The sequence below is a fragment of the Hyla sarda genome, chromosome 9 (assembly GCF_029499605.1).
Source record: "Hyla sarda isolate aHylSar1 chromosome 9, aHylSar1.hap1, whole genome shotgun sequence".
NCBI classification, from domain to species: domain Eukaryota; kingdom Metazoa; phylum Chordata; class Amphibia; order Anura; family Hylidae; genus Hyla; species Hyla sarda.
Genome location: NC_079197.1, coordinates 72,224,995 through 72,369,173, shown reverse-complemented (window position 1 = coordinate 72,369,173; position 144,179 = coordinate 72,224,995). Strand labels below are relative to the sequence as shown.

Here is a 144,179-nt window from a genome sequence, read left to right as displayed (position 1 = left end):
CCATCATCCACCAGCACCCCCACCCAGCTGGATGATGGGGTGCAGACTCATAATCCACTAGCAACAACCCCCCCCCCTTCCCCAGAACTCCCACAGCACCCATTTTTTCTCTGTACCTGGCTGGCTCGGCTGCTCCAACTGTCCCCGGGCTCACTAGTGTGGGCCTGATCAGTGCGGACGGCGCGTGATGTTAGCGCCGTCCATCTAGCTCCGCCCGCCGACGTGTGCCGGAGCTACGGGGGGGGGGGGTTTCAGCGCTGAGGACCGGGGGGTGGGTGATTTGGGGTGTTGTCAGTGCTGCGGACCGGGTGAGGGGGTGGGTGCTAGCTGTCAGCGCCAACTAAGGACCGGGGGGGAGGGTTGGGGGGTGCTGTCAGCGCTAACTGAGGACCAGGGGGGGGGTGCTGTCAGCGGTAACTGAGGACCGGGGGGGGGCAGGGCGCTGTCAGCGGTAACTGAGGACGGGGGGGGGGGGGGGTTGGTGCTGGCAGAGTGGTGTCACCCCATCAGCCTGGTGTCACCCGGTACAGTCCGCACCCCCCGCACCCCGGTCACAACGCCACTGCCACCTGACTATCCTCCACCCCTTGTATATAACTGTTCAACCCTGGACTAACTCAAAACTATTCTTTCCACAACACATCATTTAATCAAATTCCTCCATTCCATTCATTCAATTCTATATATACTGGTCTACCCTGGACTAACTCAAAACTAAAAAAATTTCCACAACACATCATCACAAAATGAATCCATCCATTCCATTATTTCAATATAATAGGAACCACTAACATGCACTGCCATCTAGTGGCCACACATTTATTCACAATTCAATTCATTCATAGTTAATTGCTTATTGACTTACATTTCCATATAAGTACTTACCAATTGACACACTGACCTACTTCTGTCTATCATACTTAAACATCTGACCACAACTTTAATTGTTTCATTCATACCTGCTTATTTGTAACCACACAATTATTGTTACTGTCAATCTTAACCCCTTAAGGACAGAGGGTTTTTCCATTTTTCCATTTTCATATTTTCCTCATCACCTTCTAAAAATCATAACGCTTTCAATGTTGCACATACAGACTCATATGAGGGCTTTTTTTTTTTTTTTTTGCGTCACCATTTGTACTTTATAAAGACATCAATCATTTTACCACAAAATTTACGGCGAAACCAGAAAAACATATTTGTGGGGCAAAATTTTAACTTTTGGGGCTTCCGATTCTATGCAGTGCACTTTTCTGTAAAAATTACACCATATCTTTATTCTGTAGCTCCATACAGTTACAAGCATACCAAATTTATATAAGTTTTATTTTATTTTACTACTTTAAAAAAATTTATAACTAAATGCACCAAAATTTGTATGTGTAACATTGTCATCTTCTGACCCATATAATTTTTTTTCATATAATGTGCTATAATGAGGGCTTTGCATGGATCAGCGTAATAGGGGCTTGATTGCTCAAGCCTGTAGCTCAGGCTTGGAGCAATCAAACGCTGATCGGACGCGATGGAGCAAGGTAAGGGGACCTCCGCTCGCGTCCTAGCTGATCGAGACATCGCGATTTTATCGTTATAGTCCCGATCAGCCCGACTGAGCTGCTGGAAAGCGTTTACTTTCATTTTCAGCGTGGCGATCAACTTTGATCGCCACGTCTGAAGGGTTAATAGCGCGGCACAACGATCGGTGCCATGCGCTGTTATCCTAGGGTCCCGGCTATGAATGGCAGCCGGGACTGACCCGGTGGGATGCGGAGTCATGGCGTGACCCCGTTTTAAACACCGGGCGCATTGCGTACAGGTACGCCCTGCGTCCTTAAGAGGTTAAAGGGGTATTCCAGGAAAAAAAAAAATATTTGACAATGCTACAGGGGCTGTAAAGCTAGTGTAGTTCATAATATAGTGTCTGTACCTGTGTGTGACGTTTTTCTCACAATTCTTATGTGATTTTCGCCCCAATATTTATTTTTACCAGCATACAAAATGACTGTTGTCTCAGATTTTTCCCAGGTTGCAGTGTGGGCGAGACCTGACCTCACTAGTCAGCTGATGACAGGAAGCCTGTCTGCTTCAATGGGTGGAGGGATCGCTTGGTGGGAGAAAGATTAATCTGCAACTAATGAAACAGCTGTAGGCACCCTGATTAAAAAAACAGGTCTTTGGAATGGATGCAGATCATTTATGCTTCAATCGGTGGGGTGGCTGTTGTGTGGGAGGGAGGAAAATGGAATTATGGGATTTGTAGGCAAAGAAGAAAACCCAAAAAGGAAATGCCAGTTTGCAAAAGGCTAACCACAGTGTTATGGTAAGCTCACAACACAGCCATTTAGCCCCAAGACATGCGCAGATCCTTCCTAAGCATGTCCATCACTGTCTGGCAGGTACATACTAAAATCACCTTATGGTGGATAACCCCTTTAACCCTTTAACGACCAAGGACGTATATTTACGTCCTTGGACGGCTCCCACGATATAAGGCGGGGTCATGCGGTGACCCTGCGTCATATGGGGTCGGTCCCGGCATGTATCTAAAGCCGGGACCTGGTGCTAATAGCGCGCGGTAGCGCGCGCTATTAACCCTTTATAACGAAAGCGAAAGCTGCCCGGCTGCTCAGTGGGGCTGATCGGGACTACCGCAGTGAAAATGTGGTGTCCCGATCAGCTGGGACACGAGCGGAGTTCCTCTTACCTGCCTCCGGCGTGTCTCTTCGGCGATTGATTGCTCCAAGCCTGAGATCTACTATCTCCTGAGTTCCAGTCGACTGCTGTGAGTCTTACATTTATTCCAATCTCAAGACGTCTCAAAAATAGAGGGTACTCACAAAGCCTTATAGTACACGCTAAGCAACAAGTAGTCTCTAAACCAAGATCAGATTGTCTTTATAAAAAGTTTAAAAAAACTAAAATTAAAATAAAATGAAAACAGGCATATGCATAGTTCTAACATTGTTTTTTCCACTAATAGTCAGCAATATTAACAAGTCAAATCCATAATCAAAAGGTATTTACCTATTCTCAAACAAGATCCTCTTTTGTAACAGATCTTAGAACGAGGCTGTACATTTGTATCAAAAATAAATAATACCCCGGGGTAACTAATTATCCCCTAGCTTTTTCCAGGACAAAAATTATGAAAGGAGGATAAATACGTGGTTACCTTTTAAGGATAATGTTCCCTGTGGAAAACCACGCTGTGGCATATGTTAATATATGCCCCAGACCTCTCACTTTAAATCAGAAGTCACAAAACAAAGATTCAATATTAATACTTACTTATCACGTGAAACAGTGTTTGTTGTACATTGCATCACTTGTTTCTTGTAAGGTTCAATATATAGGATCCTCTTAAGAAACGCATATCTGAGCATGCAACGGGTGCTATAACATCAGGCAGTATACACACTAAAGCGTTATCAGGAGCGTCCAAACACTTTAAAGATCACCACAATGGTTGTTGTACAGACATGAAAGTGTGTGCCACAGAACATGTTACCAGGCCTTCACGAGGAGTTGACTGGAGGAGGTCTTTTGGATATTGATAATGGACACCAGGATTCCGACAGATCTAAACTATAGAACAGATGTAATGTATTTTTGTGGTCGGATTACTTTCTGTGTACCGTAATAACCTTCCTATATATATGTATTTAAGCCTGATGTGTGCCCGGCCGGCCGAATTGGGTAACCTGAGGAAAGAAGGGGGCTACCTCAAAAGATAAGTTAAGATAAATATCTTGAAAATAAGGAAGGGTGGGTGGGAGAACGAAAGAACCGCAGAGACCTCCTAGATCAGGGACCTGTCTGATATAGTGCCCAGACTTCTCCCACAAATTAGGCTAACAATTTCAGCCAACCTTCACTTGTGGTCGGATTACTTTCCGTGTACCATAATAACCTTCCTCTATATATGTATTTAAGCCTGATGTGTGCCCGGCCATCCAAATAGGGTAACCTGAGGAAATAAGGGGGCAAAACACCAACTGCTAGGAAAATAAACGCATATTAAACATTAGCCAATTGACCAAACGCTAGAGCCATTTCCCCCTGAGAGTCAGGTATATACTGGTGATAACACAGGGAATTCCAGCGGCCCAATTTCTTAATAATGTGTGAGGGAATACCATGTCTAGAGGCAGATGACGCTGCCCCCATCCTAAAAGAGTGACCAGAAATAGTAGCTGGATCTACACCTGTATTACGTGCGAGTATCCTGATATGTCTCACAAAGTCCCTCGAAGAAAGGAGTGATACTGGAAAAGAGAGTAACAGGGAATTTGGCAATTTCTGCTGTAATAGCTCTAACAACTGGTGAAGAAATTTCACAGGGCACCAAGGATTGTTGGTCGGATAAAAATTGATCTGTACCTGTTTGGTTTGTTGAGTTTTGGTGCAATCTAGTGACAACTTGAAACCGAACCCCGTAGGCAGTAATTGTCTGATTAATAGTGCATGGGAATTGTAGTTAGTCTTAGTGAACTCACCCAGCCTGAGAAACCCATAGTAAGCTAAATAAATAGCTGCTTTGATCACTATACTGGCAGAAATGCCAAACGGAAGATTGTCTAAAGAAAGACTAAATTGCTGGAACATAGCTGCAGATATTGGAACTCTGGAAGGAGGTCTAGGTTTCTCAGTTTTCTGAATGCCCTTCAGGGCCTCTTTGACCGGGTGAGCACTAAGAATGGATGGGAGACTAGGACAGCTGAGGGAACAATAGTGCTGTATGCCTGATAGATATAACCAGATGGAGCTGTGGGATAACTTAAGAGAAGAGTGGCAAAAGGAAACGAAAGCTAGGATAAATTGAATGTCCAAAGGGCAAGGTGAAGAGTGTTTATGTTTCTAATTTAAGGAAAGCGTTCCAAGCTATTTTGTAAGATCTAGCGGTGTTGCTAGCTAGTGAATGGTTAATTAGATTTAGGGCTCCATAGTAATGGCTGCTTAGTCCAACATCAATGTGTTGAACGGGGGTGTTGGCGTGGCCATCCTGTCTGCTACCGGCATGACTTGACAGAAGACCTGGAGATTGAAACCAGAAAGTGCATCAGCTGCAACATTCTTTTTTCCCTCAATATGAACGCACTCTAAATTGAATTTTTGTAACAGAGCTGTATGAGTAAGTCTGCGGAGGAAAGACATGACACTTAAAGATTTTGACTTGCCCTTGCAAATTATGTCTCGAGTGGCCATGTTGTCAGTATGTAAAACCACAGTTTGGCCTTGCCAGAGATAACCCCATGTCTGAGCCGCTGCAACTATCGGCATGATCTCAAAAAAGGCTGATGTTGTCGAGAACTCTGGCAAGGCTAGTATTTCAGGAATCCAGGTACCTGACAAACTGTGCGGGGGAAAAATAGCAGCGTAACCCGCTGATGCTGCTGCGTCAGAGACCACGACTGTGAAAAATGATTAGCTCTGGGGATAAACATAGAGACCCCATTCCACTCAGTCAAGTATTGGTCCCACATGATTAAATCAGCTCTAGCTGCCTGGTCGAGAACCACAGGGAAATCTGCATCAGGGGCTGATGGAACAAGGGCCAGCAATCTGGAAACAAAAGCCCTGCCCTGAGGCATAATCCTCATGGCAAAATTAAGCATGCCCAACAGGCTCTGGAGCTGCTCCCTGTTAGTCACCTGAGAACATGCCAAATTGTGGCTAACCACCCGAATGTGATCCAGCTTCTCCTGTGGTAAACTGGCCTCCATGCTGATGGTATCTAAAACTACCCCTAAGAAAGTAATGGAAATTGAAGGACCCTCTACCTTCTTGTCTGCCACAGGAACATTGAGACACCGGAATACCGACAAAAGCATCCAAATCCCTAGGCACACAAGAAGGACCTTCGAGCAGAAGGATATCATCCAGATAATGTAATACGTTTGAACAAGACCAAGGATTAATTAAAATCCATTCTAAAGCCGAGGCAAAGGAGACAAACAACCAAGGACTGCTCTTCGACCCGAAAGTAAGACAGGTAGCAAAGTAATATTGTCCACCCCACTTGATCCCATGCCATTGCCATGGGTCTGGACGAATCGGCAATAATTTAAACACGTCAGAAATGTAGGCCTTAGCCGGGGCCTAAAAGCAGGATCCGTTGAATGTCGACTGATGTGTATTTCAGGGTGACTTCTTCTGATGGAATGAGAGAACTGAGACTAGGCACTGTGGAAGAATGAGGTGCGTAAAAGAACGAAGTCGTAAATTAACCAATATTTATTTGATAATTTTCCGCATGCCACCCCAATAGGACTAACCCTCCACTGGTTGAAGGGGAGCCAATCACGAACCCTTTAGAGACTTCATTTCTTTAACAATTCAGTTACAACCTAAGGATTGCTAGCAGCGGACTGGAGACTCCTACACTCTAATGTGTCGTGTGGTAAGCATACAAGCCCCATGTTGAAACCTTTGACAAATCCTTCATACAAAAATTCCACAAATTCAGGAGCAGGGTGACCACTCATGAAAGCCCATAGAACCTCAGCATTAACCCAGCAACCCAGCCTAGTAATGCGTCCGGACCTGATCTTTTAGGACACTGACTCTTCGGGTGAGCTCTGTGGCAAATACAACAAATATGCAACAACCTACACTGGCTGAACCGTCTAGAAGAGAGGTTGAAGTTGTTGCATATTTGTGCATTACCCATATAGTGGACCGGTCTGCCCAACTTATCAATGGAAGGGCCTGGCTGCGCCTTGGGCACAGCCCCACCATCTGTGGCCGAGGTGCCGGTTGCGGCATTTGGACACCAGTTTGTGGAGTGAGTAGATGGCTGACAAACAACGCAAAGTGGTGCCCTAAGACCGGCAAAGTGCCTGCAAAATAGCTCAGTGTCTAACACTGCCCAATACGTACCTTGCTGGAATTGAGAGAGAGTGGCAGCTGCTTTAGCTGAAAAGGATTGATGGAAATCATAAAACGAGTAATCCCCATATTTGTAGCCCCAATCCACTAATTTATGAAGGTATTGATCAAGTTCTATTCTTCTATTAGGGTGAGCCGCACAAAGAACGTCCCTATAAAGGCTCAAGGCTAACAAAAATTCAGGGATGTTCAACTTCCTGCTGAGCCGGGGATCCCTAGTTTTAACTGTAACGGACACTTCCCCACAAGCGAAAGTGTTATTGGCCACTACATTTTGTGAAGCCACCCAGAGGGATGCTAAATTGACATCCTTCCCGTCAAGGATATCTTTCCTGATGGCCTCAGCGATGAATTGCGCTGGAATAAGGCTCACAGTAGGAGATGACGTACCTGAAGAGGGTATCTCAGGAGCAACAGTGGCCACAGATGCCGCAACCTCAGACAACGAGGAAACTGCAGGTCCTGTGGGAACCGTGGTAGTAACCGGAGCAAGAATAATAGCAGACCCAGAAGGACCAGCAGCCTCGGTAGAGGCCCCCGACACCGTAGCCACAACAGACTCTGAAGTGACCGTCGGAGTCGCTGGGCTTGCCCGAGCCTCCAGCGCTACTAGCCTGCCTTGCATTTCTTGCATAGATGTAGACAAGGTATTCAGTATAGTATGTATCTGAACAAGGGAAATGGATTCTCGATCTGCCTGATCACTAGCACCCAGAGTGCCATGGGAGCATAAGATCCTGAACAGTTCTGCTTTCCTGGCCGTGGTAGGGAAAGGAATGCCCCGAATGATCAAAGGAATGCGGGGGGGGGGGGGGGGGGGGGGGACGGCTGCCCCTTCCACATGCTTTCAGAAAAAAGAGACAGGCCCCTAAAACAATAATAATTTGCCATCAGAAAATGAAACCTACCAGTTCCCTGAATTATTGACATAAGAGAGACAAAACGTGAGGCGCGTGGATTGACAAGCAATCTGCCTCTAGAGATGCACAAAGGCAAGACACGTGAACTACCTAGGCTAGACTATAAGGCGCGAGGATTGACGAGGGCAATCCACCTCTACTGGCCACCCCCCCCCCCCCCATTCTAAAGCTTACCCTCCTGAACCAAAACCACCATGAGCATTAGGCGTCAAGGACTGACCCAGCAATCCGCCTCTGAAAGAACTAAAATAATGAAAAGAGTGGCTAACGACAGCCCTTCCACCTACCCCATAACTGGAAGAGGAAACCGAAAATAAGTAACCAGCCTAATTAGGCTGTGATACTTAGGCTGCATTCACACTTAGTTTTTTACATACAGGTGCTGAATCCGGCTGGGGGAGGGGCAAACCGGGCGCTCCCGTAACCCCAGCCGGATCAGCCAGTGACTCCATTTACTTTAATGAGCCGACCAGAGTCACCGTTTGAACCGGATTTAGGTCCGGTCCAAAACCGCATACGGGTCAAAATTGAGCCGACCGGAGTCACCGTTTGACTCCGGTCGGCTCATTAAAGTAAATGGAGTCACGGGCTGATCCGGCTGGGGTACGGGAGCGCCCGGTTTGCCCCTCTCCCAGCCGGATCCGGCCCCCATATGTAAAAAACAAGGTGTGAATGCAGCCTTTTAAAGAAGCTATGGCCGTTGCACAAATAAAATAAAATAGATATAAAAGAAGGTACTAAATACAACCCACTGACAACTTAGACAGTGACTATTAAAGGGGTACTCCTGTGGAAAACTTTTATTTTTAAATGAACTGGTGCCAGAAAGGTAAACAGATTTGTAAATTACTTCTATTAAAAAAATCTTAATCCTTCCAGGACTTTTTATGGGCTGTATACTACAGAAGAAATGCTTTACTTTTTGAATTTCTCTGATGTCACGACCACTGTGCTCTCTGCTGACCTTGCTGTCCATTTTTTGAACTGTCCAGAGCAGTAGAAAATCCCCATAGCAAACATATGCTGCTCTGGACAGTTCCTAAAATGGACAGCAGAGGTCAGCAGAGAGCACTGTGGTCATAACATCAGAGAAATCCAAAAAGAAAAGCATTTCCTCTGTAGTATACAGCCCATAAAAAGGATTGGAAAGATTAAAAGATTTTTATAGAAGTAATTTACAAATCTGTTTAACTTTCTGGCACCAATTGATTTAAAAAAAAAAGATTTTCCACGGGAGTAGCACTTTAAAGTGACTTATAGAAAGCATACATGTGTTACAAGGAGAAACAAAATATCAGTACGGTACCTGAAACTGAAAGCCGATAAGAGAATCAAAGTTTGTTGGAAATTAAAAATGAAGAGTTGTCCTATAACATGAGACAAAGTATGAAAAGACAAATGAATACCCCGCGATCTTACAATGATGCCACACAACTAGCTTTAACCAACAAAAGAGAATAAGAAAAATTAAAATACGTACACAATAGCCTTACTACGAACACCGTGGCAACAGAACTGTTGGAGAATTGAGTAGAAAATCGACTATGCATGCAACTCTGTTACAAAAGTAGTATACAATGGGAACCAATATGGCGTAATGACAGATGAAAATCACAGCAGGATTATAACAGTGAACAGTAACCCATGACATGTTGCTGAGAGAGAGAGAGAGAGAGAGAGGGAGAAGAAAAATGGAGAATTGAACGGAAACCAAACAGCCTTGGCCAAGAAAGTATTCTGTGACCGCTAGCAAAACTAAGGTGTGACCATCATAGCTTCTACTGCTTACCTGTGCGTATTAAATAACATACTTCTGTGAACCTCTAAATGAAAGAATAATTCGTAACTTGACCTTAATCTGAGCAAAACTCCTGATTGAGGACCCCCAGCTGCCGCAAAGCCGCAAACCCCCGACACACCTGGCCAGCCATAAGCTGCCCGGGCATACCGGCAGCCACAACCCCGCGACAACCAGAGGCCCATGCTGATATAGAAATAAGGGAGAAAACTAGTGCAAAATACCCCGTTCAGACCATACAAAGGATAACTATACAAACCAAAGGTGTCATATAGAAACTAATTGATAACCATTCTCTATCAGGGATCAGATTGACAACATAACCATGCATCCATGCCCAATAATACCTATAGTAATAAACATTGCCATATGAAACAGGATGAAGAATTACATACATCTCCCTTATTTACATAGGACCATAGCGGAGCAGAGCACCGAGTAATGCCTAACGCGCTGCTCCGCAATGTCTCAATGTGTGTGCGTGTGACTGCCTGTTACCATGGTGCCGCATGTAAACAAATGCACGTGGTGTTCCAACCGGGCCGCTTGCCGCGCGGCTGTCTGTACTGCTGGTAGCTATGATGCCTATGTACATACCGGCGCATGACATATCTCAGCTGCCTGCCGTGCGGTTGTTTAGGCTGAGGAGCCCTGCTGAATACCGCCAAGTAATGGAGAGGGAAAGATAACCTCAGCGCAGACGAACTGCGCGCTTACCTGACATGGAAGAGGAATCTTGTTACCAGAAGTGACGGACCTCAGTAAGTCAGCTGACAATAGCTTCAGAACGAAAGAACTGCAGAGACCTCCCAGATCAGGGACCTGTCTGATATAGTGCCCAGACTCCTCCCACAAATTAGGTTAACTAATGACACAGCGTGGAGATTTTGGCAGCATGAGGAAACCATATAGTGGCTGAATGACGCAGCATGGAGGTGTTGGCAGCATGTGGAGACCATATAGTGGCTGAATGACACAGGTTGGATGAGGCTGAAGCATGAGGAGACCATATAGTGGCTGAACGACATGGCGTGGAGGTGTTGGCAGCATGAGGAGACCTTATAGTGGCTGAATGACACAGCGTGGAGATGGTGGCAGCATGAGGAGACCATATAGTGGCTGGATGACACCGCTTGGATGAGGTTGAAGCATGAGAAGACCATATAGTGTCTGGATGGCACAGCCTGGAGTTGGCGGCAGATGAGGAGACTGTCACGATTCGGCTTACGGGTTGTGGATCCGCTGTGTCAGCGAGGGATTGGCGTGGACCGTGCTAGTGGACCGGTTCTAAGAAGCTACTGGTTTTCACCAGAGCCCGCCGCAAAGCGGGATGGTCTTGCTGCGGCAGTAGCAACCAGGTCGTATCCACTAGCAACGGCTCAACCTCGCTGACTGCTGAGAAGGCGTGGGACAGAAGGACTAGACAGAGGCAAGGTCAGACGTAGCAGAAGGTCGGGGGCAGGCGGCAAGGTTCGTAGTCAGGATGAATAGCAGAAGTTCAGGTACACAGGCTTTGGACACACTAAACGCTTTCACTGGCACAAGGCAACAAGATCCGGCAAGGGAGTGCAAGGGAGGAGATCAGATATAGCCAGGGAGCAGGTGGAAGCCAATAAGCTAATTGGGCCAGGCACCAATCATTGGTGCACTGGCCCTTTAAGTCTCAGAGAGCTGGCGCGCGCGCGCCCTAGAGAGCGGAGCCGCGCGCGCCAGCACAAGACAGCAGGGGACCGGGACGGGTAAGTGACCTGGGATGCGATTCGCGAGCGGGCGCGTCCCGCTGTGCGAATGGCATCCCCGACGGCCATGACAGTGCAGTGCTCCCGGTCAGCGGGACTGACCGGGGCACTGCAGGGAGAGAGACGCCGTGAGCGCTCCGGGGAGGAGCGGGGACCCGGAGCGCTAGGCGTAACAGTACCCCCCCCTTAGGTCTCCCCTTTTTTTTGTCCGGAAACTGCCTCCCCTGGGATGAGGACACCGGGAAAGAATGGAGGGTTTCCTCAACAGCAGGCAGTACAGCAGGAGTTGGAATGGGGAGGGAGGGCAGAGGGGGAAGATTGGCACGGGGCAGGTTGACACAAGGACGGGAGCCATGAGGAGGCACAGAGGCTTGCCTGACGGGACTGGGAGGGGGGGAGAGGCACTTCCTATGGCAGGCAGAGTCCCAGTTCTTGATCTCCCCGGTGGTCCAATCAAGGGTGGGAGAATGAAGCCGGAGCCATGGCAGACCGAGGAGGACCTCAGAGGTACAGTTGGGGAGAACGAAGAGCTCAATCCTTTCGTGGTGGGGTCCAATACACATCTGGAGGGGTTCTGTGCGGTAACGCACGATGCAATCCAGTCTGACTCCATTGACCGCGGAAATGTAGAGCGGCTTGACGAGACGGGTCACCGGGATGCTGAATTTATTTACAAACGACTCCAAAATAAAATTACCAGAGGCACCAGAGTCCAAGCAGGCCACGGCTGAGAGGGAGGAGTTGGCTGAAGGAGAAATCCGCACAGGTACCGTGAGACGTGGAGAAGCAGACTTGGAACCAAGAGACGCCACACCCACGTGAGCTGGGTGCGTGCGTGCGTTTCCCAGACGTGGAGGACGGATAGGGCAATCCACCAAGAAATGCTCGGTACTGGCACAGTAAAGACAGAGATTTTCTTCCCTACGGCGATTCCTCTCTTCCTGGGTCAGGCGAGACCTATCCACTTGCATGGCCTCCTCGGCGGGAGGCCCAGGCGTAGATTGCAACGGATACTGTGGGAGAGGTGCCCAGAGATCTAAGTCTTTTTCCTGGCGGAGCTCTTGGTGTCGCTCAGAAAAACGCATGTCAATGCGGGTAGCCAAATGGATGAGTTCTTGCAGGTTGGCAGGAATCTCTCGTGCGGCCAGCACATCCTTGATGCGACTGGATAGGCCTTTTTTAAAGGTCGCGCAGAGAGCCTCGTTATTCCATGATAACTCGGAAGCAAGAGTACGAAATTGGATGGCGTACTCGCCCACTGAAGAATTACCCTGGACCAGGTTCAACAGGGCAGTCTCGGCAGAAGAAGCTCGGGCTGGCTCCTCGAAGACACTCCGGACTTCAGCGAAAAAGGACTGGACTGAGGCTGTGGCAGGATCATTGCGGTCCCAGAGCGGTGTGGCCCAAGACAAGGCCTTTCCTGAAAGAAGGCTTACTACGAACGCCACCTTAGACCGTTCTGTAGGAAACAAGTCCGACAACATCTCCATATGCAGGGAACACTGAGACAAAAATCCACGGCAGAGTTTAGAGTCCCCATCAAATTTGTCCGGCAGGGACAAGCGGAGGCTAGGAGCGGCCACTCGCTGCGGAGGAGGTGCAGGAGCTGGCGGAGGAGATGGTTGCTGCTGTAGTAGAGGCAGAAGTTGCTGTAACGTGGCGGTCAACTGCGACAGCTGCTGTCCTTGTTGGGCAATTTGCTGCGATTGCTGAGCGACCACCGTGGGAAGGTCAGCGAGACTTGGCAGCGGCACCTCAGCGGGATCCATGGCCGGATCTACTGTCACGATTCGGCTTACGGGTTGTGGATCCGCTGTGTCAGCGAGGGATTGGCGTGGACCGTGCTAGTGGACCGGTTCTAAGAAGCTACTGGTTTTCACCAGAGCCCGCCGCAAAGCGGGATGGTCTTGCTGCGGCAGTAGCAACCAGGTCGTATCCACTAGCAACGGCTCAACCTCGCTGACTGCTGAGAAGGCGTGGGACAGAAGGACTAGACAGAGGCAAGGTCAGACGTAGCAGAAGGTCGGGGGCAGGCGGCAAGGTTCGTAGTCAGGGTGGATAGCAGAAGTTCAGGTACACAGGCTTTGGACACACTAAACGCTTTCACTGGCACAAGGCAACAAGATCCGGCAAGGGAGTGCAAGGGAGGAGATCAGATATAGCCAGGGAGCAGGTGGAAGCCAATAAGCTAATTGGGCCAGGCACCAATCATTGGTGCACTGGCCCTTTAAGTCTCAGAGAGCTGGCGCGCGCCCTAGAGAGCGGAGCCGCGCGCGCCAGCACAAGACAGCAGGGGACCGGGACGGGTAAGTGACCTGGGATGCGATTCGCGAGCGGGCGCGTCCCGCTGTGCGAATCGCATCCCCGACGGCCATGACAGTGCAGCGCTCCCGGTCAGCGGGACTGACCGGGGCGCTGCAGGGAGAGAGACGCCGTGAGCGCTCCGGGGAGGAGCGGGGACCCGGAGCGCTAGGCGTAACAGAGACAATAGGGCCTCACATCTCTAATAATAAAAGATGAATTTTGAAATTGCAATTGAAGATGTATTGTACCTAGTGCTACCATAAACATATATAGGTAATGTCCTAGGCTCAGCAGCATCACTAAACCATGTAGTTGCTATATGACACATACAGGAGCAGGCAGCGGCATGAGTACACAAGAGGGATTCACAATCCCTAACATTAAAAGGTGAATGTTGAAATGTCTATTGAAGATGCATGTCAGCTAGTGCTACCATCCAAAAATGTAAGGCCCAAGCCCAAAAGCATCAGTAAGCCAACTAATTCCTGAAAGACACAGGAGCAGTCAGGAGGAGGCATCAGCAGTACCCACGGGGGTTTCATAACCCCTTACATTGAACGATCAATGTTGAAATTTCTATTAAGCATGTATTTAGCTTGTGCTAAACATCCAAAAATTTAAGGCCCAAGCCCTGAAGCATCAATAAGCCAAGTAATTACTGAAACACGCAGTCAGAAGAATTCATCAGCAGCACACCAGAGGGTTTCATAACCCCTTACATTGAAAGATCAATGTTGAAATTTCTAATAAGCATGTATTTAGCTCGTGCTAAACATCCAAAAATTTAAGGTCCAAGCCCAGAAGCATCAGTAAGCCAAGTAATTCCTGAAAGACACAGGAGCAGTCCGTAGCAGAAATCAGCAGTACACCAGAGGGTTTCATATCCCCTTACATTGAAAGATCAATGTTGAAATTTCTATTGAGCATGTATTTAGTTTGTGCTAAACATCCAACAATTTAAGGCCCAACCCCAGAAGCATCAGTAAGCCAAGTAATTCCTGAAAGACACAGGAGCAGTCAGGTGCAGGCATCAGCTTTACACCCGAGGGTTTCATAACCCCTTATATTGAAAGATCAATGTTGAAATCTGAATTAAGCATTACTGTTAGCTATTGTTACCATAACATATATTGAGTTAATATCCCAGTCCCAGCAGCATCAGAAAACAATAAATTGGCTGAAGGACAAAGCCTGAAGGTGGGAAAGCATAAGCCTGGAGGTGGGGACAGCCTGGAGTTGGCTGAAGTATGAGGAGACCCCAGGGCTTCACAATCCCCCCCCCAAAAAACAGAAGAATTTTTGAAATTTAAAATGAAGATTTTGGATAGCTAGTGCTACCTACCATAACAACATTTTTATTCCCAGACTCAGGCCCAGCAGCGGTATCATTAAACCATATATTGCCTTAATGACACAGCCTGGAGTTAGATTAAGCATGAGGAGACCATTGAAATGTATGATTTTTTATTTTTTTATTTAAGATTTTGAAATTTAAATTAATGATTTTTAAATTGAACTTTTAACTCCAAAGTTTTAGTTTCCCGGGCTCCGGCGTGTGGGTACAAAGGGCCAAATCTAAGAAGGAGTCACATATCACATGGAAGCACAATGACAGAGCTTGGAGGTGGCATCAGCATGAGTTTACAAAAGGGCTTCACAACCCCTAATATTAAAATGTTAATGTTTAAATCTGTATACAAGATGTATGTTAGCTAGTGCTAACCTCAAAAAAATGTAGGCACAGGCCCAGCAGCATCACTAAACCATATAGTTGCTGAAACACACAGCATGGAGCAGGCAGCAGGATGCGTACAGAAGAGGGCTTCACAACACCTAACATTAAAAGATCAATGTTGAAATCTCTATTGAGCATGTATGTTTGCTAGTGCTAGCATTAAAAAATTGCAATATCCAAGACAGTCCCAGCAGCATTAGAAATCAATATATTGGCTGAAAGACACAGCCTGGAGGTGGGGAAAGCATAAGGAGCCCATATAGTGTCTGAATGGTCCAGCTGGAGTTGCCCGAAGCATGAGGAGACCATATAGTGGCTGAATGGCACAGCCTGGAGTTGGCAGAAGCATAAGGAGACAAAATAGTGGCTGAATGAAACAGCCTGTAGGTGGCAGCAGCAGCATCAGGAGTCCTGAAAGTGACCCGCTGACAGAGTGGTGCGGTGGGTGGCAATACCAGTACCCAGTGATGAAGGTGGCTGGAATATTTGTAACTGGGGAGCAGTGCCTTAAATCTGTTTGGCACTATCCATATTTGTGCAGTGTTGGTGTAGCACCATGGTCAATCTACTCTGATGCATCTGGCATTGGTGGGTGGAAATCCTGGCTGATCCATGCCTGATTCATCTTCACAAAGGTTAGTCTCTCCACATTTTTCGTGGACAGACGAGTTCTCCTTGGGGTGACTATGGCCCCCCGCCGCACTAAACACCCGCTCTGAAGCCACACTACTGGCCGAGCAGGACAGCTTTTCCAGGGCAAACTCTGCAAATTGCGGCCACAGATCAAGTTTGGCTGCACAGAAGTCCAGTGGATCTTTAAAGTGTGTTGGCATGGGCATGTCAAGGCATGCCACCACCTGCTGGTTCAGGTCCTGCTTCAAGTTTACCTGCTGCTGATGAGTTGCTTCACTATGCGGGTGAAGGAAGCAACTCATCAGCGACTGTAGACTCAGGCTGTTGCTGATGGAGCTGGTACTGCTCCTGCCACCCAACCCCTCACCAGCAGCCATGGCAGTGGAAGGTGAGTGCAGAGGGCCCCCCCCCGAGTAAGACCTGCTAATGGATGGTCAATGGCGCCAATAGGCATCAGCCAACTGACTAAGTCGGATCTCTCTGTAGTAGGTTAGTTTGTCCTCCCTCTCAGTGGGTGTAAAAATGGCACCCATTCTGTGGCGGTAGCTAGGGTCCAATATGGTGGACACCCAGAAGTCATCCCACTGCTGAATGGTGACAATTTGGCTATCACTACGCAAGCAAGTGAGCATGCATCGTGCCATTTCTGCAAGTGACTTGGAGGGACTCCACCTCCATCTCCACTGCATACTGCCAGGGTGTGTCTGGGTCCTCTGTCTCGCCTTCCTCATAACCCTCTAGCTCCTCTAGTTCATCATGCTCCTCCTCTCCTGTCAGATGACTAGAAACACCACCAATCTCATCAAACCTAAACTGTGCTCCACTGTGTCCCTCCTCCTCCTCCAGTTCAGCCCCACAGGGCTAATGTGGCCGTGAGATGTAGGTGCAACGTCTCCCTTGCCCTGAGCAGCCATCGTTTCCACGAAGCATTGGAATGACGTTGTTCATCCCGTAATCCTGGCGACTTACGTATAATGTGGCTTCCTGAGCAAACGGCAGCTGTCACATATGAGCTGCCACTGGTTCACATTGAAGTTACACGCGAGATTACTCCTATCTGCTTGGATCATCAAGAAATCAGTGATGGCTTTTCTCTGCTCGTACAGACGGTCCAACATATGCAGGGTGGAATTCCAACATGTGGCAACGTCACAAATTAGACTATGTTGGGGATACCATTCTGAAGCAGCTATGTTGGGGGTACCATTCTGAAGCAGCTGAAGGAGGGTGTGCTTTGCAGTGTACGAGTGACTGAAGTGCATGCAAAGTTTCCTTCACATTCTTAGGATGTCTTGCAAATGGGGGGAACACTTCAGGAACTGCTTCACAACCAGATTTAACACGTGTGCCATGCAGGGCGCATATTTCAACCTTACTTGTCGCAGCCCGGGCCAAGATGTTCTTCCCGTTGTCAGTCACCATGAATCCCATTTCCAGGTTTCATGGAGTAAGCCATGCTACGATTTCTTTTCGAATGACTTTTAGTAGTTCCTCGCCTGTGTGACTCTTTTCGCCAAGGCAAACCATGTGAAGAACAGCGTGACACCGCCGTGCCCTGCACACATGGTATGCTGAAGGGCCACTGAGACTTGTCCTCGCAGTGGAAGCTGAGGACATGGTGGAGGATGAGAAGGCGGAGTCGCACACTGTCACAGGACCAACGGACTGACAGTGTGGAGAAGGAAGCGGCGTGACCTTTCCAAGTTGGGGTTGTGACTGTGCACTAACCACATTCACCCAGTGAGCCGTAAAGGACATGTATTGTCCCTGACCGTAGTTACAGCTCCAGACATTGGCGCTGCCATGCACTTTGGTACACACCGACAGGCTCAGGGACTGGCCCACCTTCTCTTCCACAAAATTGTGCACGGCTGGTAATGCCTTCTTTACAAAGAAATGACGGCTTGGTACTCTTCACCTCTCCACTCTCGGCACAAGCCATCATCAGTTCTCTAAAAGGTGCAGAGTCCACCACTTGAAAAGGGAGGGACTGCAGCACCAGCAACTTAGACAGGAGCACATTCAACTTCTGTGCCGTTGGATGAGTGGGCGCATACTGTTTTCTCTTGGTCATGGTTTCGCTGAGGGATTGTTGAGAAGCAGGAGCATCTGGATCGACAGAAGGAGGGTATGACACACAGCTCCCTTCGGCTGAGGTGGATGAGCCTTGGCTGGCTGAAGGAGGGAGGGGCGTGCCACTGGGTGATGCAGCAGGCTGGACCACTAGATCGGAGCCACAGTTCTCCCAGGCCGCTTTATGGTGGCGAAGCATGTGCTGACTCAGGGCCGTGGTGCCAACATAGGGACCCTGGCCACGCTTCACCTTCTGCCGACATATCTTGCATGTGGCTACGTGAACCTCCTCTGGAAGCTTGATGAAAAACTGCCACACTGCCGAGTTGCTGATTTTCTCACCTACAGTCTGCATTCATTGACTGCTACTGCCGCCGTCTCCAGGAACCCCTGTTCCACTACCTCCCGGAAAGGTAGGCTGCCGTGAAGCTGGTGATCTCCCCCGGGAACATTTGGCTCCAGAATTTCCACTTCTGCCACCACGCTGACTGCCAACCATGCTACCGTCTTGCTGGCTCAGCTGCTGCCTCAAGGGCCACTTTCAACTCTCTTCTCCTGATGATGATGAAGTTCCTTCTGCACCCGGCTCCCAAATGCGATCGGCTTCATCATCATTAACAAGTGTCTGCACGTCACTGATGTCTTCCTCAGGTTCCTCAACAGTGTCTGCTTCAGAACTCTGAATGCTGGCAACACCACCTCCCACGTCACTCTCCTCATCACTACTTGGCCACCTAGCGGAGGAAGCGGCACATATCTCCTCCCCTTCTTGACTGGGCAAGAAGTAGCTGCTGACTGTCCTCTATTAGATCCTTCTAAGTGAATATTGGAGCTGAACCCACAGCATAAGATACTTCTGTAGGAGAGGGAACAGTAAAGGACACAGGCAATGGGAGGACAGGGACTTCTCCCGGGCCATGCCAACTGAGGGTTGTGCCTGAGGAACCCACCGACTGAGGGTGTCAGATGTCACTTGTGATGAAGTTGATGATCGTTTTAACCAATCGACGACGGAAAATGGGTTGCTGGTTGAGACACGACCGCTAGCTGATAATGGGAGCTCAGGCTTCTCACTGCGACATCTGCTGCCACTCTCTCCCTAGTCTGCTGCAACCTCTGCCTGAAGGATTTAGGCCTTTGCCACTCCTCTGTGCACGTCCTGGCACTTCTCTGACTGACATACTTAGTGCGTATTTGAGGGTAGTACAATACGCTTCACTACTCTTAAAACACTATTTGTCTAGAACAGCCCCAGGTGATTACTTTTGGCTGTCCTTTCACAGTATGTAGGCCCTTGACAGATTAACAGGTACAAAATAGTACACTACTTAGATGTACATATGCGGTATGCACTGATGAGGGCAGAAAAATGTGCTACAATACGCATTAAAAACTCTGTATTTTTGTAAAACACCAGCCGGTGAGTACTATTGCTTGGACTTTGACAGTATGTAGGCCCTTGACAGATTAACAGGTACAAAATGGTACACTACTTAGATGTAGGTATGTGGAATGCACGTATGAGGGCAAAAAAATGCACTACAGTACACTTGGAAAACGTATTTTCGCAAAACACCAGCCGGTGATTACTTTTGCCTAGACTTTCCCAGTATCTAGACTTGTTACAGATTTACAGATACAAAATAGTAGACTGCTTTGCTGTAGGTACAGTATGTGGTATGCACTTATAAGGGCAGAAAAATGCGCTACAATGAGCCTAAAAACTCTGTAATTTTTGTAAAACACCAGCTGGTGAATACTATTGCTTGGACTTTCACAGTATGTAGGCCCTTGACAGATTAACAGGTACAAAATGATACACTACTTAGATGTACGTATGCGGTATACACTGATGAGGGCAGAAAATGCGCTACAATGCGCATTCAAAACTCTGTATTTTTGTAAAACACCAGCAGGTGAGTACTAGTGCTTGGACTTTCACAGTATGTAAGCCATTGACAGATTAACAGGTACAAAATGGTACACTACTTAGATGTATGTATGCAGTATGCACTGATAAGAGCAAAAAAAAGGCGCTACAAAATGCCAAAAAACTCTGTATTTTTGTAAAACACCAGCCGGTGAGTACTATTGCTTGGACTTTCACAGTATGTGGACCCTTGACAGATTAACAGGTACAATATGGTACACTACTTAGATGTAGGTATGTGGTATGCACGTATGAGGCCAAAAAAATGCGCTACAGTACACTTGGAAAGCATATTTTCATAAAACAACAGCCAGTGATTAGTTTTCCCTGGCCTTTCACTGTATGTAGGCTTGTTACAGATTAACAGGTACAAAAAAGTGCACTACTTAGATGTAGGTATGTGGTTTGCACGTATGAGGGCAACAAAATGCGCTGCAGTACACATGGAAAATGTATTTTTGTAAAACACCAGCCGGTGATTACTTTTGCCTGGACTTTCCTAGTATCTAGACTTGTTACAGATTTACAGATACAAAATAGTATCTAGTAATAGTTTGATGTAGGTATGTGGTTTGCACGTATGAGGGCAGAAAACTGCACTACAGTCCGCTGAAAAAACTATTTTTTGCACAGCAGCAGAACACAACAGTGCAATACAACAAAAAAATTATAATAATAAATTGCACTCTGTAGAGTATTAAGAATGGTGTAAACTGTTGGTTAGTATACCGTCTACAGACTAGTATAAGCAGCAGACGATTTCTTGTGGAAAAAATACACAGAATTGCGCTGAAAAATCATTCCTGCCTCCTGTGATAAGTTTTATGAAGTTCAGGCAGCTTCTTGATATATATGAGGCAACGAAAAGCTATCTGCCCCTTGCTGATAAAATGCTGAATAAAGTGACTGAGAGGTTAATGGCTAGTGTAAAAATCCTTCTCAGTGAGAACAAGCAAAGCACTGAACTGCTCTCTATCCACAACGCTGATGTGACTAGCAGTTGGAAGTGGAACGCTACGGTATGATCAATTCAGCGTGTCTGTGTAACACACAGAGACACGCAGCAGTCCTCTCTCTGAAGTGTATGGCATGAAATGAGCAGCCGCAAAATGGCTGCCAATTATATAGGGCTGTGACATCACAGGGGTCAATGAATGCTGATAGGCTGCATCCTGCATGTGATTCAGGGTCATCCCGCCTACCTCCCTTCCCGCTTTGCCTTCCTGCCTTCCCAGCATCCCCTGCCCCATGTACTGACATGTGGATCCGCCATTTTAGGTGTCCTGGAGCCTGGAGCTCTGTAAAATGGAGTTTAATGAAGCGATTTGTGCAATAGAATTGCGGCGATATTCGCATTCGTTGTGAATCAAATAAATCCTGAAATTCGTAACGACTTCAGGTTCGTCTGCTTCAATTCGCTCATCTCTAATTATGATATTAGTGATTATGAATATGTTATCCCACCTTAGTATATCCATTCTCTGTGTGTTATCCCTTCAAACATATTTAGGATTACTCTATTGTATGGTATTAGCCTGAATTAGATTATTTGTCAGCTAATAGAGGTTAATTCCTGGTTTCTTCAAGAATGTTAGTGATTACACAGGTGTACTAACAGGAAAGAGTGGGCTTATTTCTTTCTCTATTTGCTATTTATATCGTGTCAAGGGCCATTATCTTATTTCTTGAAAAAGACATATGCATAACGTGTTAGTTTTTTTAATGTATTTTTGTAGTCCACTAGACATTTTAATGCATTGGAAATAAAGCTGGAAGATCCCCTCCTGTATGGGAGATATTTCCTTGTGTTCATTACTTCCACAGAATGGCTGTGTGTCAATGTTCCGTGGACACTGCATTAAAGGGAACCAATCATCAGATTTTACCCTATATAAAGCTTGGCAAAGCGTTATATAGGGTAAAATCTTAATTTCACCATCCCCGGGGATGTTTCTGCCTGCGGGGATGGTGAGTATATGAACTTATTAACTACTTCCCGCCCCGCCCGTAAGTAGTCCCCTGGGTGGGGAGGTCCTCTCACCTAGTCCCGTTCTTCGACTGGCAGCAACGCTCCCTCTGCTCGATTGACAAACACATTAGAGCCACTTGTGTTTAGTTCCCTAATCTCCCGCTGCCTCTCTGGTGTGGTACGTGATATAGGTAATATTTCAGAAAATATTATCTTGGAGGTCCTAGCCTTAAAGAGTACCTGTCACCAAATAAAACTTGTAATATAGTGTTCCTTGTGTAATTAGCAGACACTTTCCCATTCACTTGCTTTTAAAATTATCAACATAAAGAAGTTTAAAATGCAATATAAGAAATATAAAAAATGGCGACTAGGTGGCGCTGTTCTGCTCCCTGACACAATTAATACAGTGCATTTGGTCTCCTCCCGGCCTGTCAGGAGACCAAACTCAGGAAGTGCTTCTCTGCACTGAGCTTGAGTAACAGCTGCACAGAAAGTGAAAGCTCCACAGATTCTCACAGAAAGCTGCATAGACTGAAAGCTGCATGAGAGACTTACTAATAGCAACACAGACTGAAAGCTGCACAGAGCCTGAGGTCTTTTATTAATCACAGCTTTGCAACCATAGGAGGGTGGAAGTGGTCCCCCAGCAGGCTTCAGTGATGTCAAGCCTGCTGGGAAACTGCACTATATGAGCAAGAAGAAATGTATGAAACAGAGCTTCTTAAAGCTATGGAGCTAAGGTATGGAGGGGTGTTAGTAGTAGTTCGGGAACATAGCCTAAAAAGTTTATTTGGTGACAGATACTTTTTAAGCTTACTGTAACGTATGGGCAGGGAACAGTGAAGACCTAGCTCACCCACTGCCACTGTCCCTTCCTACCAGACGGGTCCACAATCACGATGACAAACCCTCCCTTCTAAGTGCTGGGGCAGCATTGTCAAAATAATAAAATACAAAAACAGTAGTAGTCGGCAAACAGCTGGAGGCAGACAAACTAACAGAGATACAGTAAGACACACAGTCAATTCAATGTCAGTCTAGCCGAGGTTGGTACCAGGAGATAGCAGAGTATAAGAACACAGAGCAAGAGATTAGTCAAGGGAAAAGCCAAAGGTCAATATACAAATAGATCACAGAACGCAGGAGGTGTCAGCTATGGTGTAAACCTTTCACGGACGCTGGACTGATCACTGCTCATAGCTTATATAGGAAGGTGATCAGGGATACACCTTCCTGATAGGTAGCAAAGTTGAGAATCACACCCAAACAACACAGGGGAGCACCCACCAGCTCCAGTCCAACTAGAGTAATTTAACCCTTCATGCATGGCCAGAGCCAGACGTTACACTTACTACATAACACCTAAATAATTTCTAACGGACACTACACCTACCTCTTAACTTGTCATTGGTGCCAATGTACACCATGACCGGTGGGTCTACTCCAGCCTCTTCCAGTAATCTATCAACCCGATCCACAATGTGCCGAACTCAAGCACCTGGAAGACAACAAACTGTTCATTGATTCTGGTTTTTGTGACAGATTGCAATAATAGAGATAGTAATCACCCAAACCTCTAGGGCAGTTCCAGTTATCACTGGTACATAAGGAATAATTGGAAAAGACTGTGCTTCAGTATCATATGAAATATTTTATTAAAATGGTTGCATAAAAATAGTAATTGTAAATAATTAATCCTCCTCTCACAGGGCCCTTGTGGGAAAGTGGGATATAAAGCAATATAAAATTGTGGTAACAACCAGAAAAAAAAGAAAAAAGCAGAAAGGAATTGGCACTGAATATGTCTGTTATAAATGCAGCATTAATGGTATGCAGACAATAGGTGGAGAGGAAGTATTTATATCCCAATTCGGATCCCAGGAGGTGCTTCACGGAAACAAACGATATTTTAAATGTGTAGAGACCCAGGAATTCGAAAACGGAGCACTCACCCAGTACGTGTCCCTAATGGTAGGCTGGTCCTCAAACGGGGTCTTTGGCAGGGAGGCAGTAGATGAAACGGGGGGAGCTCAGACACTGGCCATGGTCCGTATCACGCCAATCGGCGCTTCGTCAATATAATATATAGAATAGACACACTACTGTATATGGATATTTTGGTTTACTTCATTCAGAAAATCTAGCATTCAATACTCCGGAATTTGGATATCAAGCTGACAGTCCTTATTAATAATAACTGGGCATAATATGCCCAAGTCCATTTGTTAGTTGTAGTCTGTAATAGTACAGATTAACCACCTGTGTAAACAGAAGAATAATTACCAGCCACACTGTTGTTTAGATGTTCGCTCTGTCTCAAGTTATTTCCAACAGAAGCAGCTGCCGGTAGGCACTTCGCTGTACCGAGGTCTGTGAGAGCTGTGGGGTAAGCGCTTGCAGGCGCTGCTGCGGCTGGTCTGACTGCTACAGACCCGATGTACACCACACGGCATTCACTGGAGACAGCTGACAACTCGCCAGTGTCTGGAGCTCGTGGAGCTTGGCGTCTGATGCCAGGAGTAGAGATGAGCAAACTTTTGAAAAATTTTATTCGGCCAATTCGACAAATTTTCCGAAAAAGTTCGTTTTGATCCAAAATTTTTCGTGGCGAATCTATATTAAAAAAGGCTATTTCTAGCCTACATACAGCCTCTATAGGGGTATAGAACACTTTACTGTGTTCTAAAATGCATATGGAGTGTGCTGGGGTAGTGAAATAATACTGTTATTCAGAATAACATGCAGATTACCGGCATCGCTTTTAGAATCACTGCCGCACAGCAGCACAATGACAGAGCCTGGTGGTGGCATCAGTGTCAGGAGACCATATAGTGACTGAATGACACAGCATCGAGGTGTTGGCAGCATGAGCAGACCATATAGTGGCTGAATGGCACAGCATGGAGGTGTTGGCAGCATGAGGACACCATATAGTGGCTGAATGACACAGCTTGGATGAGGCTGAAGCATGAGGACACCATATAGTGGCTGAATGACACAGCTTGGATGAGGCTGAAGCACGAGGACACCATATAGTGGCTGAATGACACAGCGTGGAGGTGTTGGCAGCATGAGGAGACCATATAGTGGATGAATGGAGTTGCAAGCAGCATGAGTAGGCACTATGCCTTCACAATCCCTAAGATTAAAAGATGAATTAAGAAATTTAAACCGAAGATTTTGGATAGCGGGTGCTAGCTATGAGAAAATTTGAAATTCCCAGACCCAGGCCCCACAGCGGCCTCAGTAAACCATATATTGCATGAATGACACAGCCTGGAGTTGGCTGATACATGAGTACACACCAGGGCTTCACAATCCCACCAAAAAAACACAATTTTAGAAATTCATGAAGAAGATTTTGGATAGCAGTTGCTATCTAAGAGAAAATTTTAAATTCCCAGGGCCAGCAGCGGCATCATTAAACCATATATTGCCTGAATGACACAGCCTGGAGTTGGCTGATGCACGAGTTACACAGCATGGATTCACAATCCCCCAAAAAACACCACAATTTTATAAATTTTTGAAAAAGATTTTGGATAGCAGGTGCTACCTATGAGAAAATTTGAAATTCCCAGATCCAGGTCCCACAGCGGCATCAGTAAACCATATATTGCCTGAATGGCACAGCCTGGAGTTGGCTGATGCACGAGTACACAGCAGGGCTTCACAATCCCCCCAAAAAAACACAACAATTTAAGAAATTTATGAAGAAGATTTTGGATAGCAGGTGCTACCTATGAGAAAATTTGAAATTCCCAGACCCATTCCCCACAGCGGCATCAGTAAACCATATATTTCCTGAATGACACAGCCTGGACTTGGCTGATGCATGAGTACACACCAGGGCTTCATACTCTCCCACCCCCCCCCCCCCCCCAAAACACAACAATTGTAGAAATTTATGAAGAATTCTTTTGGATAGCGGGTGCTACCTATGAGAAAATTTGAAATTCCCAGACCCAGGCCCAACAGCGGCATCAGTAAACCATATATTGCCTGAATGACACAGCCTGGAGTTGGCTGATGCATGAGGAGACCATTGAAATGTCTGATTTTTTAATTTGAAATTTAAAACAAACTTTGAGGGGCCTTGTCCTTGGGAACACACAGAACGCTTTCTCAGGGCACTAGGGCAACAAGTTGCAGCAAGGACAGGAAGGGGGAGTGGGTTTATATACTATTCACAGTAATTGGAACAGATTGGGCCAGAACGCTTTCTCAGGGCACTAGGGCAACAAGTTGCAGCAAGGACAGGAAGGGGGAGTGGGTTTATATACTATTCACAGTAATTGGAACAGATTGGGCCAGGCACCAATTAATGGTGCACTGGACCTTTAAATCAGAGTACACACCAGGGCTTCATACTCCCCTCCCCCCCCCCCCCCAAAAAACACAACAATTGTAGAAATTTGTGAAGAAGATTTTGGATAGCGGGTGCTACCTATGAAAAAATTTGAAATTTTCAGACCCAGGCCCCACAGCGGCATCAGTAAACCATATATTGCCTGAATGACACAGCCTGGAGTTGGCTGATGCATGAGGAGACCATTGAAATGTCTGATTTTTTTTATTTGAAATTTTAATCAAACTTTGAGGGGCCTGCATCCCATTGTGTGGGTACGAAGGACCAAATCCAACAAGCCGCCACAGCAACATCAGTAAACCATATTGTCACGATTCGGCTGGCAGGTGGTGGATCCTCTGTGCCAGAGAGGGATTGGCGTGGACCGTGCTGGTGGACCGGTTCTAAGTTGCTACTGGTATTCACCAGAGCCCGCCGCAAAGCGGGATGGTCTTGCAGCGGCGGTAGCAACCAGGTCGTATCCACCAGCAACGGCTCAACCTCTCTGACTGCTGAAGATAGGCGCGGTACAAGGGAGTAGACAAGAGCAAGGTCGGACGTAGCAGAAGGTCGGGGCAGGCAGCAAGGATCGTAGTCAGGGGCAACGGCAGGAGGTCTGGAACACAGGCTAGGAACACACAAGGAAACGCTTTCACTGGCACAATGGCAACAAGATCCGGCGAGGGAGTGCACAGGTGAACACACTAATTAAGCTAACTGCGCCAATCAGTGGCGCAGTGGCCCTTTAAATTGCAGAGACCCGGCGCGCGCGCGCCCTAGGGAGCGGGGCCGCGCGCGCCGGGACAAGACCGACGGAGAGCGAGTCAGGTACGGGAGCCGGGATGCGCATCGCGAGCGGGCGCCTCCCGCATCGCGAATCGCATCCCGGCTGGGAGAGGTATCGCAGCGCACCCGGTCAGCAGGTCTGACCGGGGCGCTGCAATTGCGAGGATGTTGCGAGCGCTCCGGGGAGGAGCGGGGACCCGGAGCGCTCGGCGTAACACATATATTGCCTGAATGACACAGCCTGGAATTGGCTGATGCACGAGTACACAGCAGGGCGTCACAATTCCCCCAACAAAACACAACAATTTGAGAGATTTGTGAAAAAGATTTTGGATAGCGGGTGGTACCTATGAGAAAATTTGAAATTCCTAGACCCAGGCCCCACAGCGGCATCAGTAAATCATATATTGCCTGAATGACACAGCCTGGAGTTGGCTGATGCATGAGGAGACCATTGAAATGTCTGATTTTTTAATTTGAAATTTAAATCAAACTTTGAGGGGCCTGCATCCCATTGTGTGGGTACGAAGGACCAAATCCAACAAGCCGCCACAGCAACATCAGTAAACCATATATTGCCTGAATGACACAGCCTGGAGTTGGCTGATGCACGAGTACACAGCAGGGCGTCACAATCCCCCCCAAAAAAACACAACAATTTGAGAAATTTTTGAAAAAGATTTTGGATAGCGGGTGCTATCTATGAGAAAATTTGAAATTCCCAGACCCAGGCCCCACAGCGGCATCAGTAAATCATATATTGCCTGAATGACACAGCCTGGAGTTGGCTGATGCATGAGGAGACCATTGAAATGTCTGATTTGTTAATTTGAAATTTAAATCAAACTTTGAGTGTCCCGGACCCCAGCGTGTGGGTACGAAGGACCAAATCCAACAAGCCCCCACAGGGCTCATGTGGACGTGAGATGTAGGCGCAACATCTCCATTGCCCTGATCGTCCCTTTTTTTTGTTTTTGTACCTTTGTTTAAGAACAAGCGCATATCCAAGAGTCCAGAAGACTCTATAACGTAGGACGGTGGACCACAAAAAGACATTCTTCTCTAAAGTAATGTTTTCAGAAATAAGAAGCAGAGTTCATCCATCTCCGTATTATTTTTGGCAATTTTAATAAAAAAAATCACACACAACAAGCGTTCAATGGTGTAATGGTTAATTTTATGGAAAATTCAAGTTTATTACTGAGAACATCATAAAATAAAATAAAAAAACAGTAACCATGAGGGTTTTATAACCCCATACATTGCACCATAAATGTGGAAATTTTTATTGAGCATGTGTCAGGAACTGGACTGGAAGCGGGTAGTGGATCCTCTGTGTTAGTGAGGTGATGGCGTGGGCCGTACCAGGGGATCGGTTCTAAGAAGTTACTGGTTTTCACCAGAGCCCGCCGCAAGGCGGCATGGACTTGCTGCGGCAGTAACTCCCAGGTCGTATCCCCCGATAGCGACTCGACCTCATTAACAGCTGAGATAGGCGTAGTACACAATCACAAGGCGAAGGCAAGGTTGGACGTAGCAAGAGGTCAAGGCAGGCGGCAGAGGTTCATAGTCAGGGGCAACAGCAAAGGTCTGGATACACAGGCTTGGGAACACACAGAACGCTTTCTCAGGGCACTAGGGCAACAAGATCCAGCAAGGACAGGAAGGGGGAGTGGGTTTATATACTATTCACAGTAATTAGAACAGATTGGGCCAGGCACCAATTAATGGTGCACTGGCCCTTCAAATCTGAGAGACCTGGCGCGCGCACGCCCTAGAGAGCGGGACCGCGCATGCCGGGGCTGAGCAGACAGAGGACGGGGCAGGTAATCAGAACGGGATGCGACCCGCGACACCAGTGCCCACAGGGGGAACGACCCACTCGCAGAGCGGCAGAGCGGCAGAACAGGATGTTATAGCACACCTACTATGCTCTCCCAGTCAAACTGGGAGGCTGCCAGGAAAGAAAAGGCCCATGTGTAGCTAACTACTACTTATATAGGGTTGGGCTGAGGGGGTGGGGAAGAGTGCACACAACATGTTCACCAGTGGGTCGTTCCCCTTGTGGGCACTGGTGTCGCGGCGGTGGTGGTCGCCGCCCAGTGCTGCGCCATTTTATGCTAGGGACGTTAGGGACCCACTCTAAATAGGTGGCCTTGACGTGGCGAGTGGGATTTGTACTTTTTGATCAAAGCGTATATATTAACAACATGTTAGTTTTTGAAATTATGCTGAGAAGCAATTGGATCATTGTGCAAGATTGTAGATGTGCACCATGTCTGTTTTCTACTTGAGTACACAGTACAGTGCTCACACTGCTTCCCCAGCTTCATGTGTACTGCCTTTTATCCAGCTTCCCCAGCCTTCTGAAGGGAATATATGTCTGGTGAAGCATCTACAGTACATTGGAAAGGAGACGTGGAGTGAAGTAACAGATGACACAATAATACTCTGCCATAGGTCCTGGTGCAGCCCATGTAGATATTCCCTTTAGGAGACTAGTAAAGCTGAGTGACAGGCAGTTTATAAAGTTGGGGGAGCACAGTGTATTGTCAGCTTTCCCAGTCTCCTGAAGACCCAGAAGTGATGGGCTCCCTTGTCCTCCCTCTCCTTGTCACTGTGTATGGCAGCTGTGCTGTCTCCTTGCCTCCACTTTCATCTCCCCTCGCACTAACTCTGCAACACCACCTCTTACCATGGTCAGGTCGTCACGGAGGCCCGCTCCGAGCATTCGGAAGAAAATATTCATAACGCTGGGGCACCAGAGTACCCCTTGAAACAGGTATTGGGGACATATACAGTAATGGCACTGATACCAATATCGGAACAAAACAACTATCTACTGTGAGGAACACTGTTATGGAATTTATCTACTGTGGGGGCTATTAGTGGGTCACAACTGTGTCATGAGTGTGCACACAGAGCTATGGCAGCAGCAGCAGGGAGCTCGCTGTGCCGTAACTCTGTGCGTGCTAGCAGAGCATCCGTGGTGTCAAATATGCTGCGGATGTGCTCCTGTATAGAGGTATCATTGGTAATATTGATCTTGATACTGGGTTTTATTCAGTATATTGTGACATTATTCGGTCACTGTGTGGTAGTAATGTATAATAATGACATTGGCGGTATTATCAGTCCTTTGTGTAGTGGTATTATTTTTGATGTTGGTATTATACTGGTCTATTTTGGTGTGATGTGGGGTTGGGGGGTCCAGGTTTTGTGAACATTTTGGTATATAGTGGTGTATAGTGTATAGTGGATAGGAGGTCGAGATATGAGGACGGGATAGGAGAATGGGATAGGAGGACAGGATAGGAGTATGGCATAGGAGGTCGGGATAGGAGGTTGAGATAGGAGGTTGAGATAGATGGACTGGATAGGAGGACAGGATAGGAGGTTGGGATATGAGGTCGAGATAGGAGGTCGGGATAGGAGGACGGGATAGGAGGTCAAGATAGGAGGACGAGATATGAGGACGGGATAGGAGGTCGGGATAGGAGGTCGGGATAGGAGGTCGGGATAGGAGGTCAGGATAGGAGGTCGAGATAGGAGGTCGGGATAGGAGGTCGGGATAGGGGGTCGAGATAGGAGGTCTAGATAGGAGGTCAAGCTATGAGGATGGGATAGGAGGTCGGGATAGGAGGTCGGGATAGGAGGTCAAGATAGGAGGTTGAGATAGATGGACTGGATAGGAGGACGGGATAGGAGGTTGGGATAGGAGGTCGGGATAGGAGGTCGAGATAGGAGGACGGGATAGGAGGTCAACATAGGAGGTCGAGATAGGAGGTCGACATAGGAGGTCGAGATAGTAGGTCAGGATAGGAGGTCGGGATAGGAGGACGGGATAGGAGGATGGAATAGGAGGATGGGATAGGAGGTCAGGATAGTAGGTCAGGATAGGAGGTCGCGATAGGAGGTTGAGATAGGAGGTCGAAATAGGAGGTCGAGATAGGAGGTCGAAATAGGAGGTCGAGATAGGAGGTCGGGATAGGAGGACAAGATAGGAGGTCGGGATATGAGGACAGGATGTGAGGATTGGATATGAGGTCAAGATATGATGACGGGATAGGAGGTCGGGATAGGAGGACGGGATATGGGGTTGGGATATGACAACAATATATGAGGACGGATATTAAGTCAAAAGCTTCCTCCTTTGTTTATTTTCCTCCCCAACAAGGATTAGGTAGGAAAAACCGGGCAACGCCGGGTATTCAGCTAGTATATATATATATATATATATATATATATATATATATATATATACAGGAGTGGCGTCCTCTCCCCGAACAAAATACTGATCCTGTTTAGCTAGTCAGAGGCCTCTCACCCAGCCAAGCCAGATAATCCTGCTCTGTACTGACGAGGGGCAAGTACCCCGAAACAGCTGTCTGCAGATGGGTTCTCTTTCCTTCTGGAGAGAGTTCTGGCTTGGCATAAAATCCCAATCAGTTCTGAGACTTCTTAACTGGAGTCGGAGCCGCAAAAACATTGAACATCTTGTTTTTGCAAGGAAATGTATTGAGCGACTACTACACACAGTGAGCTCTCAACCCCAGGTGGACGCGGAAGGAACCGGCAAATTAAAGGCTCCTGATGGAGTGAATCCAAGAAATTGCCTTATAAGTACTCCGTGAAAGGACTGCGATCATTTGCACATTGGGTGAATACATCATGTATTTTTGAAGTATGTATTTTTGGATCTCTTTATATGTAAAAGCAAGTTGATAAAGATTCCTGCCGTCTTAAGTGTGTCTATTGTGGAATGTCTGGGAAAGATATAAGTTGCAATTTAGCAACAGCTGGAGTCCAGCTGTTTCTAAACTACAACTCCTGTGATGGGAGTTGTAGTATAGCATCAGCTGAAGGAACCTCAATTCTAAACTACAATTCCCGTCATGGGAGTTGTAGTTTAGCAACAGCTGGAGGCACCCTGTTCCTAAACTACAACTCCCGTGATAGTAGTTGTAGTTTAGCAACAGCTGGAGGCACCCAAATTATAAACTACAACTCTCGTCATGGGAGTTGTAGTTTAGCAACAGCTGGAGGCACCCCATACCTAAACTACAACTCCCGTCATGGGAGTTGCAGTTTAGTAACAGCTGAAGGCACCCCATTCCTAAACTACAACTCCTATCATGGGAGTTGTAGTTTAGCAACAGCTGGATGCACCCCATGCCTAAACCACAACTCCTGTGATGGGAGTTGTAGTTTAGCAACAGCTGGAGGCACCCCATTCCTAAACTACAACTCCTGTGATGGGTGTTGTAGTTGAGCAACAGCTGGAGGCACCGATTCTAAACTACAACTCCCATAATGGCAGTTGTAATTTATCAACAGCTGGAGGCATCAATTCTAAACTACAACTCCCGGCCACCCGCGGGCGGGTTTCCGGGGAGCGGAGCCGGCTGTTTCCCAGGAATTTGAAACTATCTCCCGGCCTGAGCCGTCATTGGCCGAGACTGAACAGCCAATCACAGCTCAGGCCGGGAAACATGAAATTACAGTGTAGATTCATATGCCTGGAAACCGTCCAGCTCCGCTCCCCAGAAACCCGCCCCCAGCTACCACTGGCAACTCCCAGCATGTCCTCACTGAAAGGGCATGCTGGGAGTTGTAGTCTTGTAATGGCTAGCCGGCGGGTGGATGATGTGGAGCAGGGGCTGCTGCAAGCGGCAGTGAGGTGGGGGACATGATGAGCAGCGTGGCAGTGGTGGGGACATGAGCAGAGGGGTGAGAATAGTGGCCCAGGGGCGATAAGGAGGGGGGGGGTCTGAGAGTGACTGGGGGCTGATAAGTGGGGGTGAGAAGCGGGGGATGGGGGGAGGCTGGTGCGGACAGCGCGAGTTGACGGGGAGCTGGTCTAATGAGATGACCGGTGGGGGTGAGTGGAAAGATGAGCGGCTGGAGATAGATGGAGGGGGGGGGGGTTGATTGGCGGGGGCATGAAACGGAGCCGGGTGGGGGGGGTGGCTGGGAAATGATGGCCCAGGCTCCTTTGTACAGCTGTAATTTCCTATTTCCCTCCAGAGTCATGGTCTTGGCTCCCGGCGGCAAATATGGAATACCGCTCTCCAAAGCAAGTTTTGTAAGCCAGGTCCAGGCTGGTTTACATTAACGCTGCTTTGGAGGCAGTTGCGACTTTTGTGCGACTTTCGCACTTGATAAATCCATGACCACTGCAAAGTGAAAACTGAAATTCGCTTTGGTAAGCTCTTTCGTAGATTTTTGCTTACAGGCAAAAGTCGCACAAAAAATGCTTAGGAGCACATGCGACTTTTTATGCGACTTTTGTAAGCCCATCTCGCCCATGGTGAGTAAAATTTACACTGTACGGGTACGTTCACACATACAGGATCCTGTGCAGATTTGATGCGCAGGATTTGTGACTGCAGATTAGAAGCTGAGCTCAGTGATTTAGTTTACATTGAAATCTGCAGCAGAAAATCCTGCGCATCAAACCTGCGTACGTGTGAACGTACCCTAACAGTGAAATTCTGGTAACATCCTTGTGTACATGGCAAGAACTTATAACATATATAAACATATGTTTTTAATAAAACCTATTAAACACATATACAGTAGTATAGATTTGACTAGTGCAGTTTTTTTTACCTATAAAATTTTTCCGCATATTTTGTAAATAATTTGCAATTTTTCTTCAATTCTTTGTAGCATGGACCCTCATTCCTCAGCAGGTCCTGTCCATAATAAATGTTTTTTTCTAATCTGCAGCTACATTCAAAGATGCTAATTTCTTATGCAATCATTTTCACAAACATAGACATTTTTTAGACAAACACACCAGTTTATGTAATTCCTTGTAGCATTTGCTTGTACTCAAACCAAATATAGTCCAATATCTCAGAGACTGCAGCATTCTGAGCAGCCTTTTGTGTAATGAAAATTCAGACGAGACGGCCTAACAATGTTGGGATCCATTGTCGCTTCACTGTTCTCCTTGTTTGCAATCATTTCTTTAATTAAACACGACATTGCTTCATCGATGTTCACATTATCCTGCAGGAAGAATATAGACTCATCAGTGGCCCCAAATTGTACTTATTTCTCTTCTTACTCCACAGTCGCTAATACGTTATAAAAATGTTCATATTGTCAGCGTATGGATTATAATCTCTGGTTAATTTATTGAGGCCTCAAAGAAAGATTCCACTTTAGCAATAATGAAAAGTCATACAATTTTCAATGGTCTTGGGGTATCTCTGCATGCTTTAATTCATCAGAATTGTCATTGTTTATCATGGACACACGTAAATTCTGTCAGTGTATGTCTATAACAAATCATGCACTTGTAAGTCCCTTAAAGTTCCTGCTAAGCAATGCATGCAAATTTATTCAGAAATAATTACAGTGGTCCCTCAACATACGATGGTAATCCGTTCCAAATGGACCATCGTTTGTTGAAACCATCGTATGTTGAGGGATCCGTGCAATGTAAAGTATAGGACAGTGGTCTACAACCTGCAGACCTCCAGATGTTGCAAAACTACAACACCCAGCATGCCCGGACAGCCAACGGCTGTCCGGGCATGCTGGGAGTTGTAGTTTTGCAACATCTGGAGGTCCGCAGGTTGAAGACTACTGGTAGAGGAAGTTGTACTCACCTGTCCCCGCCACTCCGGACCGTCACCGCTCGTCATCGCTGCCCTGGATGTTGCCCTCCATCGCTGTAGCCGCATCCCCGGGGTGTCCCCGACGCTCAGGCAAGGCCTCTGCTTCCCCGGCATCTTCGCTCTTCGTCGCCGCCATCACGTCGCTACGCACGCCGCTCCTATTGGATGACGGGACGGCGTGCGCAGCGATGTGATGACGATGATGGAGAGCGCCGACGATGCAGAGGATCCCGAAGAGGACGCGCCGGAGCCCCGAGGACAGGTGAGTGATCATCAGCGGACCAAGCGGGGCACCGTAAATGGCTATCCGGTGGCAGCTGCAGTCTGTGCTGCCGGATAGCCGTTTATGCGATGGCCCCGACATACAAAAGCATCGTATGTTGATGCTGCCTTCAACATGCGATGGCCTCTGAGAGGCCATCGTATGTTGAAATGATCGTATGTCGGGGCCATCGTAGGTCGGGGGGTCACTGTATTAGAAAATGGTATAAAGCATTTAATTGTACCAAGAAAAAAGAAGGGAGTACCCCTTTGAAAGCATTAGTTAATCATTATTACTTGTGATAAGAAGAAAAAATTTGCACTGAACTTTGCTCCACACATGGTCAACTGGTTGCCAAAGCCATTGCAATAAACATAAAGAAACGATGAATCACTGAATAGTCAGATATCATTTATACCAATACTCAATGGAGGTAAAAGGTAAGACAAAATTCAAAAAACAAAACAGGATCCACTATACCAAGACTTATTAGTTACAGTCAAAACATAGTCTTTAATAAACTTGTTATTAAAATCTCAAGCTCAAAAACACAAAAAAGAAAAGGGCTAGTGTGGTGACCGAGGGGGTGTGCTGGAACTTGTTGTACAAGTGTTATGTAGGTTACTGGTGTTTCCAGTGGGTAAACAGTTCCTTGTACCTCGTCCTCGGGCCACAGACAATCCTTTGCACTGGAGGGTCGTCTGCACGTGGTGTTGTTGGTACGCGGGTCCCTCAGGGTGCACACCTTTGTACTTTGGCTGGCTGGTGGAAGTCACAGGAGAAGGTTACTTGTATGCATACAGAAGAGAGGTGCTGCTTCAATGTGACAGGCGATAAGTTTGCTTGAAGTATAGTGTAGCCTGACTTGTACTCTGTAGAACTTGACTATGGATAATGGGGTTCTGTAGGTCAAGGTCGTTCTGAAGGCTTACAGATAAGGATATTCCCAGGAGCATTCTAGCATGTACTATATAAAGGTGCCACACCATTTACTTGCCCCAGCTATGCCGCATCAAATTGGGTACATTTAGGTGAGATGTTCCTGTCATAGGAAACCGACTGAACCAGGACCAGAGACAAGCTTCATCCAGTCTTTACTTGTACAAAACTGTCCTTGATAATCTTCCCTCTTCTGCTACCCTTGATTGTGACTTGTTTGTGGGCCTTGGTTGAGGTAGGAATGCAGCTTCTGTCTTCTCACACTCAACTCATCCACACTAAGGGGCAGTGACCCAGGATTTTTTATGGGCTTTGACTCACATGGCCTAAGATATACATGGAAAGTTCTAGAAGACTCGGGCCTGAGTGCTACTCAACTTTGGCCACTAGAAGGCACTATATATGGACTTACTGTGGCCTATCTTCCGATTGCATTCTATAAAGAGCGCTATTCACAATTGTGGCCACTAAGAGGCACTATGTACTGACCTGTATGAGACTCTGCAGCACAGTTTATTCCATGTAAGGAATGTGGGTTGTGACTCAGTTGTAACCCCTTCAGCATCTGATCTGCACAACTGAACCAGAGAGCAAATTAAAGCAATTTAAGTGACAGAACACCTAAGACATAACTCTGCTACCCTGTTGTGGGACATTACACTTGAATGGATTATTTGAAAAAAAAAAAGGGGAGAAAACATGCCATCAGTACAAAAAGGTAAAAAGAGGACCTTAGGGGGCGTGGCCTGATGCGCTGGCGACCGGCAGCATCTAGCGTGAGCTCCCGCCAGGGCCGATGAAAAAAGGGCTATAATACTGCCGATGGGAGGCAGACAAAGACGCAAACACAAGAGGACACCTCACCCGCAAGTGCCGGTCCCTGCTCCTCTCATTTCCTCCTTCTTCAAGCCGCGGTCTGCAGCGGAGGCGCCGGAGACCCGAACGAGGCTTACGTCTCCTCACACAGCCTCACACCTGTCAGTCCCGCGGGCGCCTCTGCCTGAGAGAGAGCGCTGCGCCACGGCAGCGGGATCCTCACTGCTCCCCAGTGACTCAACGGAGGCTCCGTTGACCGGCCCCAAACAGAAGAGGAGCGAAGTAAGTGCTCGGCCCCCTGACCTAGGTCCCAATCTCCACACGGTGCCCGCACACGCATCGGAGCTCTCCCTACTAAAGATGGCGGCATCCTCTCCCTCTCAGGGACCTGTCCCCTCCCTGCATGGGGCACCTGTGCCAACCGCTGCCACCAATGCCCAAGCTCTCCTGCAGTTAACCCCTACTCTGCCTGCAATACTCCCACACCCAACTGTCAACCCCTCGGCTGCTGCTGGAGCACTCCCTCCTCCTCACCGCCCTCACCCTGTTGCTCACCCCTCTGTGCTGCCTGAAATACTGGACCAGTCTCTGGTTCCCTCAGCTGCCTGTGACTCTCCACTCCTTGTATCTGCATCTCCTGCGACTGTCCCCTCTCACCATATGGACTCTGACTCACCCCACTCTGATAATGAGTCCCTACACACTAATGGCGATGTGCCTAATTACTGGGGAGACAGCCCCCCTGCGAAGAAGAAGTTGTTTAAAACACCATCAAAACAGCGCTCTCAGCAAAAACTCCACGCTGACAACTCCTCCTCTGATGACTCTAGACGGTCCCCTAGGGATAGGGGCCCACAGCCGCAACCACCCAAACCTGATAAGAGACTCTCTGATGGACCGACTGCGGCGCCTACACCGCGCCTCTTGCCTGCACCAGTACTTCCAAGCCCAGAGGCAGCTGCTGATACCCTCAAAAATCATCCTGAGCTGCAGGCCCTACTGGCCCTGCTGCCCACCAAAATGGACATGCTATCCTTAGCAGCTGACATGAAAAAGACGTGGCGCCAGGACTTGGCTCCGGTCAAACATGAGGTGACCCAACTATCCACCCGGGTATCGGAGCTCGAGACTTTCCGCGCCTCCATCTCTGCAGAAGTCCACACTCTGAGAACCGGTACAACATCCCTCTTGCGCCAACAATCCCAAATTGTGGACCAAGTCGATGATATGGACAATCGCAACAGGCGCAATAATATTCGCCTTAAAGGCTTACCAGAGTCTGTGGGTCCGCAAGACCTGGCGCGCACCCTGCAGACCATCTTTAACGACATTCTGCACAGACCCACTGATACCCCGCTGGAGTTGGATAGGGCACATAGAGCCCTCAAAGCTAAGAGTCCTGACCCCTCTAAACCCAGGGACGTAATTTGCAGGGTCCACCATTATCTTTTGAAGGAAGACATCATGCGTAAAGCACGTGCCCTAAAGGCCTTGACGTTCCAGGGGACTGAACTGCATATTTTCCCGGATCTCTCTCTACGTACCCTCCGCCTTAGGGCAACACTAAAACCCCTCCTGACAATACTCCAGAACGCCAAGATTCTATACAGGTGGGGATATCCTTTCTCCCTTACGGCTAGACATGGCACCACAGTGGGCTCTCTGCGGAGACCCGAAGACCTTCCGGAATTCTTGGCTACCTTCAAGCTGCCTCCAGTGGACTTGCCTGATTGGGAACAGCTCTACTCCCCGACTACTCTGTCAGCGAGACGCCCGGTGGACATCCGCCACTCTACAAGGAGACCCAGAGATGATGCCCCTGACAACATGCCACGGAGACACGGCCACAAGACCTGATCTGCTCCACCCAAGACCGCTGTTGTGATGTCTGGCTGATTTTGTTTCTATTTGCTGTCCTACTGCTCACCATGCTAGGCGGTCTCCCTGTAGACAGCCTCTGTCTGCCTTACTGTTCCTGGTCGGGGCTTTAGCTGAACCCTAGGACTGGGATTTGACCTCCCCATAGAGTTCCCCCCTTAGTCTTCCTTCCCTTTCCCTCTCCTCTCCTAAACTGCCTATACCCTGGGGACCCCACGCCCCGCTGCCTCTGTCCTCATCTCCTTGATTGTTTGACTTGTTGATATTAGTTTTCTGCCTCCCACACTGTATTGACCCATATGGTCTCTGACCGATTTTGTCCATCCTTGCCCTTGTTGGTTTTCCGCTTCTCCCCCGCCCTATGGTGGGGGGAATCCCTTCCTGCACCAACTGGCCCTAGGCCCCAGCGCTACGAATTTTCTGACCTAGTTGATTGCTGGTGCTTCTACCTCGCTACCCCATTAGTCGAGCACTCAGACTGGCTCTGTTAGTGCTTTCTACGGCCCTTATGGCCCCTCTTCTTAGCCCCTCTGCACTTGTTCCCTTACGAGTGCTGTTTCCTTTATGTTTTCTACTTCTAATCTTCCCCTCTCTACTTCTCTTGTTTCTTTGTAGGTGGTGCACTTGTAGCCTTCAACGCTGTGTTTGGTGGTGTGTGCGGATTGGACCCCGGGCCGTTGGTGAGTTCCTTATGCTTTGCTATTCTACCCATGGCAGCTGACATTACCGTAGTTTCACTCAATGTAAAAGGGTTTAACACACCTGAGAAGAGATCCCAAGTACTATATTCCTTTCACAAGTCCAGAGCCCACATTCTGGCGCTCCAGGAAACCCATTTTAAAGACGGCCATATACCAGCCTTACCCACAAGATACTACTCGTCCTGGGTACACAGCACCAACCCCGAGGCCAGGACCAAGGGAGTCTCCCTAGCTTTTCATAGGTCTCTCCCTGTCCAGATATTGAGCTCCATCTCTGACCCTGCAGCTAGATATGTGTTTGTCAATTGTGAAATTTCGGGCCATGCCTTTACTGTAGCGTCCATATATGCACCTAACTACGCCCAAGTACCCTTCCTCACTAGTGTTCTGAATAGACTCACCGCCTTTGCGTCTGGACAAATTATACTTTGTGGAGATTTTAATCTCCCCATCTCTCCGCTGCTCGATACGTCCACCGGCCACTCCACTCTATCCTTTCGAAAACTGCAAGCCCTCCGTGCCAAACTCCACGGGTTGCAGCTAAGTGAAACATGGCGCGCCTTACATCCTGGCGGACGTGATTATACCTTCTACTCCCATCCCCGCAAATCCTATAGCAGGATATATTACATTTTCTGCCCTCACCATCTCTTACCCTCCCTCACCCACTCCTCCATCGGCACCACCACCCTGTCAGACCATGCCCCGGTCTTTATGTCCTTCGCCCTTCCCTCCTTCCCCAAACCCCATGCCACCTGGAAGCTGAATGAAACCCTCCTGCTAGATCCACTGTGCTTTACGGACCTCCAGGTTGCGGTTGCAAACTTCCAATCTGACCATTGCTCTGATGACTCCTCCCCCCTGATTAAATGGGAGGCTCTGAAGTGCGTCCTCCGAGGCATTCTAATCCGGCATGGGTCGAGATTGAAGAGGGAAAAATCGGCGAAACTGACCTCCCTTCACGCTGATCTCCGCACCCTAGAATTGCAGCACAAAAGATCCCAACATGAGCATACACTGCGTGATATCCTACGCATTCGACAGGAGCTGCTGTCCCTGTTGAATGAGAAACATCGCTACTATAAACAGCTCACTGGCAGAACCTTCTATGAGTGGGGGAACAAATCGGGCAGACTTCTGGCCAGAGCACTACGAGAGAAGAGGTCATCCCTGTTTGTTCCTGTTATTCGTAAGCCTGACAACTCTCTTTCACATCTCACGCCAGAAATTCTCGATGCGTTCCGACAATACTACTCCGCACTATACCACTTACCGGCTCCATGTTCGACACGCTCACCCTCATCTGCCCCGTCATCCCTGGCCTCTTACCTCAGCGCTACAGCCCTCCCGACCCTTTCACCTGATAGTATCTCTATGCTTGAGCAGCAATTCTCTTTGGAGGAGCTTAGCGTAGCTGTGAAATCTCTGCCTGCAGGTAAGAGCCCTGGCCCTGATGGCTTTTCGGCCAAGTTCTACAGGCTCCTCCTTACAGAATTGACCCAACCACTTCTCTCGGCCTTTAATGCTATCTCTGAGACCTCACCCCCCCCCCACACTCCTTTTTACGGGCTTTTATAACGGTGATCCCCAAAGAGGAGAAAGATCCATTGCTGTGCCAGAGTTACAGACCGATCTCCCTCCTCAACACGGACACAAAACTTTTTGCCAAGTTGATTTCAAACAGACTGGCTCCTCTTATGCCCGGTCTGATACATATCGACCAGGTCGGCTTTGTCCGCGGCCGAGAGGCCAGGGATAACACCCTGAGGACTTTCTCTGTCATCCATCATGCTCAAAGGACTAAGACCCCTCTTTTCTTGCTGTCGTTGGATGCAGAGAAGGCCTTCGACCGTGTTGATTGGGGTTTTCTAAGGGCAACTCTATCACAAATTGGATTAGGTCCACTAATGGCGACCCGCATCATGTCACTTTACTCAGAACTGCAAGCTCAGGTTAGGATAAACGGCCAGCTATCCCTCCCCTTTGGCATCTGCAATGGCACAAGGCAAGGCTGCCCTCTCTCCCCTTTGCTTTTCGTGCTATGCATGGAACACCTTCTTAATGCGATCCGTAGCAATCCGAATATCCAGGGCCTGAGAGTTGCCTCGTATCATCACAAATGCTCGGCTTTTGCGGACGACCTGTTGCTTTTCTGGACCTCTCCCCTTACTTCCCTCCCATCCTTACTCTCTACCATTAACACCTTCGCCAAGTACTCCAACTATAAACTTAATGCCGCCAAAAGCGAGGCACTTAATGTTTCCCTCCCCATGCCCTTAATTAGGCAACTGAAAGACAACTTCCCCTTTAAATGGTGTAGAGACTCCCTTAAATACTTTGATATTTAAGTACCCAGTAAGTTGACTGACACTTTCCGCGTTAACTACCCTCCTCTACTCCACGCCATCAAAGTAGACCTGACTAAATGGGAGAGGAAGGACTTCTCCTGGCTGGGTCGTATCAATGTAATCAAAATGAATATCTTGCCCCGACTCCTTTACCTCTTCTCCAGCCTCCCCGCTATCCCTCCCAAATTATTTTTTAAAGACCTGTCGACCCTGCTATCGAAATTCATCTGGGCCGGTGGGCGCCCTCGAGTGGCGAAGACTATTCTCTCCAGACGCAAACTGGACGGTGGACTGGGTTCCCCGGACTGCCTCTTTTACTTCCTGGCGGCCGTGTTGACCAGAGTGCTGGACTGTCATCATGACCCGGTTACTAAGCAATGGGTACTTTTGGAAGCCCATACGGCACGCTTACATCCTAAGACACTGCTATGGCTACCCAGGTCACAATTGACAAATGCTGTCCTATCTGAGCTACCGCCAGTCACATCCTCTATTGCTAGAACACACCGCACCCTCCTGCCGGACTCCCTCTTACATAGGTCAGATGGCCCCTTGTCCCCTGTGTTCGGAAACCAGATATTTCCACCAGCATTTGACTCACCTAAGTTCCTGTGTTACCCTAGAGCGATGGGTGCCTCCTTCTCGCACTTCTTAACCCCCTCGGGCTTGAAGTCGTTATCTGACATACTCCCTGATTGCCTGCCCTCGCCCCTTGTTAGCTATCAGTATACACAGTTAAGTCATTTTTACACTACTAGAAGGGCGCGTCTTAACCTCTACTGTCCACTGTCCTCATTTGAGAGATTATGCACCTCTGGCTCTGCTTCGGCTCGGCCGATTAGCACCTTATACGCTCTCCTCATAGATACACTTCGTGATGACCCTCTCCCCTTCCGTATGGGTTGGGAGAGAGAGTTGGACCGTGCACTCTCGGACGAGGAGTGGGGACAGGCGATCTTGTCACGATGCCGGCTGGCAGAAGGTGGATCCTCTGTGCCAGAGAGGGATTGGCGTGGACCGTGCTAGTGGACCGGTTCTAAGTCACTACTGGTGTTCACCAGAGCCCGCCGCAAAGCGGGATGGTCTTGCTGCGGCGGTAGTGACCAGGTCGTATCCACTAGCAACGGCTCAACCTCTCTGACTGCTGAAGATAGGCGCGGTACAAGGGAGTAGACAGAAGCAAGGTCGGACGTAGCAGAAGGTCGGGGCAGGCAGCAAGGATCGTAGTCAGGGGCAACGGCAGGAGGTCTGGAACACCGGCTAGGAACACACAAGGAAACGCTTTCACTGGCACAATGGCAACAAGATCCGGCGAGGGAGTGCACGGGAAGTGAGGTATACATAGGGAGTGCACAGGTGAACACACTGATTAGAACCACTGCGCCAATCAGCGGCGCAGTGGCCCTTTAAATCGCAGAGACCCGGCGCGCGCGCACCCTAGGGAGCGGGGCCGCGCGCGCCGGGACAGGACCGACGGAGAGCGAGTCAGGTACGGGAGCTGGGGTGCGCATCGCGATTGGGCGCCACCCGCATCGCGAATCGCATCCCGGCTGGAGGCAGGATCGCAGCGCACCGGGTCAGTGGATCTGACCGGAGCGCTGCAATAGCGAGAGTGTAGCGAGCGCTCCGGGGAGGAGCGGGGACCCGGAGCGTTCGGCGTAACAGTACCCCCCCCCTTGGGTCTCCCCCTCTTCTTGGAGCCTGAGAACCTGAGGACCAGACTTTTGTCTAGGATATTGTCCTCAGGTTCCCAGGATCTCTCTTCAGGACCACAGCCCTCCCAATCGACCAAAAAAAAGGTTTTCCCTCTGACCTTCTTGGAGGCCAGTATCTCCTTTACGGAGAAGATGTCCGAGGAGCCGGAAACAGGAGTGGGAGAAACAAGTTTGGGAGAGAAACGGTTGATGATGAGTGGTTTAAGAAGAGAAACGTGAAAGGCATTAGGAATACGAAGAGAAGGAGGAAGAAGAAGTTTGTAAGAGACAGGATTAATCTGGCACAAAATTTTGAAAGGACCAAGATAGCGTGGTCCCAATTTGTAGCTGGGAACACGGAAGCAGACATATTTAGCGGAGAGCCATACCTTGTCTCCGGGAGAAAAAATGGGGGGAGCTCTTCTTTTCTTATCAGCAAACTTCTTCATGCGTGATGAAGCCTGTAAGAGAGAATTTTGGGTCTCCTTCCATATGGTGGAAAGATCACGAGTTATTTCATCCACAGCGGGCAAACCAGAGGGCAAGGGAGTAGGGAGGGGGGGAAGAGGGTGACGGCCGTACACCACGAAAAATGGGGATTTGGAAGAAGACTCAGAGACTCTGAAGTTATACGAGAATTCGGCCCATGGTAGAAGATCTGCCCAGTCATCCTGGCGGGAGGAAACAAAATGCCGTAAATAATCACCCAGGACCTGGTTAACTCTTTCTACTTGCCCATTGGACTGAGGATGATAAGCAGAAGAAAAGTTTAATTTAATCTTGAGTTGTTTACAGAGAGCCCTCCAGAATTTTGACACGAATTGGACGCCTCTATCCGAGACGATCTGCGTGGGCAACCCGTGAAGACGAAAAATGTGTACAAAAAATTGTTTTGCCAACTGAGGCGCTGAAGGAAGACCAGGAAGAGGAATAAAATGTGCCATCTTGGAAAATCGATCAACGACCACCCAAACAACAGTGTTGCCACGGGATGGAGGTAAGTCTGTAATAAAGTCCATACCAATCAGAGACCAAGGCTGTTCGGGGACAGGCAGAGGATGAAGAAGACCAGCGGGCTTCTGGCGAGGAGTCTTATCCCGGGCACAGACAGTGCAGGCCCGCACAAAATCAACAACATCCGTCTCCAGAGTCGGCCACCAATAGAAACGAGAGATGAGTTGCACAGATTTCTTGATGCCCGCATGGCCTGCGAGATGGGAGGAGTGACCCCATTTGAGGATTCCGAGGCGTTGGCGTGGAGAGACGAAGGTCTTCCCTGGAGGAGTTTGCCTGATGGAGGCTGGAGAAGTGGAGATCAGGCAGTCAGGAGGAATGATGTGTTGCGGAGAGAGCTCTACTTCCGAGGCGTCCGAGGAACGAGAGAGAGCATCGGCCCTAATGTTCTTATCGGCAGGGCGAAAGTGAATTTCAAAATTAAACCGGGCAAAGAACAGAGACCACCTGGCCTGGCGAGGATTCAGCCGTTGGGCAGACTGGAGATGGGAGAGATTCTTGTGATCGGTGTAAATAATAACTGGAAATTTTGATCCCTCCAGCAGATGTCTCCATTCCTCAAGTGCTAATTTAATGGCCAGTAGCTCTCGATCCCCAATGGAGTAGTTCCTCTCCGCCGGAGAAAAGGTCCTAGAAAGAAAACCACAAGTAACAGCATGCCCGGAAGAATTTTTTTTGTAGAAGAACCGCTCCAGCTCCTACTGAGGAGGCATCAACCTCCAATAGGAAGGGTTTAGATGGGTCAGGTCTGGAGAGCACGGGAGCAGAAGAAAAGGCAGCCTTGAGCCGTTTAAAGGCGTCTTCCGCTTGAGGAGGCCATGACTTAGGATTGGCATTCTTTTTGGTTAAAGCCACGATAGGGGCCACAATGGTGGAAAAATGAGGAATAAATTGTCTGTAATAATTGGCGAACCCCAAAAAACGTTGGATAGCACGGAGTCCGGAGGGGCGTGGCCAATCTAAGACGGCAGAGAGTTTGTCTGGATCCATTTGTAGTCCCCGGCCAGAGACCAAGTATCCTAGGAAAGGAAGAGATTGACATTCAAACAGACATTTCTCCATTTTGGCATAAAGTTGATTGTCACGAAGTCTCTGAAGAACCATGCGGACATGTTGGCGGTGTTCTTCTAGGTTGGCAGAAAAAATCAGAATATCGTCCAGATACACAACAACACAGGAATATAAGAGATCACGAAAAATTTCATTAACAAAGTCTTGGAAGACGGCAGGGGCGTTGCACAGGCCAAAGGGCATGACCAGATACTCAAAGTGTCCATCTCTAGTGTTAAATGCCGTTTTCCATTCATCCCCCTCCCTGATGCGGATGAGATTATAAGCACCTCTTAAGTCCAGTTTGGTAAAGATGTGGGCACCTTGGAGGCGATCAAAGAGTTCAGAGATAAGAGGTAGAGGATAGCGGTTCTTTACCGTGATTTTATTAAGACCGCGGTAGTCAATGCAAGGACGTAGGGAGCCATCTTTTTTGGACACAAAGAAAAATCCAGCTCCGGCAGGAGAGGAGGATTTGCGGATAAAGCCCTTTTTTAAATTTTCCTGGATGTACTCAGACATAGCAAGAGTCTCTGGGGCGGACAGAGGATAAATTCTGCCCCGGGGTGGAGTAGTGCCCGGGAGGAGGTCAATAGGACAGTCATAAGGCCTGTGAGGAGGTAGAGTCTCAGCTTGTTTTTTGCAAAATACATCAGCAAAGTCCATATAGGCCTTAGGGAGACCGGTTACAGGGGGAACCACAGGGTCACGGCAGGGAGTACTGGGAACCGGTTTAAGGCAGTCCTTGAAACAAGAGGTACCCCAACTCTTGATCTCCCCTGTGGACCAATCCAGGGTTGGGGAATGGTGTTGAAGCCAGGGTAGTCCAAGGAGAATTTCAGAAGTGCAATTGGGGAGGACCAAAAACTCAATTTTTTCGTGATGAGGTCCGATGCACATTAGGAGGGGCTCCGTGCGAAAACGTATGGTACAGTCCAATCTTTCATTGTTAGCACAATTGATGTAGAGGGGTCTGGCGAGACTGGTCACCGGGATGTTGAACCTGTTGATGAGAGAGGCCAAGATAAAATTTCCTGCAGATCCGGAATCCAAGAAGGCCATAGTAGAGAAGGAGAAGGTAGAGGCAGATATCCGCACAGGCACAGTAAGACGTGGAGAAGCAGAGTTGACATCAAGGACTGTGTCACCTTGGTGCGGAGTCAGCGTACGTCTTTCCAGGCGGGGAGGACGGATAGGACAATCCTTCAGGAAGTGTTCGGTACCGGCACAGTACAGGCAGAGATTCTCCATGCGGCGTCGTGTCCTCTCTTGAGGTGTCAGGCGAGACCGGTCAACTTGCATAGCCTCCACGGCGGGAGGCACAGGAACGGATTGCAGGGGACCAGAGGAGAGAGGAGCCGGGGAGAAAAAACGCCTCGTGCGAACAAAGTCCATATCCTGGCGGAGCTCCTGACGCCTTTCGGAAAAACGCATGTCAATGCGAGTGGCTAGATGAATGAGTTCATGTAGGTTAGCAGGGATTTCTCGTGCGGCCAGAACGTCTTTAATGTTGCTGGATAGGCCTTTTTTAAAGGTCGCGCAGAGGGCCTCATTATTCCAGGATAGTTCTGAAGCAAGAGTACGGAATTGTACGGCGTACTCGCCAACGGAAGAATTACCCTGGACCAGGTTCAACAGGGCAGTCTCAGCAGAAGAGGCTCGGGCAGGTTCCTCAAAGACACTTCGAATTTCCGAGAAGAAGGAGTGTACGGAGGCAGTGACGGGGTCATTGCGGTCCCAGAGCGGTGTGGCCCATGACAGAGCTTTTCCAGACAGAAGGCTGACTACGAAAGCCACCTTAGACCTTTCAGTAGGAAACTGGTCCGACATCATCTCCAAGTGCAGGAAACATTGAGAAAGAAAGCCACGGCAAAATTTAGAGTCCCCATCAAATTTATCCGGCAAGGATAGTCGTAGGCCTGAAGCGGCCACTCGCTGCGGAGGAGGTGCAGGAGCTGGCGGAGGAGATGATTGCTGAAGCTGAGGTAGTAGCTGCTGTAGCATCACGGTCAGTTGAGACAGCTGGTGGCCTTGTTGCGCTATCTGTTGTGACTGCTGGGCGACCACCGTGGTGAGGTCGGCGACAACTGGCAGAGGAACTTCAGCGGGATCCATGGCCGGATCTACTGTCACGATGCCGGCTGGCAGAAGGTGGATCCTCTGTGCCAGAGAGGGATTGGCGTGGACCGTGCTAGTGGACCGGTTCTAAGTCACTACTGGTGTTCACCAGAGCCCGCCGCAAAGCGGGATGGTCTTGCTGCGGCAGTAGTGACCAGGTCGTATCCACTAGCAACGGCTCAACCTCTCTGACTGCTGAAGATAGGCGCGGTACAAGGGAGTAGACAGAAGCAAGGTCGGACGTAGCAGAAGGTCGGGGCAGGCAGCAAGGATCGTAGTCAGGGGCAACGGCAGGAGGTCTGGAACACCGGCTAGGAACACACAAGGAAACGCTTTCACTGGCACAATGGCAACAAGATCCGGCGAGGGAGTGCAGGGGAAGTGAGGTATACATAGGGAGTGCACAGGTGAACACACTGATTAGAACCACTGCGCCAATCAGCGGCGCAGTGGCCCTTTAAATCGCAGAGACCCGGCGCGCGTGCGCCCTAGGGAGCGGGGCCGCGCGCGCCGGGACAGGACCGACGGAGAGCGAGTCAGGTACGGGAGCCGGGGTGCGCATCGCAATCGGGCGCCACCCGCATCGCGAATCGCATCCCGGCTGGAGGCAGGATCGCAGCGCACCGGGTCAGTGGATCTGACCGGAGCGCTGCAATAGCGAGAGTGTAGCGAGCGCTCCGGGGAGGAGCGGGGACCCGGAGCGTTTGGCGTAACAGATCTCTTCTTGCCATAAGACTTCTATCTCCAGTAAAGCACAGGTGACCTGTTACAAGGTGTTGACAAGGTGGTATAGAGTGCCTACCCTCCTGTCCCGTATCTTCCCCGGAGTGCCTGATCACTGCTGGAGGTGCGGTGGGCGGGGTGGTAACATGTCCCATGTCTGGTTCCACTGCCCATTGCTTCTTCCCTTTTGGGACCAAGTGATAAACCTGATCTACCGGCTGACTGAAGTTTGCCTTCCCCCTGACCCGTTTCCCCTTCTCCTTTCCGTCCTCCCTCCATCAGTGCCGAGGAGTACCTCTCGATTGATAAGATTCATGTTGCTGGCTGCTAAATCGGTAATACCTAGAATGTGGAAGTCCACCTCCCCCCCCACCTTCTCAGACTGGCTGCAGGAGTTGTCTACTATCCACAGAATGGAGGAACTTCTGGCCGACTCCTCCAGGCAGCTGACCAAATACCACCAGATATGGCACCCTTGGACCTCCTTTGTGTCCTCCCCCGAATATAGATCGCTCCACACATAGACTGGCCCCCACTTGGTGTCCATATCTCTTCTCGGGTGTGTGACCCGCCTAGTTATGTCAAGCTGCTAGACGGTCGGGGCCTGGTCCGTGCACGCGATCACCTGAGGTATGCACCCCCCTTGCATCTACACCCTTACTTCAGCATCCTTCTCTGTTCTCTTTCCCTCTTCCTTTTCCCTCCTTTATCCTTCTCCCTTTCTCCCTTGTATGTCGATTTGATTTACCAAGTGCGCCTACGTAACATGTCAACTTATCTCATTGCCGGTTGCAACATGAAACGAGACTGTCTCGTGACTCATACAGACGACAACTGTCGATCGTGAGTTTCCACATGTATTCTTACACATGCATTGATGTTATATTTCCCATTTGTGGAAGTGTTGCAACTTGCCTATTCTGTTTGCATATCTGTAGGCTGTTCTGCAATCTACTTTTTGCTGTAATGCTACTGTTACTATTATTGTTAATACCAATAAAAACCATTAATACAAAAAAAAAAAAAAAAGAGGACCTTAGGGAAAGCCCTATCGTGCCCTGAGGGGGGAAAAATGATATCCCTATTAGAACACTTGTCCTGCTTAGCATGAATCCTGATCTGGAGTTTGGCTCTGTTCTAGGGAATTACTGAAAGTGCAGGGTCCTCCTAAAAATAACTTTTGTTCTACAGTACGTTTCAACATGCTTCCCCTGTCTGTTATTAACAGGTTCATCAGGGAGCTTTTATAAGAGATAAAGTGTAGAGTGGGGGGTAGGATGAGGCCCACCACCAGCACCTTGGGCATCCTAGAATTGAGCTTGAGCATTTAACAGCAAGTTAAACAAAGGAATGAAGTATGACATCATAGTGAGAATCTTTAATAGCCTTTATGTTCTATGAATAATTATTATTTTCTGTCTGGTTAAGGGACATTATGTGACCAACAATGGATTTGGCAGAAGATGACCAAATTTGTAATTTTTCTTCGATTGGCTGTATACCTATAAGATCCAATCAGAGGCACACCCTAATAGTTTCTTAAACTGCAATGTAGAAAGACAAATAAGTCATCTCTTTTCATGTATATTTGAAGTCAAAGATTTATATTCATAATAGGCACATTCCTTTGTACCCAGCTTTTCACAATTATTGAAGTGTTGTCCTAGTACCCATTCCTTCTTAGGTCACCCAGGACCAAGACCATATTTGAAGAACATGAAATGTCAGAATAATACTCGAGACATTGCTTTCATCACATTCCCCGTGGCTCAGATGTTCAAGTACACATTTCGTTTTTCATAGCAATGGTTATATCTTGTACAACTTGGGTTACTATGGGGCTTTCCACAAGCCTCTTACAACGATGGATTCATCCAGAGTGATCCTATGTTAAAAGAACGGGTGCTAGGCTATCCAGGAATTGTGTCCTCATAATTTTAAAAGTTTCCTTATCCCTAGACACTTAAAAGCAGAAAAACCATAGATAATTAAAGTGGCATGGTTAGGTCATGCCCTTGTCATTGCGCTTGGCACAACATCGCATGGAGTATGCATATGGGCTGCCATATGAACTATCTCGGAATAAATTATGATAATAATACTGTCAAATCAGTTGTGTCTAGGGGAGTCTTTGAATATAATATTTATCTATTTGTGTCTTTATCTATGCAATTTATTTGCTTGACTGCATTGGACACATTACTCAGTGCAGCCCAGGCTTACTTAAACTGTTTCATCCTTTAATGGTGTAAATTTAGTCTAAGGGTGCATTCACACCAGTTTTTGCAATACAGTTCCCGTATACGTTTTCAATGTGAAAACCGTACAGAACCATATTGAAAACCATATGCATTGACTCTCCATTGAAAACCATATGCCAAACGATGCACCCGGTTGCATCCATTTTGCGTCTTGTACGGTTTTGTCCGTTTTTTTTTCCCGTACCGAAAACCGTAGCCTACCACGGTATTTGATCCGGGTTAAAAATCGCATTAAACCGTATATGTTTTTTTTATTTTAACATGGGCGACAATGGGAACCATACAGAACCATATGTGCGTACGGTTCCATCCAGTTTGCACTGCACGGTTTTTGACTTGGAGATGTTTTTTTTTCATGGAATTTAAATCAAACAAGTGAACCTTTATTCATAATGGAGTGAAAATTTAAAAACGTATACAGGTTTTTTTCTTTAAAAAAACTGATGCAACGGGACATCATTTTTCAAATCGTATACAGTTTGTAACTGTATACGGGTTAAAATTTGTACACTCGTTTTGATACAGTTTAGTCCAGTTTTGGGGAATCCGTTTTTCATCAAAAACCTGATACGGGAACTGTATTGCAAAAACGTGGTGTGAATGCAGCCTATGAATGCTCCAGAATTATGACAGTGGCTCAGGCTGTTTGATAAATCTATGCATTTATTTAGACTGTCTAGTCTAAATTTGGATCAACTATTATTAGGCTTAAACTGCGCTAGAATCCTGTACCAGAAATCTGGCATATTTTTGTAACACAGTGTTGGATCTTAAGCCACACCCATTGTTCCAAGGCCTCATTCCCATTGGATGTGGCAGAAGCATGTTTAAAAAGTGACTTTACTTATATTGAATGTTGTGAAAATCATGTAAGCCAGGTTTTTGGGGGGCATAATATGTCAGAAATCTGATGAATGTTTAACAATAAAGATACACGATTAAGAGGGCAGACTAACCTTAAAACTCATATGGAATTAAATAAAAGTTTTAGATATATCTCTTAAAAAAAGCTTCTGAGCATTGTGCCTCTGATTCCACAACCTGCTCCTGTGTGCGATTCTCAAATTAAATGTTTGTGATTCCATATCTGTCTCCATTATGGAGATTGAGGTCAGGGATTTGTCCTTCCTTTTATTTTTCTTAAGCCATTTTGCCACAAGTTTTGAAGTATGCATGGAGTCATTGTCCAATTGGAAGACCAATTGGCGCTCAAGCTTTATTTTCCTGGCTGATATTTTGAGATGTTGTTTCAATATCTGTAGATAATTTTCTGTCCTCATAAAGTGCACCAGTCCCTCCCTCAGCAATGCATCCCTGCAAACATCACGCTGCCGCCCCTGTGCTTCACAATTGGGTTCATATTCTTTAACTTGCAAGTCTCCTTTTTCCTTGATATATCGCAATGGGCATTATGGCCAAACTGCCAGACATCTTTGCCTCTATGTGCAGTTACAAACTACAACTTGACAATTGTTTTGCCGCTTTTGGAGAAGTGCCCTCTTCCTTGCTGAACAACTTTTGAGGCCATGTCAATATAGGAAATATTTCACACCAAATACATTCATCTCCAGCAGAAATAATGCATCTCTCCCATTAATGGTATGATGGATGTGTGCATCTTATTGCTGTTCAACAGCCAATGACGTAATTGTTAATTGTTTTTTCCCCACAACAGCCTAGGTTAATCAATAAGGTATATAGACCCCAATATAGTACCACTGAAAAATGTTACTCATCCTAAACAATGCAAACCCTCATGTAGCTATATTTATTGAAAAGTAAAACAAAAAGTTATGTCTCTCTTAATGCGGTGACTCAAAAAATAACAATTTAAGGACAAAATAGGTTCAGCTCTGAAGAGGTTAAAACTTGTTTGGTTCAAAACATATACTGGCCAAGCAAGTAACCAACGTGTTACCTTAGCAGAAGTCATATGGCAGTCTGTAAATTCCAGCTCATGGCCCAAGTCCTCTACATTTTGGATTCTTGTTTCATGGGGGAGCAGATCACTTTTGTTTCCAATAAGAATCATTGGAATTGGCTTTCCATTTTTTAGCATAACCTTAGAGTCCAGATCATCTTTCCAACGCTGAACAGACTGTAGAGTGACAGCCCGGCCCAAGTCACACACCACAAATGCACCAGCTGCTTCACGGTAATATAGGCGAGTCATGTGACCAAAGCGCTCCTGACCTTAACAGAAACATAGATTTCTTTATTGTAAATTTATATTCCCTTTTGAGTGTATGAGCATATGTTATACGTATATTTATAAATTAATATATGGCCATTATGTGGTCATTTTATTTGGCAGAATAAGGAAGTATAATGACAAAACTTTATGGCACTGTATGGACATTGAATGATGTATTATGTGGGCAGTGCACATCAGTCTGTGGTCATATAGTTTTGTTAGTCTCAGTTTAAAGAGTTTATATTATTCCCTATCCACTGGGATCTCCATGATCCATAGACCAGAGGCAGGGGCGTAGCCACAGGGCATGCCGAGGTAGCAGTTGCACTGGGGCCTAAGGAGGCCCCAAAGGACATCTGCCCCATAAGAGACTAGTATTATAAAGGGCATATGGGGCCCTGTGGCAGATTTTGCATTGGGTTACGCCTCTGAAGAGAGGTGAATGAATGTAGCACATCACACATGCGCAGCCAGCATCAAATTAATTCTCTTTAGAGCTTCTAAACATTGCTGAGCACTAAGCTGTTGACAGGAAATAAATACAAGGGGGATACAAAAAGAACAAATGCTGAGGGGATGCAAACCATTATTGAGCTTAAAGGGGTGATCCGGTGAAAAACTTTTTTTTTAAATCAACTGGTGCCAGAAAGTTAAACAGATTTGTAAACTACTTCTATTAAAAAAATCTTAATCCTTCCTGTACTTATTAGCTGCTGAATACTACAGCGGAAATTATTTTCCTTTTGAAACACAGAACTGTCTGCTAACATCACGAGCACAGTGCACTCTGCTGACATCTCTGTCCATTTTATGAACTGTCCAGAACAGCATATGTTTGCTATGGGGATTTCCTTTTACCCTGGACAGTTCCTAAAAATGGACAGAGATGTCAGCAGAGAGCACTGTGCTCATGATGTCAGCAGACAGCTCTGTGTTTCAAACGGAAAAGAATTTCCACTGTAGTATTCAGCAGCTAATAAGTACAGGAAGGATTAAGATTTTTTAATAGAAGTAATTTACAAATCTGTTTAACTTTCTGGCACGAGTTGATTTAAAAAAAAAAAGTTTTTCACCGGAGAATCCCTTTAAGGGGTGGTTTATTTTTCATAGGTTGGGAATCTTTATTTCTTAACCCAATATTACATTATCTTTATATGTGAAACTGATTAATGTAAGAAATACACAATAAGGGTCTGTTCACATGGACAGATTTTGCTGCAGATTTTTTGCAGTTGATTTTGCTACCCTTTAAATTCAATGGGTAGTAAAATCCACAATAGAAAATCCTAAGCAAAATACACCAATGCGAACATAGCCTTTTTGGGGATTACAGGAAAGGGGACCAATACTTTTACCCTGTATATTATAAACCAAATGTGAACAGGTTTTTTGTTTTTCTTTCTATATACTGATGTTAAAGCTGATGGCAAAATACATGCATTGTAACACGCAGTTGGGTGAAATCATTATTATAAATACACACAGTGGCTCTCATTTACTAAGAGTGGAATGTAACATTTTAGCATTTCTGACCCTTTTTTCTCTTGGTATTTACTAATCTGTCACACTATTCTCGATCTTTTTAGTAGCAGGGAAAAAATCTGTTGCACAGTCATTTCTGTTGCAGGGTTCATCTGTCGCATGGTAAAACATCTGGTGCGTGCATAAATCTGTCACAATGTAAAATCTGTCGCAGTGCGAAATATTTTTTGAATAAAAACCAGGAAAAGAAAAACAATATGAAAATATATGTATAGAAATAAATAACTAAATATAAAGAGAGAGAGAGAGATCTAGATATTAAATTTAATAAAATAGTATATATATATAATTATATATATATATATATATATATATATATATATATAAATGTATACATATATGTATATACACACACATAAAGTATAGATAGATGTATTAAAATGAGTATATACATTGATTCACCATTATTACTGAAACAATAGGGGGGGGGGGGAGTGTTGAAAAAACGTTGTTTCTGAAACTTTAAACATGCTTTAAAGTGTAGGGTTTTCTTCCCAGAAAAGTCACATGATTTTCAAAGTGGTCTTCAGAAAAGGCAAATGATTTTGGATGAAATCCTCGAAAACAACGCCCATTTTGTAGTTTTTTTTTTTCACTCAGAGTGATTCAGAGTAGTGGTTTTTCTGTCACACATTCTGTCACACATTCCGTGCAACTGAATTTAGGTGCAAAACCCCACAAAAAGAGTTAGAATCCTGTTAGTAAATGAGAGCCAGTATCTTAACAATTCAGTAAACTCACCAGCAATGTCCCAAAGCTGAAGTCTCACTACGGTGTCCTTCTCCCAGTTAAGGATCTTAAGAGCAAAATCCACACCAATAGTAGCTCTGTAGCAGTGAGAGTAGATGTTGTGGACATATCTCTGTATGATAGAAGTTTTACCAACTCCGAGGTCACCAACTACAAGCACTTTAAAAAGAAATTCTCTCTTTGGGGAGCTCATGGTCCTGTACACTGGACAGCGTAAGTATCTGACTGACCTCCCAATGGTTTGCTCTGCATACAACTTGTTGCTTCATGTACTCAGCACAGTGTGCGGTAGAATTCCACATACAAGTGGCAACATAGTTTCTTAACTATTCCATATCCCACTAGTAGATTTAAGTACAGTGTGGATACATATCATACATATTCATGTGGATATCATACTAATTTCATGGTTTCGCAAAAAAGGACAATAATGATATTCTGCTGATGGCTAAAGCACTTGTCCTACTGCTCAAGAAAGAACTTCATGATGAGAGCCATTTATTTCCAACGATCATTTTTCTTATTCTAAACAGGAATTCCTGTCACAGTTTGTTTTCCAATATCCACAGGATAAGAGCTAACATGCTGACTGGTGGGATAACAATCCTTAGAGCAGGGCAAATCATCCCTGAATTGGAATGAATGAATAGGCATTTTAGGGATTATTCAGCCCCCATTTTTGGGATCGGAGGGGGCTATCCTTAACCCCTTAATGACCAAGCCCATTTTCACCTCAAGGACCAGGCCAATTTTATTTTTGCATTTTCGTTTTTTCCACCTCGCCTTCTAAAATCCATAACTCCTTTATATTTCCATGTACAGACCCATATAAGGGCTTGTTTTTTGCATGAACAGTTGTACTTTTTAATGAAACATCTCATTTTACCATAAAATGTACGGCGAACCCAAAAAAAAATTGTAAGGAGGAAATTTTAATGAAAACCAAAATTTTTCACATTTTGGAGGGTTTTGTTTTCACACTGTACACTTTATGGTAAAAATGATAGGTGTTATTTATTCTGTGGGTCAATACGATTAAAATGATACCCATGGCTAGATACTTTTATATTTTTGTACGCTTAAAAAAAAATCTAAAACTTTTTGTACAAAATCAGTAATCTAAAATCGCCCTATTTTGACCACCTATAACTTTTTCATTTTTCCGTATATAGGGCGGTATGAGGGCTCATTTTTTGCGCCGTCATCTGTACTTTTTTAGATACCACATTTGCATATATAAAACTGTTATTTAATAAAATGTGACAAAAAAGCAGCATTTGTGGACTTTTAAAAATTTTTTACATTTACGCCATTCACCGTACGGGATCATTAACATTATATTTTGATAGTTCGGACATTTACGCACGCGGTGATACCAAATATGTTTATTTTTTTTTAAATTACGCTTTTTGGGGGTAAAATGGGAAAAACGGGCAATTTTCATTTTTATTGGGGGAGGGGATTTTTCACTTTATTTTTACTTTTTATTTTTACATTTTTAAACTTTTTTTTTTTACACTTTTTATGTCCCCATAGGGGACTATCTACGGCAATCGTTTGAGTGCTATGCATAGGACACAGCACTGCTCAGTATTATCGGTGAGCTTCTGCTCTGGTCTGCTCGATCGCAGGATGGTAACCTGGCCACATGCAAGATATGTCGGCAGAAGGTGAAGCGTGGCCAGGGTCCCAATGTTGGCACCATGGCCCTGCGTCAACATATGCAGCGTCACCATAAAGCGGCCTGGGAGAACCGTGGCTCCGATATGGTGGTCCAGCCTGCTGCATCCCCCAGTCGCACGCCGCTCCCTCTTTCAGCCAGCCAAGGCTCCACCACCTCAGCCGAAGGGAGCTGTGTGCCATACCCATCTTCTGTCGCTCCAGATTTGTAAGTCATTCCGCCAGCAATCCATTGGCGAAGCCATGTCCAAGAGACAACAGTATGCGCTCACTCATCCAATGGTGCAGAAGCTGAATGTTCTCCTGTCCAAGTTGCTGGTGCTGCAGTCCTTCCCTTTTCAAGTGGTGGACTCTGCACCTTTCAGAGAACTGATGGCTTGTGCTGAGCCAAGGTGGAGAGTCCAAAGCCGTAATGTCTTTGCGAAAAAAGGCAGTACCAGCCCTGCACAATTTTGTGGAACAGAAGTTTGGCCAGTCCTTGAGCCTGTTGGTGTGTACCAAAGTGCACGGCAGTGCCAACATGCGGAGCTGTTACTACAGTCAGCAACAATACATGTCCTTTATGGCACACTGGGTAAATGTGGTTCCTGCACCGCCACAACAGTAACTTGAACAGGTCACGTTGTTTCTGCCTCCACACTCTCAGGCTGTTGGTCCTGTGACAGTGTGCGACTCCGCCTCCTCATCCTCCACCGTGTCCTTAGCCTCCACTGCATGGACAAGTCTCAGTGCCCCTCCAGCATACCATGTGTGCAGGGCACGGTGGTGTCACGCTGTTCTTCACATGGTTTGCCTTGGCGAATGGAGTCACACAGGGGAGGAACTGCTAAAAGGCATTCATCAAGAAATCGAATCATGGCTTACTCTACAAAAACTGCAAATTGGAACCATGGTGACCGACAATGGGAAGAACATCTTGTCTGCACTACGACAAGGAAGGCTGAGCCATGCGCCCTGCATAGCACACGTGTTCAATCTGTTTGTCAAGCGGTTCCTGAAGTGTTCCTCCCATCTGCAAGACATCCTAACAATGGGAAGGAAACTTTGCATGCACTTCAGCCACTCGTATACCGCAAAGCACACCCTCCTTGAGCTGCAGTGTCAGAACGGTATCCCCCAACATAGTCTGATTTGTGACGTTTCCACAAGTTGAAATTCAACCCTCCATATGTTAGACCGACTGTACCAACAGAGAAAAGTCATCACCGATTTTTTGATGATCCAAGCGAATAGGGGGACTCCCCAGTGTAATTTCAATGTCAACCAGTTGTAGCTCATACATGACACCTGCCATTTGCTTAGGCCCTTTGAGAAAGACACATTATTAGTCAGTCGCCAGGATTATGTAATGAACAACGTCATTGCAGTGCTTCATTTACTACAACATGTGTTGGAAACTATGACTGGTCAGGGCAATGGAGACATTGCGCCTACATCTCATGGCCACATGAGCCCTGTGGGGGCTGAACTGGAGGAGGAGGAGAGGGGAGGGGCACAGTGGAGCACAGTTTAGGTTTCATAAAATGGGTGGTTTTTCTCTTCATCTGACAGGAGAGGAGGAGCAGGAGGAGCTACAGAGTTATGAGGAAAGCGAGGTAGAGGACCCAGACACATTGTGGCAGTATGCAGTGGAGATGGAGGCAGAGAGTCCCTCAGAGTCACTTGCACAAATGGCACGATGCATGCTCACTTGCTTGCGTAGTGACTGCCGAATTGTCACCATTCGGCAGCGGGATTTCTTCTGGCTCTCCATCTTATTGGACCCTTGCTACTGGCACAAAATGGGGGCCTTTTTTTACACCCACTGAGAGGGAGGACAAAGTGAACTACTACAGAGACATCCTACATAGGCAATTGGCCGATGCCTATCTGCGCCATTGTCCATCCTCTCGCAGGTGTGACTAAGGGGGGCCCTCTGCACTCACCTTCCACAGCCATGGCTGCTGGGGAATTGTGGGGTGGAAGGAGTAGTACCAGCTCCATCAGCAGCAGCCTGAGTCTACAGTTGCTGAGGAGTAGCTTTCTTCACCCGCATAGTGAAGCAACTCTTCAGCAGCAGGTAGACCTGGAGAAGGACCTGAACCAGCAGGTGGTGGCATACTTTGACATGACCATGCCAACACACTTTGAAGATCCGCTGGACTTCTGAGCAGCCAAGCTTGATTCGTGGCCACAACTAGCAGAGCTTGCTCTGGAAAAGCTGTCCGGCCAGTAGTGTGCAATCAGAGCGGGTGTTTAGTGCAGTGGGGGCCATAGTAACCCCAAGGAGAACTCGTCTGTCCACGAAAAATGTGGAGTGACTGACCTTTGTGAAGATGAATCAGGCATGGATCAGCCAGGTTTTCCACCCACCAATGCCTGATTCATCAGAGTAGATTGACCATGGTTCCTCATCAACACTTCACAAATGTGGATAGTGCAAGACATATTTAAGGTGCTGCTCCCTAGGTACAGACATTCCTCTTAGCATTAGCTAAGACATAACTTTTCTTAGGATAAAATATATGTACCCCAAATTTTTATAAATCAAAAGGAAAGTCGTGCAAAAAACGTCATGTGCCACCTACACCACCAAGTATTGATGTGATGCAAACACCTTTAAAAAGGTGGAAGGGAACAACGTATGGTCCATTGTAACTGGTGGGGGTAAAAACTTCCACTGTAAGGCCCTACTCTCGCATTCTTAATTCCCTTCTTAGCAAGTGTTACTCGACCTAAGAAGGGTGGCCCCACACAGGAACCTCTCCCTATTTCCACCTACAACTGCCATTTCTCAGTGTTTTTAGGTGGAAATAGGTAGAGTTTCCTGTGTGGGGCTGTCCTTTTTAGGGCGAGTAACACTTGTCGAGAAGTTAATTAATAGGGCGATAGTAGTGCCTAACGGGAATTTTTTACACCCACCTGCTACAATGGACAGTACGTTGTTCTCTTCCACCTTTTCAAAGAAAGTGTTACTTGTCTTAAAAAGTGCCACCCCACACAGGAACCTCTCCCTATTTCCACCTAAAAACCCTGGGAAATGGAAGTGTTTGCAGGTGGAAATAGGGAGAGGTTCCTGTGTGGGGATGCCCTTTTTAGTGTGAGTAACACTTTCAAGAAGGGAATTAATAATGTGAGAGTAGGGCCTTACAGGGCAAGTTTTTACCCCCACCTGTTACAATGGACCATACGCTGTTCCATTCCACCTTTTAGAGGTCTTTGCATCACATCAATACTTGGTGGTGTAGGTGGCACATGGTCTTTTTTGCACCCCTTTCCTTTTGTTTGATTCAAAAAAATGTGGGGCACATATATTTTAACCTAAGAATATTATTAACAGTTAAGTTTTACCTAATACATATCCTCAATACTTGTGCATACTAACTTTTACAAAAGAGACAGTATTCTTCTGCCTTCCTGCCTCAGCTACTATTCTGATCCTGCCACCCGCCTGATGCCACACATCTGATGCCAAGTTCTTCTTTTTTTCACCCACCTTTGTCACCGGGTACTGCAGGACGTAGTAACGCCGGCCCTTGAATTCTGGGAGCGCAATGTGAGCAAACGTTGATACGAGGCCCCCACATTAGGTGCAGCACAGTTCCCCCCACGCTAGGTGCAGCACAGTTCCCCCCACGTTAGGTGCAGCACAGTTCCCCCCACGCTAGGTGCGGCACAGTTCCCCCCACGTTAGGTGCGGCACAGTCCCCCCCCCCCATTTGGTGCAGCAGAGTTCCCCCCACATTAGGTGCAGCAGAGTTCTCCCCACATTAGGCTAGCAGTGTTCCCCCACATTAGGTGCAGTATAGTTCCCCCACATTAGGTGCAGTATAGTTCTCCACATTAGGTCCGGCACAGTTCCCCCCCATGTTAGGTGCGGCACAGTTCCCCCCCCCCCCATTAGGTGCAGCAGAGTTTTCCCCACATTAGGTGCAGCAGAGTTCTCCCCACATTAGGCTAGCAGTGTTCCCCCACGTTAGGTGCAGTATAGTTCCCCCACATTAGGTGCAGTATAGTTCTCCACATTAGGTGCAGTATAGTTTCCCACATTAGGTGCAGTATAGTTCTCCACATTAGGTGCAGTATAGTCCTGCATATTAGGTTGGCAGTATAGTTTACCCCACATTAGGTGCAGTATAGTTCCCCACATTAGGTGCAGTATAGTTCTCCCCACATTAGGCTATAGTTCCCCCACATTAGGTGCAGTATAGTCCCCCCACATTAGGTGCAGTATAGTTCTCCCCATATTAGGCTATAGTCCCCCCACATTAAGTGCAGTATAGTCCCCCCACATTAGGTGTAGTATGTTCCCCCACAGACATACAGCCTCCAGCCATACAGTGTATGGCTGGAGGCTGTATGCCTGTTTACTTCAGTGCTCCGACCACTGCTCCTCTGGTCTGGCCACCATAGCAGTAGTTCCCGGGACTGGAGGAGCGGTGGTCGGGAACTGAAGCTGATTTGCCGCTGGTCACTTACCATGCTGGCCAGTGCATGTCCTGTTCACTGCTCCGCTCCTCCGCATTGCTTTCCAATGGGCGCACGCACAGGACGTCAGTGCGCTACCTCCCCGAAGTCCCTGCGAGGGTCGCAGGGGGTTAACAGGGGCATGGGATGTCCTTAATAGGGATGTCCTTAATAGTGATGGGGAAATTAATCGGGGGGGGGGGGAGGGACAATTGCCCCGTTCCCCCCCCCCCCTGGATCCACCACTGCTTGCAATATATACACACACAACACACTGTACACATTATATACTGTACATGCATGCTTCATACACACACACACATACTGTACATGCATGCTTCATACACACACACACTGTACACATTACATATTATACATGCATGCTTCATACACACACAGATACTGTACACATTACATACTGTACATGCTTCATACACACAGATACTGTACACATTACATATTATACATGCATGCTTCATACACACACAGATACTGTACACATTACATACTGTACATTCATGCTTCATACACACACATACTGTACACATTACATACTGTATATGTATCACACACAGCACACATACTGTACACATTACATACTGTATATGCATTATATACACACATACTGTACACATTACATACTGTACATGCTTCATACACACACACACAGATAGAATAGATCAGTGTTTCCCAACCAGGGTGCCTTCAGATGTTGCAAAACTACAACTCCCAGCATTCCCAGACAGCCTTTGGCTGTCCGGGCATGCTGGGAGTTGTAGTTTTGCAACAACTGGAGGCACCCTGGTTGGGAAACACTGGTATAGATACACACATGCACTTTACATATAGTCATCCACAGTAGTAACACACACACAGGCACAGTACATAGACATACACATATGTACACATATATATATATATATATATATATATATATATATACACACACACACACATGCATGTACACATATAAATACATGCAGGGACACCTACTATAGTCAGGCCCCATGTTGTACAGCCTCTGCGGTCTCCTTTCCTCACAGCTCTCTCCTCCCCCCTCCCCCTCCTCCTGCTCTGACTGCTGAAGGCTGAGAGGAGAGTCCGGGCTGAGGGAAGATACCAAGTGCAGTGGGGGTGGGGGGAGCGTGATTGTGGTGAGGTGAGAAGAACTCCAAAGCTGCAAATGAGTTTATTTTAAAAAAAATGTCAGACATTTGGGGGCCCTCTTGTTTGACTGGGAGCCTGGGGCCCGGAGCACAAGCGCCAAGAGCATTATTGTTAATCCGGCCCTGGTGATGGGGGGAATTGCCCTGTCGCTACAGGACGGGCAAGCACTGGCTCTGCTTGGGGTCCCCAGGCAAATGCTTGGTTTGCCTGTCCTGTAGCGATGGGCCTGCCTCCAGGCTGTCTCATTCTGCCACTATATGGTCTCCTCATGCTTCCCCCACCTCCAGGCTGTGTCAGTCAGCCACTATATGGTCCCCTCATGCTGCTGCCAACTCCATGCATTGTCATTCAGCCACTATATGGTCTGCTCTTGCTTCTGCTAACTCCAGGCTGTGTCATTCAGTCACTATATGGTCTCCTCATGCTGCCGCAAACTAAGGCTGTGTCATCCAGCCACTATATGGTCGCCTCATGCTTCCACCACCTCCAGCCTGTGTCACTGTACCGCCACGTGGTCTCCTCATGCTTCTGGCACATTAAATAAAACTTTTTAGGTTCATCTATTTGAAATCTTCAATTTAAATGTAAAAAAATGTCTAATCTTTTCAATTGGGAGGCCCTATGGTCTCGCCAGGCTTTTGCCACCTTCGGGTTGGGTCTTTTATCCACTATATGGGGGGATATGATAAACGTATATAAGTATATTAATGGCCCATACAAAAAATATGGAGAAAAACTGTTCCAGGTTAAACCCCCCCAAAGGACTAGGGGGCACTCCCTCCGTCTGGAGAAGAAAAAGTTTAGTCTCAAGGGGCGACACGCCTTCTTTACCGTGAGGACTGTGAATTTATGGAACGGTCTACCTCAGGAACTGGTCACAGCAGGAACAATTAACAGCTTTAAAACAGGATTAGATACATTCATGGAACAAAATAACATTAATGCTTATGAAGAAATATAAAATCCCATCCCTTCCCCAATATCGCGCCACACCCCTACCCCTTAATTCCCTGGTTGAACTTGATGGACATATGTCTTTTTTCGACCGTACTAACTATGTAACTATGTAAACACCACCTCCGCGCTGTGTCATTCAGCCACTATATGGTCTCCTCATACTGATGCCACCTCCAGGCTCTGTCATTGTTCTGCTTTGCGACTATAATAGCGACGCCTCTAATCTGCATGTCGAACTGAATAACAGTATTATATCACTAACCCAGCACTTACCCTATGTGTGGTACAGCAAGGCAAAGTGTTCTACACCCCTATTAAAGATGGCTTCCTGGGTAGCAAATAAGACCTCTTCACATGTCGCCTCTGGCAGCCCACGCACTAGTATGTTGTTGCGCTGGCCCCAATTGTCCAAATCTTCTACATGGGCATGGAGGTCACAGAGAAAGTAAGTTTGGGAGGCAATGGTGGAATGAAGCTAGGCAATATACGCTCTAGTGGTATCATGCGCATCCTCCAGGCCCTCCACCTGGTCAGAAACATGCTGTAGATCTTGCCACATGGAAGCAACTTATGCAGTGGTAACAAATTTATCAACTCTGATTTTTTTTTTATTTTTTTAAGTCACATATTTTTGCGCAGTCGCAAAAATACACCAGCCCAGACTTTGCTTTTTGGTGTATGTGTAAAAAAAGCCTGCACAAAATAAAAAAAACAGGCCTAATTTCCACTTTGTGTGTGGTATTGCAACTTGACTCCATTCCCTTCAATGGAACTAAGCTGCAGAACCACACCCAACCTAGAGCCAGACAGGAAGCGGTCTTTGAAAAATGAATTCTGTGTTTTTCGATTCCTGAATAACCCCATTAAAGTCTACAGCTGTAATGCCCCCTCCCATAGGCTTGCATTGAGGGGCGGAGCGTGACGTCACACGGGAGCAGAGGCGTGACATCACACGCCGCCGGCCCCGTGGTAACCGGTAATCAGACCCGGAGCGAACATGCTCCGGGGGACTGATTTTAACTGGGGTACTGCGTGCAACTGGGGTACCCCCGCAATCAGTCATCTTATCCCCTATCCTTTGGATAGGGGATAAGATGTCTAAGCGCCTGAGTACCCCTTTAAGTCTTTCATGTGCAAGTAAAATCTAAAAGACAATTAAAAAACATACATACAATGAATATGTAATGTAATAAAGGCTTAGAGAAAAACACTGTAATCTATTTTATCATTAAAGCCAGCTGGACCCTGAGCTTTTGTTCTCAGGACCCACCTAGCTTCTGTTCTCAGGACCCACCTAGTTTTTTTCTGTCACCTTCGATTCCCACCAATTTGTTCTAAGCCGAAAAATGTCAACACTGTTATATTGCCTAAATGCTGCTCTCGGACATGTTGGATAAGTCTGGTAGACCCCCTCTGTGTTTCATTTGAATGGACGTGTTCACGGAATCGAGCGTGAATGGGGAGTATAGTGCTACCTATATAAAATCTGCCGCATTTACACTGGATCCCGTAAACAACAAACTTGCTGCAACAGCAAATGAAATCCCTGACTTAAAAGGATATAGCTCCCAGTGAAAAATGTTTGCCCCTTTTCAAAGAGCCGCACCAGTTGCAATTACCACATTTGTGGTTGCCTTTTGGTGTGGCTGAGGAAAGCCAATCCCTATCTTTTGGCTGTGAACAGTACCTGCTACAAGTTATGATATCCCCTAAATTTTTGGTTTTCCTAAAAGTGACCATTGGTTTGTCACTAAATTTCAGATAACTGGGGGTCTTTTTGTATGAGGTACTATTTTTTCCTAACGGACTCTCTGCTAATGTTAGCAAGTGAACTGTATTTGAAGGAAAAGGACAAATGATGATGATCTTGCCCTCCAATTAAGGGTGTGTCACGATGCCGGCTGGCAGGTAGTGGATCCTCTGTGCCAGAGAGGGATTGGCGTGGACCGTGCTAGTGGACCGGTTCTAAGCCACTACTGGTTTTCACCAGAGCCCGCCGCAAAGCGGGATGGTCTTGCTGCGGCGGTAGTGACCAGGTCGTATCCACTAGCAACGGCTCACCTCTCTGGCTGCTGAAGATAGGCGCGGTACAAGGGAGTAGGCAGAAGCAAGGTCGGACGTAGCAGAAGGTCGGGGCAGGCAGCAAGGATCGTAGTCAGGGGCAACGGCAGAAGGTCTGGAAACACAGGCAAGGAACACACAAGGAACGCTTTCACTGGCACTAAGGCAACAAGATCCGGCAAGGGAGTGCAAGGGAAATGAGGTAATATAGGGAAGTGCACAGGTGATACCCTAATTGGAACCACTGCGCCAATCAGCGGCGCAGTGGCCCTTTAAATCGCAGAGACCCGGCGCGCGCGCGCCCTAGGGAGCGGGGCCGCGCGCGCCGGGACAGAACAGACGGGGAGCGAGTCAGGTAGGGGAGCCGGGGTGCGCATCGCGAGCGGGCGCTACCCGCATCGCGAATCGCATCCCGGCTGGCAGCGGGATCGCAGCGCCCCGGGTCAGAGGACGTGACCGGAGCGCTGCAGCGGAGAGAGAGAAGCGAGCGCTCCGGGGAGGAGCGGGGACCCGGAGCGCTCGGCGTAACAGTACCCCCCCCCTTGGGTCTCCCCCTCTTCTTAGAGCCTGAGAACCTGAGGAGCAGACTTTTGTCTAGGATGTTGTCCTCAGGTTCCCAGGATCTCTCTTCAGGACCACAACCCTCCCAGTCCACTAAAAAAAAAATTTTTCCTCTGACCTTTTTGGCAGCTAAGATTTCCTTGACCGAGAAGACGTCCGAGGAGCCGGAAACAGGAGTGGGAGGAACAGATTTGGGAGAAAAACGGTTGAGGATGAGTGGTTTGAGAAGAGAGACGTGAAAGGCATTAGGGATACGAAGAGAAGGAGGAAGAAGAAGTTTATAAGAGACAGGATTAATTTGACACAAAATTTTGAAAGGACCAAGATAGCGTGGTCCCAACTTGTAGCTAGGGACACGGAAGCGGACATATTTAGCGGAGAGCCATACCTTGTCTCCAGGGGAAAAAACGGGGGGAGCTCTTCTTTTCTTATCCGCGAACCTCTTCATGCGTGAAGAAGCCTGTAAGAGAGAATTTTGGGTCTCTCTCCATATAATGGAAAGGTCACGAGAAATTTCATCCACAGCGGGCAGACCAGAGGGCAAGGGGGTAGGGAGGGGGGGAAGAGGGTGACGGCCGTACACCACGAAAAATGGGGATTTGGAGGAAGATTCAGAGACCCTGAAGTTATACGAGAATTCGGCCCATGGAAGGAGATCTGCCCAGTCATCCTGGCGGGAGGAAACAAAATGTCGCAAATAATCACCCAAGATCTGGTTAATTCTTTCTACTTGTCCATTGGACTGGGGATGATATGCAGAGGAAAAATTTAATTTAATCTTGAGTTGTTTACAGAGAGCCCTCCAGAATTTAGACACGAATTGGACACCTCTATCCGAGACAATCTGCGTAGGCAACCCGTGAAGACGAAAAATGTGTACAAAAAATTGTTTAGCCAACTGAGGCGCAGAAGGAAGACCAGGAAGAGGGATGAAATGTGCCATTTTGGAGAATCGATCAACGACCACCCAAATAACAGTGTTGCCACGGGAAGGGGGTAAATCAGTAATAAAATCCATACCAATCAGAGACCAAGGCTGTTCGGGGACAGGCAGAGGATGAAGAAAACCAGCGGGCTTCTGGCGAGGAGTCTTATCCCGGGCACAGATAGTGCAGGCTCGCACAAAGTCCCCAACATCCGTCTCCAGAGTCGGCCACCAATAGAAGCGGGAGATGAGTTGCACAGATTTCTTGATGCCCGCATGACCTGCGAGATGGGAGGAGTGACCCCATTTGAGGATTCCGAGGCGTTGGCGTGGAGAAACAAAGGTCTTTCCTGGAGGAGTCTGCCTGATGGAGGCAGGAGAAGTGGAGATCAGGCAGTCAGGTGGAATGATGTGTTGCGGAGGGAGATCAACTTCTGAGGCATCCGAGGAACGAGAGAGAGCATCGGCCCTAATGTTCTTATCGGCAGGACGAAAGTGAATCTCAAAATTAAATCGGGCAAAGAACAGAGACCACCGGGCCTGGCGAGGATTCAGCCGTTGGGCAGACTGGAGGTAGGAGAGGTTCTTGTGGTCGGTGTAGATAATAACAGGAAATCTTGATCCCTCCAGCAGATGCCTCCATTCCTCAAGTGCTAATTTAATGGCTAGAAGCTCTCGATCCCCGATGGAGTAGTTCCTCTCCGCTGGAGAGAAGGTCCTAGAGAAAAAACCACAAGTGACAGCATGCCCGGAAGAATTTTTTTGTAGAAGAACAGCTCCAGCTCCCACTGAGGAGGCATCAACCTCCAATAGGAAGGGTTTGGAAGGGTCAGGTCTGGAGAGCACGGGAGCCGAAGAAAAGGCAGACTTGAGTCGTTTAAAGGCGTCTTCTGCTTGAGGAGGCCAGGACTTGGGATCAGCATTTTTTTTGGTTAAAGCCACGATAGGAGCCACAATGGTAGAAAAATGTGGAATAAATTGCCTGTAATAATTGGCGAACCCCAAAAAGCGTTGGATAGCACGGAGTCCGGAGGGGCGTGGCCAATCTAAGACGGCAGAGAGTTTGTCTGGATCCATCTGTAGTCCCTGGCCAGAGACCAAATATCCTAGAAAAGGAAGAGATTGGCATTCAAACAGACATTTCTCAATTTTGGCATAGAGTTGGTTGTCACGAAGTCTCTGAAGAACCATACGGACATGCTGGCGGTGTTCTTCTAGATTGGCAGAAAAAATTAGGATATCGTCCAGATATACAACAACACAGGAGTATAACAGATCACGAAAAATTTCATTGACAAAGTCTTGGAAGACGGCAGGGGCATTGCACAGTCCAAAGGGCATGACCAGATACTCAAAGTGTCCATCTCTGGTGTTAAATGCCGTTTTCCACTCGTCCCCCTCTCTGATGCGGATGAGGTTATAGGCGCCTCTTAAGTCCAATTTAGTGAAGATGTGGGCACCTTGGAGGCGATCAAAGAGTTCAGAGATGAGGGGTAAGGGGTAGCGGTTCTTAACCGTGATTTTATTAAGACCGCGGTAGTCAATGCAAGGACGTAGGGAGCCATCTTTTTTGGACACAAAGAAAAATCCGGCTCCGGCAGGAGAGGAGGATTTACGGATAAAGCCCTTTTTTAGATTCTCCTGGACGTATTCGGACATGGCAAGAGTCTCTGGGGCAGAGAGAGGATAAATTCTGCCCCGGGGTGGAGTAGTGCCCGGGAGGAGGTCGATAGGGCAATCATAAGGCCTGTGAGGAGGTAGAGTCTCAGCTTGTCTTTTGCAGAAAACATCCGCGAAGTCCATATAGGCCTTAGGGAGACCGGTTACTGGAGGAACCACAGAGTTACGGCAAGGGTTACTGGGAACCGGTTTTAGACAGTTCTTGGAACAAGAGGACCCCCAACTCTTGATCTCCCCAGTGGACCAATCCAGGGTTGGGGAATGAAGTTGAAGCCAGGGAAGTCCAAGGAGAATTTCCGAGGTGCAATTGGGGAGGACCAAAAGTTCAATCCTCTCATGATGAGATCCGATGCTCATAAGAAGGGGCTCCGTGCGGAAACGTATGGTACAGTCCAATCTTTCATTATTTACACAATTGATGTAGAGGGGTCTGGCGAGACTGGTCACCGGGATGTTGAACCTGTTGACGAGAGAGGCCAAAATAAAATTTCCTGCAGATCCAGAGTCCAAGAAGGCCACTGTAGAGAAGGAGAAGGCAGAGGCAGACATCCGCACCGGCACAGTAAGACGTGGAGAAGCAGAGTAGACATCAAGGACTGTCTCGCCTTTGTGCGGAGTCAGCGTACGTCTTTCCAGGCGGGGAGGACGGATAGGACAATCCCTCAGGAAGTGTTCGGTACTAGCACAGTACAGGCAGAGGTTCTCCATACGGCGTCGTGTCCTCTCTTGAGGTGTCAGGCGAGACCGGTCGACCTGCATAGCCTCCACGGCGGGAGGCACAGGAACAGATTGCAGGGGACCAGAGGAGAGAGGAGCCGAGGAGACGAAACGCCTCGTGCGAACAGAGTCCATATCTTGGCGGAGTTCCTGACGCCTTTCAGAAAAACGCATGTCAATGCGAGTGGCTAGGTGAATAAGTTCATGTAGATTAGCAGGAATTTCTCGTGCGGCCAGAACATCTTTAATGTTGCTGGATAGGCCTTTTTTGAAGGTCGCGCAGAGGGCCTCATTATTCCAGGACAATTCTGAAGCAAGTGTACGGAATTGTACGGCATACTCGCCAACGGAAGAATTACCCTGGACCAGGTTCAACAGGGCAGTCTCAGCAGAAGAGGCTCGGGCAGGTTCCTCAAAGACACTTCGGATTTCCGAGAAGAAGGAGTGTACAGAGGCAGTGACGGGGTCATTGCGGTCCCAGAGCGGTGTGGCCCATGACAGGGCTTTTCCGGACAGAAGACTGACTACGAAAGCCACCTTAGACCTTTCAGTGGGAAACAGGTCCGACATCATCTCCAGATGCAGGGAACATTGGGAAAGAAAGCCACGGCAAAACTTAGAGTCCCCATCAAATTTATCCGGCAAGGATAAGCGTATCCCAGGAGCGGCCACTCGCTGCGGAGGAGGTGCAGGAGCTGGCGGAGGAGATGACTGCTGAAGCTGTGGTAGTAACTGTTGTAGCATAACGGTCAGTTGAGACAGCTGTTGGCCTTGTTGCGCTATCTGTTGTGACTGCTGGGCGACCACCGTGGTGAGGTCAGCGACAACTGGCAGAGGAACTTCAGCGGGATCCATGGCCGGATCTACTGTCACGATGCCGGCTGGCAGGTAGTGGATCCTCTGTGCCAGAGAGGGATTGGCGTGGACCGTGCTAGTGGACCGGTTCTAAGCCACTACTGGTTTTCACCAGAGCCCGCCGCAAAGCGGGATGGTCTTGCTGCGGCGGTAGTGACCAGGTCGTATCCACTAGCAACGGCTCACCTCTCTGGCTGCTGAAGATAGGCGCGGTACAAGGGAGTAGGCAGAAGCAAGGTCGGACGTAGCAGAAGGTCGGGGCAGGCAGCAAGGATCGTAGTCAGGGGCAACGGCAGAAGGTCTGGAAACACAGGCAAGGAACACACAAGGAACGCTTTCACTGGCACTAAGGCAACAAGATCCGGCAAGGGAGTGCAAGGGAAATGAGGTAATATAGGGAAGTGCACAGGTGATACCCTAATTGGAACCACTGCGCCAATCAGCGGCGCAGTGGCCCTTTAAATCGCAGAGACCCGGCGCGCGCGCGCCCTAGGGAGCGGGGCCGCGCGCGCCGGGACAGAACAGACGGGGAGCGAGTCAGGTAGGGGAGCCGGGGTGCGCATCGCGAGCGGGCGCTACCCGCATCGCGAATCGCATCCCGGCTGGCAGCGGGATCGCAGCGCCCCGGGTCAGAGGACGTGACCGGAGCGCTGCAGCGGAGAGAGAGAAGCGAGCGCTCCGGGGAGGAGCGGGGACCCGGAGCGCTCGGCGTAACAGGGTGACTCTCTTCCGTTACCTTTTCTTCCACGCTCAACAGGGTCATGCGGTCCTGAGTTTCTGCCCTTTTCAAAGCACTATCCAATATTTCCTGAGGGTAACCTCTCTGCCTCAATCTCGCGTTTAACTCTGACGCCTGCACTTGGAAAAAATAATCCGTACTATTGATACGTTGCAGTCTTAAAAACTGACCATACGGTACTGCGGTCTTTGCATGAGAGGGATGATAACTTTCGAAGTGCAGGAGTGAGTTCCCAGCTGTAGGCTTCCTGAAGCCTTTTGTCTGGAGTCTGCTTTTCTGAGGGACCACAAGTACATTCAAGAACTCCAAAGCCTGTACCTCACATTTCCACGTAAAACGTAAATTTATTTGATTGGTCAAATTAAGGTGTTGGATGAAATCGGTGAAGTCCTGTTTTGATCCCGACCATACTATGAACACGTTGTCTAAAACACGACTATAGTGTTTAATGAACTTATAATATTAATTAGTTGCTGAGAAAACATATTCTCTTTCAAAGACCGCAACAAAGAGATTGGCGAGGGTGCATGCCACCGGAGTACCCATGGCCACCCCACCAATCTGTCTGTACCATGACTAGTCAAATTGAAAAGCATTACAGGTCAGGATAAAATACAGGGCCTCACAGATGAAGTCCACACACCCTTGGGATTTGTTAGAACCTAAAAGCAGATCCCTGATGACTTTCGCGCAAAGATTCTGAGAAATGCAAGTGTAAAGGGATTCAATATTTATTGAGCTTAACAAAAAAATGTTTTCTCAGCAACCAATAAATATTACAAGTTCATTAAACACTACAGTCATTTTGTAGACGATGTGTTTATAGTATGGTCGGGATCAAAACAGGACTTTGCCACATTAATTTGACCAATCAAATGAATTTATGTTTTATGTGGAAATGTGAGAAACAGGCTTTAGAGTTCTTAGATGTACTTGTGGTCCCTGAAAAAGGTAGACTCCAGACAAAAGGCTTCAGGAAGCCTACAGCTGGGAACTCACTCCTCCACTTCAAAAGTTATCATCCCTCTCATGTTAAGACCGCAGTACCGTATGGTCAGTTTTTAAGACTGCAACGTATCAATAGTATGGATGATTTTTTCCAAGTGCAGGCGTCAACGTTAAGCGCGAGATTGAGGCAGAGAGGTTACCCTCAGGAAATATTGGATAGCGCTTTGAAAAGGGCAGAAACTCACGACTGTTGAGGGGTGGAAGAAAAGGTAACAGAAGAGAGTCATCCTTAATTGGAGGGCAAGATCATCATAATTTAGTCAATTAGGAAAAACTGGTACCTCATACAAAAAGACCCCCAGTTATCTGAAACTGTTAGCGACAAACCAATGGTCACTTTCAGGTAAACCAAAAAATTAGGGGATATCATAACTTGTAGCAGGTACTGTTCACAGCCAAAAGATAGGGATTGGCTTTCCTCAGCCACACCTAAAGGCAACCACAGATGTGGTAATTGCAACTGGTGCGGCTCTTTGAAAAGCGGCAGAAATTATTCCCTGGGAGGTATATCCTTTGAAGTCAGAGATTCCATTTTTGTGACAGAAAAAACTACTCCACCAAAAAGAAGCTAGGTGGATCCTGAGAACAAAAGCTCAGGGTTCGGCTGGCCTGAATGATAAAATAGATTACAGTGTTTTTCTCTAAGTTTTTCTTTATTACATTGAATATTCATTGTATGTATGTTTTTTAATTGTCTTTTATATTTCACTTGCACATGAAAGAGTTAAAGCATACGACTGCTCACGCCGCTGCCGATTTATACACCGGCTATGACATGTAGCAAGGAGGGGTCAGATGAAGGACACGAAGCATGCAAAATAGCTGTCAGCCACCTGCATCCGGCGTCCCTCTCCCATGATGCCGCTCCGTTGATGCCGCTCCGTTGATGCCGGTTTGTGTATGCTTGTTTTTGCACAATAAATACACCACTACCTTACCGCCAGATGGGTGAGTGCCATTCTTATATTTCTATGTGTTGGAAAACTTTTAACAGTGTTCCTTGTGCAATTAGCAGACACTTTCCCATTCACTTGCTTTTAAAATTATGAACATAAATTTGTTTAAAATGTAATAGAAAAAACGGCCACTAGGTGGCTCTGTTCTGTTCCCTGCCACAATTAATACAGTGAGTTCAGTCTCCTCCCGGCCTGGCAGGAGCCCAAACTCAGGAAGTGCTTTTGGCTGCACTGAGCTTGATTGACAGCTGCACAGGAAGTGTAAGCTCCACAGATTCTCACAGAAAGCTGCACAGACTGACAGCTGAAGGAGAGCCTCACTGATAGCAACACAGACTGAGACTATTCATCATAGCACTGCAGCAATGGTAGGGCGGGGGTCTACTTTCTCCTGCTGGGAGATTGCACTATGCGAGCAAGAATAAAGGTAAGAAACAGATTTTTAAAGCTCTGAAGTAGTTTTTAAGGACAGGAGGGGTATTAGGAGTAGTTAGGGAACATAGCCTGAGGTAGTTGAGAACAGTTTATTTGGTGACAAGTACTTTTTAACCCCTTAAGGACAAAGCCCATTATGACCTTAACATCTGACCACTGTCACTTTAAGCAAACTACACTGGGATGCTATTACTTATGAATTTGATTCCGAGATTGTTTTTTCATGACATATTCTATTTTATGTTAGTGGTAAATTTTCATTGATACTTGCATCATTTCTTGGTGAAAAATTCAAAAATTTCATGAAAAATGTAAAAGTTTTTAAATCTTTAAAGCTTTAAAGCTCTCTGCTTGTAAGGAAAATCAGGGCCGCCGTCAGGGGGGTACAGATGGTACCCATGTAAGGGGCCTGAGCTCCCAGCCACTCACATCGCTTGCCACCCACTGGCACTGCTGAAAGATCTTTTCAGGACACAGGGATGTCCCAGACATTCTGCCGCAGGCGCTTGGCCACTTTAAATCATTGGAGGCTGCTGGGAGGTGGCGTCACTGACGTACCTGCATATGGCCGGACAGAAGAAGCAGAGGAACGCGGTGGAGCAGGAAGATGCGCAGCCGGCCAGGTAATTATACTTACACAGCACGCAGCCTTCAATGCTCCGACCACTGCTCCTCTGGTCCAGGGACCTACTGCTATAGGCCCTGGACCAGAGGAGCAGTAATGGGAGCACTGATGGGAGCAGTAATGGGATCCATATACTGTGTATGGCTGGAAGCACTAGATCTGTGGCAGCATATGGGCCTACACCAACTAATGAAAGCACAGGGGGCCTATAATTATGAATGTGGGCACAGAGGGGGCCTATAAGTATAAATGAAGGCACAGAGGGAGCCTAAAAAAAAATCAATGGGGGCACCGAAGAGGCCTATAATTAGAAATAAGGGCACATAGAAAGCTTATAATTAGAAATGGGGGCACAGAGGGAGCCTATAATTAGAAATGGGGGCACAGAGGGGCCCTATAATTAGAAATGGGGACAGAAATTAGAAATTTCTATAATTAGAAATCGATGCCTAAAATATATATGGGGGGCACAAAGCGAGCACTATGCATTGGAGCACATGGAGAAAGAAGCTTAAAATGTCAGTCTGGCTGCTCTGACAGGTCCTGTGTAGATGAGTCTTCGCTAAGAGACGTCTTAATGCTTGCCCAGGCCGGAAAGTGACTCCAATCAGAGAAGACATCCTATGTGAGCCACTAAATGTAAGTGAAATCCCTTATGCATGCTGCAAAGTGCTTGTTGATATCTACCTATATATGATCAGTATGTAGGGGGTGGAGTCACAGCATTGAGAATAGGGTAAATTACATTACTGCAGTGCAGTAAAATACTTTGCAGTAGAGTGTTTTACTTCACTGCACTAATGTAAATAGAAAAATATAATAATAAAATAAAACTGAGGGCGGATTCAGGGGAAGGTCAGGTGTGTGTACATTATATATTGATTCATATATACAATATGTCTACTTTATGTTGGCATCATAAAGTTGACATGTTTTTACTTTTGGAAGACATCCGAGGGCTTCAAAGTTCAGCAGCAATTTTGGAATTTTCCACAAAATTTTCAAAATCTGAATTTTTCAGGGACCAGTTCAGTTTGAAGGGGCCCTCATATTAGAAATACCCCATAAATTACCCCATTATAAAAACTGCACCCCTCAAAGTATTCAAAATTACAAATTAAAGTTTGTTTACCATTTAGGTGTTTCACTGGAATAGCAGCAAAGTGAAGGAGAAAATTCAAAATCTTACCCTCGCATGTTCTTGTTGACCCATTGACCCATTTTGACCCCCCCAAAAAAACACATGGCACACTATTTGGGAAACTACACCCCTCAAGGAATGTAACAAGGGATACAGTGAGCCTTAACACCCCACAGGTTTGTGACAACTTTTCGTTAAAAAAATATAATTTATTTATACATCTGACTATTACTAAAATGCAGTTTTCCCCCCCAAATTCACAAATTTTACAAGAGGAGAAAATGCCCCCCAAAATTTGTAACCCCATTTCCACGTATGGAAATGCTCCATATGTGGATGTAAAGTGCTTTGTGGGCGAACTACAGAGCTCAGAAGAACAGGACCGCATTGAACTTTTGGAGAGAGAATTTGTTTGGAATGGAAGTCGGGGGGGCATATGCGTTTACAAAGCCACCATGGTTCCAGAACAGTGGACCCCCCCACATGTGACCACATTTTGGAAACTACACCCCTCAAAGAATTTGATAAAGGATGCAGTCAGCATTTACACCCCACTGGCGTCTGACAGATCTTTGGAACAGTGGAGTGAAAAATGCTCACTTTCCAAAATGGGGTCACATGTGGGGGGGGGTCCACTGTTCTGGCACCATGGGGGCTTTGTAAACACACATGGCCTTCAATTCCAAAAGCCTCTCTCCAAAAGCCCAATGGAGCTCCTTCTCTTCTGAGCATTGTAGTGAGCCTGCAGAGCACTTTACAACTACATATGAGGTATTTCCATACTTTTTTTTTCCGTCCTATTTTCCCATGTGAAAATGAAAACATTAGGGTAACACCAGCATTTGAGTGAAAAAACATTTTTTTTCATTTTCACATCTAACTTTAACGAAAATTTTCAAACACCTGTGGGGTGTTAAGGCCCACTATACCCCCCCTTGTTAAATTCCATGAGAGGTGTAGTTTCCAAAATGGGGTCAAATGTTGGTATTTGTTTTTTTGCGTTTATGTCCGAAGCGCTGTAAAATCAGCCACACCTGTGCGAATCACCAATTTAGGCCTCAAATGTACATAGTGCTCTCACCCCTGTTGTGAGTCCGCAGAGCATTTCACGTCCACATATGGGGTATTTCTGTACTCAGGAGAAATTGTGTTACAAATTTCGGGGGTCTTTTTTTTCTTTTTACCTCTTGTGAAAATAAACAGTATGGGGCAAGACCAGCATGTTAGTGTAAATTTTTTATTTTTTTTTGCAATAACATGCTTGTATAGACTCCAACTTTACCTTTTCATAAGGGGCGAAAAGAGAAAAAGCGCCCCCCCCCCCCCCTCAAGAAAAAATAAATAAATTGTAAGGCAATTTCTTCGGAGTACGGAAATACCCCATATGTGGCACTAAACTGTTGCCTTGAAATATGACAGGGCTCCGAAGTGAGAGAGCGCCATGTGCATTTGAGGCCTAAATTAGGGATTTGCATAGGAATGGACCTGGATGCAAGAATTACACTTGCCTCAGATACCAAAAATACCCTATGACAGTGTTTCCCAAACAGGGTGCCTCCAGCTGTTGCAAAACTCCCAGCATGCTTGGACAATCAATGGCTGTCTGCCAATGCTAGGAGTCGTTGTTTTGCAACAGCTGGAGGCTCTGTTTTGGAAACAGTGCCGTAGGAGACGTTTTTCATTCTTACTCGGGGGGGGGGGGGGTTGTAACTGTGTAGGGGTGTGTGTATATGTAGTGTTTTACTTTTTATTTTGTGTTGTGTAGTGTTCTTAGGGTACATTTACATGGGCGGGGGTTCACAGCGAGTTTCCCGCTGGGACTTTGAGCTGCAATGGAAAATTTGCCGCATCTCAAACTTGCAGCGGGAAACTCACTGTAAACCCCCGCCCATGTGAATATACCCTGTAAACCTCTAGCGGTTGTAAAACTACAACTCCTAGCATGCCATTTGGCTGTCCATGCATGCTGGGAGTTGTAGTTATGCAACAGCTGGAGGCGCACTGGTTGCAAAACACTTGTTACTTATCTCAGTGTTTCGCAACCAGTGTGCCTCCAGCTTTTGAAAAACTGCAACTCCCAGCATGAACGGTCTGTCAGTGCATGCTGGGAGTTGTAGTTTGCAATAGCTGGAGGCACACTGGTTGCAAAACACTGAGTTAGGTAACAAACTCTCAGTGTTTCGCAACCAGTGTGCCTTCAGATCTTGCAAAACGAAAACTCTCAGCATGCACTGACAGCCTAAGGGCATGCTGGCAGTGGTAGTTATGCAACAGCTGGAGGCACACTACTACAACTCCCAGCATGCCCTTTGGCTGTCCATGCTAAGAGAAAAAAATGTGCCTCCAGCTGTTGCATAACTATAACTCCCAGCATGCACAGACAGCCAAAGGGCATGCTTGGAGTTGTAGTTGTGCCTCCAGCTGTTGCATAACTACAACTCCCAGCAGGTCCATTGGCTGGACATGCTGGGAGTTGTTGCTAATCAACAGCAGGAGGCGAACAGGCCTCACCTCCAGCTGTAGCCTGCCGACTCTGCCGCCCCTGCCGTCACCACTCCTGCCACTGCAGCCGCCTGAAGGGACCCCCGCAGACTGCCGTACAGGTAAGGAGTCGATCGCTGCCCTGATCACCGCCCAGCAGGACAGTGATTGTTCGGTCATTCCGACCGATCACGTGATCGTGAGATGGCACCCAAGCCACCTCACTCCTGCTGGTAAAGGGTGATGGTTGCTGTCTCGGACAGCACCTATCACCCTTTTTATCTGGGCCACCAGAGACCCGGAATCACCACTTATCGCCAGGGGTTTGCACGGGGTGCCTGCTGAATGATTTCCTCCCGTTCCCTTCACCGCCTGGTTACCGGAAACGTCCAGGGTGTACAGGTACACCCTGGATCTTTAAGTCCCAGGACGCCAGAGTGTACCTGTACGCCCTGTGTGACTGTCCTGGACAGGTTAAAGAAATATAAAAACCTATTGATCAAAACACTTCCCCACAGATCTAATACTTTTTTTTTTTTCTTAAGAGCTTCATGTTTAGGAGCAGTTTTTAGTTTGACATGTAAACAGATGAATCCCTTCTGTACCAGTTCAACACCTTGTTCCCTCTATTTTATTCCACTCCCTGACTAAGAACACAAATATATTCACCTAAACCAAGCACATGTGTGTATCGGGAGGATGGGAGAAATCATTTGATATAGCTTGTATGGCTTACAGCCATAAAAGATGTATGGTACAAAACTAACTTTATAATTAATTAAATAAAAAATATTTGCAATAATGTAACCAAAACTTTATTAAAAGAGAATGTTGTCCCCCACAGAAGTGACATGGAGATAAATGACTTGCATTAGATATCTAGTGTACTGAACTGACATGTAAAATTTAGCACTGAGAGGGGATATGTGACATGGTAGAGAGGAAAGTGGCATGTACTTGGGATAAAAGGTTATTTTTACCTAGAAAGACACAGCATAGGCTTAACATATGAATTAACATAGGTCACTTGAATGGCCAGTGCCTTAAATGGTAGCTGTCACCATCAATGAAATTGAAAATGTTATAGATAAGCCTTTTTTCAATTACTTTTGTAATATATGTATTAATAAATTTTGTAACTTTATGTGTTATATGACCCCTAAAAATTTGGCCACCAGGGTTCCTCTTTCTGGTCCTGCCTGCAGTTCTACTAGCAGATGTCTCGTGCAGCAGCCTGGCAGAGACAAAAGTCATGCAGGTGGGGCCTCAGCTCAGCATAGTATATAGAATGTATATAGCTGAATATTCATCATTGTCGCCACTATATGAAAAGTTCTTTCTGAATCCTCCTAGGACGAGAGGAGGCATCTCCATAACATATAGTCACCGCCAATTGGTCACAGAATCATCTAGTTCGTCCTTTGTAACCTGCTGGGAGGAAGAACTGGGATTGCAGTTTACATCAGCTCAACTTGTTGCGCTCATGATCTAGAATCGCCCACAAGCTCTTATACAGGTGGTACTTTACCCTATGGAGACTGGCACTTATATACCCGACAATGTCTTCCACGTGTTGACGTAACTCTGCTGTGGGAACTTTACTCCATGTATGGTGGGATTGCATAGTCTTCAAGCCCTTTTGGGAATGGATAAATGATTTTCTGCAGTCTACCCATGCCTCCTCGATATCATGGGGCCCAGCCATAGCTTTATTATTTTTAGACTTGTCTTGCATACTGCCATAGCCCATAGGTGGAAATCCAAAGATCTTCCGTCCCTTGCGAAGATTATAAACAGTGTCCAACATAATTGCACCATGGAAAGTTTTATTGCAGCTAAACTGTTCAAGCAGGAGGACAATGCCCATTGGTGAACACACTGGCAATGCTCTATCCAGTAATGTAGGGATTAAATGGGAACTCTCAATCATTATGGTTCACATTCTATGGGTGAAGGTTCTATTTTAGATTTAGGTTTTGTTTTATACATAAGGGGCTTCCCTGTTCGGGTCCGAGTGGGCCACTTTCTTTCAAAATTTTCTCTCTTTTCTTCTAAATTCTAATTCCATATATACACACATATATATATATATATATATATATATATATATATATATATATATATAATGCTGGGCAATACTGGCCCTGGTGCAGCTTATATTATGTGTAATCTTTGAATTCTTTACTCATTTACTTTCACTCTGACACAATGTGGGCAACCTATGTTGTTAGGTTATTATCTGTTATTCCTGTATGTATGGTTTCACCGATTATAATTGAAACCCGTGCGTCTCTCAATGCATTTTGTGCTTCATTCAAAATAATGAACATACTTTTGAATAAAACAGAAAAAAAAACAGCTGAATATTCAGCTCCCTTTCCCTTTGAGCAGAGCTAGACTGTAGAGCAGGGTCTCCCAAACAAGGTGCCTCCAGCTGTTGCAAAAATACAAATCCTTGCATGCCTGAACAGCCAAAGGCTGCCCAGGCATGCTGGGAGTTGTAGTCTTGCAACAGCTGGAGGCACCCTGGTTGGAAAACACTGCTGTAGAGTCCTGATGCCTTCTGTGCATAGTGCTGAATATTGTGCTAAACAGTGTGCTGGATATTTTTGCTCTTTTTGCAGCTGCTGGGTAAAGCTGATACACAGTAGAGCTCAGTGCATAGAGCTAATGGGTGGTTTATCATGATGGAGGAGTGAACTGGGGGAATAATAGAAATTATCAAGATCATGACAGGTACTCTATTCACAAAACTCCTCATCTTCAGACCAGCTGAGGTCATCATCTGAGATTTCATCTACATCCTTCACCGGGGCTGCTGTAGGATCTGTTGGTTCTGTTTCATCTGTGATCTGTGGAACAGCCACTGAAAGCTCTAGTCTACCCCATGTCACAGGGTCAGATTTCTTAAGGGTGATCTCCACTTTATTGGGCAGCAAATTTACGAAGCAGCTTTTTGTGTCAATAACCTATGGAGCCAAAAGAACAAGTTTTAATATACAAAACATAAAGCCGCAAACCATGTTATGTGCTAACAATGACCAATGGAAAATTATATATTGTTTGCAGAAGAGATGATACATGACAGATCTATTGATTCATAAATGAATTAAACATGTGGTTACGTCATACTTACACCCCACAACTCCAACTGTTTTGTGAATTCCTTCTTTCCTTGAAAAACAACATGAATGTCCAACTATGAGGAAAAGAATAGTGGGTTATATTTATAAAATGCACATAGGTTAGCTTGGCTTTAACAACCTGCTTTATTAACAATCTATGGCCCTTGCCATATCTACCCCTTGTTCACTGAAAGAGTTACTGTCATTAGTAAGAAAATGTAAAAAAAAAATATTTATGTCAGTGTAGTGCCCTAAGACCTATGTGCATAATAATATGCATGTTTTTATGTCTAAAAAATACCTTTTGATCTATGTATTATTGTGTTTAGTCGTCTTGCACTTCTCTTGGATGCTGGGGGTATTTCTCCAGGAGCATGATAAGCTCCTCTCCTCCCCTCTCCCTTGTCATAAGTCTGTACAAACATATTTATATTTGCAAAGCTTTGTGCCTAAAGAGCATGCTCTATATAACGCTAATACAGCCATGTGAACCTATATGGTGCAAGTATAAAAGAAAAACCTGCATTTTGTGCCACAAATTTTTAACATTTTTACATTTGCAGAGCCTAGTGCCCAAAGTGCATGCTTTTTCTAACCCTAAAGCAGCCATGTGGAACCTATATGGTGCAAATACACAAGAAATAAGTTCATAGAATAACCAAAGAGAAACCATTTTGCATATAAATAGTTAATGAGCACCTTGTATTGCTTGCCAGTATGCATAGAAATGCTTCTCTTCTGAAAAGGCTGCAAGCTGTCTGGATCTCACATGTGTTCAGCTCACACTGGTGAAAAGCTGGATTATACACTGCACTTAGGCACAGCAGGGAGATAACCACACACCCCTACCCACAGAGAAATGGTCCAAAATATCTGGTTGCTGGACCAAAAAGACCATTGTTCATCTGCAAAATTAAAGAGACAGAGACCCCTAGTGGCTGATTTAAAAAAAAAAAAATCACATATTTAGCAATCACTTTTTTTTATGAAGTATATTAGAAAAATGCTTAGTATTAAATGAAAAAAAAAGTTCTTTATAAAGACAGTAAGGCTTTAAAACCTAAAGAAAGCATTACCCTAAGGTTGTGCACTAGAAGAAAACAAAGATCAACTAGCATTAGCATAAACCAAAAGCACACAGATTAAAATCAACATTTTTATTATAAAGATATACTGTGCATTCGGAAAGTCTTCAGACCTTTTACATTTTTTGATATTTTGTTATGTCGAGGCTTTGTGCTATAATCTAGCTTTTCTCCATCAATCTGCATTCAATACCCCACATTCAGAACATGAAATCACAATTGTAGAAATGTTTGCAATGGTCTTAAAAAGGAAAATTTCACATGGATTTAAGTATTCAGACCCTGTGCAGTGACACTTGAAATTTTGCGGTTTGAGATATTCGAGCTATTTCTACACCTTGATTAGAGTCACCTGTTGTCAAGTCAGCTGATTGAATATGATGTGGAAAGACACAGCCCTGTCTATATAAAAAGTCTCACAGCTGACAATGAATATCAGAGCAAAAACCATTAAAGGGGTACTCTGCCCCTAGACATCTTATCCCCTATCCAAGGATAGGGGATAAGATGTCTGATTGCGGGGTCCCAACGCAATCTCTCCTGCAGCCCCTAGTCATTTGCAGCACGGAGCCAAAGTTTGCTCCTTGCCTGACTCACGATACAGGGGCTGGCGGTTCATGATGTCACACCTGCCCCCTCATGATGTCCTGCCCCGCCCCTTTAATGCAAGTCTATGGGAGGGGGATGTCCATAGTCATGCCCCCTACCATAGACTTGCATTAAGGGGGCAGGGCTTAATGTCACGAGGGGGCGGGTCGTGACATCACAAACCGCCGGCCCCTGTATTGTGAGTCATCAGGCATGGAGCAAACTTCGGCTCCATGCTGCAGCTGACTAGGGGCTGCAGGAGAGATCGCAGGGGTCCCCAGCGACGGGACCCTCGCGACCAGACATCTGACAGGGGATAAGATGTCTAGGGACAGAGTAACCCTTTAAGGGGGAAAGAACTGCCTGTAGAGCCAGGGGTAGAATTCAGTCAGTTCCACCCAGTTTCCAGGAATTGGTTGTTAAAATAATAGCCTATTCAGTAAACCAGGAAGAAGCTGGATCCATGAACTGGTTCCCTGCCTCTATTCAATTGTAAATGCATCCTTAGGACGCGCTTACAATTGAATTATCAGTGGTCAGCGCTGTTACTCCCAGCACCAACACTCAGCACTCACTCCATGACATAGGCAGTGTTATTACATAATTACACTGCCAGCATTCATATTTAATTGCCAGACCTGGCTAGCAGAGGCCAGATCAGCACCCAATATAGACAGTGTGGGAGTGGAAGGTAGTTAAGTATCTTATCTACAAATGGGACATAGTGCATGGAATAAATTCATATATGGGCCACAGTGTATGGAAAAAAAATCATATATGGGGTACAAAATATATTTTATACATGGGGCACAGTGTATTCATTCATATATGGGGTACAGTATATTAAATTCATATATAGGGACAGTATATTAATACATTCTAATAGGGGCACAGTATATAATTCATATATGGAAGCACAGTGTATTAATTCATTTATGAAGGCACAGTGTATTAATCAATTTATGAGGGCACATGTAGTGCCGATATCGATAGTGGAAAGAACAACAGTCTACATGTCAGACACAGGTGCACACACAAAAACACTTTACCAAAGCTAAGTACATGTTACAGAAGCTGGATTTATCCCTGTAACCACCAACAGGTGGTAAAGGTTATAAACCTATACAGCATCCTACACAGATGGGATGAAATGTGTAATACAATGGTTACAGGCAGATATGCAACAAACAGACAAAATATTAAGGAGTATTTTATGTCAAAAGGGGTGTGACTACTAGGCTCTGGGAGGTGTGAGCCTGACTGCCACCCCCTCAGCCTTATATTCAGAGCCTAGCATCCACACCTTTTCAGTATAAAATTTCCACTCATAAACAAATAAATAAAATAAATTAAAAAAAAACACAACAAATACATGGCCTTAAATGGCAGGAGGTGCTCAACCCCTAATGCAGTTGTGCATATATATTGGGGGAGCAGATCCTACACTTGTGGAGGATTCCTGCAGCAGACCACAAATACCACAATGGCATCCTACACCAGATAAAAAGGTGTGGTTGTATAACACTTAGAATAATACAAAACAGGAATTTAGGTGCACTACTGTGGTAGATGTAAATAATGACATTGGCTATCCCTCAAAAATGATAGACATTAGCCAGTATATCCTTAGATGAAGGACATACCTGAGCCCGCACACTAATGGCAAGGTTTCTCAAGTGGCGCGGGACCTAACGCTAAACCTACCTGTGCCGTATGGGCAAAACCAGGGACCAGTGGGCAATTACGGCAGCATTAAGTCCGGCTCACAGACTGCTCCTGGGTTACCTCCAGTGCGGCTAGGCACACATACAATGGGAGGTGGGAGTGATGATACTAATGCGCCTGTATTATCACTATAGGTAGCATTAATTTGCACCTGTGAGGCCAGCAACATATCAGCCAATTTGGGTGAGGCTTATAGTCTTTTTCCCACCTCCAATTGTATGTGTGTGTAGCCACACTGGAGATAACCTGGGAGCAGTCTGTGAGCCAGAATTAATGCTGCCGTTATTGCCCACTGGCCCCTGGTTTTGCCCATACAGCACAGGTAGGTTTAGTGTTAGGTCCCGCGCCACTTGGGAAACCTTGGCGTTGGTGTGCGGGCTCTGGTGTGTCCTTCATATAAGGATATACTGGCTAATGTCTCAATTTTAACATCAGTTTTGAGGGTTAGCCAATGTTAAAGTTTCCACTCATCTGACAATTCAGGGAGAAATGCAGATAGTCCACTAAATAGAAAAATCCATATCTAGGAAATAGAAGGACATGGCTACAAAATAGAAACAGTGTTGGAAGAAGGGTTCAAGAAGCTACAAGATGTTACAAAACTCTTTTGTTTATACTGACCACAGGTTAAGAGCTGTAACACTGTGTCTTCTTAGATATCACGTTCCCTCTGCCTTTTGTCAGGGTGGGTTTTGCTTCTTCAAAATGTCTAAAACTCTCTAATATGTAAAAATACAAGCCTCCAAAGCTTTCCTTCACATTTCTTTCTACCTCTATAATCTCAATATATAATGTGTTAAACTAAATGTTTGGTGTCAGTTTTGATCTCTTACCTGGGTACGATTGGCAAGAACTTTTGTTAAATCCGGCAGAGCGGTTTTGGCATAAACAGTGATGACAACAAGACTGCTAGTCTGGTGCCAGTCATACCGACATGACACTTTCTGAAGAAATATAAAAAAAGAGTTAGAAACATTCTGCCCTCTACTATAGTAATTGTCTATTACTTTAGTAATATGACCATTTATATATTTTATAGGGCATGTATAAAATGCCATGTGTTTATTAGGTTGTAAAAGCAAATATCTGCTTACACGAGGAAGGTACCACATCTTAGTATACTCCTTTTTCTGAAGCATGTTTGAGAAAGGAGACAGACCCTGAAACATTACAAGGGGGAACATGTATCAAAGATTTTATCCCCGTTTTGTGTGTATTTTTTTGCGCAAAATTTGGCGCAAGCCCCTTTTTTTGCGCATTTTTTTGCACACGTTTTGGTAGAGCATGTCCTCCAGATGTGGCTGAATCGCGTCGTACCTTGGAGGGACAACTATAGTACGCATGGATTTATTAACTGCGTACTTTTCCTTTACACCAAAAATTTTGCCGCAAGAGCTGTTTTTTTGCGCAAACATAAGCCGTCTTGGACTTAACGTAGCAAGATGCTCTAAATCATTGATTCTATTTTCCAAAGAGTGGATTGAGGAGATTACTATATTTACCCGCAATATATGAAGCGCATTGCGCTTGATTGATAAATTTAGCGCTTCTGAACATAATTTAGAATTCGGGAAAAATAATGATACATGTCCCCCAAGGAGTATACAGAGATGGGGTTTCTTCCTTGGGAGAACTAAATCCCTGGGTGATTGTGAGGTTTTCAAATATAATATATTCATGTACTGTTTTCAGAGAAATGTTCAGAAAAAAAAAAAAAATATTAAAAGTTTGAGAATGCATTTGTTCATTTGAGTATTCTTTAATACAACAGGCAACTGAAAATACCCACTGTTTTTCGTGTACTAAAACAAAGGCTTCAAATGCCATTGTAAACAACTTCCTATGGGAATTAAATTTTCTATCCATCTCTTACTTGCTTCTCAGGTGGCTGCACCCACAGATGTGTCCCAGTGCTGCATCCTTTCTGTTCCAAAAACTCATTGAAGTCACTTGTTTTTATAGCACAGCAGGACCAGTACTTCATCCTGCAAATAATCCACCAAAGACAGCTGTGTATTATGTAACTCAATAATGCTTGTTTAACACATAGTATTTTGGTCAGTAGTTTATCCTTATTTCGGGGCTCACTTAGGTCAGTATTTGGTTCTCCAGTATATGTAGTACAGTATTTTGCCAAGTGGAGTGAGTGGAATTGACTCAGAGGAAAGAGTTGCAACTTTTTTCTGTGTTTTAAGCCCACTCCTGGTTTTTGATTAAAAAAAATGATCAAATGAGCTGCAAAATACGGACCAAATACTGATGAAATACTATGTGTAAACCCAACCCAAGAGATATTCAGTTCTTCAAAGTAATGTACTAAACCCTACACAAAATGGGGCACACATGCATACAATAGGTTCACAACACAAATATACTGGAAATAGTAGGGTTCCCAGGACAGAGAACCACACAATAAACATTGGTTTGCCCTCCAGGGTGAAGGAAAGAGGTCTCTGAAAGTGAACTCTATAAATAGAAAGAACAAGTCTACAGATATCTTAATGACCAAAAGTAAATGAAATGAGGAAAATAAATATATATTTCAAGCATTTGGTGATCTAATGTAATAAAATAATAATAATAGTTTTAATGAAAACACTTATTTATTTTATTTTATCAATGCTGCCAAATAACATTTGCTTATAAAATGCTTCTAGTCCTTCTGGATAACTTTATCCCTTTTGTACAAAACACTGACACATTACATTACATTGTAATTACATTACATTACATTACTGACACATTTTTTTTTGTAAAGAAAAGTTGCATGATTGGTTGTAGGGAAGAATTCTACAGTCAGCATGCAACCTTCTGGTTGCTATTTTTCAACATTAGAAAGCCCCTATATTTTATTTTGTGGTTTACTGAAAGGGAAACTGTCATCAGTTTCACTTGAACTAACCTGTTGGTACAGGTGTATAGTGTGGGTGACACTGTTGATGGCAATACTTACCTGTCCCAGATCAGTAGTCCCGTTGGCCAGTTATCTCCCTCGTTTGGGCCATAGACTTGGTGTGTGGGTGGAGATTCAGGAGCATGCTGATGCAATTGCTGCTGTTTCCCCAAGCCTGTTTGCAGCTGGACCCCGTGAAGAAGCAGCAGTGGTAGTGCCTGTGTACTTCTGAAGCTCCCTTGCACACCAAGCCTGCCACCCAAATGAGCAACAGGACTACTGATCAGGGACAGGTAAGTATCATTATCATCAGTGTCACCCACACTACACGCCAATAGGTTAGTGTGGGTGAAACTTATACCAGTTTGCTTTAAAGAACAAAATCGATGTATGTCTAAACATGTCTAAGCATAATTAACCTGAAAATAGATTTTAATTTTAATGCTAGAAACAAAAAACTGCGTATGACCAAACATAATTCCCATGGGATACATAAATTCAACACATTGGCCTAAATTTTTCAATCTGTCTGAGACAAACACTGAGTGATTTTCCTACAGCAACCAGCAATCACAGCCCAGCATTAATATGTTAATGAGCTCTGGTAAAATGAAAGCTTAGTTGTAATTGGTTGCTACAGAAAAAAAACTTAACAGTTTTAGTCTCTGAAAGGTTCATACATTTGGGTCATTAAAGGGGTTTTCTCAGGGCTTGATCATAATTAAGGAGAGTGGAGGAGAACCCTTGGAATAAATTAAAATTGTGGTTACTAAATTCCTGCTTTCACCCTACAAAAAGAAATTAGAAGGCCATCTATGCATTGGCAGGTTATTCCTCCGTTAGTTTACGTTTTTTGTTTTTGTCCAGACACAAGGAGAGGGTGGGTTGGTATGGGGGGTTATGGATAATTTTATGTAAAACCACCAAACAACAAAAGGCAATGAAAAAAAATCAAGGAAATTGAGCCATCCAATGTTTATACATACAGATTACCCCAAAGAGAATGGCACAGATAACAGTTTATTAAAGGGGTATTCCAGGCCAAAACTTTTTTTATATATATATCAACTGGCTCTGGAAAGTTAAACAGATTTGTAAATTACTTCTATTAAAAAATCTTAATCCTTCCAATAGTTATTAGCTTCTGAAGTTGAGTTGTTGTTTTCTGTCTAACTGCTCTCTGATGACTCACATCCCGGGAGCTGTGCAGTTCCTATGGGGATATTCTCCGATCATGCACAGCTCCCCGGATGTGACTTCATCATTGAGCAGTTAGACAGAAAACTTCAGAAGCTAATAACTATTGGAAGGATTAAGATTTTTTAATAGAAGTAATTTACAAATTTGTTTAACTTTCCGGAGCCAGTTGATATATATAAAAAAAAGGTTTTGCCTGGAATACCCCTAATCAAACAACATGATACTTTATGAGGTAAATACAATAGCACAAGTAAAAAACATCAGCATCCCTCTCCCACCCACTAAAAAACACAACACTCTCAGGAGGGAAATATTAAATACAAGAATTACATCCACCTAATTCTCGTATTTAATATTTCCCTCTTGAGAGTGTTGTATTTTTTAGCGGGTGGGAGAGGGATGCTGATGTTTTTTACTTGTGCTATTGTATTTTCCTAATAAAGTATCATGTTGTTTGATTAATATACTGTTATCCGTGCCATTTTCATTGGGGGTAATGATCTTATGTATGTTGATGGAATGTGAAGTGGGCAAGTACTCCAGGTTTTGTATGTATTTAGCAAAAAATTTATAAAAAAATAAATAAAAAAGGGTTTTTCCAAAAAATGAAACCCTTTTTTTAACTATCTAATAAATGAAAATGTTTTGGTTAATACAGTTATTTTGGTACTTTATTGTGGTCTTTATTCTTTCCTACTGCAACTGATGCACACAATCTACTCTTTTGTTTTTACTGCCCTACTTCATGCCTAGTGTACACCCTGTAATGGTTTCCGGTTCCTCCTGTACATTCTAGCTTGGAATTCAGACAGCTCTATCTTCCTCTCACAGCAATATCTGGACTATAACCCCACCCACTACACCCACAGGATTTTCCCGCATTGTGGGGGGTAAATAGAACTAGAGGGTATGGCAGCAACATAAAGTCTGTTACAGGATATACAATAGACAGAAAGTGGGGCATCAATAGAAAGTGAGGCAGTGTTTGCATCAGAACCAGAAAGAAAGCATGAAAGCCCACAGAAAGACTATAAAATAACTTTACCAAGCTAACATTAATGCTTATAAAGAAATATAAAATCCCATCCCTTCCCCAATATCGCGCCACACCCCTACTCTTCAATTCCCTGGTTGAACTTGATGGACATATGTCTTTTTTCAACCATACTAACTATGTAACTATGTTCATTGATTAGATAGCTGAAAATTGGTTACATCATAGGAAAACCCCTGAAAGGATCTCTAGTAAGAATGAAACCAATCCAGAATAATGTAAAGCAAATAGTTTGAAGAAGAAACTTAGGCCAAGGCTGCAAGCACACCCCATTTGTCCCCATAAGGTTCCCCTATGGCACTATAATATGAAGATAATCAGATCCAATAATATATTGCATGCTACAGTACTTTCATACAGAAACGCCTATGACTGCTATGGGTGCCATATTAAATCTCCGGTAACCCCAGTAGACGATGAATGGAGTCTCAGTTTGCATGCATAACTTCAGCTCCATTCTGACGGGGAAATTTGGAACCCCTGTTCTGGAGATTGAAGAAGGTCCCAGCAGTTGATCATACACGTATCCCCTATCCTGTACATAACAGATATGCCTTAATAATGAGGCAACCCCTTAGGGTTTATCTGAACAATAAAGAGATGCTGCATGTTGCAATTAAAAATTAAAAATGTTTACAGATCTATTGTCCCATCTATATGGACACTGTTCGTGCACTGCTTAGACTATCTATATCATATGCAAACAAGACCCTTTGAATAAAAGATAAAATAAAGATGTTTTTTATTTTGAATTAATAAAATAAGAATATGTCTTACCCTTCATGAAACACTGGCACTCCAGGGTGATATACACAGTTTTCTACTTCATTTTCTGGCCCTTGATAGATCTGTATAAGAAGACCACAGGACATCCCTTGTTCATTTCCTGTATAACAGTGTTTTTTTGGTATAAGAGGATTATAACTACTTACCACTTTACATCCTGAGTGCTTACATCTTGTCCCTAATAATGTTACTGTAGTGTTAACTGATACAAAAGAGAAATGTCATCAGTTGTACAGCTTTACAGAAATTCTGATATTATCCATACATCTGATGTTCCCATATACTTTACTGACCTTGTTTTTCTGATTCTTTACTTGATTCCAATGTCAGCTTTTCAATTTCTTGTTCAAGTGATCGAGACACTTTGAGCACAAGAGGAGTCATCTGTTCCTGTGTCCTGGAAGCAACCAAAATGACCAGAATAGCATTTCACACATTTGGAATAATTTCTGTTCTCAGTTCTATTTTAATTATATAGAGGCTAAAGCCAGTCCTAGTGTGCAATCTGCTGATACATCTTATAGTGGCCATACACTTTAAAAGCTGTCAGATTAATGTATCTCTCCCAACCCTCCATATACATGAACATTTGGCAATGCCGAACGTTCATGTGTTCTTAATGGAATGGGAAGGGTAAGCCGCAGCCATATAGCTCTGACAGTGGCTTATATGTCCCAGAACAGTGGGATCAGGCAGGTAAAACATGCCTGACCCTTCTTTCTTCTGACATCATCTGTTGGGCAAAAGTCCACAGGAAACTACATACTTTGGACTAAAGTCGACCGCATCCACCAACTGTCTAAAGTATATGGGAACTTTAGACAGCTGTTAGGCAATTATTTATTCAGCAGGCAGATATTCCTCCTTATTCATTACTCACATGTTTTCTTGGGCATCTTGAAGACTTTATCCCTTTACTATGTGTAGTAAGCAAACCCAATGAATTTTGAACTATATATTTAGGTCACACTGACTCAACAGTTAAAATGAACAATAAAATACTTGTTCACTTTTTAGAGGCAAGGAAATAAATATTTACTTCATATGCAGCAAAAGGATCTCTCCACAGCACACAATCCAGTTCATTCAGTGCAAAAAAGTAGATTTATTTTTATAAGAAAAAACTAGTGTTACAATAGCAAGCAACATTTCAACCAGCTCCCCTGGTAGTTATCAAGCAGTGAACAAACATATACAAGCATAGGGGTATTAATCTAGTACGAAATAGTAAAATCAATTAAAATAGTATCATAGTGTATATTACAATTCATATCAATATATGCAGTGTTACATGATCATATAAAGTGACTTGTGCAAATAATCCGTGCATTAAAAATCTAATCATAATAAAAATTACTCTGCCAACATAATCATAAATAATTCCCACCATGTAACCTGTAAAACCACATTAGCATGCGTGCATACCCTGAGATGATGTCACAAGTAGAAACTGCATCTAGCCAAACAGCTCTATTGTGTTTTAAATACATATTTATTGGATTTTTCCTTACAAATAACATTACAACACAGAAATAATGAAAGGGAAAAAATCTCCATGTATGTAATAAGATTTTTTGGTTCAGCTATATTTTCAGTTTTGGTGTATATTACTGTAGCAATTCAAATATGACCACATTGCTGGGATACCGTAAAATAAGGAAACACTAGCATCAGTAAACTCGTGGTGAGGGTTAGTTTCAATTGTGACTACTTTTATAAGTAACGGAAGCCTAGAACCAATGATTCCTATTTTGTATGTTTATAGCTCTATTGTGTATCGAGGCTTGTATAGTAAACAATTATGTTTTGTTAATTGGCAAATTTTCTGTTCAAAAGCAGGGCAGTAATGTAGCACCAACATTTATATGGCATTCCTAGAGAAGACATCAATCTATATTTCCCACCACTTCAGGCATGTCCTGAAGAGGTGGAGATACATTGATGACGTCTTCCTAGTGTGGACAGGTGAGAAGACTGAGTGAAGGGAGGTGCAGGTGGGAACAATAATTAAGGGCGTACTGGCCCTTTAAATCTTAAAGCCCCAATGCGCGTGTGCCCTAGGGGGCTGGGGGCACGCACGCCGGCGCTGAGAGAGCACAGAAGGGACAGTGAAGAGCGGAGGTAAGTGACGGGCTGGGATTTGCATTCGGGCGCGTCCCGCAATGCGAATCCTGGCCCTGCCGGCTGAGGAGGAGGGAGAAGGAAAGCGCTAACAGCCAGCGTGTCTGGCCTGAACGCAGATCGTAACAGTTACTTTCACTGTGTGATGATGGTCTTTATGACAGCCGATACACAATAGAGCTGATTGCCTAGATGTACTTCCTACTTGTGACATGTGCACATGCTAATGGAGTTTGTATAATCTATTCGATGACTGCATCATTCCCCTCCCTTTTTGCAATCAATGTTTACAGGTTACACGTGGTGAATTATTTATAATTATGTCAGCAGAGTAATTTTATTATGAATTGATTGATTTTAATGAACGGATTATTTGCACAAGTCATTTTATATGATAATCATATAACACTGCATATATTGACATGAATTTTAATATACACTATGATGCTTTATTTTTGTAATTTTGAGTAATTGATTTACCATTGGAACTAAATTAGTACCCCTATATATGTATCCTCTTGTTTGCGCCCTGCTTGATAATAACCAGGTGAGCTGGTTGAAATGTAGCTTGCTATGACTAGTTTTTTCTTATTGAATAAAACCACTTTTTTGCACTGAATGCACTGGATTGTCTGCTGCGGAGAGATCCTTTTGCTTTATTTTAAGCTTGAGTTTTTTCTAAGCTCCAGAATCTGCTTTGCACCATGCACTTTAGATAATTTGAACTGGTTGTGCTTCTTTTCTACATTTTACTTCATATGCAGTTAGAAAGCAGATAGATACTTGTGAAACAATATAGTCATTTTTGTATTTATATACCAATAGTTCCAAATGAAGAACATTTGTCCTCCAATCATTGATTGATTTTGGGGATTGGCCGAACCTGTCAACTTCAGTGAGAACAAATGTCTACAGTGCATGGGGCCTCCCGACTCTCCGTTAATAGATTATATTGGCAAAGAGAGGGACATGGAATGTTGAAATTTCAACTGCCCGACCCTTTTGTTCTCAGAGAGATAAGACACCACTAGAGCTGTCTGTCAGTGACTACCCCTCCTCCTCTTAGTAAAAATGAACGATTAGTATTGCTGAATGCTCATGTGTATAAGGTGGTCAGGAGAGATCACTGTCTGCCGAATTAATGTTTGGTCAACAGCTATTAATCCCTTAAGGACTGAGCGTTCTTCCGTTCTTGCACTTTCGTTCTTTCCTCCTTACATTTTAAAAATCATAACCTTTCAATTTTGCACCTAAAAATCCATATGATAACTTATTGTTTGCACCACCAATTCTACTTTATAATGACATCAGTCATTTTACCCACAAATCTACAGCAAAGCCAAAAAAAAATTATAATAATTGTGCGACAAAATTGAAGAAAATACGCCATTATGTCAATTTTGGAGGCTTCCGTTTCTACACAGTACATTTTTCAGTAAAAATTATACCTTCTCTTTATTCTGTAGGTCCATACCATTAAAATGATACCCTGCTTTTTTTGTCTTACTTCTGGAAAAAAATTACTACTACATGCACGAAAATGAATACGTTTAAAATTGTCATTTTCTGACCCCTATAACTTTTTTATTTTTCCATTTAAGGGGCAGTATGAGGGCTCATTTTTTGCACCGTGATCTGAAGATTTTATCAGTACCATTTTTGTGATCACTTTTTATAACATTTTTTATGGTAAAGTGACCAAAAATACGCTATTTTGGACTTTGGAATTTTTTTGCGCCTACACCATTGACCGTGCAGTTTAATTAATTATATATTTTTATAGTTTGGACATTTACGCATGCGGCGATACCATATATGTTTATTTCTTATTAACACAGTTTTTTTTATGGGAAAAGGGGGATGATTCAAACTTTTATTAGGGAAGGGGTTATAACATGCATTTTACAGATTGCAGGCACTGATCAATGCTATGTCATAGCTTAGCATTGATCAGTGTTATCGCCGCTTGATTGCTCTTGCCTGGATCTCAGGCACGGAGCAGTCGTTCACAGAGGAGGCAGGTAAAGGACCCTCCTCGTGCGTCCTAGCTGATCCGCGGTGGTCCCGATCAGCCCGACTGAGCTGCCAGGAAGCTTTTACTTAAGACACAGCAATCAACTTTGATCGCTACGTCTAAAGAGTTAATGCCGGACATCTGCCTGAACGGCGATGTCCGGCATTAGCCACGGGTCCTGGCTGCTGATAGCAGCCGGGAACGTGCGGGTATGATGCTCCTGAGCTCGCTCATAACCCTGTCATGCTGCAGCGCCATTTATAAACGGCATTTTGAGGCAAGGGGTTAAAGGTGTTTTATTACCCAGATGCATCTAATATAAAAAGAAATATATTTGTAAGTGTTATAGGGGGTCATTTATCAATGTTTGCTTATGTATTCTTTTTTAGTAACTTTTTCCTTACAATTTTTTTTTGCTTATGTGCGACTAATTTATCAACTGGTTGCAGCCAGTTGGTAAAATTTGTTGCACATAAGCAATTTTTTTTTTGCTTTGGTAGTGGATTTTTCTACTCTAGGTTTTAGCTGGAGTTAGTTTAGTAGGTTTTTTCATGCAATGCGACTTTTTCCCAGCTTCCGCACTTGATAAATCTCTGACCACTGCAAGTCAAAAATCACTTTTTGCTTTGGTAAGCAAGTTCCTTTTTTTTTTTTGCTTAGGGCACTTCAAAACTCAAAAAGTCACATAAAAAGTCACACAAAAAAATAGAGTAGTTGCAACATTTTTACTACCGTTTTAAGCAAAAAGAAAAACTACTACTGTTCCCATAATGTTTAGCATTTACAAACAATCCTATTTTCTTGTCAGAAATACATAACACACTACAGGATTGGTCATTACCTTGGTCTCTCTTTTTGCATCTTTTCGGCAGATTTGGGACCTTGCACAATGATTTCTGTACATGTTTTTGACCCTGGACTGTCAGTTGCAGTTTTACTTCCACTAATATCAGGTTTTAATTGTTCAGGTGGTTTCTCATTGCTGTGAAAGCCTTTGGTGCAGCCCTGCAAGAGAGACACAAAAAGATAAGAAAACCAAGGAAAAAAGCTATGCGTACGGTATAATAAAAGGGTTCTGAGGACTCAGCAAACATAAGAAAGAATGGCACAAACATATTTAATCCACAGGTGCCATGGGTGATTGAAACATCTGAATACTCCCTAGATTTGGGGTGAATCCTTTCTATTTCCTAAGTCTTACATAACAGATCACATGATCCGTTGCATTTCATCTTAGTAAAGTTGGTGAAGAAAACCAGTATATATTTACATCCTGACTGCCCCATGGCTCTCCCATACAGTTCCCCAAATTGTTAAATAACCATTGGCCCCCCTGTATTCTGCAGTGCACCAATTCTTACTATCTAACAGTAATATTTTTCTCTTTCATTTGTGTGATGTAGTAGTAAACTAATATTTATTCCCAGGGTTTATATTACCTGAGAGCATTGCCTGTAGTGTGATTTACAATGTATTATAGAAGCACTACAAGATTTTGATTATTTTTGCTTTCATAGTGATTGAATAAAGAATAACATAGTGGTTCATGTGTATGCCTTGTGCTTACCTGTTTTAACTGATTTGGTAGACATGTGTTCAGCTCCATATTGAATGTAAACCCATCACTAAAATCACTAGAAAATGCTGCCTAAATTCTCCATGAATTTTCTGGCTTTGCAAAGACATTGAGTGTGGCTTTTTATTATTGCATCTGCTCATCTAATTAAGCTGCATGTGATTACCCATGTTGAGGTCAGTTCACACTATGTGCAGTTTTGATGTGTTTTCTTATGCAAAAATGTGTTTTCTAGAGAAATATTGCTGAAGGTGATTTGACCTATAATCACAACTGAAGTTCGACTGTTTGCAATTTTTACAGCATTTTTACACAATTTCACTGCATTTTGACTGTTACTGCTGTGATTTTCTAATATGGTGGGGAAAAAATTACACATTTTACTGTGATTTGCGTAATTGCTGTAAAACAGCACTTTTTTGTCACAATTTTGGTACAATCATGGCAAAAAAAAAGGCAATGTGTGAAACAGCCTCAGGAGAGGGATACTGTATATCTACTATACATCCTTATCCTATAGAGATAGCAGCAGTAGAATAAAAATAGAGCTAGGAGGGAAGGGGTCTGCAGGCTAGCAGGAGCAATCTACAGGTGATGATGTCATCCTGTAGTTTACAGAAAGTCAGCTGACCCAGTACTGAATTCCTCTGACACATTATGCCATGTAACTTTCTGTGGGTCAGACTGGTGATCACATGGCCAAGTTAGAGTAATGAAACACATAGATGCAGTTGTGCTAGAATGAAACAAATTGCGCTACAACTAGTGATGGTGAGTGTGCATGATATGGGTAAGAAGAAAAACACTTCGGAGTGCCTCTTTAATATCCCACAGAACTCCTTTACATAATACTATCTGTGGTAAGGTATGTATGCTGAAATGAACAGAAACGGATGCCTTACCTTTATAGCGAGAAATTCAGAGAAGTCTGTTGTGCGCTTCCTACAGCAAGACCAGCCCTGAGAGGAGGAAGACAATGTAGATGGTAAAAAGAGACAAATGCACAGGTTTTGTATTACATGATTGAATATATTTGGGACCCACCTTCAATGCATCATGAAAAATAGGGTATCCTGGATGGAAGAGACAAGAATCTGGAGAAAAGAAAGATTTATACTGAGTACTTCCTGTGTGGTACCTGACTAAACCTACCTTACTATCCTAGACATATTCTTCTTCCACACATATTACACATAATGGAGGGGGGGGTTTATCAAAACCTGTCCAGAGGAAAAGTAGCTGAGTTGCCCATAGCAACCAATCAAATCGCTTCTTTCATTTTACAGAGGCCTTGTTAAAAATGAAAGAAGTGATCTGATTGGTTGCTATGGGCAACTTCTTTTGGACAGGCTTTGATAAATCTCCCCCAATGTGCATACACTAAAGATTTAAAAAAATAAATAAAAAAACCACTAACCTGCAGTGTTACTCTCAGAGAGGAATCGTTGCCCACATCCTTTGTTATAACAGAGCAAAGACTTATCCAGTGTGTCCTGTGTGTTATTCAGACTACTGCCCTGACAGCTCATATTGTCAGGAATATACCTATATTTCTGAATATATCTTTTATTATACTAGAAAGAAGAAATGCTGCTATAAGCTGTTGAAGAAGAGAAGACTCCAAATCCAGCTGTAAAAAAGAAAGATCAGGATCAAACAGGCCGTTTGGTAAAGATATAGGGCATGTAGTGGTAACTACTTAGAAATCAGTTTAGTGTTCATACAAAACTGCAAGGATGTGTTAGAACACAGGTCCTATAGGACTAAACAGTAGGGAGACTAGAAGAGGACAGAAAACATAAGGAAAGACAAATAACAAAAGGAATTGTGCCACTGAAAGGCAATTGTTACCTTAGAACTGTAGCAGTGTAAGTGCAGCCCAAGCTAAGAGAGTCCTGACTGTGGAGGCCAGACATGTGGCTCTATCTTTAGACTCAGTGGTGCCAGCCCAACACCAAAGATGGAAAGAAGAATGTTAGCAGCTGTGACAGGTGACAGGAAAGAAGACTGAAGCCAAGCTGCAAAGGAAAGACCAGAAAGATCTAGAGTAATAAAAAAAAAGAATCAGAGGGAGAAACACCCAGTAGATGGTAGAAAATAAGATGGCATATGAACAATAACAGGCTAGAAAAACAAAAGCAATAGCATAAAGTCTCACATGCTCAGTGTCTGACCTATAATATGGTATACAAAATAGAACTGTATTGGGGGCTATATCGTAAAATGCTTATAGCAAATTAAGGTTCCCTTTTATAAACAAAGAATTCCTCTGGAAGTTCTGGATGCAGTCTGATACAGAATTGAATGTTGAAGCCAACAAAATGGATAATGTTGGATTAAAATGCAGGATCATCATATTTAGGATCCCTTAATTTCCAAAGCAAAAATGAAGAAAATGACCTTTTCAGTCTAGGCACTTGGAATCCCAAAGGAATTATTTTGGGATTTTGAGCACCTGGACAGAAATGGTAATTTTAACAAATGTATATCTCAGAGCTGGAAAAGACTGAAGATAATAAAAACTTATACCTGGAAGCCTGTTGAGAATCCATATGTAGCCACTGATTCCTTTTTACTCCTATTTAGCTGCTAATATGTCAGATTTCAAAAACTGACCGGTGTATGGTAGATATATAAAATACTAAAATGTAATGTACTCACCCTGCTCACTCAGGCCTCCCACTGTCTAGGTTTACCTTCCTTGATGACACGCTCTTCCTGCACTGCTGATTACATTCTGAACACATCAGCAGAGCACTGGAGCAGGCAAGGTAAGTACCTTACAGTTTAGTATTTTACAGCTCTAATACACCTGTCTGTTTCTTAAAGTAATCTGAGAACTCCTTTAATCTGTAAATCAACTCCCCTGGGTTTCCAAACGTACACAAATTACAATTTTATAATTGCAGAGTGTTTAGGTTTGGATTCAGAGTATGTAGAATGCAAACATGTAACACAGTCTACAGCCAGTGTGGGCCTTTAGCTAGGAAAAGATGGGCAAACAGCAGTAAACATCATCTAGAGACAGTGACACATTTCATGCAGAGCTACTCCTAATCTTTATTGTCTTTATTGATGCCTTTAAGGGTGCGTTCTATCCTGGCGTATTTGTGACAGCAGCGGGAAATACGCTGCATATACCTCGCTCACTATACACACAGGACTTTGCAGCGGCAGCCCTATGTGTGTAGTGCGTTTTGGAGGCGGAGCCACGCCTCACAGTCACGTCGGCACACGGCCCCGCCTCCAAAACCCTCTACACACACACACACGGCTGCCACCGGAAAGCCCTGTGTGTATAGTGAGCGAGGAATATGTAGTGTATTTCCCGCTGCTGTCACAAATTTTGCGCAGCGTGAAATACGCTGCGTATATGCCAGGCGGGAACGCACCCTAAAAGGCATCAATGGAGACAAATATCAAGCAAGTCAATCCCTCCCCCCCCCCAAATCGATAAGGTGTATTTAGTGCTTAGACAAGCAGATTTTGTTTTACCTTGTGCCAGTGAAAATACACTTGTATATTTTGTGTTGGACAATAAAGAGTAGGAGAAGCTCTGCATGAAAAGGGTCACTGTCTCTAGATGAGGTTTACTGCCGTTTGCCCATCTTTTCCTCAGCCAGTAATCCCGGCTCCATCACTCAGTTCTTCAGCAGCCAGGCAAGTGTGGAGCGTGGGCCTGCAATTTCCAAGATGGCGATGCCGGCCAGAGCAAGGTCCTCTCAGTGGCAGGCTGGCTGCAGCACTCCCACCTCTCCACCACTCTCTCATGCATCCCAGGGATCGGTCTGTGAGGACTCTGAGGAAGAGGGTGAGTGGGACTTAAAATCCTACATTAAAGCTCTAGGCTGGAAATTAGCTACAAGAGAAAGGTGCATTCTCTTAATGGGGAAATGCACCATTTGGGTTAGCACAAGGAAGAGCTAGATAAGAAACAATAAGTGCTGCATGACAGATTAGATCTTCACCATGAAGTGCTGCAGGAGCATTCTGCCAAGATTCATGATCTTCTCTATATTCAAGAGGATATTGAAAATCGCCATGGGTGGAATAATATACGGCTCTGTGGCATCCATGAGTCTATCCTCCCGACCAATTTAGATCTCACAGCGCAGAAAATCTTTGCTATTCTACTGGGGTCTGAGGAGCAGACTACATTTGAATTGGACTGTATCCACCGCTCCGGATAATGCTCCACCACGTGAGGTTATAAGCTGGGTGCATTTTTATAAGGAGAAAAATAAGATTATGACTGCTGCCAGAGATCATGGGCCGGTCTCTTTGGATGGGGCCAGCATCACTCTTTTACCTGATCTTTCTCGGTGCACTTTACAGCTGCACTGAGCCTTGAAAACCTTACTGGAACTGCTCCGAGACCGTGAGATGTCTTTCAGATGGGTATTCCCCTTCCAGTTGTTGGTGCATTTCCATGGCAAGACAGCTGTATTTCGCCATCTCAGGGACCTTCTGAGGTTCCTTGCTACATTGCCCAATGTTGTCCCTTCCTGATTGGCCAGCACCATTCAGCTTAGTAGATCCACCTACTTGGGAGAAGTGGTCCGAGGTGCCTTCCCGTGGACCCTCCACTCCTGATCCTGCAGCTTCCTGAGAGACTTCTCTTCATTTCCATGGCTCTATTTCTGTTTTGGGTCTCTGAAGCTGCTCAGACTCAATGCGGTCTGTTTATTTGTTCTGCTGGGCATTTATTCTCCACAATGTGCTCTTTATATCAGTGCTGGCAGATTTTTGTTCCTTAGTTTAGCAGGTTGTTTCATATGTGGGGTCAGAGGGTTGGGGGTGGGTGCGGGAGTCTGTGGTGGGGTTCGTATTTTGATTGTCTAGTCCTTACCCTGTAGTCGGCTGGCACTGCTCCTATTTTGGGTTGGCGGTAGTTGGGTTCTGTGGCCTGGGGATGTTGGCCCTACTGTGATAGGTATATGTTTTCTTTTGCTGTTTTGTTTCTATAATCTCTTCTCTTTCAGGTTTCTAATTTTTTCTGCTTTCCTTCACCCTCATCCCTTGGTCATTCACTCCATATTACTACCTGGACTTTCGCTCATTCCACAGCTGCCCATGGACTGGATGTATTTGGCGCTGGACAGTCATTGACTGCTGTGACCCCGTGGTCATACATTTTTGCTCCACCACATGTGTCCCCTACTCTTCCAGTCTTAAACCATACTTCCCCGGTCCCCCCTATGTACATGTGGGCTGGCCCCCACTTCTCCCCTTATTATTGCTCCTATGTGTTGATTGTATACTACATTAACTGAGTACCCGGCGTTGCCCAGTTTTTCCTTTCCCTCCTATCCCGGTCCTCCTATCCCATCCTCCTATCCCGACTTCCTATCCTGACCGGTAATATGTGTACCAGGTATTATTGAAATATCTCCAGCTGTACGGAAGTTATGTGGGAATATATATTTCCTATTGATTTGCATGGGACTTTAAACAAAAACCCCGACCCTCACAAATGGGGGTAGTTAAGGGTTAAATTAACTATCCTGTATTTTAAGTGGACATATAAGTAACATGTGACCAAGTATTATCGAAATATCTCCAGCCGTTTGGAAGATATGCAGTAACATATTTCCCATAGACTTGTATGGGACTTTAAACAAAAACCCCGACCCTGGCAAATGGGGGTAAGTAAGGGTTAAATCACCTAGCCTATGTTTGTTGTTGACATATAAGTAACATGTGTGCCAAGTTTCATGTTAATATCTTTAGCCATTTGGACGTGATGCTGGAACATACATACACACACATTGAGTTTTATATTATACTAGCTGAATACCCGGTGTTGCCCGGTTTTTCCTTCCTAATCCTTGTTGGGGAGGAAAATAAACAAAGAAGGAAGCTTTTGACTTCACATCCTGTCCTCATATATTGTTGTCATATCCCAACCCCATATCCCGACCTCCTATCCACTCCTTCTATCCCCACCTTTCTCTCATCCTTCTTTCTCGACCTCCTATCTTGACCTCCTATATCCCATCCTCCTATCCTGTCCTCATATCCCTTCCTCCTATCTCGACCTCATATCCCGTCCTCCTATCTCAACCTCCTATCCTGTCCTCCTGTCTCGACCTCCTATTCCGTCCTCCTATCCAGTCCATCTATCTCGACCTCCTATCCCGACCTACTATCCAGTCATCATATCTCGACCTCATATCCTGTCCTCATAGCCCGACCTCCTATCCCATCATCATATCTCAACCTCATATGCCATCCTCCTATCCCGACCTCCTATCCAGTCCTCCTATCCCGACCTCATATCCCATCCTCCTATCCCATCCTCATATCTCGTTCTCCTATCTCAACCTCCTATCCTGTCCTCCTATCCAGTCCATCTATCCCAACCTCCTGTCTCGACCTCCTGTCTTGACCTCCTGTCTTGACCTCCTGTCTCGACCTCCTATCCCGTCCTCCTATCCCGTCCCTCTATCCCATCCCCCTATCCTGACCTCCTATCTCTACCTCCTATCCCGACCTCCTATCCTGGTCCTCCTATCCCGGTCCTCCTATCCCATCCTCCTATCCCATCCTCCTATCCCGACTTCCTATCCCGACCGGTAATATGTGTACCAGGTATTATTGAAATATCTCCAGTTGTACGGAAGTTATGTGGGAATATATATTTCCTATTGATTTGCATGGGACTTTAAACAAAAACCCCGACCCTCACAAATGGGGGTAGTTAAGGGTTAAATCAACTATCCTATATTTTAAGTGGACATATAAGTAACATGTGACCAAGTATTATCGAAATATCTCCAGCCGTTTGGAAGTTATGCAGCAACATATTTCCCATTGACTTGTATGGGACTTTAAACATAAACCCCGCCCCTGGAAAATGGGGGTGAGTAAGGGTTAAATCACCTATCCTATGTTTGTTGTTGACATAAGTAACATGTGTGCCAAGTTTCAGGTTAATATCTTTAGCCATTTGGACGTGATGCTGGAACATACACACATACATACATACATACATACACACACACACACACGTTGAGTTTTATATATATATATATATATATATATATATATATATATATATATATATATATATATATATATAAAAATATATAGACAAAGAATAAGTCAGCCAAACCTTTAGTTGATACCAAACTATTATATGGACCTGGCCTACAGGTGCACGCTACTAGGCTAGATATACAGCAACAGAAGAATGCAGCAGCACACTGCCAGCACAAAGATATAGGTGCAACATGAATATGCAGTTAAAACATGGAGAGCTATACAGCTATGGTGTAATAGATGCAAATGTGAAACTATGAAATAGTGAGGCACTTAGCTCGCAAATTTGTCTCCGCCGGCGGTCAAATAGTTTGGACCGTCCCACCGCGATAAGGTAGCCTCCTGGGACGGACCCTACACTGTGAATATGCCTCTGTGTGAACAATTCAGTAAGCATGGCAGGATCTGGAACATCCAAGCCACCTTATATACACACCTGATAGAGGTGGGTGGGGTGCAAGGCCAACATGGAGGTAGCCACTCCCCCGTATGTGCAATACAGACAAAGAATAAGTCAGCCAGCACTTTAGTTGATACCAAACTATTATATGGACCTGGCCTACAGGTGCACGCTACTAGGCTAGATATACATTCTTCTGTTGCTGTATATCTAGCCTAGTAGCGTGCACCTGTAGGCCAGGTCCATATAATAGTTTGGTATCAACTAAAGTGCTGGCTGACTTATTCTTTGTCTGTATTGCACATACGGGGGAGTGGCTACCTCCATGTTGGCCTTGCACCCCACCCACCTCTATCAGGTGTGTATATAAGGTGGCTTGGATGTTCCAGATCCTGCCATGCTTACTGAATTGTTCACACAGAGGCATATTCACAGTGTAGGGTCCGTCCCAGGAGGCTACCTTATGGTGGGACGGTCCAAGCTATTTGACCGCCGGCGGAGACAAATTTGCGAGCTAAGTGCCTCACTATTTCATAGTTTCACATTTGCATCTATTACACCATAGCTGTATAGCTCTCCATGTTTTAACTGCATATTCATGTTGCACCTATATCTTTGTGCTGGCAGTGTGCTGCTGCATTCTTCTGTTGCTATATAAATATATATATATATATATATATATATATATATATATATATGACCATGTGTAGCTTCTTTATGCGGTGTTGCTCATGTTGTTCCCTTCTTTCCCCTCTTGTTTTCACTCTCCCCCGTGCTTCTCCTTTCTTTCCCCCCTCTCTTCCTTCCTTCTTTCTGATTTAACTTTTTCCCCTTCATCTCCTCCCCCAATCTATTCTCTCCCTCTCCTCATCTTGATGGCCTCTCTCTCCTCACTCCTCCTGTTTCTCTACCGGGTTGGGATTATGGCTATTAAGCTCGCAGGTGGATTGTGTCTTGGCTCCTCTAGCACTGTTTGCATTTCCTCAGGGAGTTTCTTCCTATGTTAAAGTCCTCAGGCACCAGATCTACACGAGTACTGTAGTCCTTTATACCTGATGCACGGACTCCCACCGTACCTATTGATTCCACCGTCACAGTCTATGGACTCTGCCACAATGAACATGTTTATTCGTTTTATGTTGGTTCCTTTTTGTTTTGTCCTTGTCCTGTCCTATGCACTCCCTCGTCTTCAGGTCCTTCTTTCTTTATTCTCCCTCCTGGATGGACTCTATGCACTCGCTTACCTATTTTGTCTCTCCTGCAGTTCCTTTCCATGTTGGTCCCATGGCTACTGTGAAGTGCCTCTCGTGGAATGTACGAGGCCTTGGCTGCCTGGTATATGCCACTATCCGTAAGTACAATCCCTTAATTGTTTGCCTGCAGGAGACACACCTGACCATTACCAACACCCGCTGGATGTCACTAGAGATGGGCTAATCAAAGTGGACGAATCAAAATTCGTTACTTATTTCATGAAAAGTTTGATTCACAACGAATGCGAAAATTGCAGCGATTCTATTGCGCGAATCACTTCATTAAACTCCATTTAGTGCGTCCAGGCTCCAGGGCATCCAATATGGCAGATCCACATGTGAGGACATGGGGCAAAGAACTCTGGGAAAGCGGGAAGGCAAGGCGAGAAGGCGGGTAGGCAGGATGATCCTGAATCACATGCAGGATCAGAAGCCAGTCACCCCTGTGATGTCACAGCCCTATATAATCGACAGCCATATTTCGGATCGTCACTTCATCCTTTCACTGGAGAGAGATAGGACGGACGTCCTGTGTGTGCGTCACACAGAAAAGCTTTTTCCAGCAGCGTTTCACCTCCTAGTTACATCAGTGTCCTGGTGGAGAAAGAGGAGTGCGTTTTTGCACAGAAAATATTTTTTACTGCAGTAATTAACCTCCCAGTCACTTTCTACAGCATTGTATTACAGAGAGGGGCAGAGAGCTGTGTTGCCTCATACATTTCAACAAGCTGGCTCATCTTGATGAACCATAAGAGGATGGAGGAATAATTTTTCAGTGCAGTTCTATCTTTTTTTTTTTTTTTTGTCCCACAACAAATGGTTTGCTGGTTATACTAGTCTGTAGATGGTATAATACCCAGCAGTCCTTTCCTAATAGTCTTTGAGAGAGTGCAGTTTTGGGTTTAGTACACAGCGACTGTGTACTGCTGGTGTTGTGCAAAAATAAGTTTTTTTAAAGCGTACTGTAGCGCATTTTTCTGCCCTCATAAGTGCATACCACATACATACATCTAAGTATTGTACTATTTTGTACCTGTTAATCTGTCAAGGGCCTACATACTGTTAAAGTCCAGGCAAAGGTACTCACATGCTGCTGTTCTAGACAAATACTGTTTTAAGTGTAGTGAAGCGTGTTGTACTCCCCTCATATACGCATTAAGTATGTCAGGCAGAGAAGTTCCAGGACATGCTCAGAGGAGTGGCAGAGGCCTAAATTCATCAGGTGCAGGCAGATGTCATAGCAGACTAGGGACGAGTGGCAGCAGGAGTCACAGCAAGAGGCCTGAGCTCCCGGTATCTGCTAGCAGTCGTGTCTTGACCAGCAACCCATCTGCCGTCATCGATTGGTTAACACAGTCATCCACTTCATCACAAGTGACATCTGATACCCCCAGTCAATAGTCGGTGGGGTCCTCAGACACAACCCTCAGTTGACATGGCCCGGGAGCAGTCCCTGTCCTCCCATTGCCTCTGTCCTATGCTGTTCCCTCCCCTAAAGTAGTATCTTATGCTGTGGGTTCAGCTCCACTATTCAGTGGGGACGATCTACTAGAGGACATTCAGAAGCTACTGCCCAGGCAAGAAGTGGAGGAGACATCCACCGCTTCCTCCGCTAGATGGGCAAGTTGTGATGAGGAGAGCGACGTGGGAGGTGGTGTTGCCAGCGTTCAAGGTCCTGAAGCAGACACTGTTGAGAAACCTGAGGAGGACATCAGTGACGTGCAGACACTTGTTGAGGATTTAGCCTGTCACAATTGGGAGCCGGGTGCACAAGGTGCTTCATCATCATCATGAGAAGAAGAGGGTTGCAGGTTTGCCGTGAGGCAGCACCTGAGCCAGCAAGGTGGTAGCATGGTTGGCAGAAGTGGAAATTCTGGAGCCAAACGTGCCCGGGGGAGACCATCTGCTTCGCGGCAGCCTCCCGGGAGGTAGTGGAACAGGGGTTCCTGGAGACAGTGGCAGTAGCAGTCAATAAGTGCGGACTGGGAAAATCAGCTACTCAGCGGTGTGGCAGTTTTTCATCAAGCATCCGGAGGAGGTTAACATGGCCAAAGATATGTTGGCAGAAGGTGAAGCGTGGCCAGGGTCCCAATGTTGGCACTACGGCCCTGTGTCAACATATGCTGCACCACCATAAAGTAGCCTGGGAGAAGCATGGCTCCGATGTAGTGGTCCAGCCTGCTGCATCACCCAGTGGCACACCGCTCCCTGTTTCAGCCAGTCAAGGCTCCACCACCTCAGCCGAAGGGAGCTGTGTGTCATACTCTCCTTCTGTCGCTCCAGATTCTCCTGCTCCTCCTACTTTTAGTCAGTCATTCTGCCAACAATCCATCGGTGAAGCCATGTCCAAGAGACAACAGTATGCGCCCACTCAACGCGCAGAAGCTGAATGTGCTCCTGTCCAAGTTGCTGGTGCTGCAGTCACTCCCTTTTCAAGTGGTGAAATCTACACCTTTCAGAGAACTGACGGCTTGTGCCGAGCTGAGGTGGAGAGTACCAAGCAGTCATTTCTTTGCGAAGAAGGCAGTACCAGCCCTGCACAATTTTGTGGAAGAGAAGGTGGGACAGTTCTTAAGCCTGTCAGTGTGTACTAAAGTGCATGGCAGCGCCGATGTTGAGCTGTAACTATGGTGAGGGATAATACATGTCCTTTACGGCTCACTGGGTGAATGTGGTTCCTGCACAGCCACAACACCAATTTGGACAGGTCACACTGCTTCCTCCTCCATGCTTTCAGGCAGTTGGTCCTGTGACAGTGTGCGACTCGCCCTCCTCATCCTCAACCATATCTCAGTCTCCACTGCCCAGACAAGTCTCATTGCCCCTTCAGCATACCATGTGTGCAAGGCACGCCAGTATCACGCTGTTCTTCACATGGTTTGCCTTAGCGAACAGAGTCACACAGGGGAGGAACTGCTAAAAGTCATTCATTAAGAAATCGGAGCATGGCTTACTCCACAAAAACTGGTAATGGGAACCATGGTGACTGACAACAGGAAGAACATCTTGTCTGTGCTGCGACAGGGAAGGCTGAGCCACGCGCCCTGCATGGCACACGTGTTCTATCTGGTTGTCAAGGGGTACCTGAAGTGTTCCCCCCATTTGCAAGACATTCTAACAATGGTAAGAAAACTTTGCATGCACTCCAGCCACTCGCACACAGAAAAGCACACCCTCCTTGAGCTGCAGCGTCATAACAGTCTGATTTGTGACGTTGCCACATGTTACAATTCCACCCTCCATATGTTGGATCGACTATAAGAACTGAGAAAAGCCATTACTGATTTCTTGATGATAGGGCCTGATAGGGGTACACCTCTGTGTAACTTCATTGTGAACCAGTGGCAGCTCATTAGTGACACCTTCCGTTTGCTCAGGCCCTTTGAGCAAGCCACATTATTAGTAAGTCGCCAGGATTACGGGATGAACAACGTCATTCCACTGCTTCCTTTTCCTACAACATGTGTTGGAAATGATGGCTGGTCAGGGGAAGGGAGATGTGGCACCTACATCTCAGGGCCACATGAGCCCTGCGGGGGCTGAACTGTAGGAGGAGTGGGAGGGGCACAGTGGAGCACAGTTTAGGTTTTGCCAAATGGGGGCGTTTTTTCTAGTCATTTGACAGGAGAGGAGGAGTAGCCAGAGGAGCTAGAAGGTTATGAGGAAGGCGAAACAGAGGACTTAGACACATTGTATGCAGTGGAGATGGAGACAGATTCTCTCCAAGTCACTTGCACAAATGTCACAATGCATGCTCACTTGCATGCGTAGTGACTGCCGAATTGTCACCATTCAGCAGCAGGATGGCTTCTGGCTCTCCACCTTATTGGACCGTCGCTACCATGTGAATGCTAACGGGCTATATTATGATTTATTTGCACCCATCTGATATTTCGGTTTTCTTTAATCTTTTCATTCATTCATTAGCCCGGAACACTGCAGCTATGGGGCTATGAAAATTTACAGTTTATGTGATCTGATACATTCTTAACCACTATACTGCTGAGTGTGAAAGTATTATGTTTTGTTTGCTAGAATCCATCCATGCTTTTTACCATGTCCATTACTGACAGTGTGGCTTTATTTCAAGAATGCAAATAATTCAAATTCCACGTTGAGTAACCGAGGGACAATCGTGTCAAATAAAAAAATCTGTTTGCTTTCCGCGTGTGACATTTGGGAGATAAAAAAAAACATCGGAGAGATGGAGATTTTACTTCCTCGATCCCAAAGAATTTAGATCGTTCAAACACCGCTTATGGTGCTCAGTATAGTGTTTGGAGAGAGGGTGTTCCTGGAAATTCCTCTCTATATTGTATATATGTTCCCTAATTCGTTCTTTTAGCATTCTTTTTGTATGGCCAATGTACATTTTTCTGCATGGGCAGATGATCCCATATATTAACTCCTTAAGGACCAGGCCATTTTACACCTTAGGACCAGAGCGTTTTTTGCACATCTGACCACTGTCACTTTAAACATTAATGACTCTGGAATGCTTTTAGTTATCATTCTGATTCCGAGATAGTTTTTTCATGACATATTCTACTTTAACATAGTGATAACATTTTGTGGTAACTTGCATCCTTTCTTGGTGAAAACTCCCAAAATTTGATGAAAAATTAGAAAATGTAGCATTTTTCTAACTTTGAAGCTTTCTGCTTGTAAGGAAAATGGATATTCAAAATAATTTTTTTTAAATTCACATTTCCAATAATGTCTACTTTATGTTTGCATTATAAAATTGACGTGTTTTTAGTTTTGGAAGACACCAGAGGGCTTCAAAGTTCAGCAGCAATTTTCCAATTTTTCACAAAATTTTGAACCTCGCTTTTTTTCAGGGACCAGTTCAGGTTTGAAGTGGATTTGAAGGGTCTTTATATTAGAAATACCCCACAAATGACCTCATTATAAAAACTGCACCCCCCAAAGTATTCAAAATGACAATCAGTAAGTGTTTTAACCCTTTAAGTGTTTCACAGGAATAGCAGCAAAGTGAAGGAGAAAATTCTAAATCTTAATTTTTTACACTCGCATGTTCTTGTAAACCCAATTTTTGAATTTTTATGAGGGGTAAAAGGAGAAAATGTATACTTATATTTGTAGCCCAATTTCTCTAGAGTAAGAACATACCTCATATGTCTATGTAAATTGTTCGGCAGGCACAGTAGAGGGCTCAGAAGCGAAGGAGCGACAAGGGGATTTTGGAGAGTACGTTTTTCAGAAATGGTTTTTGGGGGGCATGTTGCATTTAGGAAGCCCCTATGGTGCCAGAACAGCAAAAAAAAAACACATGGCATACCATTTTGGAAACTAGACCCCTTGGGGAACATAACAAGGCATAAAGTGAGCCTTAATACCCCACAGGTGTTTCACAACTTTTGCATATGTGAAAAAAAAAAAATCACTAAAATGTGTGTTTCCCAGCCAAATTTCACATTTTTGCAAGGGTTAATAGCAGAAAATACCCCCCAAAATTTGTAACCCCATCTCTTCTGAGTATGGAGGTACCCCATAAGTTGGCCTGAAGTGCACTACGAGCGAACTACAATGCTCAGAAGAGAAGGAGTGATATTTGGCTTTTTGAGAGCAAATTTTGCTCGGGGGGCTTGTCACATTTAGGAAGCCCCTATGGTGCCAGAACAGCAAAAAAAAAAAAAAAAAAAAAACACATGGTATTCCATGTTGGAAGCTAGACCCCTTGAGGAATGTAACAAGGAATAAAGTGAGCCTTAATACCCCACAGGGATTTCACGACTTTTGCATATGTAAAAAAAAATATATATTTTTTTTCACTAAAATGTGTGTTTCCCCCCAAATTTCAAAGTTTTGCAAGGGTTAATAGCAGAAAATACCCCTCAAAATTTGTAACCCCATCTCTTCTGAGTATGGAGGTACCCCATAAGTTGACCTGAAGTGCACTACGGGTGAACTACAATGCTCAAAAGAGGAGGAGCACCATTGATCTTTTGGAAAGAGAATTCGTTTGGAATGGTAGTCAGGGGCCATGTGCATTTACAAACCCCCCCCGTGGTGCCAGAACAGTGGACCCCCCCACATGTGACCCTATTTTGGAAACTACACCCCTCACAGAATTTAATAAGTGGTGCAGTGAGCATTTACACCCTACTGGCCTTTGACAGATCTTTGGAACAGTCGGCTGTGCAAATGGAAAATTAAATTTTTCATTTTCACGGATCCCTGTTCCAAAAATCTGTCAGACACCTGTGGGGCGTAAATGCTCACTGTACCCCTTATTACATTACATGAGGGGTGTAGTTTCCAAAATGGAGTCACATATGGGGGGGGGTCCATTGTTCTGGTACCATAGGGGCTTTGTAAACACAAGTGGCCTTCAATTCCGGACAAATTTTCATAGGGGTATTCTACGCCAGTGATTCCCAAACAGGGTGCCTCCAGCTGTTGCTAAACTTCCAGCATGCCTGGACAGTCAGTGGCTGTCCGGAAATGCTGTGAGTTGTTGTTTTGCAACAGCTGGAGGCTCTGTTTTGGAAACACTGCCGTACAATACGTTTTTTATTTTTATTGGGGGGACAGTGTAAGGGGGTGTAAATTTAGTGTTTTACCCTTTATTATATGTTAGTGTAGTGTAGTGTTTTTAGGGTACGTTCACACTGGCGGAGGTTTACAGTGAATTTACCGCTAGGAGTTTGCGCTGCGGCGAAAAATTTGCCGCAGCTTATACTTGAAGCAGAAAACTTACTGTAAACCCGCCAGTGTGAATGTACCCTGTACGTTCACCTGGGGGGAAAACCTCCAGCTGTTTCAAAACTACAACTCCCAGCATGTACTGACAGACCGTGCATGCTGGGAGTTGTACTTTTGCAACAGCTGGAGGCACACTGGTTGGAAAACCTTCAGTTAGGTTCTGTTACCTAACTCAGTATTTTCCAACCAGTGTGCCTCCAGCTGTTGCAAAACTTCAACTCCCAGCATGTACTGATCACCGAAAGGCATGCTGGGAGATGCAGTTATGCAACAGCTGGAGGGATCGCAACTACAACTCCCAGCATGCAGAGACAGCTGTTTGCTGTTTAGGCATGCTGGGAGTTGCAGTTTTGCAACATCTGGAGAGCTATAGTTTAGAGACCACTGCACAGTGGTCTCCAAACTGTGGACCTCCAGATGTTGCAAAACTACAAATCCCAGCATGCCCAGACAGCAAACTGCTGTGTGGGCATGTTGGGAGTTGTAGTTTTGCAAGATCTGGAGGTGCACAGTATAGAGATCACTTTGCAGTGGTCTCAAACTGTAGACCTCCAGCTGTTGCAAAACTGCAACTCCCAGTAAGCCTAAACAGCTCTCTGGGCATGCTGGGAGTTGTAGTTTTGCAACATCTGGAGGGTTACAGTTTAGAGACCACTATAGTGGTCTCAGACTGTAGCCCTCCAGATAATTAATACAGGTTCTAGCATAAAACGTGTGTGATCACCCCTTGCCTCTATGGCATACAGTTGGGGGCACACTAATTCCTGCATAGATACAGGAGAACTCATAATACCATGTACACAAAGAGAAAATCGAGTTCAAACTTAATTAAAATCATGATTTTATTGAAACAATTTAAAAAACAATGTAAACAGACGCCAATAATTGGAGATGGGATTAAGGTTAGATTCCAGTACAAAAAAATAGGGCTACTGCCAGCTGCAATGGGCTAACATATAATATGGTGTAAAAAATAATCAATATGGTATCTCAGTCTCTAAGAGAACTGCACTGCACATAAATTATTACTACTAAAGTGCTCTATATACGGTATTTATAATATACACTGACCACAACAATAATAGTATGACAATATAATAGTAGCACAAGCACTTATCTATGGATCCATGCAGACTGCAGAGAGACACAGAGACTGGTAAAATAAAGTGCATATAGTAAGCTTACCCATATTAACCCCTTAAGGACTCAGCCCATTTTGGCCATAAGGACAATTTAATTTTTACGTTTTAATTTTTTCCTCCTCGCCTTCTAAAAATCATAACTCTTTTATATTTTCATCCACAGACTAGTATGAGGGCTTGTTTTTTGTGCGACCAGTTGTCCTTTGTAATGACATCACTCATTATATCATAAAATCTATGGCGCAACCAAAAAACACTATTTTTGTGGGGAAATTAAAACGAAAAACGCAATTTTGCTAATTTTGGAAGGTTTCGTTTTCACGCCGTACAATTTATGGTAAAAATGACGTGTGTTATTTATTCTGAGGGTCAATATGATTAAAATGATACCCATTATTACATACTTTTATATTATTGTTGCGCTTAAAAAAAAATCACAAATTAGTAAGTTTATAATCCCTTTATTTTGATGACCTATAACTTTTTTATTTTTCCGTATAAGCGGCGGTATGGGGGCTCATTTTTTGCGCCAAAGTATTCAAAATGACAATCAGTAAGTGTTTTAACCCTTTAAGTGTTTCACAGGAATAGCAGCAAAGTGAAGGAGAAAATTCTAAATCTTAATTTTTTACACTCGCATGTCCTTGTAAACCCAATTTTTGAATTTTTATGAGGGGTAAAAGGAGAAAATGTATACTTATATTTGTAGCCCAATTTCTCTAGAGTAAGAACATACCTCATATGTCTATGTAAATTGTTCGGCAGGCACAGTAGAGGGCTCAGAAGCGAAGGAGCGACAAGGGGATTTTGGAGAGTACGTTTTTCAGAAATGGTTTTTGGGGGGCATGTTGCATTTAGGAAGCCCCTATGGTGCCAGAACAGCAAAAAAAAAACACATGGCATACCATTTTGGAAACTAGACCCCTTGGGGAACATAACAAGGCATAAAGTGAGCCTTAATACCCCACAGGTGTTTCACAACTTTTGCATATGTGAAAAAAAAAAAATCACTAAAATGTGTGTTTCCCAGCCAAATTTCACATTTTTGCAAGGGTTAATAGCAGAAAATACCCCCCAAAATTTGTAACCCCATCTCTTCTGAGTATGGAGGTACCCCATAAGTTGGCCTGAAGTGCACTACGAGCGAACTACAATGCTCAGAAGAGAAGGAGTGATATTTGGCTTTTTGAGAGCAAATTTTGCTCGGGGGGCTTGTCACATTTAGGAAGCCCCTATGGTGCCAGAACAGCAAAAAAAAAAAAAAAAAAAAACACATGGTATTCCATGTTGGAAGCTAGACCCCTTGAGGAATGTAACAAGGAATAAAGTGAGCCTTAATACCCCACAGGGATTTCACGACTTTTGCATATGTAAAAAAAAATATATATTTTTTTTCACTAAAATGTGTGTTTCCCCCCAAATTTCAAAGTTTTGCAAGGGTTAATAGCAGAAAATACCCCTCAAAATTTGTAACCCCATCTCTTCTGAGTATGGAGGTACCCCATAAGTTGACCTGAAGTGCACTACGGGTGAACTACAATGCTCAAAAGAGGAGGAGCACCATTGATCTTTTGGAAAGAGAATTCGTTTGGAATGGTAGTCAGGGGCCATGTGCATTTACAAACCCCCCCCCGTGGTGCCAGAACAGTGGACCCCCCCACATGTGACCCTATTTTGGAAACTACACCCCTCACAGAATTTAATAAGTGGTGCAGTGAGCATTTACACCCTACTGGCCTTTGACAGATCTTTGGAACAGTCGGCTGTGCAAATGGAAAATTAAATTTTTCATTTTCACGGATCCCTGTTCCAAAAATCTGTCAGACACCTGTGGGGCGTAAATGCTCACTGTACCCCTTATTACATTACATGAGGGGTGTAGTTTCCAAAATGGAGTCACATATGGGGGGGGGTCCATTGTTCTGGTACCATAGGGGCTTTGTAAACACAAGTGGCCTTCAATTCCGGACAAATTTTCATAGGGGTATTCTACGCCAGTGATTCCCAAACAGGGTGCCTCCAGCTGTTGCTAAACTTCCAGCATGCCTGGACAGTCAGTGGCTGTCCGGAAATGCTGTGAGTTGTTGTTTTGCAACAGCTGGAGGCTCTGTTTTGGAAACACTGCCGTACAATACGTTTTTTATTTTTATTGGGGGGACAGTGTAAGGGGGTGTAAATTTAGTGTTTTACCCTTTATTATATGTTAGTGTAGTGTAGTGTTTTTAGGGTACGTTCACACTGGCGGAGGTTTACAGTGAATTTACCGCTAGGAGTTTGCGCTGCGGCGAAAAATTTGCCGCAGCTTATACTTGAAGCAGAAAACTTACTGTAAACCCGCCAGTGTGAATGTACCCTGTACGTTCACCTGGGGGGAAAACCTCCAGCTGTTTCAAAACTACAACTCCCAGCATGTACTGACAGACCGTGCATGCTGGGAGTTGTACTTTTGCAACAGCTGGAGGCACACTGGTTGGAAAACCTTCAGTTAGGTTCTGTTACCTAACTCAGTATTTTCCAACCAGTGTGCCTCCAGCTGTTGCAAAACTTCAACTCCCAGCATGTACTGATCACCGAAAGGCATGCTGGGAGATGCAGTTATGCAACAGCTGGAGGGATCGCAACTACAACTCCCAGCATGCAGAGACAGCTGTTTGCTGTTTAGGCATGCTGGGAGTTGCAGTTTTGCAACATCTGGAGAGCTATAGTTTAGAGACCACTGCACAGTGGTCTCCAAACTGTGGACCTCCAGATGTTGCAAAACTACAAATCCCAGCATGCCCAGACAGCAAACTGCTGTGTGGGCATGTTGGGAGTTGTAGTTTTGCAAGATCTGGAGGTGCACAGTATAGAGATCACTTTGCAGTGGTCTCAAACTGTAGACCTCCAGCTGTTGCAAAACTGCAACTCCCAGTAAGCCTAAACAGCTCTCTGGGCATGCTGGGAGTTGTAGTTTTGCAACATCTGGAGGGTTACAGTTTAGAGACCACTATAGTGGTCTCAGACTGTAGCCCTCCAGATAATTAATACAGGTTCTAGCATAAAACGTGTGTGATCACCCCTTGCCTCTATGGCATACAGTTGGGGGCACACTAATTCCTGCATAGATACAGGAGAACTCATAATACCATGTACACAAAGAGAAAATCGAGTTCAAACTTAATTAAAATCATGATTTTATTGAAACAATTTAAAAAACAATGTAAACAGACGCCAATAATTGGAGATGGGATTAAGGTTAGATTCCAGTACAAAAAAATAGGGCTACTGCCAGCTGCAATGGGCTAACATATAATATGGTGTAAAAAATAATCAATATGGTATCTCAGTCTCTAAGAGAACTGCACTGCACATAAATTATTACTACTAAAGTGCTCTATATACGGTATTTATAATATACACTGACCACAACAATAATAGTATGACAATATAATAGTAGCACAAGCACTTATCTATGGATCCATGCAGACTGCAGAGAGACACAGAGACTGGTAAAATAAAGTGCATATAGTAAGCTTACCCATATTAACCCCTTAAGGACTCAGCCCATTTTGGCCATAAGGACAATTTAATTTTTACGTTTTAATTTTTTCCTCCTCGCCTTCTAAAAATCATAACTCTTTTATATTTTCATCCACAGACTAGTATGAGGGCTTGTTTTTTGTGCGACCAGTTGTCCTTTGTAATGACATCACTCATTATATCATAAAATCTATGGCGCAACCAAAAAACACTATTTTTGTGGGGAAATTAAAACGAAAAACGCAATTTTGCTAATTTTGGAAGGTTTCGTTTTCACGCCGTACAATTTATGGTAAAAATGACGTGTGTTATTTATTCTGAGGGTCAATATGATTAAAATGATACCCATTATTACATACTTTTATATTATTGTTGCGCTTAAAAAAAAATCACAAATTAGTAAGTTTATAATCCCTTTATTTTGATGACCTATAACTTTTTTATTTTTCCGTATAAGCGGCGGTATGGGGGCTCATTTTTTGCGCCATGATCTGTACTTTTTTTTGATACCACATTTGAATATAAAAAACTGTTAATTTATTTTTTATAATTTTTTTTTTTAATAAAATGTATTAAAAAAGTAGGAATTTTGGACTTTTTTTTTTTCCGTTCACGCCGTTCACCATACGGGATAATTAACATTTTATTTTAATAGTTCGGACATTTACACACGCGGCGATACCAAATATGTCTATAAAAAAAAATTACGCTTTTTGGGGGTAAAATAGGAAAAAATGGACGTTTTACTTTTTTATTGGGGGAGGGGATTTTTCACTTTTTTTTTACTTTTACATTTTTTTACATTTTTTTTACACTTGAATAGTCCCCATAGGGGACTATTCATAGCAATACCATGATTGCTAATACTGATCTGTTCTATGTATAGGACATAGAACAGATCAGTGTTATCGGCGATCTTCTGCTCTGGTCTGCTCGATCACAGACCAGAGCAGGAGATGCCGGAAGCCGGACGGAGGAAGAAGAGGGGACCTCCGTGCGGCGTTATGAATGATCGGATCCCCGCAGCAGCGCTGCAGGCGATCCGATCATTCATTCAAATCGCGCACTGTCGCAGATGCCGGGATCTGTATTGATCCCGGCACCTGAGGGGTTAATGGCGGACGCCCGCGAGATCGCGGGCATCGGCCATTGCCGGCGGGTCCCTGGCTGCGATCAGCAGCCGGGATCAGCCGCGCATGACACGGGCATCGCTCCGATGCCCGCGGTTATGCACAGGACGTAAATGTACGTCCTGGTGCATTAAGTACCACCTCACCAGGACGTACATTTACGTCCTGCGTCCTTAAGGGGTTAAGCTGCAGAGCCCTGACCCCTACGATCCTTTCGGTTTCCCTTTATCCCGAAACGATCGTAGGGGTCAGGGCTCTGCAGCTTAATATGGGTAAGCTTACTATATGCACTTTATTTTACCAGACTCTGTGTCTCTCTGCAGTCTGCATGGATCCATAGATAAGTGCTTGTGCTACTATTATATTGTCATACTATTATTGCGCAATATTTTATCTTTGTATGTATATGCACATTTGAGTTGCAACTTACTTTGGCACTTGTTTGCACTAATTTATATTCAATAATACCCACAATTGTGGTCAGTGTATGTTATAAATACCGCATATAGAGCACTTTAATAGTAATAATTTATGTGCAGTGCAGTTCTCTTAGAGACAGATACCATATTGATTATTTTTTACACCATATTATATGTTAGCCCATTGCAGCTGGCAGTAGCCCTATTTTTTTGTACTGGAATCTAACCTTAATCCCATCTCCAATTATTGGCGTCTGTTTACATTGTTTTTTAAATTGTTTCAATAAAATCATGATTTTAATTAAGGAGTTGTTTGAACTCGATTTTCTCTTTGTGTACAATGTAGCCCTCCAGATGTTGCTAAGTAACTCACCGGCTTCCGTCGGATCCAGGAAGCTGCGTCACCGTACTCCTCTTCCGCCGATCATCGCCCGCTGCCGCCGCTGATCGTCGCCCGCTGCCGTCGCCGATGGGAAAGTGGATCTTCGGCGCCGGTCCCTGTCGGTTTCCCCGTCCTGCCCCGCCTATTGTGGGTGGGCAGAACGGGGAAACCGAAAGTAAACCCCTCCGCCCCCGATCTGCTATTGGTGGTCGCATCTAGACCACCAATAGCAGAGATAGGAGGGGTGGCACCTCTGCCACCTCACTCCTATCGCTACAGGGGGATTGTGGGTGTCTAGGACATCCGCGATCCCCTTTATTTTCCGGGTCTCCGGGTCACTATAGACCCGTATGACCCGGAATAGCCGCAAATCGCAAGTGTGAATCGCCGACATGGGGGTGTCTAATGACCATTTGGGCATTTGCGCGGGGTGCCTGCTGATAGATATCAGCAGGCACCCCGGCCCGGTCGGCACCGAAATTCCCACGGGCGTACAGGTACGCCCTTGGTCCTTAAGTTACTGGGAGCAAAGGCGTACCTGTACGCCCTTGGTCCTTAAGCGGTTAAAGGGGATATTCTGGAAAAAACTTTTTTTTATATATCAACTGGCTCAAGAAAGTTAACAGATTTGTAAATTACTTCTATTAAAAAATCTTAATCCTTGTCTAAGTGCTCTCTGATGACACGTGTCTCGGGAACCATCCACTTTAGAAGAGGTTTGCTATGGGGATTTGCTTCTAAACTTGGCGGTTCCCGAGACACGTGTCATCAGAGAGCACTTAGACAGAAAAGAACAACCTTAACTTCAGAAGCTCATAAGTACTCAAAGGATTAAGAATTTTTTAATAGAAATAATTTACAAATCTGTTTAACTTTGTGGAGCCAGTTGATATATAAAAATAAGTTTTTTTCTGGATAACCCCTTTAATCCTTTCTTTTTGCAGGTAATGTGTGGCTTGATTTTCTTCTCCTGTCCATTCTATTTTGGTACCAAAAATGTTGGTGATTTTTCTTTTGTGATAGTGCAGCCTTTGCATGCATGGCACAGAAAAAAAAAATTTGGGGGGGAAAAACACCTGTCCTTTTTTGTTTGAAGAATGTTTGACTGTGGGCACCACCATACTACCCAAACTAGAGTTTTTATTTTTTTTATAAAACGTGGATGTGTGGGTAGTTTTTCTCCTATTATGTGGTCTCCCTGTAGGATATTCCAGTGTCTTTTGATAATTTTCTTAAAAAGGAAGCTATGATTGTTATTTGTAGTGATAAAAAGGATATTTATTTGTGCTGGTTCTTCTGGATTTTCTAATGTTGTTGCTAGGAGTACCTTTCTGTCCAGCCTTGATATTTCCTCTGATGTTTTTTTGCAGAACCTTTTCCATATATCCCTTATGTATGAATTTTTCTTGAAGTTATTTAGCTTCTTTCTTATATACCTGTACAATTTCATCTTAATCACACAAATTGGCTTTTGAGATGTTATTAAGTCAAGTTGAATGGCGGCAACTGTCCGTTCTTATAAAGCTGTTGCTATCTGTAGGTATAGAGTAGGATTTTGTGTATAGCCGGTTCTCTTTGATGTAGATGGTGATGTCTAAAAAGTTAATTTCTGTCTGGCTGGTGTTCGGAGTAAAATTCATTTTTATTAAGATTTATAAAAAAAATTCCCTTAGGCTCTCTTCCGATCCTTGCCAAATAAATACTATATTGTCAATAAAATGTTTCCATGAAATGAGACCACTTCCTAGGGATCCTCCTGGGAAAATGGTTTGTTGTTCCCAGTACCCCATGTATAAATTAGAGTAGCTGGGCGGTCCCCCACTGTTGTAGATAAAAATCCCCCACATTATATTAAAAAAAATTACAATTGAGGATAAATGTGATACACTTTCCAATAAAATCATTATGGTCTGAGGATAACTAGGAATTCTCTTGTAAAAAGTGTTCTGCCGCTATTCTGCCTTTTTCATGATGTATAACCGTATACAAAGATGCTACATCTAGGGTTCTCATGATATAAACTGCCTGCCACTCTATATTCTCCAACAATTGGAGGATGTGTTTGGTATCCTTTAGGTAGGCAGGTAGTTGTGTTACACTCTTTTGCAGAAAAGGTATCCACATACTTGGATAAGTTAGACATCAGGCAGTCAATGCCAGATATAATAGGCCTCCCTGGTGGCCATTGGGCGTCCTTATGTATTTTAGGAATTTAGGACATTTTATATTCATGTATTCTGCCTTTTGTTTAAGATACCTTTATTAATTCCAATTTTAGTGAGTACTGAGAGTTCCATTTTGTATGCTGTTGTAGGATATGATAAAACTGTACGTTTTTTTAAAAATCTTTTAGCAGACGTGTAGATTCTTTGTGGTAATCATCAATATTTTGGATGACAATGCTACCTCCCTTGTCTGCTGGTCTTATGCTTATATTGTGGTTGTTTTGATTGCTATTTTTTCTTTTTTAGTGAGAGAGGGTGATTTATTTTTAGGTTGGTGTGATGGTTAGGTTCTAAATTTAGTCCTAAATAGGCATCAAACTTGTTAAAACTGGTTGTGGGTGCAATTTTAATCACTTTTGTAGTAGTGTAGTTTCCTGGTTTGTTAGTATATGATTAATAAGGTTATAAATTTGTATTCTCTGCGGATATTTTCTTTTTTGTTATTGATTTCCGGATTTCTTTTTTGGCACGTTTCCCGCCCCTTGTACCTCTTTTACTCCTCTGCGATCTCTTTTCTGAAAAAAAAAATCATGGTTTACAGATTTTTAATTGCAGTGGTAGATTTATTACTTCCCTCGGAGCGGTTGGTCTGTGTTTTTTTGATGATATTCAGTAGTTTTAGGTCTCACTACTCTCTCCTCTGGGTTCGTCAACGATGAATATCTATTTGTAGTAGTTAATAAATATTCTACATTAGTGTTCGAATGTGGATTTTGTGATCTGGAGGTGGGGAAATGCCTGAAATTTCTGTATCTCTTTGTGTATTTGAAACCAGTTTCTGTATATTTTCCTGTCGGTTCCACCAGGGGGAGTGCCTGTTTGAGGAGGAGAATTATATACAGAGAAAGTCTGTGTACTGGGCATGGAAAAGGATCTTTCTTGAAACTCTTGAGTTTCCTATATTGTATATAGTTCACTATTGATAATGGTTTCCCTTAAAGTTTCCAGGTTATTTTGTACAGAGTCTCTTACAAATTTTTTCTGTTTTTTTTTTATGATTTCCTCCTCTTGTTTTAATCCTGTTTTTTATACTACTGGATAGATGTATAATTTCCTGACCGTCTTTGTATGGTTGTCAATTTTTGAATATTATACCGATTTCATTTTTTGCTGACAGTAGATCAATTTTTCTTTTTTCTATTATAAGTTTTAAAGTTTGTTTGGAAAATTCCTGAAACATGATCCCATTCCTCCTGGGTGTTTGCATCCCCCAGATCTCCCAATAGTGTTTTGTAAACTTTTAAACCTTTTAGTACCCGATTCAAAGGTAAGGATTCCAAACACATCCTCCAATTGTTGGAGAATATAAAGTGGTACGCAGATTGCTTAATGGGAACCCTAGATGTAACATCTTTGTGCACGGTTATACATGAAAAAGGCAGAATAGCTGCAGAACACTTTTTAAAAGAGAATTCTTCGTTATCCTCAGACCATATTGATTTCATTGGAAAGTGTATCACGTTTATCCTCACTCAATTTTTTTTTTATATATATATGAGGGGGATTTTTATCTACAACAATGGGGGACCGCAATGGGCAGAAAATGTGCACCCAGCTACTCTAATTTATATATGGGGTACTGGGAACAACAAACCATTTTCCCAGGAGGATCCCTAGGAAGTGGTCTCATTTTATGGAAACATTTTATTGACGATATAGTATTTATTTGGCAAGGATCGGAAGAGAGCCTAAGGGAATTTTTTATAAATCTTAATAAAAATTAATTTTATTTGAATTTTACTCTGAACACCAGCCAGACAGAAATTTACTTTTTAGAAATCACCATCTATATCAAAGAGAACCGACCATACATAAAATCCTATTCTAAACGTACAGATAGCAACAGCTTTATAAGAACGGACAGTTGCCACCGTTCAACTTGGCTTAATTACAGCCCATAAAGCAAATTTGTTCGATTAAGATGAAATTGTACAGAACTCCAGGTATATGAGAAAGAAGCTAAAAAACACTAAAAATTCAAGAAAAATTCATACATAAGGGATATAAGGAAAAGGTTCTGGGAAAAAACATCAGAGGAAATATCAAGGCTGGACAGAAAAGTACTCCTAACAACAACATTAAAAAATCCCGAAGAACCAGTACAAATAAATATCCTTTTCATCACTACACAACAATCATCGCTTCCTTTTTAAGAAAATTATCAAAAGACACTGGAATATCCTAAAGGGAGAACGGATAATAGGAGAAAAACTACCCACACATCCACGTTTTATCTTCAAAAAAACCTCTAGTTTGGGTAGTACAGTGGTGTCCACAGTCAAACATTCTTCAAACAAAAAAGGACAGTTTTTCCCAAAAAAAAAAAAAATTCTGTGCCATGCATGCAAAGGCTGCACTATCATAAAAGAAAAATCAACATTTTTGGTACCAAAAAAGAATGGACAGGAGAAGAAAATCAAGACACACATTACCTGCAAAATGAAAGGATTAATATATGGCATCATCTGCCCGTGCAGAAAAATGTACATTGGCCGTACAAAAAGAATGCTAAAAGAACGAATTAGAGAACATATATACAATATAGAGAGGAATTTCCAGGAACACCCCCTCTACAAACACTATACTGAGCACCATCAAGCGGTGTTTGAATAATCTAAATTCTTTGGGATCGAGGAAGTAAAAGAACATTGGAGAGGTGGAGATTTTATCTCCCAAATGTCCCAGGCGGAAAGCAAACGGATTTTTGAATTTGACACAATGGTCCCACGGGTACTCAACGTGGAATTTGAATTATTTGCATTCTTGAAATAAAGCCACACTGTAAGTAATGGACATAGTAAGAAGCATGGATGGATTCTAGCAAACAAAACATAATACTTTCACAATCAGCAATATAGTGGTTAAGAATGTATCAGATCACATAAACTGTAACTTTTCATAGCCCCGTAGTTGAAAAGATTAAAGAAAACCGAAATATCAGATAGGTGCAAATAAATCAGAATATAGCCTGTTAGCATTCCCATATACAATAGATTACTGATGTAACTGAATGCCTGCAAAGAAATCACCCGTTTATTGTCTATACCAACGGACGTATTAAATACAGATCGCTGCATCGTGTAACATAGGCATTAGTGGAAACCTACGGACATTCTTACATTTGTACATACCGACAAATTAAACACCAATAACGGACGTTTATAATAAACTCACCTGTTCAACATAAGAAGGATTGCCGGGACCTGTAGTATATATGACAGTGAATACCTACGGCTACCATCTCTGAGGAAGGAAATCGCCATTTCCGAAACACATTAGATTGAGCCACACTGGGCACTGTAGTTACGTCACTAACAGCTGTAGGTCATTCAAGTTACTCCATCGATGCGTGAGCAACGGGATGCAGACGCCACCAGCCAGGGCAGTCTCCCGGCGCACGCCAACTGAGATACTACAACAGGAACGCCAACAGCGATCTTCGTGAAAGACACACCGAATTGAAAGCATTGGCACTGCCAGCGCTACAACAACATAGTAAGTGGAGAACGATATAATACAGTAACTAACATCCCATTGTAGAATTTTTATACATGGTATACACCTCTGCATAAAATATCAAGTAATAACCACAAGGTAAATCAAACCACAATATTACCTGCAGGCTTTTTATCAACCAGAGCACAGCAGGATATTTATAATCAAATCACTACTACCATAGCAATAGCGCTGACACCTCAAACATATTTTGCCTTGATATTTGTACAATTATTTAGTGGCTTAGCAGGGAATCACTAGTGGGTGTCGTAGCAGCTGTTAATTACCCTTAAGGCCAGTATTCAATATCTACTTGTAGTTCATCCACTATATGGTCTCCTCATGTTTCAGGCAACTCCACGCTGTGCCATTCAGCCACTATATGGTCTCCTCATGGTTCAGCCAACTCGAGGCTGTGCCATTCAGCCACTATGTGGTCTCTTCATGCTTCAGCGGCCTCCGTGCTGTGTTATTCAGGCACTATTTGGTCTCCTCATGCTTCAGCCAATTCCAGGCTGTGCCATTCAACCACTATATGATCTCCTCACGCTTCAGCCACCTCCAGGCTGTGCCATTCAGCCACTATATGGTCTCCTCATGCTTCAGCCACCTCCAGGCTTGGGCCATTACCTAAATATATTTTATGGTTGCACTAACTTAGAAAAATCTTCAATTTAAATTTTAAAATTAATCTTTTAATTTTCAGGATTGTGAAGCCCTATTGTCTACTCATGCTTCTGCCAGCTCCAGGCTGTGCCATTCAGCCCCTATATGGTTTACTGATGCTGCTGGGCCTGGGACATTAACTAAAAATATTTTATGGTTGCACTAGCTATCATAAATCTTCAATTAAAATTTTCTAAAATATATCTTTAACCTTTTAACGACGCAGGACGTATATTTAAGTCCTACGCCGGCTCCCGCGATATGAAGCGGGGCCGCGCTGCGACCCCGCATCACATCGCGTCGGTCCCAGTGCTCATCAATGGCCGGGACCCGCGGCTAATACCACACATCGCCAATCGCGGCGATGTGCGATATTAACCCTTTGGAAGCGGCGGTGAAAGCTGAGCGCCGCTTCTAAAGCGAAAGTGAAAGTATCCCGGCTAGTCAGGCTGCGGTGAAATCGCGGCGTCCCGAACAGCTTGCAGGACACCGGGAGGGCCCTTACCTGCCTCCTCGGTGTCCGATCGACGAATGACTGTTCCGTGCCTGAGATCCAGGCAGGAGCAGTAAAGCGCCGAAAACGCTGATCACAAGCGTTTTAATACACGCCAGTGATCAGCATAGGAGATCAGTGTGTGCAGTGTTATAGGTCCCTATGGGACCTATAACACTGCAAAAAAAAAGTAAAAAAAAAAGTGTTAATAAAGGTCATTTAACCCCTTCCCTAATAAAAATTTGAATCACCCCCCTTTTCCCATAAAAAAAATACAACTGTGTAAATAAAAATAAAAATAAACATATGTGGTATCACCGCGTGCGTAAATGTCCGAACTCTAAAAATATATTGTTAATTAAACCGCACAGTCAATGGCGTACGCGCAAAATAATTCCAAAGTCCAAAAAAGCGTATTTTGGACACTTTTTATACCATTAAAAAGAGAATAAAAAGTGAACAAAAAGTCCGATCAAAACAAATATCAAACCGATAAAAACTTCAGATCACAGCACAAAAAATGAGTCCTAATACTGCCCTGTACGTGGAAAAATAAAAAAAAGTTATAGGGGTCAGAAGAGGACATTTTTAAACGTATAAATTTTCCTGCATGTAGTTATGATTTTTTCCAGAAGTACAACAAAATCAAACCTATATAAGTAGGGTATCATTTTAACCGTATGGACATACAGAATAATGATAAGGTGTCATTTTTACCGAAATATGCACTGCGTAGAAACGGAAGCCCCCAAAAGTTACAAAATGGCGTTTTTCTTAGATTTTGTGGCACAATGATTTTTTTCCCGTTTCGTTGTGAATTTTTGAGTAAAATGACTGATGTTACTGCAAAGTAGAATTGGTGCCGCAAAAAATAAGACATAATATGGATTTTTAGGTGGAAAATTGAAAGGGTTATGATTTTTAAAAGGTAAGGAGGGAAAAACGAAAGTGAAAAAACGGAAAACCCTGAGTCCTTAAGGGGTTAATCTTCTCTATTGTGAGGCCCTATGGTCTTGTCAGGCTGTTGCCACTTCCAGACTGGGTCGTTCTAAAACTATATGGTCTCCTTGTGCTGCCGCCAATTCCAGGCTTTCATTCTGCCAGATTATGGTCTCCTCATGCTGCTGCCACCTCTAGGCTCTGTCATTGTGCCACCATGTGACTCCTTATTAGATTGGGTTTTGTGGTCACACCATATTAGTTCATAGTAAACATTGGGACATTAAACTTGGGAATCTAATATCAATCTTAAATTTAAAGAAATTGATATAATCTTTTCACGACTGAGGCCCTATGGTCGTCAAACAGCTTGGAGTGATGACAATGAAACATAACTGATTAAAATGAAATATGGGCACTTTCATAGTCAGGGGGGCACTGAAACAGGTAGTATCTCGCGTGGCAGAGGACCGCCAGCTTGATGCTCACCAGAATGGGTACTCAAAAAATGTAAATAAATTAAAATTAAATAAAAAATTACACAAAAACATTTCTTTATACTTATTAGCAATGCCTGTAATCTGCATGTCATACTGGACAACACTATTATTTCACTAACACAGCACACTCCCTGCATGTTACAGCAAGGCAAAGTGGTCTACACCCCTATTGAGGCTCTCAGTAGGCCAGAAATAGCCATTTTTAATAGCGATTCGCCGCAAAAATATTCAACCCGAACCAAATTATTTTTTAACCCCTTAACGACGCAGGACGTATATTTACGTCCTGCGCTGGCTCCCGCGATATGAAGCGGGATCGCGCCGCGATCCCGCATCATATCGCGGCGGTCCCGGCGCTCATCAACGTCCGGGACCCGTGGCTAATACCACACATCGCCGATCTGCGAAATGCTGATTGGGGTGAGTGCATTCATGGTTTAAAGGTCGTCTCCCACGTTAAGTACCTTGGTATTCATATTAATCGAGCCTCTGAGAGCCACCTGATGAATATCCAACCCCTTCTCCACTTCATATGGGATAAGTTTAGGGTATGGGCAACCTTGCCGCGTTCAATTTCAGGTCGCATCAATCTAATCAACATGGTGATTATTCCAAAATTCTTGTATCTGCTTGAGCACGCCTCTGCTTCAGTTCCAGTGGCGTTTTTCAAGCAATTGCATGGCCTTTTTCCATCTTTCGTGTGGGGTGGGAATAGATTCAAACTTAAATTGTCTCCTCTACAGTGTTTTAAATGTCAGGGAGGTATGTCGCTTCCAGACATGCATCTATATTACCTGGCGGGACAACTTCGCTACCTTAGACACTGGGTTACTTCACCCTCCCTACCTAATAGTGAATATCATCCAGCTCACTACCTACACCCAGCTATGGCCTCTTCTGGAGGGTAGGTCAGGCTTGGGTGGTCTGTGTTTGCCTCTACATAGATTAGCATATCAAGTATGGGCTGCTACAAAAAAGCTCATCACGTACACTGATATTATGCTGGATAGACACTGGATCCTTAGTTCTGGAAATCTCACGAGGTTTCCACTATTGATTATGTACATGATGGTAACTGCTTCAGGGACTTTCAATATTTTCAAGACAATAGGGACATCCCTAGCCAGTCCTTCTATAGATACCTCCAGCTCAGACATGCATTCTCGCTGCAATTTTCGGCTTCCTATGCACCATTTTCCCACTTCCCTGTGATAGGTGTTTTTAACCTGTTGAGGACGAAGGGCGTACCTGTATGCCCTTTGCCCACTCCCTTTCTATAATGCAGGGCAACGCCGTGGCCCCACGTCATAGTGGGTTGGGCCCGGCCTCTAACAACCCGTGACCCATGGCTAATAGCTAATGACTGTTAGCTCAGAGGGCTGCTCAGGATCGCCGTGGCAAAATCTTGACGTCCTGAACAGCTGTAGGACACAAGGAGGGTCTCCCTACCTGCTTTCTGTTGTCCAATTGCCGAATGACTGCTCAGTGCCTGAGATCCAGTCATGAGCAGTCAAGGGGCAGAATCATTGATCAATGGTTTCCTATGAGAAACCATTGATCAATGTAAAAGATCAGTGCAAAAAAAGTGAAAAAAAAGGTAATTTAACCCCTTTGCTTATAAAAGTTTGAATCACTCCCCTTTTCCCATTTAAAGGAAAAAAAAACTGTGTAAATAAAAACATATGTGGTATAGCTGCGTGCGGAAATGTCCGAATTATAAAAATATATTGTTAATTAAAACACATGGTCAATGGCATATGCGCAAAAAAATTCCAAAGTCCAAAATAGCGTATTTTTGTTTGCTTTTTATATCATGAAAAAAATTTATATATAGTGATCAAAAAAGTCCGATCAATACAAAAATGGTACCGCTGAAAACTTCAGATCATTGTGCAAATAATTAGCCCTAATAGCACCCCATACGTGGAAAAATAACAAAAAGTTATAGGGTCAGAAGATGACCATTTTTAAAGTATAAATTTTCCTGCATGAAGTTATGATTTTTTCCAGAAGTACGACAAAATCAAACCTATATAAGTAGGGTATCATTTTAATCGTAGGGACCGACAGAAGATAAGGTGTCATTTTTTACCGAAAAATGTACTGCGTAGAAACGGAAGCCCCCCAAAAGTTACAAAATGCCATTTTTTGTCGCACAATTATTTTTTTCCCATTTCGCTGTAAATATTTGGGTAAAATGACTGATGTCATTATAAAGTAGAATTGGTGGCACAAAATATAAGCCATCATATGGATTTTTAGGTGCAAAATTGAAAAAAAAATGTTTTTAATATATGATTTTCTACTCTTTATACTACCCTATTGAGTGCTAAGATGGAAAGGGAGCTCCTTTTAGTGGAACCGCATTGGAAAGCCCTTTTGCCAGACTTAACTGATGAAGAGTAGAGTGATGCTCTGTCTTCTCATCTATGTGTTTCTCCTATCAATAACGGACTCATTCAATTGTACATGTTTCACCAGTCATATCTCACCCCAGTTCATCAGAATGGGCAGACGCCCAAATTCAGATTGTCATAGATGTAGGGCCCGAGACGAGAGTCAGACCACATGCACATAATGTGGTCCTGCCCACTTATACATACATTTTGGCGGGAGGTTACACGGTTTGCGGAAACTTTTGATGCACCGTCCGCTACTGAAGGCTATTAAATCATGTCTCTTGGGTCTTAAATTACCAGGATAGCTGAATATATGTTAGTGTATGTAAAATTTGGATATCTTTATAGAATCTGTTCTTTAGCTTAAAAGAAAAAAAGGAGAAACAACTCACTTTTATGGAGGTCCAGAGTGTCAAAGAGGTGTGGTAGAGGGTCTGCTATGCCCCCCCCCCCCCGACTAACAACTATCCGATGTGACGTCACACCCGCTGCTTCTCTGGCTGACACGCAGGGCTTGTTTTGCAGTGACGTGTTGACATCCTGTGCATGTGCCGTGAATGGGGATTATGGTTCACATGTGGCAAGTCTCGGTTCAAACCTGTCAGACTGCTCATCCATCACAATCCCCATTCACAGCATATAGGGGATGCATGTGCCGAGAAGTGTTGCGGCTCTGTAGCACAGCGCACCCTAGCCACACCTCTTTGACACTCTATGCCCCCCTAAAAAAATATATTTTTGTTAAGCGAAATAAAGGAACAACCAACATCTATGAAGATATGCAGATAATCTACACACCAACATTTTGACTATGCTAGCAATTTCAAAGTACGACAGATGCACTTTAAACAATTACCAATTGTTACCAATAAAATGCCGTAACAGAAACCTATTGAAATTGATTTCAATGGGATGCTGCAGCACTGTTCACACAGCAAAATTTCTGTGCTATATGTTTCTGGCGTGGAAATTCAGATTCTGGCATCTGCAAGAAGAATACACTTGTCTATTCTTTCTGTGGATACGTAAAGGCAATGCATTGCCGTCTATGAGACAGCGCAATACTGAGCTATCCTAGTGCCCGGCGGTCAAATGTGCAGAATGTCCAAACTTGTTTTTCATGTGGACATTCTGCAAATTTTTTCGCAAGTGTGAACCCAGCCCATCTATAGTGCCCAAATGGTTACAATGCCATATCTATGTGGGACTCACAGGCAATTTTTTCTCCGATCAGTCTCGTCCTCTTTTAATTTTCTTTTCCATCTCAGACGGCTGCGACGATTCCTTTCAGACAAAGTTTCTGCAGAACTGGTAGGAAAACATTTTAGGTGCAGCAATTATCCGGTACCACATAAAGTAGTACAGCTATAAGAAGATATGCCATTCAGAAACAAGGAAAAGCTCATTACACCTAGCTTTGTCAGGCTCCTGAATGGAATATCTGTTTATAATAGCTCAGCTGATATAATTGAATACGCCATTCAGGAGCATGAAAAAGCTAAGAAATTGTCACCAAGCTTTTCTGTGTTCCTGAATTGCAAATTTGCCTATAGGCACATCCGTCTTAGATCTATTATGAGCAGATATACCATTCAGAACATGGAAAAGCCCGGTGAAAAATTGTTGTGGGGGCCCAGTACAGAATGGTGTTTGCTTGGTCCTGAAAGGGATGAAGACTATAAGCAGCAATGGCATTCAGGGACATAAAAAAGCTAGGTGACAATGTGGTAATGGTGGGGTGTGTGGTGCAGGGCAAATGTTGTTACCCTAGGGGCAGATGGTATTCACTCCTTGTGTTCGTGATGCCAGGGCGTGGTTTAGCCTTAACCACCTGAAGGTATACCGCTAGATTCTGTGCAAGGCACGCGGGCAATGAAGACACCAACGCCAAGTTACGGGCGACGATAGCTTTACTGAGGGTAGACAGTTGTTGCAGTCTATGCAGTACAACCAGGGCCCAAGGAGGTGACCAGTGACACAAAGACATCGCAGGTTTGCTGGGACTTGTAGTAAACAGGAGAATTTAGTGCAGGCTTCGCTGGATAGACAACAGACTTGACTGACAGGGCTGTGACTTTATCTTACTGTGCACTTGACTTGAGGCCTCCACTGCTCTGGACAGACTCAGACGACTTGACTGCACTGGACCTCAGGAACAAGAGCAGAGCTCAAAGAGAGTGAGGCTAGCTCCACCCAGGGTTTATAAGGGGGAGACTAGCAGGGAGCCCATAGGTCACCTTTGGGGTCAGCTGGTCACTAGTACCTCCTGGGGAACAATCACATGGTACATTTATTAAAGTCACAATGATAAGGATCGACCGAGTGGGGGCTTGCAAATGTGATTGACTGTGCTGTGTAAGGATTCCTCCTTGGGGATTAGCTCTGGGATCGTCCTGGACACTGCCACGGGACACGTTTCCACTCAATAAACCCGCAGACAACGGTTATTCATGCAAGGCTGGCACCTTGCCAGCTTTATTTAGACAGGTTGCAGGTAAAACAAAACATAACTCAGGAACAAACCAAAGTCCTAGACCGTCTGGTCACTGACTACACATATCAGCATGCCCTGACTACTATCTGGTGACCTACCCTCAGCCAGCATAAAACATGTGCCCCTGCAACCTGTTACTCACAGTTCACACCACTTCTTCACTTCTTGGACCGCTCACAGTTCGCTGTGTGTTTCCTCAACAGGGTCCGTGTGTCTCCCCCTACAGCGACATGCTGTTACCCAGGGAGAGCCCCAACTATTCTGTTTCTTTTCCTTTTAAACACACTTTCCCTTCCTGATACCTCATTAATCAGTCCACAGGTGGAGCATTCAGCAGAGTTAGCAAGGGAAATACACCCTTTCCTTGCCACACTGCCACATATCCCCCCCCCCCCCCCCTCTGCTCAGACCACCGGGAAGGAACACTTGTATTCAAAAGGCAGTGTCCAACTGCCTTTCCTTTTCCTTGAACAACTACGTCCAACAAGTTTAGAGGCACTTGGCTTCCTTCATCAGTAGATTTTATCTGTACCACTTCAATGGTGCACCCTTCTTTCATTCGCACTTTCATCAGCCACCGAGCACAAGACTTTTGATCATCTTTGACAAATTCCTTGTAAAAAGCTCCCTTCATGTCACACCTTTCCAACACCAGGTTCTTCATCTTGGTCTGTGCAGTGCTCTGGACACAAGGTGCGGACAAGGCAGATGCTCCAGGCCATTGTCTTCTTCTGTCACTGGTATGACCATCGCCCGAACTTTGCTGGTGGCCAACCGAGCCTGTATCACCCATTTGCAGGACTTCTAAGACATCCTCCACAATTTCAGGAGGCTTCCCTTTAATGCACCTGTCCATCTTCTCCTTGAGACGGACTCTTCTCCAAATTCTACTTCTGTGGACTTTCTTCCAGTGTTTTCTGGAACTAATCCAGTGCCTCTCAGGGTTTCTACCACGACCCAGTCTTCTATCACAGTGACCTCTTTTTAAGGACTCTTTCCTTATTAGCCCTTTCTTTAGGGACACCGACCTTCACAGGCTCATTTTTAGGCTGAGAACTCTTGGCTCCTTTAGCCAGTTTTTCACCTGCACCTTCAGATGTGTCACTGACGTTACTTGCAGCTTCTGCAGTTATCTCTGGTTTAACTTCTACCTCAGAGAACTTCTCTGTCTCAGAATTTTCACCATGCAATGTCAATATCTCTGCAGCTTCAGAGGACTTCCCATATGGTTTCACCTCAGTCTCAGCTTCAGAGGACCTTTCATATGGCTTCTTCTCATGGTCTTCAGACTCTACTGTTTCTTGCGTCCATTGTTCAGACTCTGCCTTTTTTAGAGAAAGCATCACTGTCTCCAGTAGCTTTTGCCCCACAAGCAGTCTTTCTTCTTTTACACGGACGGCTGAGGCTTTGGCCTCAGTTTCCATCTGAGACACTTTTAACCTCTCGTTAGCCAGTTCTACTATAGCTTGGTCACAGCTTTCTTTTAGGACCTTCATGTCCCCTTCCAGCTTTAAACATTTCTGCTGCTCACTCTTGAGCTTAGCAGAGTTCTTCTTCTCACTTTCCAGCAATTCTGTCAAGTTTTTGACAGTATCCTCCAGAGACAGCAGTTGTTCTCTCATCTGCTCTTTGTCTTTATTGAGTTGCGCCATCTTGGACACTTTCTGCTCAGACTTTTTGCTGAGCCTCTTGTTCGGAGAGCCGAGTACCCAGTGAATCCAAGGCAGCTGCGCGAGACTTAATGTGCATTTCGTTCTGCGCCTCCAGGCTCTGCACCTTGTGAGCCATTACCACGTTCTCCTTCTCCAGCTCTTCCATGACTACCAACTTAGCCTTGTGATCACTTTGTAGAGCCAGATATGCCTCACACAGGACATTCACTTCTTCATCCTTGAATGAGATCTGCTTGGCCAGAATCTCCAATTCTCTCTCCTTGCTGGTCATAAGACCCTGGGAGCGAGACAGTTCATCCTGCAGAGCTGCAAACTCACTTTTGTGGCGCTCCATATCTTTCTGCAGCTGAAGCGTCGCTTCCTGCTCTTTATTCAAGTCTGCAAGCATTTTTTCTTTCTCCTCTGTCAGGTGATGAACCACTTCTTCCTTTTGAGACAATTTAGCAGAAACCATCTGTAAGGTTTCTTCAAGGTACTGGATCTGCTCCCTTTTTTTACCAAGACCAGCGCGTTTTTTCCGAGATCTCTTACTTACAGTGGTCTCCTTACTCTCGCTGCTGGACCTTGAGACATTCTCTTGTCCTCTGACAGTCACCTGTCCTTGGCCTGTCTCTTCCTTCAAGCCAACTTGTTCAGACTCTTCACCTTTAGGAGTAGTCTCCCCCTTTTCAAGGGTCTTGGCCACTTGGGCTTCAGGGTAGTTCCTGGACAGTCTCTCTGGACTGTCTCTCTGCTCACTGGCAGACTTCTCTTTCACTTCAACACTGTCTCTCTGCTGCCCAGCAGAAAGGTCTAGGACTCCTGGGTCTGCAACAACATCTGGTCCAGTGGTTTGACCTTCCTGGTCACGATCCATCTCTGGTCCAGACGTCACATCTCCTTCACTCAGGACTCTGTCTGTGACAGTAAGCGCAGCACCCAGCTCCACATGTACTCTCTTCAGTACTTCTGCATTGTCCACAGACATCTCTGTAGCTTCTTTTCCAGTCACCTCTTCCAGATGACTGCGCAATTTCAACCCCACTTTTGGCTCATCTTTATTCACAAGGTTCAGCATAGCTTCCTCTTTTCCAGTCTCATTCACTTCTTCCAGGTGACAGCGCAACTCTAGCCCCACCTTGGGCTCATCTTCAGCTGACGGATGGAACCCATGTTCCTGTACCTGATCCGTTTCTGGTTTCACTGAAGATTCTGTTTCAGTCAGAGGCACACTTGTCACTTTAGTCGCTGGATCCTCTTGGACTTGACTCACGGTCTGGTCTTCAGCTCCCTCAGCAGTCTGGCAGACCCCTATCTGACATATATCTAGTGACTGCTGACACTCTCCGTCCTCAGCCTCTGCTAAGTAACTCTCAACTAGTGTGTGGTGCATGTCAAGTGTTGTGGGCCTATCAGGTGTACCTGCTCTAGTCACCTGACAGTCTTCCCATAATTGCTGAAAAAATGGAAAATCCGTCCCCAGTACTACATCATACTCCAAGGAGGGCTCTATTGCAACATTGTGACATATAGTACCATAGGGAGTAGAAATACAGACATTAACTGTTTTATATCCCCAAATACCAGCCTGCATAGACATTATAGCTGGGTCTGGCTTTCTGCTGCTGGACTTTACCAGACTTATTACACATCTAGGGTCTAACAAAACCATCATCTTTTTACCTTCTATTTCCAGCTCACACAGCTTTTTCCTGTCAGAGGTGGCAGCAGTTCTCTTTACATCTGAACACAACATAAGTTTTTCAACAAAAACATTATCAGATTGCACCGGTTCAGAATTTACAGGACAGTTCATGGCACTAGGACCTAACTCAGGCAAAGTGTGTTTTGTTACATTTTTTCCCAGTCCTGCATTTAACAATTTCTGTTCACCAGATTTTTTCAATCCGATCTGCACAGTGTGAACAGTCTCATCAGTCTTCATGAGGGGTTCCCCACCCTCACATTATTTTGCAACTGGACATAGGTTGGTACCACCTTGAACACTCTTCACACAGTCAACTAGGGAAACACCACCCTCCGACTCAGCATTTTTATGCAGTCTCAGTCTCTAAACATGGTCCCCATAACCCCTGGAACAGTCTTACCAGAATCTCTTGCCATCCAGTCAGTTAAGGGCTGGCGCTGGACACCTCTCAACAGCTTCTCTGCTGCAGAATATCGCTCCACTTGTTCTTTAAGTAGCTCTGCAACTTTAAATCCAGCATCACTGTTAGGCTGCAGTGCACACTGTAGTCTTGCAGCTTGGCTTACTCCCACTTGAGTCAGGATCTCTGTCTTGACTTTCTCATAGTCCCGTAAGATCTTTGGATCCAGTTCACAATTAACTTTTTGGGCCTCTCCTCCAATGAATCCATACACCAAGTTTCCCCAGTGTGTCTTGGGCCATGCCTCATGCATAGCAATCTTTTCAAACTCTGCAAAGCTTGCTTCCTCCTGCGCTGCAGCCGTCTTCAACAAAGCACTTATCAGGACATCCATCTTGCAACACAGCACAGTCCTCTGCCAAAATGTCAGCCGCTTGCCAACAAAATTTTCCGTTGCCCCTAGTAACGCCTTTATACACAGTCTCAAATCGTAATCTGCACTCTGCAGGTGGCCCGTCCACCTGTCTTCTTACTTGAGAAAGAGCGCTAACTCGCTTGATGCAATCTGTTGCCCCTAGCAACAACTTCACCACAGGCTCAGTCCTGCTCTTGTACTCCACAGCTGGGCTCGTCCCACTGTCTCCTCTCTGAGAAAAAAAGGAGTTCCCACTTGCAACATGCACGATTATTTTCTCTTGGCAACAACTTCACTGCAATTCTACCACTGGTTGCTCATAGCAACGTGTTTGCCCGCATCCAACACCAATTGTAAGGATTCCTCCTTGGGGATTAGCTCCGGGATCGTCCTGGACACTGCCACGGGACACATTTCCACTCAATAAACCCGCAGACAACGGTTATTCATGCAAGCCTGGCACCTTGCCAGCTTTATTTAGACAGGTTGCAGGTAAAACAAAATATAACTCAGGAACAAACCAAAGTCCTAGACCGTCTGGTCACTGACTACACATATCAGCATGCCCTGACTACTATCTGGTGACCTACCCTCAGCCAGCATAAAACATGTGCCCCTGCAACCTGTTACTCACAGTTCACACCACTTCTTCACTTCTTGGACCGCTCACAGTTTGCTGTGTGTTTCCTCAACAGGGTGCGTGTGTCTCCCCCTACAGCAACATGCTGTTACCCAGGGAGAGCCCCAACTATTCTGTTTCTTTTCCTTTTAAACACACTTTCCCTTCCTGATACCTCATTAATCAGGCCACAGGTGGAGCATTCAGAAGAGTTAGCAAGGGAAATACACCCTTTCCTTGCCACACTGCCACAGCTGCTATATAGTTTGCTAAGTGTCGGCAAAAAATATACACCACACAGAGAGGATGTTGGTATACACTCTTTCTTAGCAGGAAACTCATTGTTTCCAAAAGAGTTCTGGTTTATTACAGGAAGTACAGTTGGTTTTTACATTGTACAAAGGAGGTTTAGTGAGGGTTAGTTAGCACATCACAATTAGCATGTTACATTTTGATTGGTTGTTCGATAATTGTGTCCATATATTAGCATATCTAGTGTCTATTATTTTCTTGGCAGAAGTTCTCTGTTCGTCAGATGTTTAGTCTTTCTACTCCCGCATCGAGTCATTTCAAGGCTTGTATTCAGAGTCACGAGCAGATGGCATTCTGATGTATATGGGTTAAAGGGTAGGTAACAGATATTTTTCCAGCAGCAGTGGCATTTTAGTATTAGTATATTGATCGGTCATTAGAAACATAAGGGTCATCCCTATCAACAACACACAATAAAAGGCATAACCTATTTACATGGAGGAAAACAACTGCTGGGGACACTGTGGGACACTGCGGGACACTGCCTGGCAAGGCAGGAGACACTGCTCTGTCAAGCAGTGACCCGCAGTGTCCCACAGTGTCCCCAGCAGTTGTTTTCCTCCATGTAAATAGGAAAGAGTGTATACCAACATACTCTCTGTGGTATATATTTTTTGTCGACACTTAGCAAACTATATAGCAGCACAGTCAATCACATTTGAAAGCCCCCAGTCGATCCTTATCATTGTGACTTTAATAAATGTACCATGTGATTGTTCCCCAGGAGGTACTAGTGACCAGCTGACCCCAAAGGTGACCTATGGGCTCTCTGCTAGTCCCCCCCCCCCTTATAAACCGTGGGTGTAGCTAGCCTCACTCTCTTTGAGCTCTGCTCTTGTTCCTGAGGTCCAGTGCAGTCAAGTCATCCGAGTCTGTCCAGAGCAGTGTAGGCCTCAAGTTAAGTCCTGCAGCCTCAAGTAAGCTAAAGTCACAGTCCTGTCAGTCAAGTAAAGTCTGTTGTCTAGCCAGTGTGGCCTGCACTAAATTCTCCTGTTTACTACAAGTCCCAGCAAACCAGCGAGGTCTTTGTGTCACTGGTCCCCTCCTTGGGCCCTGGCTGTACTGCATAGACTGCAACAACTGTCTACCCTCAGTAAAGCTATCGTCGCCTGTAACTTGGCGTTGGTGTCTTCATTGCCCCCTTCATAGCGGTATACCTTCAGGTGGTTAAGTCTAAACCATGCCCTGGCGTCACAAACACAAGGGGTGAATACCATCTGCCCCTAGGGTAACAACATCTGCCCTGCACCACACACCCCACCATTACCACATTGTCACCTAGCTTTTTATGTCCTTGAATGCCATTGCTGCTTATAGTCTTCATCCCTTTCAGGACCAAGCAAATTTTCATTTTTGGGGTTCCGTTTTTTCCTCTGACTGTTTGCTATAGGCAACTGCCCCTCTCTTCTTCTACACAGGTTTTGATAAATCTCCGCCATTAACTTTATTCTGTAGGTCCATACAATTACAATGATACCTGAATTCGGCCATTGACCATGCAAATTACTTAACATTATGCACCCGGCAATACCACATATGTTTTTGTTTGCATTTTTTTATTAGAAAAATGAGAAAAAGGAGGCAATTCTTTTATTAGGGAAGGGTGGTAATTAAATTGTATGACTTTTTATATATTTTTTTTTACACTTTTTATTTGTTGGAAGGGGTTAAGCACATCTGTGAATTACTTCTATGCAAATTTGTCTATAATAGCTGAACTATTACAAGCAGATATGCCATTCAGGAGCATGAAAAAGCTAGGTGAGAATTTATCATCTAACTTTTCTGTGCTCCTGAATTCCATTACTGCTGATAACTGGCAAATCTGTCTATAACAGCTTAACTAATATCAGAAATGGCACTAAGGAGCACAGAAAAGCTGGGTGACAATTTCTCACCTAGCTTTTTCATGCTTCTGAATGGCATAGCTTAGCTATTATAGAAAGATTTGCCTATAACTTTGAGTCAAATCTGTGTATAATAGCTGAGCTATTGTATCTTCACAGCATAGACAATTGCCTTCAGATGACCCCAAAGATAAAAGTCTAAGGGGGTCAGATCGGGAGACCTTGGGGGCCATTCAGCTGGCCCACGATGACCAATCCACTTTCAAGGAAACTGTTCATCTAGGAATGCTCAGACTTGACACCCATAATGTGGTGGTGCACCATCTTGCTTACATTATGGGTGTCAGGTCCGAGCATTCCTAGATGAACAGTTTCCTGGAAAGTGGATTGGTCGTCGTGAACCAGTTGAATGCCCTCAAGGTCTCCCGATCTGACCCCCTTAGACTTATCTTTGGGGTCATCTGAAGGCAATTGTCTATGCTGTGAAGATACGAGATGTGCAGCACCTGAAACTACGGATACTGGAAGCCTGTGTTAGCATTTCTCCTGCGGTGTTGCTATCAGTGTGTGAAGAGTGGGAGAAGAGGGTTGCATTGACAATCCAACACAATGGGCAGTACATTGAACACATTTTATAAGTGGTCAGAAACTTGCAAATAACTCATGAAAGAATAAAATTGTGAAATTCCCAATAAGTTTGACGTGTCACATGACCCTCTTCCTATTGAAAAAACAAAAAAGTTGGATTAATCTCTTCAGGACACAGGGCGTATGGATACGCCCTGCATTTCAAGTCCTTAAGGACCGAGGGCGTATCCATACGCCCGTGGGAAATCCGGTCCCCACCGCTAGCTGGTCGGGGACCGGAGCCGGATGCCTGCTGAAATCATTCAGCAGACACCCCGGCACATCGCCCAGGGGGCTCCCGAGACCCCCCATGTCGGCGATCGGAGAAAATCGCATGTCAATTCAGACATGCGATTTTCTCCAATTCCAGGCTGATCGGGTCTCTGGTGACCCGATCACCCGGAAAATAGGGCTGATCGGAGTTGTCAGCAACAGCCCCATCAGCCTAAGGGATAGGAGTGAGGTCGCAGAGCTGCGATCTCCTCCTATCCCCTGCCATTAGTCAGAACGGAGTTCTGACCAATGGCAGCGCAGGACAGGGGGTTGCCATGGGGATCTGGGAAGAAGATGGAGGCCGTACCTGCAGGAGAAGATGCCTGGGGACCTGGGATCATCGCTGGAGCCTGCTGGATCCTTGCTCAGGTAGGGAATCGACGGTGGGGGGGGACTTGAAAGTGAAAGTAAAATGATCTTTACTGTGGCAAACACTAGGAAGGCCAAACTGCAACTCCCAGCATTCCCAGACAGCCAAAGGCTGTCTGGGCATGCTGGGAGTTGTAGTTTTGCAACATCTGGAGGGTCACAGTTTGGAGACCACTGTTACAGTGGTGCCCAAACGGTAGCCCTCCAGTGTTGCCAAACTACAACTCTCAGCATGCCTCGACTTCCCAGGCATGCTGGGAGTTGTAGTTCTGTAACATCTGTCCCTTCAGAATTAGCAATTTTCATGACATTTTTGAAAATTGCTGCTCTACTTTGAAGCCCTCTAATTTTTTCAAAAAGCAAAAATATGTCCATTTTATGATGCCAACATAAAGTAGACATATTGTATTTGTGAAGAAAAATAAAATTTATTGTGAATATCCATTTTCCCTACAAGTGGAGAGCTTCAAAGTTAGAAAAATGCAAAATTTTCTAAATTTTCATGAAATTTGGGGATTTTTCACCAAAAAAGGATGCAATTAATGCCGAAAACTTACCACAAAAATAAAGTAGAATATGTCCCGAAAAAACAATCTCAGAATCAGAATATTCGGTAAAAGCGTTTTCGCGTTATTAATTCGTAAAGTGACGGTGGTCAGAATGGCGAAAAAGGGCTCAGTCCTTAAGGTGAAAAAGGGCTGCGTCCTTAAGGAGTTAAAAATGGCCGACTTCAAAATGGCCGCCATGGTCACCACCCATCTTGAAAAGTTTCCCCCCTCACATATACTAATGTGCCACAAACAGGAAGTTAATATCACCAACCATTCCCATTTTATTAAGGTGTATCCATATAAATGGCCCACCCTGTATATCGCTATAAAATAAAGTAGTATAGCGTAAAGGAGGGGGAGAATTATATATATGTATATTATATATAGCTATAAAATATAAGAAAGAAAGAGAAAAGGGAAGAATTATATATATATTACTAATAAACTATATTAAAAAGATAATGATAATGAATAGATTGGATATTTTTATGTGTTATTTGTTTATCACAGCATTAGACAGTATGTATCAAATTATTAGTTTGTATGAAACAGTCATATTCTTTTTTGATATATGCTGTGATTTCATTGACACCAAATAGCTGAGTTTGAACATGGAATATCCAATACATTTCTTTTTTGCTAAATAGGCCATTACCTCCGCCCAATAGTCAGCCGGTATCTTCTCACGTTTTGCGACTCTCTCTTAAAAGGTCATGAGATAGGCCTCCACATCATCTGCAAATGTCATCTTTTGGAGTTAAAAGTTGCACTGCGGACCTTACGGGTGGTTGTGCAACTCTGGTTTCCTTGATGCCAGACCTTTTTACTGCAGTTTGCTAAGCTGCCAACTTAGCCACTAAGTGCTTTTATTGAAAATGTCATGAGAATACAAAAACATAGTAAAAGTTATGTATTTGTAAGAAAGATGAAAAAAAAGGTAATCATGGAAATACAATATGAGGTATTCCGATAAGCTCATATAGGCCCAACCATAATGCTGTAGCAAAGGACGGACATGTTCTTCAAGAGAAATAGAAAAATTAAAGGGGACAAAGAGAAAGCAGACGAAAGAAAAGATATACAACCTACATGGAAAGTTAAAAACACAAGGAAAAGGAGTGAAGGGATGGGATGGAGGAAGGGAAAAAGGGAGAAAAACACCCCCTACATCATAAGCAGACCAATGGGTAGACACCCATCAAGAAAGATTGCCAGAATCATGAAGGTTTTCATCATGGGCTGCTAAGTCTTCCATATGCATTATGCATAAGCGGGGAATGGCAATCCTTGCAGCATAAAGGAAATAATGGAGTAGAGATGAGTTTTATAAGAAGCAATAGAGCCCTGAGATGGGGACAGAAGTACCAAAAGGGCTGTTTAGTACTGCATTGTATAAAGCAAAGACAATATCCCAAAAGACCCAGATATGTTGGCAAGACTACCACATATGCTCCAATAAACCCAGCTCAGAGACACCAGGCCAACAAAGTGGGCTAACCTCCAGGATCTTCATATTAAGCTTTACAGGGTAGTGGTGTGAAGTAATTTTGTTTTGTTTTTTCTGTATGAAGCTTGCTATAGAGGATTTATGCGCCAGCTGGAACAGTCTGCTCCTCTCCCACTTGGCAAGAAATGAAACATCACTCCCCTTAAGGGAGGTAGATTGAAACAGATTATGGGTGTGAAATAGCATGACCAAGATGTAAAGACAGCACACAGACCAATTCAAAGGGGATCATAGCTCTGAAAACCGCAACAGCAGGAAAAAAAAAAGTTTTAGAAAGACTAGGAAGTTTGGAATAAAGATACCAATCTCTAGGCTGGAGAAAATGATCATCCACTAAGTCAGAAAAGGGTTGCAAGCAAGATGAGGTAAAGAAATTCCTTAATTGAGGACAGAAGGCTGGTGGGGCAAGAAAGGATGATTATCTCACCTCCCAGGAGCAAAGGTCAACAAGAGAGGTGAGAGGACAAGGAAGAGAGAAGAACCTAGAAAAAAAAACCCTGCAGAAAAACAATGTCAAAATGAGGGCATCAAGGAAGGGTGAGAACAATATATCTATCTTGTAGAGCTCTCTGCTGTAAAGTGAAGGGAAGACATGTCATAGAGCAAGTCAACCCACCTCTTAAAATGTCTATTTAGAAAGAGATCCAGAATGCATGAGCCAACTGCTGCAATGCAAAATATAGAAAAGTCAGGTAACCCCAACCCTACATCTAATTTTGGCTTAGTAAGATGGCAATTTGATAGCTTGGCTCACTTATGATTTTATAAGAAACACAATAAGAGAGACCAAAGCCTCTCAAGAAAGGAGCCAAGAGGGACCACCGTGGGAGATTTAAAAAAGAGTAAAGAACTCTAAAGAGGATACACATTTTTAAAACTGTTACACAAAATTCTCCACTTCGGCTAAAATGTTGGGTAAGCTGACCCAGGGGTGATACACATACAGGAGAAGATTGTCAGCAAATAATGTTAAATAGAGTACCTGTCACAAAAAAAAACTTTTCTAAACTAACTCAGGCTATGCTCCTTAACTACTCCTAATAACCCTCCCACCCTTAGAAAAAATTGAAAAGCTTTAAAAAGCTCTGTATCTTACCTTTCTTCTTGCTCACACAGTGAAGTCTCCCAGCAGAAGAAAGTGGGCGTTTCCCAGCAGGCATGGTGTCACTGAAGCCTCCCAGGGGACCAATTCCACCCTCACATTGTTGCAGTGCTGTGATGAATAGAATATAGTGTGCAGCAGCTTTCAGTTCGTGTATCTTTCAGTGAGGCTCTGTTCAGCTTTTAGTCTGTGCAGCTGCTTTCAGTGAGGCTCTTTGCAGCAGTCAAGCAAGCTCAGTGCAGAGAAACACTTCCTGAGTTTGGTCTCTTGCCTTTACAATCTGAGATTTTGACCAGATTGAATGTGTCCTGGCCAAGAAGGGAGACCCCTGGTGGACAGAAGTATACAGCAGAAAAACTAACAATTTTTTTTTTTTTTTTTAATGGAAGCCAATTACAAAAGTCATTTGGCATAATGATTACAATTAATTACAATTACAATTACAATCAAATATTACAAATCATGTTTAATGACAGTGCCCTTTTAAACTAATGAGAGAAAGAGTCCAGCTCCAAACAAATCCAAGGGTTTGCAGGTATGCAAATCCAAAGATAAGGGAGACTTGTCCTGCCAGGAAATAGAGAACTGAGACCTGAAATGATGGGCCTCGTCAGATGGCAGAGATACATTTAGCATTTTAGATGTGTGTAGATTGATCCTATGATTATCAAGATCTCCAAACCTCTCCACATTGGCTAAAATGTTGGGTAAGCTGGCCCGAGGGTGAGGCACATACAGGAGAAGAAACAAAAGTGGACCAGCTCCTCTAGGTGTCAACAGACTAATCTGTGGGTCTTTTAATGAATATACAGCAGTGAGATTAGATGTACTATTAAAACAGTTTGCTATTTATTGGTAGATAAACACAGGTGATTACACAAAGATATTAAAAGGTACCTTGCAATAATAAATATGGATGCAATATAAGAAGATATAGTGAAAGTAAGACAGAATAAATAAAAATAAAGTGAAACTAAAAACAACAAATGGCAGTTGCGCATTAGTCCAGTGCACATATGATGAATTTTTGCTAAATTTCACTAATATTCCACAGTAATAGTGCGACAATTTAGTGTAAGGAGATGTGATACCTTACCGTCCTGTCTCCACAGGGATGTTGGTTCGCTGCGGCTGGTGTACAGCTGTCCAAGAGTGATGGCGTCCTGTCTCTTAGATGCGCTGGCCTCAGCTGCAGTTGTAATGTCCTGGATAGGCGTGAGTTACTGCGGATGCATGCACACTGCTGACAGACACTTCTTTGACTTGTAGTCAAGTTCTACTCCATGTTGAAGGCCTGTTGGTCCTGGTCAAGGCGTATGCATAAGACACAGTGTCATGGGATTAGAGCAGGTGCTCCTTCTGCTTGATGGATAGTGAGGTGTCAGATTTCAAAGTTTAATTTTTCTGTCAGAAATACTTATCGCATATAGGTGTGGATGTTCACAGGTGAGGTGGGTATCACCGCAAGGCTGAACGCTTTTCAGAGTCTCTCTCTTGAGACACGCCAAAACACGTGAGGGATGATTTTTCAGACAAAGGTATGAGGGAGGGATCCATCACAACATTTACATTACCACCAAAGATGATAGGCAGCATCATGTGCGTGCAGAAGAGGAAGAGCAAAGAGGTGCTGTACAGCATAGAGGAGAGGAAGCCCCAAGGTTACTGAAAGAAAAGGGAGACAGCTTATAGTAAGCAAGAGAGCAGGGCAATATAACCAGAGAGAAATCAAGGTAAGCTCCAGTGCTAAGCCAGCCTGGTGAGGAAGAAATGTGCGGATACGTCGCCTTGAGTTTTACAGTATACCGGAGGAGAACAAGCCCTCTGGAGCTTAATTTGGCATTTCCTTTGACCCCCAAAAAATCTATTTAGGCCGAGAGCTTAGATTAGCATCCAAAAGCAGCCAGTATCAGTACAGTA

At 44.6% G+C, this 144,179-nt stretch overlaps 2 protein-coding genes across 4 annotated transcripts; both read right to left on the bottom strand.

Moving 5' to 3' along the window:
- Positions 1 to 33,965: 33,965 nt before the first annotated feature.
- LOC130291131 (ras-related protein Rab-38-like) lies at positions 33,966 to 55,243 on the bottom strand. Its single transcript, XM_056539584.1, has 3 exons — positions 55,042 to 55,243; positions 52,483 to 52,757; positions 33,966 to 34,146 (listed from the first exon to the last, which is right to left on the bottom strand). The coding sequence occupies exons 1-3, from the start codon at positions 55,241 to 55,243 to the stop codon at positions 33,991 to 33,993; spliced, it is 633 nt and encodes a 210-aa protein (XP_056395559.1). The 3' UTR covers positions 33,966 to 33,990.
- A 24,775-nt stretch (positions 55,244 to 80,018) lies between these two features.
- Positions 80,019 to 143,465, bottom strand: ITGB1BP2 (integrin subunit beta 1 binding protein 2). Of its 3 annotated transcripts, none has more exons than XM_056538838.1 (12): positions 143,356 to 143,465; positions 97,069 to 97,281; positions 96,696 to 96,745; positions 96,554 to 96,610; positions 94,917 to 95,080; positions 90,234 to 90,337; positions 90,087 to 90,142; positions 89,932 to 90,002; positions 85,881 to 85,992; positions 84,841 to 84,951; positions 80,621 to 80,683; positions 80,019 to 80,453 (listed from the first exon to the last, which is right to left on the bottom strand). In XM_056538838.1, exons 2-12 carry the CDS (start codon positions 97,178 to 97,180, stop codon positions 80,226 to 80,228), a joined length of 1,128 nt encoding a protein of 375 aa, XP_056394813.1. In that variant the 5' UTR covers positions 97,181 to 97,281; positions 143,356 to 143,465; the 3' UTR covers positions 80,019 to 80,225. The 3 variants fall into 3 exon arrangements, with proteins under 3 accessions (XP_056394813.1, XP_056394812.1, XP_056394811.1); XM_056538837.1 differs by lacking the exon at positions 143,356 to 143,465 and adding an exon at positions 98,313 to 98,394; XM_056538836.1 differs by lacking the exon at positions 143,356 to 143,465 and adding an exon at positions 97,503 to 97,592.
- Between the last annotated feature and the right edge of the window lie 714 nt (positions 143,466 to 144,179).

Coding starts and splice junctions, on each gene's coding strand:
- LOC130291131 (XM_056539584.1), bottom strand. CDS start 55,243: ATGAGCTCCCCAAAGAGAGAATTTCTTTTTAAAGTGCTTGTAGTTGGT. Junction 52,758..55,041: donor TCAGCTTTGGGACATTGCTG/GTGAGTTTACTG, acceptor GTTTCTGTTAAG/GTCAGGAGCGCTTTGGTCAC. Junction 34,147..52,482: donor GCCATATGACTTCTGCTAAG/GTAACACGTTGG, acceptor TTCTTCCTGCAG/GATAATGTGAACATCGATGA.
- ITGB1BP2 (XM_056538838.1), bottom strand. CDS start 97,180: ATGAGCTGTCAGGGCAGTAGTCTGAATAACACACAGGACACACTGGAT. Junction 96,746..97,068: donor CTCTGAGAGTAACACTGCAG/GTTAGTGGTTTT, acceptor TCTTTTCTCCAG/ATTCTTGTCTCTTCCATCCA. Junction 90,143..90,233: donor TAAAGAATCAGAAAAACAAG/GTCAGTAAAGTA, acceptor CTTTTGTATCAG/TTAACACTACAGTAACATTA.